Source organism: Lathamus discolor, chromosome 10 (genome assembly GCF_037157495.1).
Source record: "Lathamus discolor isolate bLatDis1 chromosome 10, bLatDis1.hap1, whole genome shotgun sequence".
Taxonomy (NCBI): domain Eukaryota; kingdom Metazoa; phylum Chordata; class Aves; order Psittaciformes; family Psittacidae; genus Lathamus; species Lathamus discolor.
The window spans coordinates 19,580,421-19,715,963 of NC_088893.1; the positions used below are offsets into that span (position 1 = coordinate 19,580,421).

A 135,543-nucleotide genomic window follows, 5' to 3' on the forward strand; every position below is an offset into this window, starting at 1 on the left:
ACTTCAAACACCCTCTAAACATCTTCTGCGTGCTCCGACAGCCACCACTGGAAGCTGGAATGCTCCACAGTGCCTGGTGCTTCCCCTGAAAAGGCACAGTGATCACAGAATCACAGCACGATCTGGGTTGGAAGGGACCTTTAAAGCTCCTCCAGTTCCAACCCCCTGCAATGGGCAGGGACATCTTCAACTACATCAGGCTGCTCAGAGCCACATCCAGCCTGGCCTTGAATGTCTCCAGGGATGGAGCATCCACCACCTCTGGGCAACCTGTGCCACTATTTTACTGCTCTCATTCTAAAGGATTTCTTCCTCACATCCAGCCTGAACATCCCCTGTTTCAGTTTAAACCCATCACCCCATCTCAATCTTTCTTATAGTCCCCCTTTTAAGTACTGCAAGGCCACAGAAGGTCTCCCCAGACTCCTCTCTTCTGCAGGCTGATGGGGTGCCCTGGCCAAGAGATCCCCAAACTGCTTTACACCGAAATCTGCGTTATTTCCTTGAAGTTTTCTCTCTTCTTTTTTAACATACTGCTCCCTATGCATGTAACAGTTGCGACCGCACATTTACAGACCTATTACACGATTTTCCTACCACTCATGGAGGATGGAGGCGCACTAGGCAAAGGCTTTGGTCACACCAAATGTGCGTGCTTTGCTTTACTACTGCGAGCAGCCGGTTTAAAACCCACCGGGGAAAAGGTCTGGGGGAAACCCCCTGCTAAATCTCAGCCCCCCCGAGGGCCGGGAAGGGGTCGGTCCCGCCTCCCCGCCACGCCCCGCCGAGCGGGGCGTGGCGGGGGCGGGACCGACCCCTTCCCGGCGCTCCGGGGATCGGCTGCTGAGCGCAAGTGAGGGCTGGAGCTGCCGTTGCTCGTGGGCAGGGAGCGTTCTGCCGCCGCTATGTCCCACTCGGTGGTCCTGCGCGGTCCTTCGCCGTGGGGTTTCCGCTTGGTGGGCGGTAAAGACTTCAGTGCTCCGTTGACCATCTCCAGGGTGAGCCCGGGTGCGGAGCGGGGTCGGCGGCAGGTGATGGGGAGCGGGGCTGCTGGTACTCGGGGCTAATGGGCAGCATCGCTCGGGGGCTTTTTAAACACCAGTTGCTCTCTATACCCCTAAATAGAGCGCTCCTCTCTGAACACAGCGCTGGTAGTCTTCTCCATGCTTTATTTTTTGAGGGTGTTAAATTCATAAAGATATGCTCCCAAAGTTTTCAGTCCTCAGTACGAAGGAGGGCTTGGATTTGTGCCCTGAACTGAGTTCATAGGCTATTGGGGGTTTTTTTAGGCAGGCACAAGTAAAGTCAGCAAGAAGTTTCTCTGTGCAGGCTGCTGCATTATAGGGTCCCTGCGGGCTGGTAGTAATTACTGTGTAAGTGTACTCGCACTTGTGTTTAACCTCACAAAGATGTATTTCTGGAAACTTCTTTCCTAAGACACAGCGGCTAGCTTGGGCTAGGCTTTGTGAGTAGATGGATGTGAAAACAAACCATCCCCCGTGCAGGAAAGAGCACGGCGACGGGGTGTGATGGGCTGGGTGATGGATGAGGTGCTGCGACCAAGCCGGGCACGTTCCCGCAGGCACTGGTGCTTCCGTCGCTGTCGGCTGGCTTGGGAAGGGGCTGGAGAGCCGAAGCTCGTGTCCTTCCACAGCGCCTTGCAGTGGTGTGGTATAGCTGCGCTCTCCTGGGCAGCTGCTGCCGGAGCGCTTGAACGCACCCTGAGAGCATTGAAAGGCTTTGAGAGGAGCTATAACTTAAAAACACTGTCATAACGCATCCAAGCTGTTCGCTGTCTGTTCGTTCATCTGCCAGAGCTGTGATGGAAAAGGGGAAATGCATTCCCTGAGCTTTAAAGAATTAATTATGGAAGAGAACATGTTTTAAAGAGGCTTGGTTTGTGTTTGGGTCCCAGTGCACCTATTACACAGCTTTATGTCTCTGGTTTTACTTTGCACTGTCCCTTACCAAGCGTTCAGCGAGGGTTTTTTTGGAGGAGCAGCGGGATATGGATGGAGAGGAGGAAAGACCCAGGGCAGCGCAGGGAGCAGGGGCTGGCCGTGCTGCTGGGGTGCTGCGAGGGGAGGCACTTGGCTTCTGGGGCTCAGCCTGCACCTTCCGGGCGCAGGGATGTCCTGTTTCTCCCCCGGTAACGTGGGATATATTGCAACAAGACACAAAATCACCTCTCGGTGACTGTAAGAACGTTCCTTGTGCGGAAATGAACATCCCAGTTGAGCGGAGGGAGCCTCTTTTCCTCTTTGAAAGAAGCTTGGTTTAATATTAAACAAGAAAAAACAAAGTCTGCTTCTGCCTAGGCAGGTGCCTTGCCAAATTCCTCGTTTGATTCAGCAGACCTGGGAGGCATGAGGCTCATTCGCATCAGGCCAGGCTTGCTTTGGATCACAATGAGCTGTAACACAAGCAGCGCCCATGGGGTGTTATCTCGTGGTACTGTGACAGCCTGTACATTAGATCCTGGTTTACCTCTGCTCCCGCTGAACAGAAGGGTGATGCTCCAATGTGCTGCTGCTAATGGATGCTCTGGGATATAAATACAAGTGTAGGGTGCTCTGCTTGGGCTCCAGCCTCCTAATGCAAGGAGAGACCTCGCTGGCTTTGTAAATAGCACCGGAAAATGTTAAAACTGGGGAAGAATTAGCTTCTGCTGCAGCTCCTGGCTGTGGGGATGCAGGAGGGGCCTTTGCTTGGTCTCGGGTCCCTCCAGCCCTGCCTCTACAGAGGATGGAGCTGGTGTGGTGCCATAGACACTTGAATTCTATCATTGCCTAACCAGGAAATCTGCTCTATTCAGCTTGAACCCCAGGCTGGGCTGGTGCAGGAGGGAGGCTCTTGCAGCCTAATTGCTGAGGCTTTTGGCTGACTGGTGCTTCCTTCAAAGTGCTTCTTTTTTGGTTGGTTTGGTTGAATTGTTTTATATTAAAATGCCATTAAATTACAAACAGATTTTGAGCAGCAGAAATTCTGCCGAGAGGCAGGACCAGGCTCTGGGATTCACACATCCATCTGTGTGCTGGCGTGCTCTGGGTGTGCTGGGCTGGATGTGGCTTTGCTGTGCCCCACTTGTGTGCTTGAGGGGGGCTGTGAGCATCCTACCTGCACTGGGTACGTTGGCAAGTCATAGCTTGTAGTTGGGGATTGGAGGCATCCGAAAGCCACCCACATCCAGTGCTGGGTACCAACGGCTGGCAGCCTCCATAGGAAGCACCAATTCATCTGTGCAGGGGTCAGAGAAAAATGCTTGGTTGCAGCAAGCTGCTTTTCTCTACTCGTTGCTCAGCTGCTACAGAAACAGTTTCTCCCCAGACCTCCACTATCTCTAGCAGTGCAGGGATGTGTTGCTGCCCCAGGAGCCACAGGGAGAGATGCTCTGCAGTCTGCTGGGGGCACACCGGAGGGTGCAGCTTCTTCTCCAAAGCCTGTCTGATGTCATTGCTCCAGGTTAAGTGCAGGCAGAGTTCCTTCATGTTGTGTTTATGGGATGTGAAGTCCAAGTGTTGCTGTTAGAGGGGAAATAATGAAGCCATCGCTGGGAAAGGAGCTGCCAGATGAGGCTGAGCTGAGCAAGAGGCGCAGGGATGCAGCTGAACACTGCGCAGGGAGAGGTCCCCAGGAGTGGTTTGTGGTAGTATTGTTAAAGGGGTAAGCTTGAAAAAACATGGATTTGGCAGCAAGGAGAAGAAAGATCACAGAGTTCTGCTTTGGAATAGGGCTTGACTTGCTTTCTGCGACTCGCTTTAGTCCCCTGCGTGGTCACTGCACTTGTGCAGGTGGTGATGCTGAGCCCATCTCGTGCAGATGTTTCAAATACACTCATAAAATCAAGTGAAGATGGATTTCTCTTGGAAGCAGGTCACTTCCCTCTGTGGTTTGATCAGTCTTGGCTACCAAGTGGTAAAGATCTCATTGCTCAAGTGGCTGGGAACAGCTGGTGCTGAGCGCTACCCTGGGGAGGCCACACTTTAGTTGAAGCATCAAGTTCTGCACTATTAAAGATAAGGCAAGATAAATACAAATCCAGAAGGGAGTGCATAGGGCATCTTTCTCATGTGGTCACACAAAGAGCTGGCTGTGCTGGCCAGCCTTCTGTTCCCTGCTTGCATTTTTGGGGGACCCAGGTGAGCAGGGCTGGACTTTGCTGGGGTGGTTTTGGGGGGGGCACAGCCTTGGGGTGCTGCAGCAGTCACAGGGATCATGCTGGTGTGGTGCTGGGAACGGAATTGCAGCCCCTGGCTGTGCTCTGGGGAAGAAACCTGGCTTGTTTTATACCCACAGTCAGAGTAAGCTAATGCCAGGTGTAGTACACTGTAATTAGTGGTTCCTTCTCCTAATGATATTTATAGGGGAAGGGGAATGACTCAAAACATCTGCTGAGAGTTGGCCTTAATACCTTGGTAGAAAGTGGTTTGAAGACTTAATTAAGTTTCTGGGAGCTGACAGCTGCTTTTCCTTGGTTGAGCAGGTTAACAACTGGGTTCTGTGTTTGCCCTTCCTAGGAAAGGGGATTTACTGTGCCTCTTATTCCAGGTAGCAACAACATTGCCTTTGAGCAGCAGCCGCAGTTGGGGAACAGCAATGGAATAACTTACTCAGCTGCTCTCAGTGTTGTGCTGGTAACCATGTCAGCGGGTGCTGCCGCACTGTGTGGCATCACATTGATCTACCCCTTGCCTGGGATTAAAAGATAATCATTCATTAGCGTAACGAGAGGAGCTGAATGTGTTTAATCACTTGAACTCGCTCGTCCAGCTCTTAGAGCGGTTGATGTTGTCATCGACCCAGCTCTGCCAGTGCTAAGCCAAGCACTTGCTGCTGTTAGAATCATAGATACATCACTTGCTAAGCAAATAATTGACAAATGGGCTGATTCCAGTCTGGTTTCTAAGTTTTTAGGACAGTTTTCCCTGTATCTGCTGTCTCCAGCATCACTTTACCCACTGGTCTCTAGCATATTTCAGTGTTGACTTGGAGCTGTAACACAAGAAGGGCGAGAAATAATTGGTCTGCAGTCCATTATCCAGGTATTGTTTGAGTTAAGGTTGGCTTTTAAACTGAAGTAGCTTTTGTACTTGAACAAGTACGTGTCCTGTTAAAGGTTAGGATACTCAAGAAGGAATTCTGCTGAGGGAGGAATTCCAGTGCAAGTGGTCTTGTTGATTCTGTCGGAGCAAACACCCGAGTGCATTGCTGTGATCCCGCTTGAATGCAGAGAGTTCCCACTCGGAATAGTAATTTCCATGAGGCGTGTTCTTGCGTGCTCCGGGGTGGGGATGGCAGAGCACAAGGCTGGGCGGGTTTCCTTACCCCAGGAACTCCACGTGTGGTGGTGAAAGCAGGAACCAGAGATGCCGCCAAAGGGAATGGGGCTTTTTGCTTTGCTTTCCATCAGGGTTTTCTCCTCATTTTACATGTAACTACTATGGATTTGATTGCTTATGAAATGGAAGTGCTGCACATTGTGCAGAGCTCCCGAATGGACTCAAGTATTTGTGTTGATGAACCCCAAAACTAGGAGCCCAGCGGATTTCTGCTGACCTTTGGTGGTTTTATTGCCTGTATAGACCCAAGTGCTGGTAGCTGTTTCTCAGTTGGTTGCATGTTAAAGCTTGTTAGCACATAATAGTTCAAGTTAGATGATCTTAAGTGGAAGGAAATAGTTTCTTTTCTGTTCTCATTGCTCTCCCAATGATTGCTTGTAAGGTCTCGAGTGAGGGATCTGGGTGGTTCCACTCGAAGCTGTAGCAGTACCCAGCAGTTAATCTGAATTACAGGTGAGAGCTAACGAAAGTATGCAACAAACAGACTTGCTGCTGAAGTTATTCTCTCACTGAGGCTTTATTTAATAACTGAACGAGAAGAATAAATGCTTGTGCTGGTTCAGGAGACAGTAATGGTAGAAGATGCTGGAGTGAAAGCCTAATGCTAATTGCTGTAATCAAGCACGCTGATAATCCAGAGTGGGAAAGCAGGCGGAAAGAATGATTCATGTAGGTCCATTCAGGCAAGGGCTGACCTTGGGGCGAGTTGAGCAAAATAAACCCAGCACACCCTCGAAAACACTTGGGGCCTCTGCCAGGCTGAACAAAGCAGAAGGAACTCAGTGTGAGGGGTTCCTCTGAGCTGGGGATATCGGGGTTTGTGGGCTGACAATGGCGATGTCAGTTCTCTGACTTCTTGAAGGTTAAAGGTTGCTGTTGGGACAGGTATTTAGAGTTAAGGTGGTTGTTGTATCCCACTTGGTGCAGGGATAAAAGAGAATAAAGCTGGATAGCATGCTCATTGAAATGGCCCTGTTAGTGTAGGAAGCACACAAGGGGAAATATGTGGCATTATCCTTCTCTTTATTTTTGTTGCTGTATAGCACAATAGCTGGTGATTAATCCTGGTCCTACTTGGGCTAGATAAATCCTTTAATTTTAATACAAGTATGCCGTTATGGATTGCGTGGGATTAGTGTAGGCTATTGCAATTTCTTTTACTTTAGCTTGGGGGCAAAATGCACATCAGGAGTCGTGCAGCAAATCCTAGAAGGCACAAGTCCTCTTGAATGCGGTATTTGTAAGCGACTCTGCTTGATTTGTGGGCTCTCAAAAGGCATTGACTGAGGGTTCTTGGATACCCAAACACTTACTGCGAATGTTTTTACTTTCTAAGTCATCTGTGACTGCAGGTGCTCAAGTGTGGAGGGAAGCAGCACATCTGGTGGTGCTGATAAAACCAGCTAAAGCAAACATGTTCACAGGAGATCCTCTGCTTGACTCGCCGTCAGCCAGATGTGTGCCCAAGGAAACCCCGGTACCCGGCCACAGCCTGTTAATGGAGTAGATTTGTGCAGAGCCATTAGCGCTGCACATGCCCTAAGCCCTGGAAGATAAGGTTGGGTTTGCTTTCTACTTCAGGGCTTACACAAAGACGTCAGCAAAGGCAAGATTCATTGGGTTACTTGGAGCCGTTGCAATAATGTCGAGCTGCAGTGTGGCATTCCAGTGGCTTTTACAGCCAAAGAGACCTGGGATAAACCTGGCTTTGTCACACAAGGAACAGAGCTCTATTGGAAAGCAAAAAATAAAGAGAAACTTGCCGTGCAAAAGGATTTCAGCCCATAAATCTTCCAAGCATCGTAAAGATGCCTCAAAGCTCGTGCCACACTCAATCGTTCTTGTCAACCAGAGCACCTCAAATTCGCACCCATTAAGCCTTAAGTAGTTTTACACGTTGTGAGGACTGATAGCGGATTACGTGCGAATGACATGTTACAGTTCCAAGCCTCAGAAAGCAAAATATACCCGGTTAAAGCAGATTATTTAAAGTAATTAGTCTTAATTATCAGATACGGGCAATGAGCAGCTAAAAGAGGATCTGGTTTTGAACTGACTATGCAGTAACATGCACCATGGAGCAGATGCTCAGCTGGAGATTGGGTCAATCACCGTAAACCACACACCACTTCCCAGAAGCCTTTAGAACGTGCAAAGCTTCTGGTATACAGAAGCTCCTGCTCCAAGTGCTGCAGGAGTTCTGGGTTCCATTGGGTTGAGCATGGCAAGCTTCTGGCAAAACAAGCCAGATGTGGGTGTCTCAATGACCTCTGTCTTTCTCAGTCAGCATTTTAAGGTCAGCACTCAGGTTATGGGGCTGGTTGCTCTAAAACTCATGTCCGATCTCAGCGATTCTCAGCCTTTTCGTTGTACAGAGACCTCAGCCTTTGAGCTGGATTAGGATCTGCGCTATGAACCTGATTCTAAATTTGGATTTGAATCCATTAGTACTTGGATTCAAAAGGATTTTCAGGTTCTTGCCTTTTATAACACTCGTACTCTGGTTCTTTCCTTTTTGTGCCCTGAAGTTTCTTATTTCCTTCAGTAGTTAAATGAATTAAAGTTGCATAAGCCGTGCTCTTCATTGAGCTGTGCAGCATACCTACCTAACATCTTGATGCACTGGACGTTATATGAGCAATTAGAAAGATGCAAATAGATGGGTGGAGGATGTGTCAGTTCAATGCAGGGTGTTCGGAAGTGATGAAGAGATTCCCTGGACAGGATGCTTAAAGGATTTGGGGAATTTATCTTCATTAGTTAGTCGTTTTGCTCTGGGTTCTTCCTGGTTTAAAGGCTACTGCTACCGTAAGCTCATCTGCTGCCCCATGGCTGTTTCCTGATAGCAGAACAGGCTGCCTTTGTTTGAAGCTGAGAATTTTGTCACCCTATCTTGAAAGCCTCCCGAGGACTTTAATCAGAGCCTTTTGATCACACTTGCAGAACAGAAAATTCCCCCACGTTTGGCCTGTAACAAATCGCCATTGATTTAAGAGAAGAGTGGTGTGGTTTGTGTAGGCTTCTCCTATGGGACTGCACTTTTTAACCCATGAAATCCTGGGAAGATGGCTTCATTAATTGATGGGATGCTTTGCCTTTTGGCGCAGTAGGGCTTCTTTTCAGAAGTGAAGGAGATCTGGCAGAGAGAAAGCTGCCTTTACTGTGTAGATTTGGCCTGAATAGGTCCTTTTTGTTAACTGGAGTAAAAACTACTTGGAGAATAAATACTAAGTTCTTCTTTCCAATGGCTGTGCCCAGACTATGCAGGTAGCAAGGAGAAACTGTGTCCCTCACCCTTGGGTCCTGACCCGGGAGACGTTAGAGGCAGATTTTAGGGGAAAAGAGTTAAAAGGGGTTAAGTTAATAAAAGAAATTAACCTTTCACTGAGGCTTTGATTGTTTCAGCTTACAGCATTGGCCCAGTTTTAGAGTTTGAGCAAAGCTGCCCCTGAGCTGTGCCTTCCCTGCAGGGGCAGTGGGACACCCATAGAGGGGACTTTGCCCTGCAGCCCTGGCACGCTCCCATGGCTGCTCTCCAGGGGGGAAAGTGTAACGCTGTGTGTGTTTGAAGAGTAAACTCCTCTTGGTGCAAGTAATCTTGCTTACTAAATGAGATTGCGCAGCTTCCAACGCCAACTGGCTTAGCGCAACAGCTGCCTTAATGTGCTTTATTTTATTGGCCTGATGTCAGATGCTAGCACTCAGTAAATCCTAACGAGGCTCCAGTGGCCAGATAAGATAGCTGCTGCTGGCTTTGGGCTCTTTCCAGTCTGTTCCATAGCATCAGAGTAGCCACTTGGCTGTGGAGAGGGCTGCTTGAGGCTGGTCCCTTGGGGGAGAGCAGAGGCTGGGTGGTAATCTTGGGAAAGGTGGTGGGGGAAATAACTGGAAAAACTTATTTAAAAGCAATTGGTTTGTGATGGTGTGGGTATAGCTCACTGGTCACGTTCTCCTTTTACTGAGTCATCAGCTTGTGCGATATTGATGCTACTGCCTATGAGTCCCATTTCCCATCTTTATCCTCAGTGTGGAGGTGATGCTGTATAGGAAATCATATCTTTCTCCTGGGTTTGGAGACCCTGGGTTTGCAGAGGCTGTCTGCATGGATCCATGTGGAGCAAAGCACGTAGGAACCTTGCATGAGGACTCAGACACGGCCCTGGCCCATAACCAGGCTAGTAGGGCTTTCTGTGGCATGTTTGGTGTCACAGCACAGCTGTGAGTTAGGAGAACTTGAAGTATTTTAACCATGATTCACTGCAATACAAACTCTGGACCAGACAGACTTACGATACTAATTCCCAAGCTGCTGTGGCAGTGATGCTGTATCTCAAACTAATGAGTTCTTGGAGTGCAGTTCCATTGCGAGCCCTCAATCATCTCCATGGCTTGCACAAATTGCTAATATTAAGATACTGCCAAACTAATTTGAAATAAACCAGAATCTAAAAATAGGAAACAGCTAAGAGCCCCATTTATGAACAGCTTATTCTCCAAGGAAGCTACAATCTGGTTAGGATCAGCACAAGGAGAACAATCCATTGGACATCTAGACAGCATTGAATAGACAAGAACAAAATGCAGCTGTCCTGGGTCAAACTGGAGGGCTGTTAGTCCAAAAGGCCACTGCAGCTGGGGATGCAGGGCAGACGCCCAGGGAAGCGGATAACAAAAGGCAAGCACATAGGGATGCTTCCGTGGAGGTGCTGGTTGAGCTTCTGGTTGACTTTCTGGTGGGTCTGACAGCTTCTGTGGGTGTAGAAGGAGCTTAAGGCACTGTGAATGCTGTGTCTTCTTATACGGGTTCAGAAAACCCAACAGGGCGAAATGAGCCTATCCTGGGTCGCAATGTCTTGTGTCAGAGCCTTACAGCCCGTGTGTGCTGTGTGCAGAAATACCTCCCGTTGTTTGCTCTGAGTCACAGGGAGCCTGTGAGCAGGGAGGGAGTTGGCTTGGCAGGGGTTTAGTGCAAAACAGCCCAGCTGAAGCTATTGAAGAGCAAATGGCAAACACTGATTGACTCTGACAAGGCAACAAAAGGCTTAATTCAGGCTGCCAGCTCTACTTAGCTGTAAAGAGTGGTTTGGAGCTCCTCAAACACCTCTGGGTTTGTGTTTCAGTCGTGTTGGTGGCTGTAGTCACACAGGAGCGGGGCAGCAGGTCGGAGTTATGCTGGGTGCTGCCTGCCTCTTGCTGGCTGTTTGACCAGCCTTGGTCCTGTGAGCAGCCCCAATGTGATCCACACAGGGCCTTGGTGGCAAGACCAGATCCTGGATAGACTCCCTGTAGGGAAAACAAATAGGGATGGAAACAGGGACATGTGCGTCCTTCCTTTCTAGGAGACTGCTTGTTTCATGGTGGTTGCGGGGGGATTCATGGCCACCACTTGGTCTCGATCTGTAAAAACCCATCCCTGGTTTATTAGTGTCTGTTTGCCACCATGCACTGCTGTAAGCTGCATCCAAGGGGAGGTAAAGGGCAGAACAGTGATGCTCTTGCCTGGATCTTCTGAGCAGGGTGTGATGGAGCAGAGACCTGAGGCTGGGGATTTTACCTGTGTCAATCCAGAGTAAATGGATTCAAAGCACCACCACACTCTAAATGCAGTGATAAACGAATAACCAAAAGTCAGGCTCTACTTTCTCACTTGATAAACCATGCGGTTGCCTAGCGCAGGGTTAGCAGATGCTCTGAATGACTGGAGAGGAAATTAGAGGGAAAGCACGTCACTATGAAGAGTTTAAACAGACACATTTACCTGTCCTGCCTGTGCTTCACTTCACTTTATGTTATTGCAGAAATTCAAACCACATTTGGGCTGATGTAAATGAAACGGTAATTTCTCGAGGAACTCTTTTATGGGCTGCAGGATTGCTCTTACGGGTGACCACAAACTGTACCTGGAGCTGTCATTAGTTCCTCAGGAAAGAAGTTAGGAGTTTTATGAGGTTCTGGCATGGCTACAAAACCAGAAGGAAGGGGTTGTGGAGCCTTAATGAGCTGTGTGATACTCCACGCAGGGCTAGAAAGAGACAAGCCGTTTGAATGGTGGTCAGGAAAAACTGATGTCAAATGTAACCTCTCCATGGGAAGCAATTAGGGCACTGCGCGTGTCTTCTAATTACACAGTTAGCCAAAGAGGAGGGGTCCGTGGGAGCTTTAGGGATTGCATCTCGCAGTGTGATTTCAGGCCTGCAAGCCAAAGGAGTGGAAAGCATCCCTCTGGAAAGAGGGTGCTGAGTTATGTCAAGCAAGAGACAAATCTAAAGAGGACCGGGTTGACAGAAAGCTCTTCCGTAAGAGAGCACTGTTGTAGGGGATTGGCCCCCAGAGAACTGGGGCTAACTTGCAATGCCTGGCTCTGACATCCAACCTCTGGTAGATGTCATTGGTATGGGCAAAGCACATGTCTTCTCCATAAATAACTATTCCTTTATCTGCTGCTTATTCCAAGCATTCTTTTAAGTGCCACTTTTGTTTCTCCCTGCCTAGATCAACCCTGGCAGCAAAGCAGCCATGGCAAACCTGTGCCCAGGAGACATCATTCTGGCAATTAATGGGGAGAGCACGGAGAACATGACGCATCTAGAAGCACAGAACAAGATCAAAGCATGCATGGACCAGCTGCTGCTCTCTGTGAACAGGTAGGTCCTCTTCCGCTTGAGCTGCTCTTGTGCCAGCTTCGCTGGGCTCTTCATAGAAGGCCCTGGAGCAGATGTGCCCTTAGGCTCAGTTCTGGTGCATCCTCATGGTCTGTGTCAGTGTTCTGCAGTTTAAAAGACAGTAAAACAGCATTATTTGTAAAAAGCCACTGATAGAAGAAATGGGTTTGGTTCATTTATACGTGTGGGCTATGATTTGTGCGTTAAAGGCTTGTCCAGGCTGTGAGCTGGGTCAGGTCCTTCAACCCAGTGGAGGTTTTTTGGACTTAAGTGCCACACTGGGATCAAAATCTCCTTTGGGCAGAGCCTCACACTTCCTCAATACCCACCTATTATTTTCCTAAGCATCTATTCAGTAAATACACATCTGAAGGTCCTGCAAATCCACTTTTTGAGAGTATTTCAAAGCACAATGAAAGCTTGGGGTTGTTTTTTGGTGTTGATCCTATAGCTGGAAGTTCCCAATACAAATCACAAATGATCCAGGCAGAACGAGTGCTCCTTATAAGGCTCCCACATGGCTAATGTTATCTGTGATAGGTTTAAATAAGTGTATACAAGTCTCCACTTGAGATTAAAAAGGCATTTCCTGCCATAAAGAGCTATCATTTACTGTTTATGCTTTCCTTGGAAAACACGTAGTTTGTGACTGGAAGCCTGGGCAGCGGGGAAGGCACTGCCGTAAATGGAGCAAAGCCTCTCTGGTTCCTCACGGTTCATCAGACAGCGGTGTCCGAGCGAAGGGGAATCCCATGAGCTCAGCCCATGCCATAGGGATGATGTGGCTTCAGCACTGGGAAATAAGCTAAAATAGAAACCCACGGAAACCCTTCACGCCGGTGGGATTTCACACAGCCAAGGATGATGGTTGCTTTGCTTGGCATTGGGAGCAGCTCGGGGAGATTGGGTGGTCTTGTACTCCAAACAGGAGCTGCACCCGGGGCAGGATGAGGGCTCCCTTCCGGGCTGTCCAGGGGCTGGTGGAGCATTCCCTGGAAGAGGTGGAAATCCTCATGTTGTGATGGGAGCTGTCGCGGTGAGTTAGCTTTGCTGAAAACAGCTTTCACCTGCAGCATGTCAGGTTTTATTGTCATGTATGAGGGCTCCTGCAGCGTGAGCCCACGAGCTGAATTCCCACTTTTTCACCTCATTTTAGCCACTGGTGTCAGTTGGTGTCTGCTTTTCCTCTGAGATCAGACCTCGAGTACTCCTCCAGGGTACTGCTGGTGCCCACCCAGTCCTGTGGTTGGGAAGTGGTGCTTGAATCTTGCAGCCCACTGGTGCCCTCTGGGCTCCTTCCATCGCGTGCCCTTTCCCCATGAACTCTTGACACTGTCTAACGGAGTTAGAGAACAAGATGGGGTTTGTTTTCCAGCTGTGGTCAGTAAATGCCCTTTGACTAGGAAGGAAAATCAGAGTGGGGGAAGATGAGAAGGGAGAGTCGGTGTGGGGTCTGACAGGATGTCCAATGTGACCCATCTGGGTTTTGGATTGGGGATGCAGAGAGTGTTCAATGTGATGGGAGGAGATACTGATTATCCTGCTTATGTGTTTTCTTCATTAAGGCGTTTGGGTACACTGATGGGGAAACAAGAGTGAGGAGCACTGACCATTTGTGGGCAGAATCATAGAATAGTTCGGGTTGGAAAGGACCTCAAGATAACCCAGTTCCAACCCCCCTGCCATGGGCAGGGACACCTCACATTAAACCATCCCACCCAAGGCTTCATCCGACCTGGCCTTGAACACTGCCAGGGATGGAGCACTCACAACCTCCCTGGGCAACCCATTCCAGTGCCTCACCACCCTCACAGGAAAGAATTTCCTCCTTAGATCCAATCTAAACTTCCCCTGTTTCAGTTTGAACCCGTTACCCCTTGTCCTGTCACTGCAGTCCCTGATGAAGAGTCCCTCCCCAGCATCCCTATAGGCCCCCTTCAGGTACTGGAAGCTGCTCTGAGGTCTCCACGCAGCTTCTCTTCTCCAGGCTGAACAGCCCCAACTTCCTCAGCCTGTCTTCATACGGGAGATGCTTCAGTCCCCTGATCATCCTTATGGCCCTTCTCTGGACTTGTTCCAACAGTTCCAAGCCGTGAGAGTGCAGAACTGTTCCATGCAGCACAAGCAAAGCCTCTTCTCTATACTTGGGAGGGAGCAATTGAAGTGGGATTTGTGTTGTGATGCAAGCTTTGGCCACAGCCAGGCATAACCACAAATGGCAGGACTGCAAATAGATCAGTGCGTCTCACTGACCAGATGAACGTGCAGCCAGGTAAGAGAAAACAACGTAACCCAATGTGAGGCTCCTAATGCTGGGCTCAGGGAAGCAGGAATGCTGGGCTCAGGGGAGCTCTGCATCTGATCTTCCACATCACTCTGGGGAGGCTGTGTCTGGAGGGCATCAGCAGCAACCCAGACACTGTGGTGAGAAGCTGGCAGAGCCTGGGTGTTTCTCCAGACAGGGCCACCTCAGATGGAAAAGCTGCTTTGTTTTTTAACAGTAACACAGGCTTGATGAATCCCATCTGGACTCTCCGTAGTGATGTGTGTTCGTGTGAACAAGTACTCGCACATTAAAATCAATGCTGTTTCTTGCAGTCAAGCCTTTTTTATCCTGGAAGCCAGTCAGTGCTCAGGCAAGTGCACACAGCAAGCCGAAGGTACAGAGATAACCCCCTCGGCAGCGCAGCTCATCCTCTTCCTGCTTACATATTACTGTGTGTTTTATCTCCTGCAAAGCAAGTCATCCCAGGCCCTTTGAACATTAACGCCTCTCGCGGTTATGCTGCAGCCCTGGTTGTTAGGGAGGACTTGTTCCCTCAAATCAGGTTATGCCTCAGACAAAAGCAGCCATAAGCTTGGATCAGAGCCGTGCTTTGCTTGAGGACAGTGTTGAGTGCCTGAAGGACCTCGGGTGCTGGACAGGAGACCTTGTGGCATCAGCGATGCTGTTCCTGCTGACGCACGCTGCCGGAAAGTCCTTGGCAGCACTGCCCAGACCTGCCCGTCTGTGCTGGAGGGGGAAGGCGAGCCCGAGAGCTCCTCTGGAGCTGTTGTCGTCTGCCAGCTGGGAGCATGCGGTGCTGCATCCTTCCTGAGGAGCTGGCCACAAGCCCCCACTGGGAAGGGGATGTTGCAGCTCCTCAAGTGTGCTGGGGGATGTGGCTCTCTTGTTCCCTGCAGCACAGGGTCCCTGCTCTCGAGCTGTGATGAGGGTGGTAAAACACTGGCACAGATTGCCCAGAGAAATGGGGGATGCCCCATCCCTGGAGACATTCAGGACCAGGCCGGATGTGGTTCTGAGCAGCCTGATCTGATTGAAGGTGTCCCTGCTCGTTGCAGGGGGTTGGAACTGGATGAGCTTTGAAGGTCCCTTCCAACCCAAACCATTCTGAGATTCCTCCTTAAAAATCTCTTCTCTGGCCTTTATCAAGGACTTTAAGTGCCCTTGGGGTGGTTTTCCCTTCTTTTTGACATCCCCATTCCCTAAAGCATTTCTTGGCTAGATCCCTGTCCCCCTTGAAGTTAATGGGTGCTCTGTCCCCGGCTTTGTTGGGTCTTACGTTGCCCCAGTATGTGTGGGGCAGTTTCTGAGCAGTGATGCTGTGGAAAGCAAACGGAGCAGAGCAGCTGCGGATGCTGTTTTCCTCTGGGCAACTATGGCAGAGCAAGGATGAGGGGCTGAGAAGGAAACAAGTGGTGTGCATAGGCTGGGAAAACCCAGATTCCATGTGGATGTGTTGCGCTTGCAGCGTGGATCAGATTTGTTCTCATGTGCTTGAGACTGAGTGACCAAACCCAGGTGCAGAACTGCAGTGAGATTTGCAGCCAGGAGCTGTGCCCTGCTGCAGGATGGATAACTGGATCCTGCTTCCCAGGGGATGAGCAGTGTGCAGAGAGCCCTCATGGACCAGTGCACTGCTATGGTTCTGCTGAGTCTGCCCGGAGGCTTTGTGTGAAGACTTCCTCTTTATTCCTGCTCTCTGTACAGTGATGGAGCTTCTCTGGAAGTTTCTATGGGAGAAAGCCCAGTAATGATCCTGCTGGACGTGGAGCCCCAGAAGTCCCTGGAAGCTCATGCAGTTGATGTTCTTCCGAGCCCGCCTCCCCCTGCTCGTGGAGGTGCTGTCGGGGTCTGTTTGCAGTGGATGGGAAGGATGACAGTGTGCGATGTTCTCGAGTTTCCAGTAAAAGCACAACTGAAAAAGTGAATCACAGCTTCCCCTCTGGAGCTCCTCGAGGAGCAATCGAGAGGAAAACCGGCAGCTTTCCAGGGCCTCGGTACACAGCGATGGTTTCAGCCGAGAGGAATGAAGGAGGAGAAATCCCACAGCTTTTCTTTCACATAGCCTGGATGAGCCGAGTCCACAGGGGTGAAAACCCTACATCAGGATGTAGGGATGGATCCAACACCTTATGGTTATCACAATGAGGTTCACAGTCCTGGGGAATGAGAAGCGTCATCTGTAGCTGCTTCTACACCAAGTTCAGCTCCTGGAAGGCTAATGGCCATACCAGTGATAAAAATCAGTGTGACCCTAGTGATGTGCTATTGTGGGAGGTGAATGGTGTTCAGGAGATGGGCAGGAGCCTGGAGTCAACCCCTCCCAGAAGGGACCATACAGACTGGTGTGGTACACAGTGATGTGGTGGCTCTGGAGGTTTGCATGGCTGTCACCTGCTCAGCCGGTCTGGCACCTTCCCAAGTGCTTAATGTTAGTTTAGAAAGGGATGGAGAAATGAGAAGTTCAGTAAGACCCAGGAAGTGCTGGGACTGAAAAGCAGCTCTGCAAACAGAGGGAACAAGACTTGCTGATCATAACCAGGTGGAAAAACATTTTGGTAGATATCTGTGAGCATGTGCAAGTAATCTTCTGAGGATGATGTTGAGTCCCTTAGAAAACAAGTATCTGAAGGGGGCCTATAGGGATGCTGGGGAGGGACTCTTCATTAGGGACTGTAGTGACAGGACAAGGGGTAACGGGTTAAAACTTAAACAGGGGAAGTTTAGATTGGATCTAAGGAGGAAATTCTTTCCTGTGAGGGTGCTGAGGCACTGGAATGGGTTGCCCAGGGAGGCTGTGAGTGCTCCATCCCTGCCCATGTTCAAGGCCAGGCTGGACAGCCTTGGGTGCCATGGTTTAGTGTGAGGTGTCCCTGCCCATGGCAGGGGGTTGGAACTGGGTGATCTTAAGGTCCTTTCCAACCCTAACTATTCTATTCTATCCTAAGTGCTGGGTTATGAGGTGTCTGCACCTTTATTTAGCTATGTCTTGTTCATGGGTCTGTTTCCCACAAGGCCCCATGTTGAAGGCCTGCTGCTAGCCTAGGTCAAGTTATTTTGCTTAGGGTTGTCCTAGCAGTGTTAAAATAGAGCAGTGCTCTTAGTGCAGGGTGATGATTTCCACATAGCTGCCTTTAATCCCCTACAACACATCTGAAAACCCTTTTCCCGTCCTTGAGCCGTAAATTAAAAGACTCGGAACATTTGAGGGCAACATCTGATCTCTCACCCCTTACATTGGGAAAAAGCGGTTAGGTTTTTGCTGTTGCCCAAACACAATGTTGTGGCTGTTGGTAGCATGACCCTGCTGCCAGGGTGGCCACCAGCAGCCTGTTGGGCAGAAGCTGCCCATGGCATCGTGCTCTGTCAGAGCCATCTCCTAATCCTTTTGGATTACCTGGCATTCTGCTGTTCCTGGGAAAAAGGAGTCTCCTTGTGTAAGCATAAATGCTCATCATGCTTATGACTCGCGCTTCTGTTTGGTGTTTCTCCCATTCTCTTTTGCCTTTAAAAGTGCTAAATAGAATCTAAATTGTGCTGTATCAGCTGAATATCAGGGCGGTTCGAGTGGAAGCTGTGGCTGGGGTGAGCCTGGCTTTGTTCAGGCCATCCCTGTGAGCTGTATGAGGCTGTCTCGTTTATGCCAAGAACTTTTGGTCACTCCGAAGAACTGATGGTGAAGCCTTGAGTTGTTAAAGGCACTAACTACGAATGGGTTTCAACATGCAAACCTGGGCCTGACCATGCCTTTAAGTGTGAAGACACCTGCAATGACTTTTGGAATACCCAAGTTTAGGTGCTTTCTGGTACCTAAACCAGTGTGGTCTTTGCTGTTCAGGGGTATGGAGAACTGTGAAACCCCAACTAGGAGGTGTCGGCAGTCCCAGTGACTGAACGCTGTAGCTTCATGCAAAGCATTTTACTGCTATTGCTATTATCTTCTGCAATCAGAATCGCTTTCTTAATCTTGATTCTTATTTACCGGCAAACTGAAGTCTTCAGGGATCCTTCAAGCTGTGTTTAGCACATGGGCACCAGAACGGAGCGAAGGGGAATGCCATAACTGCCCTATGTCAGCAGCAGCGCGAGTGTGCATCAGGCTGACTTGATGCAGGGGAAGAAGCACGGAAATAATAATGATGGTCTCTGCCAATGTAATTAGGCCTTTTCATTGTTCTGGGCCCCCAGATGAAATTCATAATGTGGAAGTAATATACACAGCCCTGCATCGTGGCAAAAAGCGAGTTGGGATTGCTAGGAACGCTGCCCTTCCTGGGAAGGACAATTTCCTTTGTCCCACCAAAAACAGTTGGAAAGACCCACCTAAAACCAAATAATTACAGTAAAGGTAATGTCTCAGAACAGGACATGTAGCTATGAGAAGAGTATTTTATGCCCTGTTGAGAAAGCTGTGATGGTAGTGCTGGGCAGTGGTTTGGAACACTCAAAAAAAGCTTAAATCCTCAGGGAATGGATCTAAAGTGTGCTAAAGCCAGTGGGAGTCTTTGCTTTTGATAGGTTTCAGATCAGACCCTGGATTCGGAGAGGTGGGTTTGTATATGCTGACTGGTTTAAATGTAAAATACCCAAAGTAAAAATCACCTCAAGAATTCCTGGGTTAAACCCATGCTCCATGTGCCTGATCACTTTTTCCCTGCATCCAGGGGCATGGCTGGAATGTGATCTCCCTTTGGAGAGTGGGAGCATCCTGCTCTGGCTTGGCAGGACCCAAGATGCATTTGTGAATGGAAACTGTATTTTTAGGGCTTTTTTGATCTGGCACCTGTTGAAAGGGTCAGGATGATTCAGACAGGGCTGTGTAAGCCTTCTCCCTGAAAGGCATTGGTATAATTACTGCTGTAGTTCAGTATATAGGCTTGCCAGGGATTGCGTATGTATACATATATGTGTATATAGAATACATATAATCAAAACCTATTTCAGGATTCAGGGCCAGAATAAAGGAGCAGAGCCAGGACCATGCAGAACAAAACCACCACAAGCCTGTCTGCTGTTTTCTTGAGCTAAGTTTGTATCTTCAACTTTGCACTAAGTTAAAGCTCGTAGCTCAAGAAGGGGTTTGAGCTTCATGGTTTCAACAGCATGGAGCTGGCATCTTCTCTGTTTACTGTTGTAACACTTCTGAGGATAACTTCAGGCAAACATGTACATATAGTCATTCCCTGGCAGGCCTATATGCTATTGTATACTTGGGGTTTGTGGTTTGCTTGGGGTTTTTGGTCTGGTTTCGGTTGGGTGCTTTTGTTTGTGTTTCCAGAAGCCTGGGTTTTGCTGTTTGAGGGGGTTTTGAGTTTGTGGGGGTTTTGGTTTGCTCTTCAAAGCGATTCAATTGGAGTTTCCTTAATTTCCCATTGCAGAGCCGAAGGAAAGACCTGGTCGCCTCCTGTTCTGGAAGATGGCAAGGCTCAAGCGTACAGGATCAACATAGAGCCGGAACCACAGGTACGGCAGCAGCAGCCCTGCGCTGGCTGGGAGAGGAGATCCATGTGCCTGGGGTCTGGAAAGCCCCTCAGCTCTTCCTGTAATCCTTGGAGTTTCTATGTGTGAGTTGAAAGGATGATGTTCACTAGACATCTGTCTCTGTACAGGTCTTCCTGTGCTTTCCTTGAGCTGGTGAAGCCCAGGCGCCTGTGGTGAACAAGATCCCTGAGTGAATCTGGCTTAAACCCAGCTCCATCACTGCCTTCCCCCCAAGCTAGGCTGTGTTGAGTCAGCTTACCGGTGTCACAAAGACCCAGGCAGTGCCATGAGGTGGGCAGGACCCAGCACAGACCCCCTGTTGAGAGCAGTGACCAACCTCATGGTCAGCATTGTGTTTGATGGAGCTGTTGGGAGCATTCCGAAGGGTGCTGCCCGATGCCTGCCCTGCCTGGAGCAGAGCACAGCACACCTGGGGTCTGCTTGTGCCTGCTTTGGCCGAGGTGCCTCCGTCTCTGCTGCTTCCAGCGTTCACTGCACCCTCCTGTTCCCATGATGCTGATTCACTTCATGTGGTGGTGTGGGGTTTTCTTACTTTTTTTCTGTCTCTTATTATAGAATCCCAGCCTGGTTTGGGTTGAAGGGACCTTAAAGCTCATCCAGTTCCAACCCCCTGCAGGGGCAGGGACAGCTTCCACTAGAGCAGCTTGCTCCAAGCCCCGTCCAGCCTGGCCTTGAGCACGGCCAGGGATGTGGAGCATCCATCTTTCTCTTCCTTCTCTCTGTTTTGCAGCTTGTCTTTTCCTTCTCTCTTCAGCTCTTTTCCCACCAGCATTCTGCTTGTTGCTTGCCGTGCCTTCCTGCCCCATGCTCTCCAGGGCAGCGCTGCCTTCAGCAGCAGCCTGATACTGGGAGGTGGATGGATCTGAGCAAATCTCCATCTTCTGTACCCACCTCTTGACTAGCACCTTGTTAACATGGTCAAAGATGGCTCCTGTTCTTTTCCGGCTCCTTAAAGGGAAGAGGAATGGTGTTTTGCTCCTTTCTGCCTCTGAGCTACCCGACCTTAGGGTTTTTGGATGTGTTGGTCCATGATACATGCTGAGAGGTATCTGTGGAATGGGGAGGAGACCAGGAGGAGTGTTCAGATATTGCTTGTATGGCTTCCTTCTCAAAGGTGGTTTGTCTTATGGGCTCTTTCATGAGAGGATTTCCTCCAGCATGTGCAGATGCTGCTGGATGAGCTCTGCTGCCTTTATCTAGATGTGGCTTTTGTAATGTCCAGACAGGGGTCCCAAGGTCCCCTCACAGCTCTCCCTTGGCTCAGTCCAGAAGGAATATGAGACCTGCAAGGGTGGAAAAGGGCAGGGTGATGCTGTAAGGAGTGGTGTTGGCTTCATTTTCCTTTGGTGAGGTGCGGGCAGAGAGCACCAGCAGCAGAATCTCCACCACCTAAGGAGGATGAGTGTGAGGTTCCCCAGACAAGGAGCAGACCTGCATAGTCCCACCTGGAACCTGTTAACTGTAGCAGCCATGTGGAATATGGAAGTATTTTGCATCCCTATAGTGGGCAGAGGGGGTTTCAGCCACCAGCCCTGCACAACAGCAGCACCAGCAAACCCACCCCAGCATCACACACCGGCAGCTCGTGGGTCTTTCCTGCCCTGAACAGCAGAGCAGGGGGATCTGTGTGCTTGGGCTTTGAGTCCTGGCCACGTTTGCTTCATTAATCAATTACAGCAATCTCTCCTGACAGATACTTTTTTCTTAATAGACTTTAATGTGCCTCAAACCCTGTGAATAATGTTAAATGAGGAACAAATGTGCAGCAGTCCCACTGCCAGATACAACATTGCTGAGGTTTAATGCAGACTGGATTTGAATCTGACTATTACTATATGTTACATATGGATCTCTTTAAAAATTAGACAGTTACAAAGACTATAATGAAGGGGGAGAGATGGATTTTCCTGAATCCAGACCTACACTGAAAGCGTGTAAATCTGGGGAGTGCTCAGAGGGTAAAGCAGATGTGTTTGTGGCAAAGCACTGAGGCATGTGAACAAGAATAAGCAGGCGCAGACAGCAGGTTCATAGGATCATGGAATTAGGGCATGGATTGGGATGGAAGGGACCTTAAAGCTCATCCAGCTCCAACCCCTGCCCCGGGCAGGGACCCCTTCCACTGGAGCAGCTTGCTCCAAGCCCCTGTGTCCAACCTGGCCTTGAGCACTGCCAGGGATGGGCAGCCACTGGCTTGGCATCCATAGGTCCCTGCTCTTTCTCTCTTTTCAGTGGCTGTATCCCCACATTGTCTTGCTTAATGGCTTCTTGCGTTTCCCAGAGAGGAGATCAAGGAGATTGCATACGCATATTAGAACGCTCTTGCTGTGATTGACTGCGCGAACTGAGACTGTGCCTTGAGCATGACGCTGACTGCTTGAGACACGTGCCAGCAGCTGTCCTAACCCCTGAATTATTGCTGATGCCCTCATGACTTGAACGATGCTAAGGGTGATCATCAGCACCCGAGGGTACAGACCCTCACAGCAGGGATCCCATCCCCTGGGAGCAGAGATGCTGGTCATGGTTGGAGTCCCCTCTGGAGCGATGCCATGCAACCCTGGGCTGTATTCATCCAGCCCCTGTCGCAAAGGCGTTTGTTAGGCCGTGAGGAAGAAAAGACTCATTATAAAGTAATGGCTTGGCTCAATATGTGTGACCTTTAAGCACGCTTCCTCGCTTCTGGGAACAAACAAACTGCTTTGAAACCCAGTTCTGCTAGAAATCTGCCCTCGGATCACAGAAGCAGGGCTGGGGCTGCTCCTTTTCAATAAGGGGCTGAGAATTTTGCTCCTTGAAAAGGGTTTTGAGAGCTTTACCCCGTGTGGCCTTTCCAGTAACGTGAAGCACATTTTCCTGCTTCCAGGCTTTACTCTATCAACTTTTCCATTGTGCTGGGCAAAGATGTCTTGGAAGCCTTTTGACTTGTGACTGCAGCAGTCCTTGCTGGAGGCCCTGGAAGATGTGAGCATGAGCAGGGTGCCTAAATCTGTGTGATTTCTAGGAAAGCATGTGCCCTATAATTAGGTACATGTTCATTTATTTAGGTGCAGTGTTTGTCTTGAAGGCAGCGAGGCTTGCAGTTACCTTTGTGCGAGAGAACTTGGAAGGTATGGACCAGCTGATGACCTCTCCTCTCTTTCTAAACGTGTCGTCATTTCTCAATTGAGCTTTGTGGAAAACCCCTGCTCGGAGACTAAGAGTGTAATCAATCTCCCTTCTGAAAACTTGGATTAATGCTGTGACTGCAGGGAATCACTGTGCTTGCAACAGAGGAGGCTGGGTTCTGAGAGAGCTGCTTGTTCACAATTAGAATGACACTGAACAGGGTGGTAGCAAGTCACCTTCATGAAATAATAGGGGTTTAAAAAGCAGGTTTTGGTTATCAGTTGGTTACACTGCACAAGTCCACCCTTAGCTGCAAGGACCTATAGAGGAAGGCACAACCTCAGTGACATTCAAACTTACATCCTGACTAATGAAGAGCCATCTGTCTGGCAGGACCTGTGGGGATGCTGCGGGGTGGCTCAGTGCTCTCCGGCCAGTAATGCTGTCACCTGGAGTCAGGGTTTCCATCACACTGGAATAACGTAACTGCCGATGCATTGGGATCTCTGGTCTCCAGGTACAAAATCACTGCTGATGCGTTGGGGTCTCTGGTCTCCAGGTATGAAATCGCTGCTGATGTGTTGGGATCTCTGGTCTCCAGGTACAAAATCACTGCTGATGTGTTGGGATCTCTGGTCTCCAGGTATGAAATCGCTGCTGATGCATTGGGATCTCTGGTCTCCAGGTATGAAATCACTACTGATGTGTTGGGATCTTTGGTCGCACTTTGCTGCCAGCTCTTTGCCCAGTGTTGGTGTCACTGTGGGCCCTGGCAGATGGAGAGAATGGGATCACCAATCCATCAGTTCCTGGAGATCTCACTGCCTTCAGCTGCCTGTAGTGTGAACCCACTGGTCAGAATACCACCATGTGGTGCTAATAAGGGGAGAGGATGTTTGCTCCCTGACTGTTCCTTTACTGCCAGAATTGGCAGCTTTCTGGCCCTGGACGTTGGGGCACAGCCCATCAGTGCTAACTGACGGTAGATCAAGTGTCTGGCTGGGAGGATAATTGCTGCAGGAATTAATTGGCAGCGTGTAGCCAGAGCTGGAATAGGATGAAAGTGCTCCCAGACCTGGACACTTGGCTAAAATAAGCTACATGGGGTTGAAGGCTGGGTTTCCTCCGGCTGCCCGGGAGGGAGAGGCACTTCCTGCAGGTCAGCCCAGTCACTGTGGGCATGGCATCCCAGTGCCACCCAGGCGGGATGCTGGAAGATCCAGTGGCATGGTGTTCTCAGGGGCAGGGATGGGGCTGATGGGTCAGTGCGTCCTCGTCCTCGCTCATGCTCTGCTTCACGAGAAGCAGCTTTCCAAGTCCAACCAAGAGCTGAGCTCTGAGCCCTGGAGAAGAGCTGGTCTCTTGTTATTGAGGATGAACGACTCCTCACTGATTGACTCCGAGTCTTGCTTGAAGTTCTGGATGGGCTGCTGTTGCGCAGGAAATTTCCATACATCTTTGCTTGGCTTGGCACAGGCCACGCTCATTCCTGGGAACCGGGGGTTAAATCCTCCTGGATGGAGAGGTGGGATTTCCTTTCTCAAGGTGACCGACCTTCCTTCCTCCTTGGTCCCAGGTGGGACGGGCCACGGCTGCTCCTTGGCAAAGCTCTCGCAGGACCCTTGGTCCCCAGCAGACGGGTATGGGACAGAGGGAGGGGAAACCGCCTGCCTCGTGCTTTGGGGAAAACAAAGAGGATGAGATAATGCCCTGGCATGCGACGGGCTCCCGGCACATGGGAACTCGCAGCTTGTTGTTTGAGGGCTGAGTTAATAGCAGAAACATGCTGAATCCTGACGGCGGCTGTAAGCGGAATCGGCCTTCAACTGCGGGTACTCGGGCAGCGTTTCACACCCCAACATCAGGGGTTTATCCAGCACTAGAACCTGCCGGTCTGATTTACTGGGTGAAGAGGTTGCACGCAAGCTGGTGTGCGCTTGTGTGCATTTCTTTCCTGTGATAGGTTATCGAGTCATTTGAAAGCAAAGGAGTGTCCTCAGTACCAGTGTACCATGTTGAACCGTTGTAGCTGTTACCTTTCATGTGAAATCCTCCAGGTATCTCTAAATGAATCAGCATCTCTAAGTGATTTTCAACAATCCCAATATATGAAAGAGGTAAAATGTAGTGTTAAGATAAAGGGGGGAAAAAATGGGGATGGGAACTTAAAAATGGTGCTTTCTTCTGTCCAGGTAACTTAAAATAGTTTGTTCTCATTGAAGGTGAACAGGAACTATACTGAAATAATAACAGTGTGGGTTGATTTAGAAAATACTGGTGGATAAAGAGCTAACGCAGATGCATACTATGTTATTTCACTTGATAACATCGGTTTCAGTGATGACTGTTAACACAGGTAAAGAAACTGCCTGCTTGTGTACTCAGAAGTACAGTGTTTGGTTGGAAGCATACATGTAGCTCAGTGTTTCTGTTCTTAGCCTTTGCAGACAAATAACTTATCCTATTTGATTTTCCTTGTTGCTTGCTTAAGATGAGGAATTGCTCTCTGCAGTCACTTGTGTGACCTGCTGGGGTTAGAGCATGTGGGGAGAGGCTGGGAACAGGGGAGGGGGGATGCAGGGAAGGGGGATGCTCGCTGTGGTCCCCAGACTCCTGTGTACCTTACCCTGGTTTTTACTGAAAGAGCCATTCCGATAAGCTGCACTGATGAAGTTGGAATCCATTGGGTTTAAGCATGGGACTTTGTACAAGGGCCTATAGGGACAGAGCAAGGGGAGACTGAGATGAGCTCTTAGGCAGAAGCTCTTCCCTGTGAGGGTGCTGAGGCGCTGGCACAGGGTGCCCAGAGAAGCTGTGGCTGCCCCATCCATTTAAAGGCTCCTTCAGCCCAAACCAGTCTGGGATTCTACCTCCCAATGTATTTCCATGTGCAGAAGAGCTTTGTCTGCAGAGCTCTGCCCAAGGGTGTTTGGAAAACGCAAGCGTTCCCTGCTGTGCCCCTGCCTCAGCGGGGCTGTGATCCGCAGCTATCTTGCTTTTGTGTGCAAGTGTTAACAAACCCAGTACATCTGTACAAAGCCCTCCTCTGTCTGCTCGTCCAACACCCCCCTGCACCCTTGATATTAAAAACATGCCCTCTGCACTGCAGCAGGCGAGATAAATGGAAACACATTTTGATCATTCCTGCCGGGCTCCGGTAACTGTTTTCCATTGCTGTGAGGTTTTAAGTGACCGCTGGTGAGCCAGGTAGCTTAAGGGATGAAGCTGTGGCATCGCAGCTCAGGTCCCTCTTGTGCTCCTTAATTCACATGAGGGCTGTGGCTGCTCGCAGGGGTGAAGGTGTTCACTGAACCCGCAGTCACCAGGCCCTTGCTGTGGCCACCACTGTGATCAAACCCAGGTGGAAGCGTCCATTCCTGAAGGAGCTGTGGAGCTCACCTCTAGTAGTGAGAGACTGTCCCTGGGTTAGATGCATGCTGTCCTTGTGTTGTGCGATGTATGGTCCAGAACACGCGTGTGTGCAGATACAGAGCTGGAACAGCCTACCCTAAACCCACTTCATTTTAATAAAACCTCATTTTGAATCGAAGCTGCTTCTTGTGAGAGCCCTCCTTTAGCAAGGGGTGGATGTCTTCCTCCTGGAGGCTAAGAAATGCATAACCAGTGCTTAAAAATAGCTTAGAAATTTCCCTGTCCATGCAAATGCATTTCAGATGACTTTTGTTAAGGCTGTTATAATGCTGTCAAAAATAACGCATCATTTAAATGTACTATGCTATAAATGAGCTATAGGAGACATTGAGCTTCTACCTCTCAGGTGCTGTCGCTCCTGATCCCAGTGCTCCCAATGGGGTGAGCCGCAGCCTGGCGCTGGTGTGTTCAGCCAAACCCCAGCTCCTGGAGTCGTGTGTTTATGGAATTACGCCTGGAAACCAAAGCCAGGCTGCTGTATGTGGAGGTACCTGTGTTTTACCTGAGGAAATGGGGCTTTGGGGCTGGAAAGTCGCGCTGATGCATGGTGGTGGGGCTGACCTCAGCCTGTAACAGCAATTACATGGGAAGCACTGGAGACTCTCACGTCATGCTTTAGCCGCAGCTCGCAGGGGTTCCAGCAGGAATTGCAGCGTGTAAAACAGAAAGAAACACTTTAAAGTGAGCCTGACTGCTGGGGCCAGGGCCATGAAGCTGAGCAAACCTCAGCGATGCTCAATGGGGCCTGACCTGCGGGTGCTTTCAGCATGTCAAAGACCCAGCACAGGGCTGTGGGGCTCGTTTGGATCCCCTGTCCCAGGAGCTCACTGCTGTGCACTAACATCCAGGCCTTCTCGGGGTACAGAGCATCCTGGGGACGTGGGCTGGGACTCAGCCAGGCTCCACATTGAGTCGTGTTTCATGTGAACATTGTCCGTAGCCTTTTAAGTACAAACCCATCTGATCCCAAGGGTTTGGTCTCTTACTTAGATCTGAAAAATGAATTTGGTGTTTAGCTGATGACTGGGAAAGGAGCGGAGCAAGAAGGATGTGATGGATAAAGCTTTCCTTCAGGCTGTGGTATAGACTGAAAGAGGAACTTGGCAGAGTGTCCGAGACCTGTCTCATAACGTAACCCCCCCACTCTGTTCATCCAGCTTCAGCAAACTACACCCAACCTTTGTGCTTATCTGTTCATTTTCTGAGCTAAATAATGGGATCGTACTTACGAGACCTTTTTAAAGTTAGACTGAAGCCTGCTTCATCTGTAAAAACAGCGCCTCAACAGCACATCTGACCGGTGCTAATAGGGAAATGTGTGTTAAAATGTGTGTGGCTTTAACACTTCAGGGGCAGCTTTTGACATGAAGTGTTTGCCACAGGATTTCTTCTGTGGCTGTGAGCTGGAGAATCAATCCTGCTCCTGTAAATGTGTTACTTGCATTCAGATGGAAACTGTGCTGTCCATCCCATGTGTGTTCTCTGTGGGTGATCACAAGATTTCCACTTCTGGGTCTTTTGAACCAGTTTATCAGGGACAAAGCACTGTCTTTGCTGTCAAAGAGCTGGGGGGAACGAGAGGAAGGTTTGCATTGGCTGTGTTGCAGTTGTTTTCTGTGCAGAGAATGAATTTCAGTCGCAAGGGTACAGGTTATCCTAGGAGGTTTCTTCAGGCACATCTGCATGAAAGAGGACTTGAAGCAATGGAGGCAGTAAAATTTAACCCACAAAAAGCACTGTGCCAGGAGAGGTCAGAACCTTTGCTTCAGTGAAATCCTTGCTGCATCCTTTCCTTTTCTTCTGCTGTGCCAGCTCTGAGCCCTGGGCAGCCAGAGGTGCCTGGCACCCATTGGAGAAGCTGGGGAGCCCATCACCAGGCTGTCTGGGCACACCGGCTAGCAGGCACGGTGGGGATGGGTCTCAAATCACTGCTCAGCCTTGCAGGAGCTGTGCTGGGTTTGCTCTGAGCTGATCCTTTCAGGTGTAGCTATTGAGGCAGATGATCTGATGGCCTTTTAATGATAGTGACATACATTATCCCAGTCCTGCAGAAAGGATCTCTTGCCTCTTCTCTTCTATGGCAGGCAGCTGAGGGACCCATGCCAGGGACATCTTTTAGCCATATATTGCAGAGAAGTGCTGGTGAGTTGTCTGCAGAGCACAGCTGGGCTCAATTACACAAGCTCAGAGCGAGTAAAACCCTGGTGAGGAGCTGGGATGCTCAGGCTCATCCTGCCACCACTGCAGGACGGACCCAGGTAACCAAGTGTGGTCACAGAGGTACCTCTTCCAGGTGACCCCATGGCTAAGGGATGCTTTGACCTCCTGGTGCTCATGTCTAATTCACCACTCTGGCAGCAAACGCCTGGCTGGCACTGCTCTGGTTTTAGGAAGTGGATCTGAAGCACAGCAAACAGAAAACTGCTTTCGGCTGAGCCAAGCCGTTAATGCCCTTCAGCTCTGGTTAAGCCTGATGCAGGGGGTGTTTATAACAGAGAGCAGGACGGGCTCCCCTGGGCTTAGGAGAATACACATCTCACCGGCAGTCCTGCGTTGGGAACCAGAGCTGCTGCTGGTCCTGCCCCTGCAGATCATCTCCCACCACTGCACAAGGGGGCTCCAGGATGGGTTTGGGGCTTAGAGGTGTGATTGTGGAGCTGTGTTCAGCTCCGCAGCTCCCAGGTCTGCTCCCAAGGAAGGTTTCTAAGATATTCCAAAGCTATCATTGATCAAAGCCCTTCCACATCGAGGCCATGTGTGCTGGTGCTTGCATGGAGGTTGTAGGAGCCTCTAATTGGCCTTTTAAATTGTCAGTCTTCAGGTTTAATCTCTGTCTGATAGTCTGGAAAACGAGATGGACTGTTTTGTGTGTACTTCTGCCCTTTTGAGGGTCTTGATTTGAAGCACTGTGAAGTGGGCATTGGCTGAGGATGCTCATCACACATCGCGCTGGATCAGAACCGTAGCCATACCCAAACCACCCCAAAATCCACCTGCTCCCTGGCACTGGGGCTTCAAACAGCTCCTTTCTGGCTCTGCCTTGTGTGCACCCATGTGGGATGCCAGCAGTGGGAGGCCTGGGCTCCAGGAGCTCCAGATGCCGGGTGTCAGCTTGGTTGCATTCCATAACTGATGGTCCTAGAAGGCGAGCGTGAGGAAACAGATTGCACGTTTCTGTTTCATAGGGGAAGGAGCTCTCCTCGGTGCAGCTTTGCAGGCCAGCTCTTGGGGAGGGTTTGCAAACCCTTTAATTTAAGAGAGGCCATAAAAAGCAGGAAGGAAAACCAGCACAGAAAAGCAAATTAAGGGAAATTTTAACTGATCTTGAACCTGAGAACTGGAAGGAAACCATCTGGTTCTAGGATCCTGAGGGTGAATGCGGGAGGGTTGTGCACAGGGCGAAGCCTTGCAGGGGTCTCACAGCCTTTGCGATGAGGGGAAGGAGGCTGTCCTGAAGAGTTTTTTGTGCAACAGGAAAGGTGCACGGCAGAGAAACTGAGCAACAAGGAAGGCAAAGACCAGTGTGCGCTGGGGGTAAATGCTTTCTGTGCATTAGGTGCCCCCAACACGAAGCACAGCTCCCAAAGCCCGCAAAGAACATGATGGAAGAGGCTGAGGGACATCCATTGCTTCACCTCCATGGGATTGGTCTGGTAAGTAAGTGTCAGGGTAGCAGGAGTGCTTTGGTGTCTGTCAGGAGGAGCCTGTTCATCCCTATGGATGCTGCTGGCTCACCTGTGGCTTTATAACCCCTTTATAACCTGCAAGGAGCAACTCACCCCTATGTAGTGGAGCAATGTAAGGGTGAGCTGCCACCACCATGAGCATCCTCTTCCCACAGGGACCCCAAGGAACTCTGCAGTGCAGGGAGGGCTCTGAAATGTCCTGTTTCCATCACCAGTCTCATCTCTTTTGGAGAGAGCCCAAGCAACAAGTTTTGGCTTTATAGCAGCATTTGCTTTTGATGTGCAAATTGCTGAGCTTAGCAGGGACAAATGGGCAACGCTTTACAAGTTACCTTGGATTAAAGCAAGTCTATGGAGATTGTTCTCCAGGTCCTTTGATGGTTTCCATTCCAGAAATAACCAGTCCCATGCTCCCAGTGAAGGAGCCTGCATACCCCTGGTGCAGAGGAGCCTGTGGGGTCCGAGGGAAGGAGAGCAGAGGATCCTGCCCTGTCCTCTGCAGGCAGAGGCTCCAGTTGCTGTGTCCCTGAGACCAAGTGTGCATCACTGCGTAGGTAATTAATGATAATGGGTGTCTAAAAGCATCGCTCTGTAGCTCTCAATGCCCTGCCAGCCAGCACAGGCCATTGCTTTTCTCCCTGAAATGTTTATGATCCCTCTTCTCCTCCCTGTGTCACGGCTGAAAGCGTTTTCTTTATTTCCCTTGAACTAATAATGTAAATCTGGGAATTGGAAACCCATAGCCTGGTTTTATATATATATATATATGAAGAATATAAATCGGGGAATAGTTAAAACTGTATTATTCCTGGCAGCTAAACAGTTTCTTGAAGACTTTGATTTCTTGTTTTGGAAGCCGTTTTCCCCATGTGTGTATGCAACCGTGTGGAAGGAGCAGTGCGGAGAGGGCTCGGGGTGCCTGCTGAGCTTTTTGAGCTGGTGGAAGTACCAGGAGCTTGCTGGAGTCTGCAGCTTTTCAGCTGGTGGCAGGAGAAATGCGTAGTTAAGCCTGGTTCTTATCAATCACAGAATCCAGACTGGTTTGGGTTGAAGGGAACTTAAAGCTCATCCAATGCCCCGGGCAGGGACCCCTTCCACTGGAGCAGCTTGCTCCAAGCCCCTGTGTCCAACCTGGCCTTGAGCACTGCCAGGGATGGGGCAGCCACAGCTTCTCTGGGCACCCTGTGCCAGCGCCTCAGCACCCTCACAGGGAAGAGCTTCTGCCTAAGAGCTCAGCTCAGTCTCCCCTCAGGCAGGTTAAAGCCATCAATGGGAGTTTTGCCTTAGGAAGAGCTGAAGAATTGGAATGCCAAGATCTTTCCTAGCAGGATCTGGTTTTTATTTCTCTAAGCTGTTCAGTTTTACAAGGCTTGGGAACGCCGGTGCTTTCTGCTCCGCACCAGTGATGGGCATTTGTTTCCAATTAGTATTTATTGGATTATTTCAGGCAGAAGGAAGCTCTGTGTTCGAGCCCTGCAGGATGCGCTCTGTTATTTGTTCACAGGACGGTGTTTTCTTTTCCTGCTTGGTTTTGCATCGGTGTCGCTGGGGATCTGCCTTGAAACAGATTAAACCAGATTAAACAGATTACAGCCTCTTACCCAAGCGTCTGTTTCCTCCGCGGGTAAGGGCATGTTTCAGACTCGCATGGCTGGAAATAGCAGCAGCCTAGAATACCCCGACACCCTCAAGGCTGTGTCCAGCTTTCTGCTGCTTTTCCCGATAGCTGGAATTAGCCCCTCTCTGGGGAAAGGGCTGCTGATCATGGCCTGGATCAGATGGCTTGTGGCAAGATTAGCAGTAGGTACTGTTGGATTTATGGGTGTGCGTGGGGCTAACAAAGCTATGGAAAAACACATAGGTAGTGTTTTATGTAGGGAAAATAATATGGAAAAACTTGTGGTTTAATGGCATCCGACTTCCTGACATGAGGTCATATTTCCATAGTTTGCCTTGTGAATTGAAAAGCAAATGAGAATGCGAAGGCCAAGCTGAACCTTTGACCGGTGTGTTTCTCCCTGTGAATGACTGAGAAAACCTCCCCAAACCAGGGATCTCTGTGGACAAAGGTAGTGGCAAATAAGTGAAAATACCAGGATTGGCCCCAGGTCTCGCCCAGCCTGTGCCTGGAGCTGAGAGCTTGGGTTTTGCTGGCGTAAATCAGAGCGATTGCCTCAAGTCAGGAGAGCGATAACGGCTCTGGAGCGATGTAACACGAAATGAGAAGCAGACTCAGAGCCTTTCTTCCGCGGAAATAACAAATAGACGTTTACAGGAGAATAAATGCAGAATACTTGGCAGCGGCTCACCATGGGGGAACCGGCAAGTTCATTTGGGCCGAGACCAAGGAAAGCTGCAGAGATTCAGCAAGACTGAGCTGGGGGTCGAGCCTGAGTTTTCCTTTTCCTGCTGCATCTCTCTGTTTTCCACAGCATGTAGAATGTATTACTACTGCGAACTGCACGTCCCAGCGCAGCCCCTCTGTGTGCATCCTACTAAGAACCAGAAAGCCCAAGGTGTTTCTGCTTTCTCTTCTCTTCCAGGACAACGGACTGGCCCAGAGCAGGAGGACGATGCCCCATGTGGCTGGTGGCAACGCCGTGGACAACAAGCAGATGCTGAATGTGCAGCACCACCACCCGAACCGGCTCTATGCCAACAGCAGCTCCGAGTCAGCTCTGCCAGGCCAGCTGAGTGGCCTCCACATATCTCCTGCCCACAGGTAGGATGAGAGCATGGCCAGGCTCTGGCTTCTCTCCTGCAAACTCGGTTTCAGCGGGGGGATACATTGAGGCTGTGGTGATCCTGGAGCCCCTGAGATCCTTCACCAGCTCCGTTGCCCTTCTCTGGACTCAGCTCCTCAATATCTCTCAGTATTTCCCAGAACTGGAAGATGGGTGAAGGAGCTGGTTTACCAGATCTCCATAAGATCCTTCTATTGCCGATGGGGGTAGGTAGATTAGCGGCATCAGACCCAGTCCCCAGGCTGGGATGAATGCCAGGGAGCATCAGAAACGTGAGTATCCTGGTTTTCCAAAGTATATATGCAAGGCAGGATGGAGAGGTTTGCCCTCCTAGGAATGGGGATTGCACCACCACAGACCCAGGAGCAAACACTTGGCCTGGAGCTGGAGGTACCCGCAGGGAAAATGAACCCCAGTGAATGGGGATGTTTGGGAGTGGTCGATCAGGTCCACGCAGCTGTGCAGGAGGCTGGGAAATGAAGAACACTCCAAGGAAAGAAACAGCTTTTGTGTAGCCAGGAAGGGTTTGGGTGGAAGACTTTGGCTTTGAGACGGGCCAGGTTGTGGACTGCGATGCCTGTGCGTGGCTTAGGCTGCTGCTGATTTATGGCTCCTCCAGACTGGCAACCTCCTGCAAGCAAGCAGTGTCTGTGTCGCATACAGCGAGCAAAGAGAGTTCCTGTTCATCTGGGGAGCTCTCTGCCTGCGCTAATTCATATTTCAGCGACGCCGCGAGCCAGCTTATTCCCTGCACTGCTCCAGGGAAGTTAATGAAGCTGGAAAGGAGGGATCTGCGCTACAAGCATGGAGAACAAAACCTCATGTTTACCTCTGCGCGAGCCAAAGGGCAGGAGATTACCTCGAGCGTTAGAGTAGATTCAGGGCAGAAGTGAATTTGTGCTTGATGGGGCTGGACAGGTCAAATCCTGCTGCTTTTCATTGAGGATGTGTGGGCTGAGGTACAAGAGGGCTGCAGCAGGGCAGAGGGGAGCGCCCAGGGTTGATTTTCTTTGTTGGAAAGTGATTTTTATTTCACTTTAATTCTGTTTTAATGCGAAGAATGCAATGCTGGTGGAGAAAATGGGCCAGATGATGGCTAAAATCTGTGTGATGGGGTTCAGGGCTCTCGCTGGTTGTATTGGCTTTATAATGACCTTGGTGACCTCCTCCTTAAACAGGAAAAGGAGCCCCTTCCCCCCAAGCTGTGCTGTGCTTTGGGGCCCCACTGAAGCACAACAGCACTTGAATTCACCTCTGCTCAGCAGGACACGTACACATGTACCCAGAATACGTTTGATTCCAAGCTGTGCTTGCAGTGTTCTGCTGTACTGAATGAACCGGAATCATGGTTTAAATGACTCTTTGTTGTCTTGTTGTACCCCAGTCGTGATGCATCCAGACAAGGAGCAGCATCTGGATGCTGGAGGTTACGGGGGCAGTTGTGGGGCTGCTCTTGTATCCCCTCCACCACCTCATTGTAGCTGTGGCTGTGCCTGGCAAATGGATCTTTCCATGCAGTCACCTACAGGAATGCTGACTTCAAAAGCTATGGAAAAGGGGATTTGCTGTCATGCCTGTGCCCAGCAGCAGCACACGTTGTCCCCATGCTGGGTGTCCTAACAGTGGTACAAGGGGTGGCTGGACCTCCTGGCCCTCCATAATTAAAGAAACTCGTTGTTTTACCCATTTTTCCCAATACATTCCATGTGTGGCACAGCAGCTGGCAGTGCTTGTGAGCAGCTGCCCTATTTCCTGAAGGCATCTGGTAGCTGGGCCAGCCCAAACGGTGTTGCTCAATCAGAGCTGAACGGGGAACAAGTTTAACTTCCCTGGTTCAGTGGCTGTTCCTGGGACAGGCACCTCCAGGCACAGAAACAACGGGAACAGAGAGGTGTTTAACTGAATCTGAGGGAATGTGGAGGATCCCTTCGGTCCCTCATGAGCTGACAGTCGCTGTCTGTGTTTGACTTGAGCCTTTCTTTCTCTCCTTCAAAACAGCATCGACCCTGTGAAGTCTCTCCCACGGAACAGAAATGGAATTGATGTGGAGTCGGATGTCTACAAGATGCTTCAGGATTATGAAAAGCCCATTTCGGAGCCTAAGCAGTCTGGGTCCTTCCGATACTTGCAGGGCATGTTGGAGGCTGGTGGGAATGGTAAGGAGGTTGGCATCCTTAGTGTGTCCCATCAAGTCCTCCCTGCAAACAGGGCTGTGGCTTGAGCCATCATTTGGTCCCTTTGCACCCCCTTCTGTGGTCCCACACACATCAAGCTGCTGTTGAAGGCTTCACCTCCTTCTCCTTCCTTTACTGAGGTCCAGAAGCTTGGAAAGCCTCTGAAGGACCCATCTATAAGAGCTGATGGGAAGGGTCTGCAACCTCCTCTGCTTTGCCCTTTTTACCATACATCACCTTGGTGCTGAGGCAGCTGAGCCCAACACGGGACGCCCGGAGCATCCTGGGAGGGTCCTGGATCCCTGCAGATCCTGGATCCCCGCATCTGGGCGGCAGGTTTCAAACCGGGTTTTGGGTACTCGGCATCTGGGGGCTTACCAGGTTTCGTGGTTGACTTGAGCATGGTGTGAAAGTCGGGTTTCCAAACAGCTTCTATGTGGCAGCTGTGTTCCATGGGCTGCTTGTGAAATGTGCTGGCCTGAAGCGGGTTGTGTAAGATCAGTGGAGAACCAGCAGCCTGTCTGAGTAAATGGCATTTGCATAAGGACGTGGGATGGTCCTCGGCAACGCAGGGATAGCGATCAGGAGCTCCTGGCTCACATCTGGCGTCTGTCACAGCTTCCTGCCTGTGTCGCTAACACAAGCAGGAGCCAGCTCCAAGCATTAAATAAGATCCCCAAACTGTACATTTCAGCTTCTTATTTGCCTTTCAACCTCAAGCCCACTGCAGCTTTTATGTTCAAACTCTCAGGCTTTGCTTTACAATCATTAGGGCAAGACTCTTCTTTCTGCTTCCTTCCAAGAGCCTCGTACTCCGATCATGTGAATCCACGGACTTAGTTTTTATGGGAAAACACCAACTACTGGAAATCTCATTATGAAGCTGCAAGAGGTAGCAAGTGAGGCTGCTGCACTGTGTGTATAAAATGATGGCGAGCCCCGTTCTTTGACCAGTAGGATATTGCTTGCTTCACAAGAAGCACAATCGCAGGTAACTTCTGAGCATCAAGAGGTTCTGCCAGTTCCAGTTTCCTCAGTGGTACTGAGGTGTGTCTGCAAAGCATGAGATAGGATCAGCCTTGGAAGCACTGGGTGTAAATACTGCAGCCCCTCCTAGGCTGGCAGGAAAACCGGTGCTAATGACAGGCTCCAGCTGTACCTTCAAGTCCTTCAGCGAGAGCAAGCAGGAGCAGCTCCTTGTGCAGCATCTGCTGCACCCCTGGGCCTCCTCATTAAGAAGAATAAATAGGAAGCAACTGTGTTAATGCTGTGAGGCGCTGGCACAGGGTGCCCAGAGAAGCTGTGGCTGCCCCATCCCTGGCAGTGCTCAAGGCCAGGTTGGACACAGGGGCTTGGAGCAAGCTGCTCCAGTGGAGCTGGAGGAGCTTTAAGGTCCCTTCCAACCCAAGCCAGGCTGGGATTCTGTGACTCCTCCCTTCTCTGTGCCAGGAAAAGGGAACAAAATTGGAGCTTTGCTGTTTTGCATCCTGCAGTCCTGGGGTGGCAGAAACCCAGTGCTGCCCTTTGGGAGGACAGGAGAAGGAAAAGGCTATGGAGGACAGAGAGGTGCTGGGACAATGCCCAGAGCCTGGGTCTGCCCCAGCCAGTCCTGGTGTCTGCTTATCCCGGCAGCTCCTTGGCACCGGCCCATCCCCAGTGCAGTGCTATTGGGTTGGAGCCCAGGATGCTGCTGATGGGCATGAGCCAGGGTGGTGACAGGCTGGAGGGGTCCCTCCTGGGGCTCCGGCACCCCCTTCCCTCTTGGCTGTGCTGGCAAGGGGGACGTGCGGCTGCAGGCACAGCCTGGCCCCTGCCGTGGTCGTTAACACTCTGTTTACTTCATAAGGGATGAGAAATTAAGTGAAAAGCCTCTCTCCTGGCATAAAGCTCTGTGATACGTTCAGATTTCAAATCCCCAGGAGTGTTCCTGCTTCGTTGTTTTACAGCTCCCACCCCTCCTCCTTCTTCCTTAAGCCTAAAATTATACATTTTGGCCTGAGCCTGCTTTGTGTTGTCCTTTTAAAGTCAAGTTCTCCTCTCCTGAGGAGCTGGGTGTCTCGGACAACCGCCTGATTTATACAGAAGGTGTTTCTCCTGGAAGCCACAGCTTCTTCAGCATCCCCAGCCCCATCCCAGCACCCTTAAGGAGCAACGCTTTGTGCTGAGGATTTTGGGGAGGCTGGAGAAATCACAGCAGTTGTCTCGATGGGTGCCCTTGGTGTGGGAAGGATGAGCAGTGCAGCCACAAACGGGGATGGGGATGGTTCAGATTGTGGAGTGAAAGCATCTCGCTGCCTTGCTGAGGACCATCAATTACTGTGAGGCTATGGGCTGGTAAATAGAAGGAAATGATCTGTCGTTTGGGAGGATGGGAAGCAGCCCTGTCTGTAGGGCTTGTTTTGCTGTAAAATCGTTTGGGTTTTTCCTCTCCTTCTCCTCCTCTCTTTTCTAAGCAGCTTATCCAAGCTCTGCCTGAGAGACAGTGACAGCTTGACTGTCGAATGCTGGCAGATGAGCACGTCTGGTCCAAGCACGCCGGGTCCCTCGCTGCGGGAAGCCAACAGCTTAAGCAGTTGTTTCAGTTGATTCCCAGCAAGGCAGAGGAAGGACTCAGCAAGGGGGCTTGGCTGGAGCCAGCCCAGGGCTCGGGGGACCCCTGGGCTGGAGCAGCCCCGCTCCGGTCCTGAGCAGGCGCTGTCACACGTGTCACAGCTCTCGGTATCTCCAGACGCTGTGTTTTGTCTCAGGAAAGTGGGATTTGGTGGGGAATCGGTTCTTTTGGGTTTACTCGCTTGGCTTGTGTTGGTGTCTGGATCAGAGCTATGGCTGGAGATGGGGTCTGCTGTGCGAGGCTGCCTGCGCATCCCAAGGGTGACCTGGGTGGTACTTGCTAAATAGCCCAGCAGCCACGTTCATATCTCATGTCTGGATAAGGCAGCTTTGCCTTTGGCAAGGTGTATATACCAAATTGTTAGCACAGTACGTGGATGTATTACCTGCTGGTGCAGCCAAGGGCTTCGGCCAGCAGCCATGAGCAGTGTCAGCACAGTGTCCTGCGGTCATCCACGGCCCCAGATGCTGTCTGAATCTAGCTGGTCTCACTGTTTGCTTTTTCATTCCTTCCAAGCCTCTTGTGACAAAGACTCATCTGAGTCCTCATCAAAGAACGAAGAAACAAAAGCCCGGCGAGGGCGGGTTCTCAGTGTGTGTCTGTTTCACGTTCCGGGCAGGTGAGAAGCTCGACAAGCTGAGCAACCCCCGAAACATCAAGTCCCCGGTGTCCAAGCTTGGCGGTGCCATGTCCGGGCTGCAGATGCTCCCTGAGTGCACCCGCTGCGGGAACGGCATCGTGTAAGTGTCACATCCCAACGGAGCCTCGGGTTCGGTAGGGATGGGAGCGCAGCTGGATGAGGTCCTACCAGATGTGTGGGTCAGAGTTTGAAGCAGAATACCTTACATTTATAGCAGAATATCTTGAATCCCTTTCTGCTCTTTGCTAACCATTTATAAACCTGGAATTGAGGAATATGGTTTGGCATGTCCCTTTTAAGGGAATCTTGCAGCAATACAGGGATGATTCATGGGATGGTTTCTGCCCTGCTTATCCCAGTAACTGCCCAGGGACTATGAATAGTGCTGGCACTCTTTCACTGCCTTATGGAGGGAGAAACGCTTTGAGGGTCAAGTCGAAGAGGTCTGCGGATGATTTCTGTCTATTGAAGAGTCATTCTCCGATGGATTGATGCTGGGTCTGATTTCGGAGCATACAGGCATTTCCCTGCTTCATTGTGTTGTAATTTATGTTCTGTTGTAATTTACTGCTCAAGCCAGATTCGCTGGCTGGGAGCCTGCTCTGCAAATGCTGTAACCATGTTCTCGCTGGTGCTGTGAGCTGAGTAGAGATGCTGCAAAAGCCACAGTGCCTGCATGTGCGCATCCCCAGCCCTGCCAGCAGTGCCTGGAGTGTGTTCAGATGCTGGCTCCTGATGCTCAGATCCAGCCTGAGTGTAGATGTTGAAGGCTCCGCTTTGCATCACATCCTGGAGCGATGCGGGCAGATGGGAATGGAGCATCCCTTCCCACAGAAACATGATGGAGCTGTGCCTGGAGCGGGATGGCAGCTTTGGGTGGGCTGAGATGCTGGGATGGGAACCCACGATAACACCCGCACGTGTCCCTGCATGCTGCTTGCCTTCACTTACTCCATTTTACTGGAGGGTGCTGAGGCGCTGGCACAGGGTGCCCAGAGAAGCTGTGGCTGCCCCATCCCTGGCAGTGCTCAAGGCCAGGTTGGACACAGGGGCTTGGAGCAGGGGTTGGGGCTGGAGGAGCTTTAAGGTCCCTTCAACCCAACCCATTCTATGGCTCTATGAATGTTTGTGCTCTTTGCTTCTCCACCTCACCCCAGCTCTCCCCATCCCTCCCTAGGGGCACAATCGTCAAAGCTCGGGACAAGCTCTACCACCCCGAGTGCTTCATGTGCGACGACTGCGGCCTCAACCTGAAGCAGAGGGGGTATTTCTTCATCGAAGAGCAGCTGTACTGCGAGACGCACGCCAAGGAGAGGGTTAAGCCCCCCGAGGGCTATGACGTGGTCGCTGTTTATCCCAACGCCAAGGTTGAACTTGTCTAAACGCGGGCTGAGCTGTGCAGAGGGCGGGCGCCCACCCACCGCCACCGGCTGCGCTGGGGCTGGAATCAACCCCGGTTACCAGAGCCCGAGCTCCAGTGCCTTTTCCTAGATAAAACCGTTTACACTTGGGATCTCCGGGGGCTGGTGTTGAAAGCATACGAACAGGTTTTTCCCTTCTTTTTGACACTCTGCTTTTCGGGTTGCTGCGGTGGGGTATTAGTCTGTGCCATAACCTTATCCAAGATCTGTGTAAATATTGATTAATTCTCTACTCTGTTTCCTATGAAACCAGTATTCCCCCTTTTCTGTCCCCCCCTCCCTTCTGAAAAAGCAAGGAAGATGTTTTAGAAGCTCATAGAAAATAAGGCACTTTAACAAATGAAGCTGACTCCGACATCCTGACATTTATCTCCTGCCTTCTGGCTGCCCCAGGGATTAAAACCCGACCTCCTGAGGAGCCTGGGATGCGGTACCAGCGGGTTGGAGCTCCTGGCTCATCCCAGCAGATGTGCTGAGGAAGGGTGGTCTCTTAGAATAGCAACTGCTGCGGAATTCCCTGGATCAGGGCACTGCAGTGTGAGGCTGACACGGACCGATCCGAGTTCCCCAGGAGATCTCCACACTCGTAATGCAAGGAGGCTTTTGTCTCCCTTCTTTCAGTCTTTATTCAGTTGTTCTCTCTCATCCAATCCCCCAGCACACCTTAAAGGACACTGAAATAGCACGGAGCCCACCTTGGCTGTTCCGGCTCCCTTGCTCCAGCCCCATCACTGTCATTGCTTTGCCTGTCCTGACTCTTCCCCATCATTTGCTATAGTTTTGTAGCCCCTTATTTCTAGATCCCATCCGCGTCTGCCTCCCAGCGGGGAGGTGCTGATCAAATCCCTCCTGGCACTTAGGAAGTAACTGGAGCTGGTGAGCCCCGATCCACCGGCAGCAGGATTGCATTTATACCCATATCCCAAGGCTCTGCTTTCAGCCAGGTCCATCATCCGCTTTGGTTAATGGGGAGGAGTTTTTGAGGATCTTGGAATGATGCTTTGTTAGAGAAATGGGGCTGTTTTCATACTGGTTCTTGGAGGAGGGAGAGTTGAGTCTCCCAGATTAGTCTCCCAGCTGCTGGGTGCCTACAGGAGCTGTGTGTTTGGTACCACAAGGTTACTTCTGCTTTGCAACAGCCTCCTTCCTCCTCCTCATTTGAGAGCAGGAAGATGTGGGGGAGAGAAAGGAATGTCTGTGCTTGCTTCTCATACATGGAAAAGGAAAATAAGAGATGGGGCAATGGCCAAAGCACTCCTTCTCCTGGCTCTCCATAACTCAGAAATCTGGGACTGGAGAAGGGTTGGGAGCACTACCGCAGCTGAGGCTGAGCACACAACCTCTTCCTACAGGTTCTGCATCCCAGAAGGGAGAAGGGATGTTAGGGTGGTACTGGGCTATATCTAGACTGCTTCATGCAGTGCCTGATAGGGACTGAAGCTGCTCCAGCTCTGTTCCTGGGCATGCAGCTCCCCTCAGCTGGGTACCACCTCACAGCCACAGGGATGCTGGCCCTGCACCTCCCTGCCAGCAGCAGAGCATCCACCTCCCCTCTCTCTGCCATCAGGATTTGCAACTGTTAAAGTACAGGAACATGTGGGAATTGTTATCATAGCACTATGCTCCTTGCCTGCAGGGGCGTGCTCGGTGGGGTGGAAGGGAAATACTTGGGACAACTGTAAATGATGAGGAGGCTGACAGTCATCGGGTGGGAAGCATCTCTGCCCTGTTTGCAGGGCTCCGCTTGGAGCCGTTTGCCACTGTCAGAAGCAGTTGTTCGGAGTTCCCCATCCCCAGGCACGCTGATTCCTGACTTCAGGCCGCCTCATTCATGTTATGGGGTTTGTAGGAGCCGCCACAGGCAAGGCTGCCGTCTCCCCAGGGAATGCCACTAAACTGTAACAGAGGGGCAGGGCACCGTTTGTATGGAATACAAAATAAAGCTGTACCGATGGCTTTGTGTCTCGTGTCACTCTGCTCGGCCTTTTCCTTGTCCCTGATAGCTTTCCGGTGGCCGTGCCCTTATGTGTGGAGGTCCCTCAGCATCTGGGTAAGGAGGATACTGGATAAACTGTATAATCTTGGTGACAGCTGCGCTTCTTATAGCATTATGCATTGAGAGCCTTGCTTGAGGCTTGGCCTGTGTTCCTGGCAGGGTTTGGTTGGGGGGGGGGTTCACTTATGAGACCTTGAGACCCTGCATCCCATCAGGTCCAGAGATGGGATGGGTCGTTGTGTCTCTGCCCATTACCTGGAATTGCAGCCTGGTTTGTGCTGGAAGGGACCTTAAAGCTCCTCCAGCTCCAACCCCTGCCCCGGGCAGGGACCCCTTCCACTGGAGCAGCTTGCTCCAAGCCCCTGTGTCCAACCTGGCCTTGAGCACTGCCAGGGATGGGGCAGCCACAGCTTCTCTGGGCACCCTGTGCCAGCGCCTCAGCACCCTCACAGGGAAGAGCTTCTGCCTAAGAGCTCAGCTCAGTCTCCCCTCGGGCAGGTTCAAGCCATTCCCCTTGGCCTGTCCCTGCATCCCTTGTGAAGAAAGGCAAGAGGGGCTTGTGAAAGCTCTGTCCCACCTTGAATCATGGAAACCCACTGGGCTGTAGGAGCCAGAGGAGCAGGAGGGTGAGCACAGGCTCACTGGGGTTTAGCTGCCATATCCTTGAGGGACTTAAAAAGACAAAGCCTCTGAGGCTCTGCTTGTGGAGGATTTCCATGTAGTGTGGGTCTGTGTAACCCCATGTCTAATTAGTGCATGTATGCAAATAATTAACATGCTTGTGGCTTTCCAGTTAGTGATTTTTCTGTTCACCCCTTGAATGCAGATGTGTGTTGGATGTGTTTATATATTACAGTCACAGGGACCCATGGCACTGCTGCCCCATAGGGAGATGCCCAGGGGTGACGCTGATGGGGACACAGGGTGCTTGGCTGGACCCTCACTGACCCCAGGAGCCTCCTCCAGGCTCCTCATGCCATGGAAATGAAGGCACATAAGATCAAAACCGATGAAGGGCGTCGTTATTAACTCCGTGAGGTGGGACCAGTGCCAGAGGATCCAATTGTTTTAACTTTTTCCATGTATCATCACTCGAGTTTCCCACTTAGCCGGGCATTATTTCCACCACCACACCCCCTTTCTGCCGCTGCTGCTCTTTGGAGTTGTTTAACTTTGCTTTTGTTACTGGGTGGCTGCGCCCGGAGACCTCAAAGCAAAAATCTCAGCTGGCCCATTTGTATGAGGATGAAAGCCCTTGTGCCGTAAGAGGGGAGGGAAAGAGGCTGCTTGGAAAACTTCCCTCTCCTCCCTTTCTCCTATGTGAAAGAGGCTCTTTTAATTACGTCAGGGGAAAAATCTCCCTATGTACGTAATAAAGCACAGAAAAGGGCTCCTCAGTGTGAGGGAACTGATCCAGGAGCTGTTTCGCCTCTCTGTGTCTCCCTAGGAAGGCGCAGGCTGTCAGGAAGCACCCACGGAGCTGCCCCAGGCCGGGAGCAGCTCCTCGCACCCGGACACGTAAACATGTGGAGTTTTTATGGAGCCCTGAAGCAGTTCTTTGTGCAGGGAGAGCTGGTGGGGAGGGCCTGGGCTGCGGCCAGCGCCACTGCTCTGCGGGGTTGACAGGCACAGGGTCGCTGTCTTGCTGTGCGAGGACACGCTTCAGGCTTCCAGCTTTACTAATGGAAACAGCCAGGGTGTGTTTTGCTGGGGGGGGGTCTGCAGGAGCACCTCAGCCCTCCGAAGGGCAGGATCAGCAAACACACAACAGGGTGCCCAGAGAAGCTGTGGCTGCCCCATCCCTGGCAGTGCTCAAGGCCAGGTTGGACACAGGGGCTTGGAGCAAGCTGCTCCAGTGGAAGGGGTCCCTGCCCGTGGCAGGGGTTGGAGCTGGAGGAGCTTTAAGGTCCCTCCAACCCAAACCGGGCTGGGATTCTGTGACTTTCCTTTGCCCCATCAATAAGGTTCTGCCTGATCCCAGTGCTACACAAACAACACAATTAGAAGTCTATAAAAGATCATGTGCTTTCTCAATTCCCAGCTCCTGAGATGGCTGCTGGGAGGGTGGCCCATTAGTCCCACCAAGGCAGAGGATCCCTTGAGAGCGGCCTTGCCCAGGCAGAAGAGAAAGAGCCAGCGCAGGCAGCAGCCCAGGAGCCCTGGTGATGGCCGCGCCGGGTGGCAGTGTCACACAGGGTGAGGTGATGTGCCTGCACACACACACGGGATGGGGCTGCTCCTCCATTGCTGGGCAGCCTGCAGCAGCACAGCATCCCATCGGTACTGCATCCTCCTCCAGCCCCTTGCCTGCCTGGTTTGGACCACCTTAGACAATGTGTTTGCACAAGACACTTGCACAAGAGGAGCCTCCTCAGCTCCTCAAGGTCCTCTCCATCTCCCCCTTGTGACAGAGCTGCTCCTCCTCAGCATCTGATTTCCCTTTACAGGAATCTCAGACCTCGCTTCCCCTGCACTGCTCTTCATCTAACAGCCAAAGCGTGGTTTAGGAGGCTGCAGTGAACCGCACCGGCTGCTTGCAGAGGGGTCACTGGGGAGAACCAGGACCAGCCCTTCCTCCATAGGGAATTTGCTCCTCGCCTGCTCCAGTCAGCTCCCGGACGCTAATTCCGTGTGGTCTTCACAATCTCCATGCCTGAGGTTGGATCCCCCGTCTGGGTCTGAAATGATGGTCTGCAGGCGCTGGTGGTGCTGTGGCAGAGCTGGCTGGAACACGAGGTGTTAATAGGACTGCCAATTCACGTAGATTCACAGTGTAAGAGAAAACCTCACGGTGTTTTCATTTTAAAGATTCATCTGCAAAACAGATAAGCCTGAGCGTGCCCTACACGGCTTCCCTTTTCTTTAGGTACGCTAAATGTGCAGCCCAACCACAGTCACTTAGGACTGCAAATTGTTCCTCTGTAAACTCTTGCTGTTGACTGAATTAAGATTGCATTAGCATTAATGCTTAAGACAATACCCTCCCGATTCCTTATTTCCTGGCGGAGCAGGCATGCATTGCCTGGTGTTAGGTGGTTCCTGCACAGCCGCAGGGCAGGGCAGGCTGAGAGCTGCTGCCTGCGAGGCCCTGATCACCTAAATCAGCCCCTGCCCTGCTCTTATCACTGGGGCCAGCTCCAGCTCTGGGCTGAATCGGCTGGGCTGGAAAAGACCTTTAATTTCATCCAGTCCAACGGTTCCCCAGCACTGCCAAGGCCTCATCTACACAGTGTGTGAGCACTTCCAGGGATGGTGGCGCCTGGGCAGCCTGTTCCAATGCCTGAGCACCCTCTGGGGCAGGAATTGTTCCTCAGCTCCATCTAAACCTGCCCTGGTGCAGCTTGAGGCCGGTTCCTCTTGTCCCATCCCTTGTTCCCTGGGAGCAGAGCCCAGCCCTTCCTGGCTCCATCCTCCTGTCAGGCACTTGCAGGGACCCATCAGGTCCCCCCTGAGCCTTCTCTTCTCCATCTGAACCCCCCAGGTCCCTCAGCCGTTCCCCATCACACTTGGGCTCCAGGCCCTGCTCCAGCTCCATTGCCCTTCTCTGGCCCTACTCCAGCCCCTCAATGTCTCTCCTCTAGTGAGGGGCCAGAACTGAACCCAGGATTCGAGGTGCGGCCTCACCAGTGCCCAGCACATGTGAGCATCTGCCACTTCCAGCCTCTCTCCAAGCAGGAGGTATCCAGACCTTCCCCATTTACTGCATGACGTGGGCTCTCCATCCCTTATCCCAAGCAGCAGCAGATATCTGCATGGCTCGGATAAATGCTGCCATCTGCTTCTGCTTCCCAGGCATTGCCGCAGTCATCGCTTCTCGCTCTGCTCCTCCACCTTCCATACACACACACAACCTTGCATCATCTCTGCTGGAGAGATGCTTCCCAGCCTGCCCTCATCCTCAGCTCCGCACACGCAAACTGCCCCATTCCCGAGCAGGCACCGTGGGGAATGACACTGCTCCAAGGAGCCGCATCTTCCGGTGATGCAGGAACAGCGCGCGTGTCTGAGTGCCCCTTGAGTTGTTTCAGACGCCAGTCTTGTCTCATGTCTGAGATGTCTCTGAGTCCATGCAAAGCCCGGAGTCATGTGCAAAGCAGTAACCGTTAACGGATAGGGAACCGGAACAGAAAAACCTCCTCCGCCGAGACCGGCGCCGCCGCAGCCGCCGCTGACCTTGTCTGCAGTGCAAGCACGGCGGGGAAACAACACCGGGAGCGGATAACGCCGGGTTTCCAGCCCTGGGTCCGGTGCCCGGTGCTCCCCGTGCCCGCGGGCGTTCATCTCCCACCGGCCGCAGCACGGCGGGGCCGGGCACGGTGCGGAGCTTCCGGTACCGGCCGCGGGTCCCGGAGCCGCCGGCAATAAATCCGTGCCACGTTCTCACGGCCCCAACGCCTCCGTGAGCAGCCGGGGGGCAACCGGGGACCTGCGGGGCCGGGAGTCCCCCCCCCAGCACCAGCCGGACGCCCCGCCCGGCGGGGCCTGTCCGGGGCGGAGCAAGGAGCTGGGGTGTCCGCGGGCGCGCAGAGCCGCGGAGGGTCCGCGTTGTGCCCGCGTTGTGCCATGCGTGACTACGATGCGGCCACTGCCTTCCTGGGCGAATGGGGCCGCTTCCAGCGTCTCGTCTTCTTCCTGCTCAGCGCCAGTACCATTCCCAATGGCTTCAATGGGATGTCGGTCGTGTTCCTGGCCGGCACCCCCGAGCACCGCTGCGTCGTGCCCAGCGGGGCCAACCTGAGCGCGGAGTGGCTGAACGCCAGCATCCCGCTGGAGCTGCGGGGCGGGCGGGCCGTGCCGAGCCGCTGCCGCCGCTACCGCCTGGCCGCGCTCACCAACTTGTCCGCGCTGGGGCTGCGGCCCGGCTCCGACGTGGAGCTGGAGTCGCTGGAGCAGGAGCCGTGCCGGGACGGCTGGGAGTACAGCCGAGACGTCTACCGCTCCACCATCGTCACCGAGGTGCGCGGCCGCGGAGACCCCCAACCCCCGGTCCCCCCCGCCCCAACCCCCGGTGCTCACCACCCTTCTCCTGGTACCCTCCATCCACCCCCTGTTGCTCCCGGGTATGTCCGGCCGGGCTCTGCCGGGGCTTTGGGGGGCTCGTTCTGCCTTGGGAGGGGGCGAACAGGGAGCAGCTACCAGCGGGTGAAGTGCCCGTGGGAGAGGGTCCGGATGGATGGGTCCGCGATGCAGCGGGGTGAAGGGGGGTACATGGGGTGCAGGCCCCCAGGAGGAGCCACCGGTCTCTCGTGCTGTACTGTCCATTGAAACCGCAGCTTGTTTGTCTGGGGAGGGCTTTTCTGCACAGGGGGAGGCCAAGGCTTTAAATAGAAGCCCGGTCATTTCCTTTGCTGGCATGCTGACTGCCCCGGTAAACTTTCCACCTGATGGAATCACTGGTTCCCAGTTGCACTTTGCAAAGGGACATCCAGGCTTTTCCATCACCACAGCAGCAGCCTGGCTGCATCCGGGGCAGCGATGGGCCCTTGCTGGCCCCAGCACCCTGTGCCAGAGCTGCCAGCCATGGTGACATGGTCACCAGGAGCTGGGTGAGACAAGATGTGCAAGGCAGGCGTTGTGGTCGCTGTCTGCAGCACATGGGGCTTGTTGTGAGCCTGGTCCTGGCCAAGCCATCAGCTTGGTGTATAAGTCTGTACAGTGGCCTCAATTGTACAGAGCATCTGTGGAATGGTGATGGGTCGGTCAGGTTCAGCTTGTTTGGGTTTCCTGGCTGTGCAGCAGCAGGGATGTGTGTCTGTCTCTGCCTGTGCTGGTGAGGAGCCTGGAGCTCTGGTAGAGAAGGAAAACACGGCTCCACTGAAGCTGCTGCTGCTTAGTGTTGTGTGAAAGGGTTTAAAAATAAAGCAGCTCATCCTCAATGCCAGGCAGCATTTGGGTCTGGTGGCTGGCAGGCACGAGCAGCGTGCTGCAGGTTGCTGATGGATGCGCTGATGGCTCACTCTTGGGGTGCGCGGCACTGGTGGGAGCAGTTGTGTGGCCCTTCTCTGGGATCCCTGTAAATCAGCACCAACATCTGCCACCAAAACACAGGGGCACAGGTCCTGGCTGGGGGGTGTGCGGCTGCAGGGCTGTGCCCTGGGGATGTGGTCAGGGTCTGTACTGGGGTGTGTGGACACGGACTGGGCTGCACTGAAGCATGCGGAGAAGGGAGGCAGCAGAGAACAGCGGCAGGGTAGGGGAGGGCAGGGATGCAGCCTCCTCTCACATGCCCAGAGCGATGCCATTGGCATGTGTGACACTTGCGTGTGCCTATCTCCTGGCATTTGTGCTGGCAGCAGCGCTCGGTCACCGGGGAGCCCTCACAACATCAAATCAAGGCTTGGGAAGCTCCTGGCCTTGGGTGAACCATAGCAGCAGCTCACTGCTGCACATGGACATGCCCGGTGTATCTGGGCAGTGCCGTGGTGCTCAGTGCCAGAGCACAGCCAGGTTATCCCATGGTGGCTGTGAACTTGGAATCTCTGGTTTGGAGTCAGTCGTTCTGAGGGAGGCTGCAAGGGAAGGAAAAGAGGAGAAACGCTTTTCCTTCTTACCAAGCAGCAAACAGTTCGGTTGGTAGATGCCAAACAAGAGGCGTTCATGCCAGACTTGATGGGATGCAGCAGTGAGGTTTGCCATGGGACCTGCGGCATGCCATAGAGCAAATAGCGCATTCAGGGATGGAAGCCGAGTGCCAGGTTCCCATCTGCGAGCCAGATGGAAAAGAAGGATACTTGTTTTGTTTTCGGATTGCCATGGACGTTTGGAAAACACACAGAATTTGGTTTCAAAAGCAGGAAAACAAGGCGCCGATGAAACCCTGTGGAGAAGCAGCTCTGTTAAAGTTGAGCTCATTATTTCTGTGCCCAACATTTTTCTCTGCATTAGGGCAGACAGGCCAGGACATGCTGTCAGAAAAGCTCAGTGAAAAAGCATCTTCAGTTGAAGAACTCAATGGAGGGGCAAAACCTGATGGCACAAGATTAAGCTCTGGGAGTTTTGAGCTGTGCAGTTGCGTCAAATCCTGTTATTACGGCTGCTTGAGGGGAACAGGCTGGGAGATGCCAGATCCGAGGTATTTGGTGTGCAGGGACGTGCTAAACCCTGGGAACGGAGGATCCCAGACTCAGTCATCTGCTTGGTCTTAAAAATGCAGATGGGGGCTGAAAAGAGCCGGGGCAGAGGGTGACGGAGCTGCTGCGAGGGCTGGAGCAGCTCTGCCCTGGAGCCAGGCTAAGAGAGCTGGGCTGGGGCAGCCTGGAGAAGAGAAGGCTCCTGAAGGGGAGACCTGAGAGCAGCTCCAGTGCCTGAAGGGGCTGCAGGGAACCTGGAGAGGGGCTTGGGACAAGGGCCTGTAGGGACAGGCCAAGGGGAACAGCTTGAACCTGCCCGAGGGGAGGCTGAGCTGAGCTCTTAGGCAGAAGCTCTTCCCTGTGAGGGTGCTGAGGCGCTGGCACAGGGTGCCCAGAGAAGCTGTGGCTGCCCCATCCCTGGCAGTGCTCAAGGCCAGGTTGGACACAGGGGTTTGGAGCAAGCTGCTCCAGTGGAAGGGGTTGGAGCTGGAGGAGCTTTAAGGTTGAGCAGGTCCACACCCCTGGTGTGGTGGTGGCCTCAGAGCTGAGTATGGAACTGCAGGGGGGACAAGTTTCACAATGCCTTAATAGTGCTGTTCTTGAGCAGCTCTTATTCCTCGTGTTCAAAGCACTTCCTTGGAAGCTCACATGCACTTTGCTCCCCTGTATGCTTAGGCAGGGACATGACAGAATTACTTATTTTCTGGTTAATGAGTAATTAGTCCAGTACAGACAGTTTGGAGGTTGTAGCTATAGATGCTGTAGCTGTGGCTGGGCTGCAGCTCCGGGGTCATGGTGTGCTCTGCACCGGCTGTGATGGATGCAGCCTCTAAGGAAGAGTGAAGTTAAATTTCCCTTTCCCCCATGTACTGCTGGCAAGGAGTCAGTGTGCAGTGAGTAACTGAAAGCCCTGTACATGGAAGCACAAGTGAAGTCTTCCCATGTTGACACATGCTCCATCACCGTGCAGTGCTAGGGCATGAGCCTTCGTGACAGCGAGTGCCTCTGGGGTGGGAGGCTGGTACTTTGGGAGAAGACAAGGTGTACCTATGGAGTAGGGCTGGATACATCCCTGTGTACTGTGGGTGGCATTGGATCTAACATAGGAGGTGTGGTTTCTTCACTCAGCAGATTGAGGTATATGTGGAATCAGCTGGATTTGATGTGTTCATGTGTTTTCTGGTCAAAGACAGTGAGTTCCTGCACACAGCTCTTCCTTTGTCCTGGGAAAAGGCAAAGGGAACAGCTGGGTGGGAGGCAGTTGGCACCAAGGAAGCACAAGAAGCAGTTATTATTTAGCTGGGTTTATTTTGCAGCCAAAGTGCCTTTGGCACAGTGGAGGCATTTTAAAGCACTGACCCTTCACCATGAGCGACTGAAGCCTGAGGGTCCAGAAGCAGGAGCTGCGCTGGCAGCCCTAGAGCAAGGTGCTCAGCACCCCAAGAATGGTCTGTATCGGTCCCCAATTCTGCCACCACCTTGTCACCAGCTTTCCCAGAGCAGGGAAAGGGAAGTGCAGCAGGATGGGTTTTCTTTGCCATGTGAAGCGCATCCCTGTGTGTGTTTTTCACTGTGAGCATCCTTGGCCATATCGAGTGTTCCTGACCCACGTGCTCACATCCATGCAAGCAAATAGAGTGGAGATAAGCACCGGTGTGCACCCAGGTGGGCTCATGGCAGCATCTCTTCCTTCCCAGCAGGGATGAGGAACCATCTTCCAGAAACGGCTGCCATAGGTCTTAATGATGCTGTTGTTATTATTAACACTGTATTAGTAACGTTTTGTTATTGATAGAATCACAGAATGGTTTGGGTTGGAAGGGAGCTTCCCAAGATCTCATCTGTATCTCCCCTCTGGCAGCTTAAAGCCATGATTAATCAGATTTCATTCTTGGAGGCACATTTTAGTCCTCAAATCTCCATGTTCCCAAATTAAAGCCCCTGTGTGTGTTTCCCAGGAAGAGGCATGGGCTATGTGCTTAAACCCGCTTCATCTCTCTGTCGTGTAGCTGGTGCTACTCTGCAAGCTGGGCACAGGTACCCAGCTTCCCTCCGCTGGCAGGGTCCATTCATTCTGCCTGAAAACAGGCACCGATTGCGGCTCATTCCTGAATTATAGTCCAGAGCAAACTGGAGGAACCACCGCATCCCTCCCTGCTTGGGGGTTTCCTTCTCCTTGTTCTGCAGCAGAAGCAAAGCCCGGCCATCACCCCATTGATGGTTTGGTTATGGCAGGACCCCCAGTGCTGTCAGATGGCACCTGCATCTCTTTGCAGCCCAAAAGCTGCTCATTCTTGTTGCCTGTTGCTGAGCTGAGGATCCTGAGCAGCCCTGAGGGGAGGTTTCTGCTCCATTGCCCATGCCTTGCCCAGGCTCCGTTGCCGCTTGCTGCGATGGCTCAGCCCATCCATGCCGCCAGCACTGGTGCGTGCCATGTCCCGCTCTCTGACAGCATGGCTAATTATTAAAATGATGCTATACTTTGATCTGTGATCTGATTAGCTTCCTTCTGTGGTAGAATTATCTAATCCCACACTAACATGTTTGAAGTCTATCCATGAGCGCTCCCAGCAGGCATGCCTTGGCTGGCAGATTAGTCACTGGGATGGAGCAAGCCACGGCTCCAGCTTCAGCAGGCAGAGACTCATGATGCTGCTATTATTTGTCTTGCCCGGGGTTATGAGCGGCCTGAGGTGGAAGTTTCCATGTTGGCTCCTGTCCTAAACCTCCAGCCGCAGCCAGGGCCAGTTGTGAGGCTGAGCGATGGGCAGTGAGTGAGCCCTGCAGTTTATGGGGATGGAAAGGAAGTTGGAAACACATTAGGGCAGGAGGAGAAATTTCATTCTGTGCATTGTCTGCGTATGGTTTGTCAACCCCTGAAGATACAGGATTGCAGCAGGTGAACTGAAAACTGTCCCTAGCCAGGGATAGCGCAGTCCTTCACCCCTTCCATCACCCTGCTTTCCTGATAGGGAGCATCTCGGGACATGAGGAGCCATGTCCTAGGTGTTGGGGGTCTGATGTGGCAGTTGGGGTGTGTGGTGAGGAGATGGTGCTGGAAATGGGGTCAGGACAGCCCCCGGGCTGCAAACACCAACTGCCCATCAGGTTTGGCATTCAGAGGCGATGGGGTCCCATCAGATGGCTGCCAGCGTTTTGGCCTGATGGGGCTTGCCTGTTCTTTAACAGGGCATTGAGCGGTGACTTTCACTGTGGAAACGAGTGCTGGTGCCAGGGACGGGTGGAAATGTGGGTGTGGGGAAATGGAATTAAATTATGTGGAAAAGTGCCTGTCTCCAGCCCATAACCCCTGTGCCTGGATGAGCGTTATGGCTGTGTCTGAGCACAGCCTCTTCTCTTGCAGTGGAACCTGGTGTGTGAGGATGACTGGAAAGCCCCGCTGACCACATCCCTGTTCTTCATGGGAGTCCTCATCGGCTCCTTCATCTCAGGGCAGCTCTCAGACAGGTAACACAGGCCTGTTGATGAGGAAGCCATAAAAGCCACTGTGCTCCCCTGGGTATTCAGCAGAGAGGCTTCCAAACTCGATGGGAATCTTAATCCTAAAGCCACCAGCATTAAGTTCCATGTGATCTGAATTTAGTCTCCTGACTCCTGCCCCGGTGCCGAAGTCAGTCGGTGTTACTGTTTGAAAGGGAGACGAGATAATCACTAAATCCCACTGGTGCCATGTGCCCGCTGGGAGCATCAGACAAGGCGTGTGTGCCCCGTCAGCATCCCCCAGAGCCCAGCACCTTCTCTGTGAGCTGTTCACTGAGTTGCTTTGGAAGTGTTTTGTCAGTGAAGGGAATGTTCTGAGCCTGCAGCTGAGGGGTTTCCCTCTGCTGCTGCAGAAACCTCTCCTAAGTCAAGGGCTGCTGCTGGTGGGGTACCCTGGGCAGCATCAATGCACAGGGCAGCAGCCCTGGGTGTGCAAACCTGAACATAACCTTGCTTTTGCTCTTACCTTCCCATAAGGCAATGCTGTGGAATCCTAATGCAGAGGGGTAGGTGAGAGAAAGGGTACAATGACTACTCAGACCGAAACCCATTGGTAAAGCCATTTAATACATCCAGAGCATAATGGTGTTGCAATGTATAGATGCCAGTAGCCTAGAAGCCATCGCTTCCTAACTTTCAGCTGTGTGGCTTGAAATCTTCACGTGTCTCACCTATGTAGTGTAGTCTGGGCTCTGTCTAGTGGCTCCCTGAAGTTTCCTTTTTCTTCTTGGTTGTTTTCCTGCATCTTGGAAATGAAAACATTTTTAGTGCTTATGAAACTAATAACCAGAATTCTTTATGACAAACCAAACCTCAGGTCGTGCCGAGCTGCATTGCTTGAGGTTGGCTGCTTGTGCTCCCTCCTGCTCTCTCACGCAGCCCCTCTCCACCACTACATGCTGTTTCAGTAGCAATCTCTCTTTTCCAACAGGTTTGGCAGGAAGAACATCCTCTTTCTGACCATGGCCGTGCAGACTGCCTTCAGCTTCCTGCAGATCTTCTCCATCAGCTGGGAGATGTTCACAGTGCTCTTTCTCATAGTGGGAATGGGGCAGATCTCAAACTACGTGGTGGCCTTCATACTGGGTATGAACATGTCTGCACTGGATTCAATACTTGCTTCATGTACCGTCATTTTCTTTTCCCCTCTGAGCATTTATTTAGACAGCGGTGAAGCCTCATTGGTACAATTCCTAATTTAGGCCCGTGTGAACTATTTGCTCAAGCCTGTATTTCCTATAGGTTTAGAGGAAAGGAAGAGAGCAAGAAGACCCTAAAGAAAGATCTATTTCTTTCTTCTTTGGAGAAGAAGTTCAAGGCAGTGTTCAGGGTTTGTTATCAGCAGAAGCAGGTCTGAGATAGAGAAGGCATTCGGGTTCCTCCCTGTCGGAGGGAATTATGGGGATGACTGATGCAGGCCTCGGGTGGGAGCTGCGATTTGTAAGAGCTGTCTTGTGTGTATGTATGTGTTTGTGTCAGGTTTTGATACCACAGAGCCCCAGCCTGGTTTGGATTGGAGGGACCTTAAAGCTCCTCCAGCTCCAGCCCCTGCCACAGGCAGGGACCCCTTCCACTGGAGCAGCTTGCTCCAAGCCCCTGTGTCCAACCTGGCCTTGAGCACTGCCAGGGATGGGGCAGCCACAGCTTCTCTGGGCACCCTGTGCCAGCGCCTCAGCACCCTCACAGGGAAGAGCTTCTGCCTAAGAGCTCAGCTCAGTCTCCCCTCGGGCAGGTTCAAGCCATTCCCCTTGGCCTGTCCCTACAGGCCCTTGTCCAAAGCCCCTCTCCAGGTTTCTTGTTGGCCCCTTTAGGTATTGGTAGCCAATTTAGGTATTTTAAATGTAGGTATTTTCAACCAGTTGCATTAGTATTACAATTTGTACTTCTTAATATGAGCTAGTCTAAATGAAAACCCAATAGTTAATGCTGTTCTTTCCTACCCCATGAAGCTTTAATGCTGGGGGGGGAAACAGAGCAGAAGAACATGATGTGAAATCGGTGCTGTGGAGGGGATGCACCATCATGTCCCCGGGGCAGCCGTGAGTCACTGCTGCCAGTGGTGGAGGGAGGATTAAGTAGGTCAGGCTGTCAGCAGCAGGGAGATCACTTGCCGTTGCTATTGCCATCCCAATGCCACTGCTCCCCCTGTCCTGGAAGTTAACTCCTGTGTGGAGCTGATGGAGCCAGAGCGAGTGCCCGCCATGGGAAAGCAGTGACACGGGCACATATAATTGATGCTGGCTGTGCTGCAGCCCTGGCACCCACCATCACCAAGTGTTTGCCTTTTCAAGGGGCCACCTCAGCACAGGGTTCTCCTGTCATTCCAGCTTCCAGCATCCAAACCTGGGTTGCTGCCCTATGCATAACACAGACCCTGCTCCAGCCTCCAGGGCTCTTCCTGCCCTTAGCACTATTGCTTCCATCTTCATGAGAATAGTTTCCTCCCAGAGATGGTGGCAAAAGTCTATAGAGAAGTTTTTTAACCGCATCCTGTACATGACGCAATGGCTGTAGGATGCTTTCATGGGCTGCTACCTGGCTACTGCAGCAGGAGCATTGTTAGATGATGGCATCTTCCCTGGTGGTATCCTACAGCCTGTGTTGTGCCGGTCCACCATTCAGCCTTCTGTTCCAAACAATAAACATTAAGTTTGTTTCCATCTCGCTGTAATTCACATCCTTTCATCCCACGTCACACCTGAAGCACTCAGCAGTGAACTTAACATCTTAGATCCCAATGGGTTCAGTGCAGGAGCAGGTTATGTCCTAGACAAGCATGTGGGAAAGGCTCCTGAAAGGCTGCTGACCATTCCCTGCCTGCTCCTCTCCATCTCGGACAGTGCATTAACCAAAGCAAACAGAAGTCACTCCTTCATCTGAAGGTCCCCAATACTCCCAGCAGCTTTTCTGTACTGGGTGGGTTGTGTTGTGCTGCTCCTTCCTAAGACTGTTTAGCTTAACTTTCTCATAAATGCAGTAAAGTATCGAGTGATGCTAATCCACCCTCCCTTGTTTTGAACAGGAACAGAAATCCTGGGCAAATCAGTTCGTATTATATTCTCTACATTAGGAATTTGCATATTTTTTGCAATTGGCTACATGTTGCTGCCACTGTTTGCTTACTTCATCAGAGACTGGCGGATGCTGCTGCTGGCACTCACGATCCCCGGGCTGTTCTGCATCCCGCTCTGGTGGTGAGTACCGCTTTTCAGTGAAGTTAACTACCTGCAGAGCCCTGCTGGTGCTGGCCCTGTGCTTGAAGCCACTTGTGCATTGGCTTTCCAGAGCACTTGGGAATGCTGTGTTTGATTTGTAGCTCTGGACGCTGCTAACCACCTCTAGGTTTACCCCTGTAGTACCACTGTGTGATTTGTTCTAACTTTGCTTCCTTCCTGTTTTAATATAAGCTGTTTTTTAGTGTGGATTCTCTTGCTGATTGGTACTAAAATCCCAGCCTGGTTTGGGTTGAAGGGACCTTAAATCCCATCCGGTCCCAACCCCCTGCCACGGGCAGGGACACCTTCCACTAGAGCAGCTTGCTCCAAGCCCCATCCAACCTGGCCTTAGCATCCACAGCTTCTCGGGCACCTCAGTGACAGGCTGAGCCCATTCTCTTGCACGCAGCAGTTTATGGCACCTGCTATCATTAAGCAGTTCATTGCACTCAATGTCATTAAGTCGCAGGCCAGCCCTCTCCCACAGGCTCTCCCAGCCTTGGCTTTGGCTGCTGGAGCAGGACCTTGATTTGTGAGCTCCTTCAGCCTATATAAGCATCTGGTTAAGCCAAAGGTTGGCTCTTCCTTCCCCTGCTCCTCTCAGCCATCCCACGCTGTCCTCTTGGTAGCTGAGTCCATGTTTCCTTTCGTCTTTCCACTGCACTCACCCCTCCCTGCTCTGGAGCACTGGTGACGGGTAGGTGCACCCTCACTCGCCCATCGCTGCTATGGTAAACTGTGAGGTTTGTATAGAAGGTTCCCATGACACAGAGCCTTTGCATATACCCTGTGCATAGCTGGAGCATTTCCACATTGTGTGTGCTTCCCTAGGAACATTTTTGCTCACCAATGGCTAAGGTACCCCCACCTTTGCTTTCTGCCTGGTGACATCTGGGGTTTGTCTGCTGGGCATCAATTACCCCTTAAAAACCAACCACCCAGGACAAGGGCAAGCGTGCATCTACTTCAGCGCGAGGATAAACACATCCCATAGACCGGAATTCTCCCATTGATCCCGGTGGGACAAATCCATGAATTACATTGCCCATGTGCTTCTGTGCTGACTGCCTTCTGCTGCAAGCAATCTGTGAGCTGAGCGTGGAACTCATAGAGACGATACATGTGGTTTTAATAACTCTGTGTGAGAAACGTTGAGTCGTTTATTGTGAAACCCATTGCAGGATCATTCCTGAATCCCCTCGGTGGCTGATCTCCCAGGGAAGGTACAAGGAGGCAGAAGTTATTATCCGAAAGGCTGCAAAGATAAATGGTGTGCCAGCCCCAGAAGTGCTTTTTGACACTGCAGAGGTATGTTTCACATGTCCTGGTGCTTTACCTCACCAGAACCTTCCCCCTGTGGCCCGTTCACTTGTGGGGAGATGCCAGCACAGAAATGGTTTGCACCGGCAGCTCTTCCGGGCTGGCAGTGACTGTTGGTGCGAGGTAAGTGCTGGGTTAGGGAGTTCAAAATGAGAAGCCAGAGGGGCTTTTATTTGTCTGTTTTTTACGGTGAAATTCTCCTCCTCAGCAGTGCTTGGTTGTGATTTTCAGAGCAAGGGTGACCCAGGTTGCTTCAGCCTTTGGTGCTGGGAAGACCCGAGGAGGATGTGTTTGTCCCCCTTTCAGCTTGGTTGTGGTGTTAGGGATTTGCACCTTAACAGCCACCCTTTGTAGGCTGTGCAGGGGACCCTAAATCAGCACCCACACGTGCTGCGGCTGGGTGGCACAAACCAAAGCACCCCAGTGCTACACGGGCACATGAAAACCACAAGCAGCGATGGTGGTGAAGAAGATCAAGCTCTTCAGGTCTGTTTTTCTGCTGTGTTTCACACGTATTGGTTAAGAGGAGAAAGCCCAGCACAGCCCCAGCAAGCCGGGGAGCTGCTCAGCAGCAGCACGATGGCTAGTTCTTGGGCTCATCTCCCCCTCTAGTGGCTCTGCCCTGGCTGGAGCTCCTGAAGAAGCACAAACCTTTCTCCTGTGCAAAGAAACCAGTCACGCATCAGTAATACCCGTGTGTCTGTATGTGAGATCTCACTTCACTGCATTTTGGGCCGCCTGATGTCCCCTGATGGAGCAGAAAACAAAGCACTGTGTGCTCCTTTGCAAGGAAGATGCTGCGTGCTGCACCTCCCATGGGCCGGATCCATCCCTTCAATGTCATGTTCACACTTTGGCTGAGCTGCTGAAGATCCCTTTTCCAAGTGTATGCTCGAGTGTAAACCGAAGTGCATATTCCAGCGATGGGAAGCTCATCCTACAGAAACCATGGGAAAGCATTTTCCTTACTTCACAGCCAGAGGTCAGATGTCTTTCGTGCTGGACATGACTTTCCAGGCTCCAGTAAGTGCTTTGCTTTCCATCACTCCTGTGTATTTGTGAGAGCAAGCAGCAGCTTCTCTGTCCTTTACTGCATGGGAATCTTGTGTGCCAAAGCACCTGTCCACCAAAGCCTGAGGATGATGTCTGCACATGAAGTCCTCCGTTGGAAGTATTTCTCAAACGCTGCTATAAAGACATTCCTTGGAAGCCATCCTCTCTTCCTAGGAAAGGAAATCCACTGGGTAGCCCCATAGGGAGGACCAGGGTGGTTCCTTCTTTGGGCTCGGGGGGAAGCCTGGCTTTGTCTCAGCAAGGACTCTCCATGCAGGCAGAAGAGCTCCCTAATGCCACCCAGAAGATTTCAGCTTGAAGCCTTAAACTGGACCCTCTGTCTCCAATGATGCCGCTGTGCTGAGCGCTGGCATCCATCCTCCCCACAGGCAGCAGAGCTGGGTGGTTTTCTGCATTGATTTCCCGTTGTTTGTGAAGGTTGAGCGGAAGAGTCGAGTGGACAGTGCACAGACAGTGCCTTTGGTAATGAGGTTACTCCTGGAAGCTCTATGTTAGATCCGTAAGGAAATGTTGATGTGTCTGTCTTGTCAGCTGGCACCTTTTTCATTAGTCAGCAGGAGCAGTGGTCTCAGTGCTACCTTTCTTATAACAAAAACCTGGAAACTACCACGAGTACAGTGGGTGCACACAAGCTTTACCTAAGGACTGCCCTCCCTGGTGCAGAAGCAGCGCTTGGGCTCACTGGTTATCCCCTGATAGAGTCATAACATCGTAACTGCCCAGGCCTGTGGGTGGCAGAGGTTGCTTTGCTCTCAGGTGTGTGGGAATGTTTTGGTCTTGTTTTCCTCTTTCCTTCAGATGCAGGATTGGAAGCCTCAGCAGCAGCAGAAGGCTATCCTTCTGGACCTATTTCGAACCCGAAACATTGCAACTATTACTATTATGTCATTACTTTTGTGGTAAGGAAATGTGTATTCCTACAGTACCCAGGCAATAGAACGCTTTCTGATTTGAGGGCACATGCCACAGGTTTAGATAATAAGTCTAAGCCTCAGAACCCATCCACATGGTCCTTGGCCCTCAGTGTCCTTGCACCCACACTGCACTAATCCACAAGAGTATGGAGAGAACAGCATCGACTTAGATGTAAAATAGTTAGGAAACGATAGGTAACAGCTCGCGTATTGCAAATTTTGTTGCTTTGGTTTCTTTAAAGAAGCTCCCAACTCTGTAATCACTGTTTGAAGAGAAATGTCCTCCTTGAAGCAAAGGCAGCAACTCAGTAGCATAACAAGAAGCAGACCCATGGCCGGTGGTTTTGTTTGGTTTCTGTACACTGCCCGTCTCAGTGAGATCCTGGTCCCTGTCTGGGCAGCCACAAGGAATGAGGACCCAATAATACCATATAGACAAACGAGGACCCTTTCCTGTACATACTTCCCCCAGCAGAAAGGAACTGGCTAGCACACTTGGCATGCCAGAGTAAGGCATTCCTGAGATTTGAAACCTGAACATCCAGCTCTCATGAAGATTAAATAAGATGTAACGGAACTGCTGAGGGTGGGAGATCCTGTCACTGGAGTTGGCTACAAGTAGGAATGTAGTTGGCATGGGAAGCTTTCCAGAGTTACTTCACTGTGCCATTAATGACTCCATTGTAGTGAAAAGCCTTTGTGAGCGACCTGCACAAAGCCTTTTACTTGGTATATTGTATGCAGGAAGGACAGAGAAATCAGAGGTCTCTTCCAGCCGCTGTGGATATGGTCACTGGAAGGGATGGCAGAATTAGAAAGATGGGGATGCCGCGATGCCCATGGCTTAGTGGCGCATCCTATTTTTGTCACAACATCTGAGGCAACACTGGAGGCGTTCAGAGACCGGTGTTTCTGGAATCATTTGGGTTTACTGCTTTCCTCAGGTTCTTCACATCAGTTGGTTACTTTGGCCTGTCCCTCAGCACTCCAAACTGGCATGGAAATGCCTACATCAACTGCTTCCTCTCGGCTGTGATTGAAGTTCCAGCTTACGTGATTGCCTGGCTCCTCCTCCGCTGCCTCCCCCGGCGCTACTCCTTAGCTGGCATCTTCTTTTTAGGGGGAGGTGTTGTCCTCTTCATTCAGCTGGTTCCTGCAGGTACAAGGTTCAATACATGACTTGAGCACATAAGATGTTACAAATGGTTTATGGCACTAATAGTTCTGTAAAATTGCTGGAAACCGTCATCACATTTAGGATTTGAAGTCAAGTTTGTGCTGATCACTTGCAGCCGTGATGTGGTTTTATGAAGATGCTGACTCATGCACGGCTGTCATTTATTGTGTCAAATTACTGAGCTTTTTATAGCCCAGGGGAACCTGGAATTGTAAAATGAGAGCCAAAAGTGTCCTGTGATTTATCTGGTTGTGCATAGAGGCTAAAAAACCCTGCAAGTCTTCCAGATTTCACTGTGTGTAAATCTCTGCAGGATTTGATGGAAAAGGGTGGATTTAAGCTTGTCTTTTACTGCTGTGTAATCCAGTTTTGTTCCATTTCAAGAATGCTGTTTTACTTGGAAACAACCAAAATCTGAACAGTACAAAATAACCTGAGCATCTACATTGTGTTCAGTGGGAAGTTTGGAGCCAAGTCATCTAGGGATGGGGCTAATACACAGTACAATTTTCTATATACACACATACATATATATATATGCAAAATGTATAATGCATTCAATAATTAAACCAAAACCACCACCACTTGGGAAAACCCAGTGATCTGATCTTTGGGATATGGAAGAAATACAAGTAGTAAGCGCAGGATGTTGTTTATTCACCTTGGTTTTATTTTTTCTCCTCCAGATTTTAATGTCCTGTCTGTGGGCCTGGTGATGCTTGGGAAATTTGGCATCACAGCTGCGTTTTCAATGCTTTACGTCTACAATGTGGAGCTGTACCCAACGCTAGTGCGAAACATGGCAGTGGGAGCTACTTCCACCGCTTCCAGGCTGGGCAGCATCATTGCTCCTTACTTTGTTTACCTGGGTGAGACATGTTGTGTTCCTTGCTTTGTGCTGCACAACTGCCCAGAGAAATTATCTGAGCTTCTTTAGTGCAGGTTCAGCTTTAAGTCCCTTCACTTGTTGTCTCTTAAGTCCCTTCTCTCACCTGGGGTCTGTACATGGAAATGATCCATATGTTGTAGGCAGGAAGAGGTAACAGAGATTAGGAGATTAAGGGTGGAAGTATCTGCTGACTCTAGCAGAATATTGCTGGTGTCCTGCTAAGGGGGTTTTGCTGGTTCACCATGGCAGGAAAGGGGAGAGGAGACTACCTGCTATCTGTAACTCACCTGTGTTGTCTCAGGTCTACATCCCAGTATGAGTGTAACAAACTGCACCAAAAATAATGAGAATACGTGGTCTTTATTTCATACTTGTACAGTGCAAATGTGAAGTAAAAGGGACAGCAGGACTGTGGTGTGCCTTAGGGTCTTCAGTCTCTATTGCAGCACAGGTAACAATAACAGTTTTTAAACCAAACTGTTGGTTGGTTTCTGAGGTTATTTTTATCCCAGGTTTCCATAGGCTCAGCCTTTCAAAGAACTCATGTTCCAAAGCCCTCTTGTTCCAGTCATCAGAATAGTTTCCTAAACCTTAGGAGGTTTTAGGAGAAACTCGTCAGCTGCTGATCTTTGCTACAGCTAAATTAGGACCTTGCAGTTCATCCAGCTCATGAACACAGAAGAGATCAAATCACAAACTTTGACTCTGTGTGCGATACCCAGAGGTCTTCACTTTGCTGCTAGTTTATTCCATACATCATAAAGCATGTTGCTCTAAACCAACTTAAAGCTGGCCAAGTCCAGTTTGGTATTTCCTATACCATAAATACTTTAACTCCTAGCTAATCCCTTTTCCTTGCCATGCTATTGTGACTTGAAGATCTTGCATCCTGCCCAAACACTTGTGCGCTGGCTTCAGGCTCCTGGCAGGGGCCGCTGCCTTCTAGTCCAAAATAATATTCTGGGTAAAGCAAGGTCAGAGCCTCTTGTCTGTCGTGGGAGGCCTGATGCTCTCCCCCTGTGCAGTCAGGAAGGTAACCAAGGATTCCCCTGTTAGCTGCCCATTAGTCTGTAATTGCCCTGTTCTTTTGCACAAGCCCAGCAGGAAGCACAGTCCCAGGCAGCTGATGAGTGCTGGGTTGTTTGAGCACTTCTCCTCCCTCATGTTGAATTATTTCACGGAGGATTTGGTTCCTGATGACAGAGGAGTATTGAAGGCTCCAGCAATGATCCCAGCAGAGCTGTTACCTTGCAGAGATGTTGGCTATCCCAGCTGGAAGTGTACAAAAATCCTATTAGCTGCTACCCAGACATGGGGGATGGCATGAAACCAATGGTGGGTGTTGATTATCCTCGAGTGCACGCTGTAGTTTTAAAACTGAAAACGTCTCCAGACAGATAACAGAAGTAAATTGCTTTTGGATTCACCTTTGATATTTATGAAGAGTTCAGCTAATAATTCCCAATTAATTCTGCATTCCAGCAATAATTCGGAATATAAATTTTACCCATGGGGTTGTTGGTTGTGCACATCAAGTACTACTGTCGTGTCCTATGTTCTTACAGATGCCTATGACAAATATCTCCCATATATCCTGATGGGAAGCCTGACTGTGCTGATTGGGATTCTTACCCTGTTTCTCCCGGAGAGCTACGGCAATTCCCTGCCTGAGAGCTTTGAGCAGATGCTGAAGGTGAAGTGGTAAGGTGGTTTTCCTTCATCCCATCATCACGAGAATTCAGCACCTCTTTCTGCATAGTCCCTTTTCACAATCAGTAAAGATGTAAATCAGTAAACAAGGCCAGATTGAATGGGGCTCGGAGCAAGCTGCTCCAGTGGAAGGTGTCCCTGCCTGTGGCAGGGTGTTGGAACTGGATGAGCTTTAAGGTCCCTTCTAACCTGAAGCATTCCGTGTGTCTATGATTCTGTTTCATCAGATCCACTTCAAAACATCAGATCTTTCAAAGTGAACCTGAGAGCTGCTGTGCTTGAAAGTGGGCACCCGGAAAGCAAGGCTGACCCTCACATCACCTTCAGGCTGCTGCTTTCTATCTCCCAACACTTTCAATCCTTTTCTAGCACTCGCTCTCCTTGACTTTTCATTTAAGCTATTCATTTAGTGGGATGTCGTACATTCCGAAGCGCTTCACTCTTTCAGTGTAAGTTCATTAGGTACCACTCCAAATTAAACACAGGATTGCAGTTCTCTAGCCTCTTTCATTTGGGAGGCTACCAGTTTACCAGTTCCCATCGGGGAGGGAAATTCTTGGGAGCAGCAGGCATCTTGCATAAATAGATTGAAGCAGCTGAATTACAGTGAATTATGTTCAAGTTCCCAGTGTTGTTTTGCTGCACTACTTCTGCCATCCAGAAAGGTGTCATTTACAGAGCATTCCATTTTCCCTAATGCTTCTATTGGTGGTGTAACATGGTTATTTTAGTGGTAGGAGGGGGAAGTGTCTGATGACACCCTGTAAAATGTTCTCTGGCTTCTCAGTCTTTTACTTGATTTCAGTTTCAGAAACGGGCAACAAACCACCGGCATTAGGAATGCAAAGGAGAGTCCTAAGGTTCTGGTAACACCCTTGTGAAGAAGGACACACGCTCAGAGGGGCTGAAAGAAGAACAACATCTTCTCAGCATGCATCTTCTGCCAGAGGAAAACCCAACAGTCAATGCTACTGCACCATAGTTGTTATCCCTTGTACTACTCTACCCAAATACATAGTTTACTAACAGATGCTGTCTAGTCCTGTAGGACTCTCAGTCTGTAATTCAGAAACTGGGGGCTTCTCCCTTGCTGAGATATGGAGGCCTGCATGTGCTAAACACAATTCAAGGAGTAAGCTAGAAATGAGTGTTAGGAATAGTATAGCAATGACTCCAGTTAGCTGGGTACTCAATGAAAGCTGCTTAAAGGAAAGAAAGGGTAGTGAACGTAATGCTCCTGGTTTTTCTCACTGTGTGTGTTGACTGGATGAAGGGGAGCTGCGGTCTGTCTCTGAATACCTCAGCACGTGCCCCCAAAGGGATGATCTTCCTTTGAAATCTGGGACCAAAGCCTAATAGACTAAGTAGGATCAGGATTTAGTTGTAGCAAGGCAGACATGCACTTCAGTGTAAGGATGTGGGATTCGTACAAGACATCAGAGTCTCTTTTGATGTCGCTTGCCTTCCTCAGGAGCTGGGATCCACTTGTCCCTGTAAAAGCTGATGCTTGTTCATAAAGCCTGAGCCCACTGAAATCCTTGGGCTTCATGAAACATTTGGTATCCTTGGGGATGGAGGGGGAATCTTTAACAGTGAGTAAGGACTACAGCTTGCTGACCACCTGAGGGGCTGTGCCTTCTTTCGGAACACACATGGGCTTAAGCAAGTCAGTGATCCCATCCAAACAGCTTTTAGCTTTCAGGTGTTTCATGGTATATGGGCATAAGCAGGGTTTTTAGATCTTTTGGTGTTGTGTTTTTTCCGAAGCATTTCATTTGAAGATATACCACATCATTCTGTACCTTCACAGGAAGTACAAAGACAGTTTTAAAAGCCTCTGCACAATCTTTGTACCATTTACAGATTTAAAAGGGATTTGATGCTCACAAAAATCTGATGTTCTGTTCTGGAGATGTTCACCTATGAAAAACCACAGAAGGGCTAATTTGGGACCACAGTTTTTTTCACACCAAAAAACACCCAGCAAACCACCACCAAGTCCAGTGTTTTGTTCTTCAGATCCTGCAGGTTATGGATGTATTTAAGTTCAGCAACACTAGGCTGGATGAAAACAAATGGAGAGCTTAGAGTTGTGCTACTACTGTTTAATGAACACTACATAACAGAATACCTTTTATTTTCCTATTTATTGGCAGTGCATGCTGTTCTTGGGCACATAAAGTCGATCAGACCTGGTAGACTGATTTTTATACCCTATGAGTATCAATTAGCCATGATTTGACTTCTGTAAGGGCCAACAAAATCATTCTGTCTTGCCTCTAATGGGAGAGTTTGTGGCAAGTTGGTCTTGTGCTGGCACTGGGCATAGGAAGGAGGCTCTCCCTCCCAAGTTCAAGCACAAATATAAAGCTTTATAACATGTACAAGGAATTTGTGCAATTACTTTAAGCTGCCCTTTGGGATGCAGAAATACCATTTACTTTCACATTAGTTTGCTGCAGTTAGGCTTTTGCCATGAATGTAACGCGAGGCAACCATTATCCTGTAACCGCTGATGTTCTCATCCCTTCTCAAGCTGGAATTTCTGCGATATCAGCAGTATTTAATCTTGGGTTTACTTACTACAAAGTTAATCTATAGAACAGCAGTTTAGCCACGACTACATTTGTCAGCGAAGCCTTTGTATCAGCGTGGGACAGGTTTGACTTGATTAAATAGAGGTGGCCATATCTTTATGAAGATTTTCATATCAAGTTGATACTTACTTTGTGCGATTGTAGGCTTGGGTGTTTCTAAAAAGTAAATATTTTTGTACTCTTGAACTCTGTGGGAATTTAAAAACCCTGTTTTTCCTTTTTTAAATAAGAAAAAGGGTTGTGTTGGGGTTTGGTTTAAATACCTTGTTTTAATCGGTCTCCTTTTTCGTACTCGATCTCAAGCCGGGGTCACATTTCAGTGTTTTCAATGGCACATTTAAACAAAGACAAATCTCTCCCAGCTGTGGAATAACTGAAAAGTACATGATGTTGTCACAAGGCCTCACGGTGCCTGAGGATGGTGAAAAACAAGGGGATTGCTTCAGCTCATAAAGCGTTTGCAAGGAGAATTTTTGTCCTCTGCCAGTGGCTTCCCCAGGCTCGCAAGCCCCAAAGAGCGATGGTCTGTGGAAGAACCCAACAGCGATGAATCTGAAGTGCCGGTTTCTGGCCAGTTACTGTTCTCTTGATCATAAAGCTGAAGCAAACAGCACTGGTTTAGTAGCCGCTGGCAGAAGTTAAATGTGTTGCTATGAGCTATTTAAGCCTCTCCCTGCGATCTTCAGTGGGAAAGGCAGGAGGGAAGCACCAGCGGGATCGTTCTCACTGACTGCAGGGGCTGTTGGCTGTGCCTCAACTGTCACCACTGTCACCTCTACCTGGGTCTCTCTGTGCAGCCTTTGCTCCTGGGCTGGTTCACTGGATGTGCTAAAGCATGTATGAAACTGTAGCAATTGCCACTCGCTTATGTCTTCATGGTAATAAAACGTGCGTTGGCTTTGTACAACCTGCTTTCTGTGTGGAGTGCAATTGAAGAGGAAGTCTCCTCGCTTTAACGCTTTGGGCAAAGAGGTGTAAAAAGGTAGTTTAAAATGTACTTAGCGTGGATAACGTGCGAAATGTATGAAACTCCTATTTTGTCCATTTCACACTTCGGAGATTTTTCACAGCTGTGGAAAGCATGATTCCAACAGGGAATGAAAGCTCTTTTGAAACAGAAGCATTCAAAAACGCTGTAAAAGGTGTACAGGTGGCTTCTATCAATCAGAGGTGAAGATACCATCCACAAAAGGCTGCTCGGAAATGCGGATTGGCCCCAGGGTGGCAGGCAGGGAGCAGCGTGAGGACCGGCAGCGCTCCCGCCCGCAGGGCTCTCTGCATCCCCCCGCGCATCGAGCTCGCCCCTTCGGCCCTCGCTGCCAGCACAAGCCCAGGCGCTGCTCGCAGCCAGCCCCGGGCTCTCCCTCGGGCCCAGCTCCCCCGGCCGCGGCCGGCCTCAGAGCACCGGAACCGGAGCCGAGCCCCCGCCGCGCCTCCGTGCGGGCGCAGGGCACGCCGGGAGCCGCCTGCCCCCGCCGAGGCTGCTGCGCCGGGCCGGGCCGGGCAGGGCGGCGGCGGCAGCGAGCGGCCCCACCTGAGGGGCCTCCGCCTGCAAACCCCACCCCCGGCCGCTCCCCCGCCGCCGAGGCCCGGCCCATGGCGAGGCGCTCCGCGGCGGCTCGGGGTGGCCGCTTCCTGCCCGCGCCAGACCGGCCCGCAGGTAGCGGCGGCCGCAGCTCGCCATGCGCGACTACGACGAGGTGGCCGCCTTCCTGGGCGAGTGGGGCCGCTTCCAGCGCCTCATCTTCTTCCTGCTCAGCGCCAGCATCATCCCCAACGGCTTCAACGGCCTCTCCATCGTGTTCCTGGCCGGCACCCCCGAGCACCGCTGCGTCGTGCCCAGCGGGGCCAACCTGAGCGCGGAGTGGCTGAACGCCAGCATCCCGCTGGAGCTGCGGGGCGGGCGGGCCGTGCCGAGCCGCTGCCGCCGCTACCGCCTGGCCGCGCTCACCAACTTGTCCGCGCTGGGGCTGCGGCCCGGCTCCGACGTGGAGCTGGAGTCGCTGGAGCAGGAGCCGTGCCGGGACGGCTGGGAGTACAGCCGAGACGTCTACCGCTCCACCATCGTCACCGAGGTGCGCGGGGCCGGGGCTGCGGGGGGAGCGCGGGGTTATCCTGATGCCGGTCTGTTCGCTTTCCCTGCTAAAAGGAGCCTCTGAGCGCAGCGCGTTTAGTGCGTGTGCGGCGGCGGCTGAATGGGCTTCATGCGGTCCCTGTATCGCGGCTTGGAGCAGGGCTCAGTGCGGGGATAGCGGGTGGGTGCGCCCGCCTCGAGGTTCAGAGAGGTCTCGTTGGGCTCGGGAGATCAAAAGGGTTTTGCTGTGCACGATGCAGCAGTCGGGAAGCCCTGGCGTGATGCTGGGTCCTGAAGGACGCTGAACTGTTCAGCCCGCGATGCCTCTGCTTTGACCGTGCCCGCTGCTTTGATGTCCCCGTTCACCTGCAGGGGCAGGTCATGTTTTCCTCTGCTCTTAAGCACCCCATGAGCCAAGCCTGTGGTCAGGGCAGACAACACAGTTGAAGCTGTACCAATGGTCCCTCTTGTTTTAGGTGAAAGCTGAAGTGATCCACAGGTGCTGATTGACTTTAAAGCGCAAGGAAATAGACTTTGAGGAGTATTTGAATTTCCAAACGTAAATAGTTTGTTGGGGTTTATTTCAGAAGGCTTATAAAGAGTTTGTGCGGTTCCATTGCCTGTTTGTGCCTGTGGACAAATTTTACAGAGATGGAACTATAATTGCTGTTATTCCTTGCTTTGCAAAATGGGGTGTTTGGATAGTGATGGGTGTGAGTATTTAATGAACATAAGCATTAAGTGCAGAGCACAGTTTTCCTCAGGAGGACTGTGGTGAGGAAGGGAGTGTGGGAGAGGAGCTGTGGCAGCACAGGCAATCATGGAATGGTGGTACTGGAGCTGTTGGAAACTTCCATCCAACACACTTAGCAGCAGGGCCTTGAGTGATGCACAGGGCATCACCTCGCCTATTTCTAAAGAGCCGCTTGAGAGCAAAGCTGCTCTGAATCTCTAAGCCCTGCTCCTTGCTGAAATGCACTGTTGTGTGAGGCCGAGCTGCTCTCAGGGCAGCGTAAGGCAGTTGGCATCTTCTCATGGCAGTCCCATTCACAGCTGAAATGCAGGTTTTGTTCCAGTGCCTTACTATAATGTTTCACTTGGCTTAGACATGGTTTCAGCTTTGTCTCTGGAGCTTCTTCCCTGAGCTTTGCCTTGGTGTAAATTAAAACATCCTGAGCTATCGGGGTATCGTCCAGGAGTCCTATAATCTATGAGAAGCAGGAGCTAACATCTTACTGCGCCTCCCCAGCAGCTCTGGTTTTGGCAGATGTTCCGTGCCTGTGGGAGGTAATGTCTGTCTGCCCAGACATCGTGCACCGAGGCAGGCTTGGGGTTGGGTTTTTTCTCCCTTTATTAATACCTCCAAGGGAGTTTTGCAAGAGCTGTGGCCTTTCACATACTCGCAGGTTTTTGGTGTTAAACTCGTTGCGTTTCTTGGCGTGCTGCTGCTGCTGCTTTCATGATTGACCAATCTTGTGTTTTGTTGCATATCTCGCACTCATTGAATAATCATGGGGACCTTTGTCCCAGATTTCCGCAGCCAAGGGAGGGGGAAGGGAGAATTGTTTTAAAGACAGCTTTTTGCTGAATCTCTCCTGCCTCTGGATAAAGTCCTCGTTTATAGCTCTGCTTTTCAGAGGTTTAAACCATTCAGTTCCCCCTCCCTTGCAGAGACACTTCCTTTTCTCCCACAGACTAACAACAGAAGGTTGTTATTAGCCCGTCTGCAGTACTTAACCAGTTCCCATGTAACAAAATCCCTTTCTGTCTTTTACTTCTTGAAATGCTGTAGCTCGGGGGATAAGAAAAGCTTTGTCTTGGCTCAAGAAGCCATCTGTGTCACTCTTACTCCTCCGTAAGTCCCATAAAAAAAAAGAATGTAGGAGTAATAAAAGTTCCTATGTGGTAATAAAAGGAATAAAACCTGGGGTAATTAAGGGAAAAGGCTAACTTCTGCCAGTCTGACCTGTTATGGGGTTATACCGAATAACTGGGAATACAATTGAGCAGTGGAGTTAAGAGCATTGAGTGGACTAGAAATATCAGAAGATGTTAGATGATACAGCAGTCAAAGCACTTTAGTCCACATGGGAGTAATTCTAACATACTGAAACATAAACAGGCACATTTGGTGTACATGTATTCATCCTCTGCTTCTGTGTTGTGTTGTTCATAGGTTTGAAATCGGTTCAGGGCAGGAGGTGTGCTCCAGGCCTGTGTGGTTTATGCCTGTTGTGCTCTTATAAGCTTCAGGCACTGGCTTTGGCGAAGGAAGGATGCATGTGGTAGGTACTGCCGAGAGTCCTGAGGCTTGCGCAGGGCTGGTGCTTTGTCCTGTATGGACATGCAGGGAGAGAAGGTTCTGGGCAGATGTGAGGGCCCAGAGGTTTACATTCCCTGCCCACCAGGGATTTAAGTGCCCTGCTGTGCTACCAGACCTGCTGGAGATCGGCAGGTTATGCCAGACCTTCAGGAAGGAAGTGGAGACGGCAGTGGTGACATCTGGAATGACAGAAATGGGCACTGTGGTACAGCTGTGGGACCAGAGGTTTCCACGTTCACCCTTTGGAAGGCGGAGGGATGTATTGTTTTGCTTTACCAAAATAGCCCTGGGTCATGGTAGACATTGTCCTTTTTCTCCAGCCCCGCTCAAAAATGGGATGTATGAGGAGTAGTTCAGTTTCTGCACTGGCGTTGTAAGATATTTGTCACTTCCCTTCCTGTTCTATGCAGGTTTTCTCTCTGTAGCAGTTGAAAACAACAACAAGGGGAGAAATCCAGCAGAATGTATGTTTTGTGCATACAGACTTCTGTTTGTATTTGGATAATGAGCTTTAATGTCACATTTAGAGCTTCCAAGTATTTGAAATACACAAGTGTATTGTCAGAGGAAAGGGTGTTTAATAACACTCATAGCTCTCGAGTAAGCAGAGTATGTTTATATAGGTAGAAACAAGACCAGATTCCGAATCGGAGCTCCTGAGTCCTCAGTTGTGAGGCTGCGAGATTGTTTTTGAAGAGCCTGCCTCTACTTGCAGGGAGAAGCAAGTGGTAGGAGAGAGAGTACAGGAGATTGGATTGGCTTCAAAAACTCTTGCTAACATGTTGACTTTATAAAGAAAATATTGGCACATGGGACCATCCCTCTTCGGTTTTCAACTGTTCATTATTCTCTGCTAGAGGAAGACAGCTTAAAAAGAAACAAATAAAGGAGTGGGAGGACACCAGGTATTGTTGCTGTAAAAGTTCCTGTTCCTATTGAGCTTTTCCTTTTATAACAGGGGTGTAACCAAGTGAGGCTCTTGAAGTTGTTGTATTTGTCACAGTTGGTCTTTGTTCAGGGTTGTAGTAATGCTGTTGGGGAAGTGGGAGTGTATCTGCGGTGGAACAGTTCTCTCTCATCTGAGAAGCACCCTTCTGTCAAATGAAGTCCTAAGTTCTGTTGGTGGTGGCCTTGCAACTACTTGTAACTTTCAAAACATATTTGGTAGTGGTCTGTATTTGGTATATATTTGTTGGCTGTGATGCTATTGCAAGGCCTTGACAGTGTTTTGAGAGCTCCTCTATAATTAGACTTACAATTTCCATGTTATGATGCATTGAAAATATTGGGCAAATTTTATCCTTGCGTAGGGTGGCATCTTGTTATTAGCAGCTAGAATTCTGTTATTTCCTCTTTTGCCATCTCTTACAAGGTGATATAATTGCAGTGAAAGGGAAGCAGGATGAGGGAGCTGCATCAGTGTCTGGATGAGAGCCACTGTGGGATTTAGTGTTAGTAATTCATGAGGTGCCAGCTCTCCTTTCAAGGCATGGGGTACTTTGCAAGTGCAGTGGATGCAGAGCCTGCACACAGGAAATTACCCCTTCAGGTTTGGAAGTGTCTGGAGAACACAGAGGAACAATGTTTTTCACCTGTGGTACAGCAGTATCTTCAGCTGGACTTGTGGCATCCTGTCTGCCTGAACTTGCCGTGCGGTTTTAGTGTGATGCTGTTATTTGGGGCTGTGAAGGCTGTTCACAGTTTGCAATTTAAAGAACTCAAAGTATTTAATCTTGGAGTCTGCATTTTGATTGTGGTTTGTGTGAAAACTGTAGGGAAGTTTTCTGTTTTGATAGAAGTTATATTAGTGTTCAGTTGCATGTTGGAAAGGTGTAGGAAATGCTAGTCAAGCAAGACTGATGCAGTTCTACAGCTGCTGCTTAGTGTAATCCTAGCTGAACCTGCCATAATACTTCTTGTTCAGGTCTTCTACCAGTCCCTTCCTCGCACGCACCCTCATCAGCAGCTGATATCAGCCAGGAATCTTACAGAGGTGAATACCACACTGCACATCTCTACTCCGATGCATAAGTAATTCTTGCTGGTAGGTGTGAGGATACTGACAGGCATCACCCCAGCCTGGTCATTGTTCAGGAAGAAGCTACAGCGCAAGCTGCCCGAGTAAGAAGATAAGATTAAACTGCAACAGAAGGTGTCCCCTTCTAAAGTTGTGATAAAATGTAGTGAGGATGCTCCATGCCATGCTTAGAGCATTGAGTACCAGTGTTCAGCAGCTCAGTGCTTTGCAACAGCAGCAGCTGGTCTTTGAAACAAAGCTGAAGCGGTTTTCTCCTGTTTGGAGCCCCCCCCCATATCTTGCTGGGGTTAATCTTATCTCATTCACTAGGGCAAAGGCTGTTAGAGCTGGCAGGCCAGCTCAAAGGATACTAAGAAATGAAAAAAGCGCATGTTTTTAGAGCACTGGGTCACGCTATACCGTGTCCAAACAGCACTGCCAGCAGCAGGATTCAGTCGGTAACTACTGGGACACTCACTGTTTGTGATGTTGGTCTTCTATCAGTGATGCTCCAGTGACTTCTTGGGCAACATACAGCTGAGGGAAGGGTACGGTTGTGGAATGGTTCTGGAAGGCTGATGCCACCATCACTGACAAGCAATAGTTTAGACCTTGTTGGGCAGTTTTTAAAAAGTTGAAGACTTCAACATTCATTTACTGGGGCGAGAGGTAACAGACCTTAAAACCCCTTTGTTCTGATGCTTTTGCATCTGTGGAGTCTGTAAATAACTGGTATTGCACAACCAAGGCAGTTTTTCCTTGGAAATTTGGTGTTGAAGTTCACTTTGGTGCCTGGTTCAAGTGATCTTCAGCATAACAGCTCCTAACATTGCTTTAGTAGAGTGGAGAGGAAAACAAGCGGGTAATCATTGCCACATTTAAAGAACCACTATGATCCCAGCTGCCAATGCAAGGAGCTTTTGGCAGAACAGCGCAAAACATGTTACTACCATGAACTCTTCCAAGCAGGTCTCTCCTCAGTGGTCTGAAGAAGGTGTTTGTTAATGGGCACAAGCACATCAGTGCCTGGAAAGCCAAGTGGGCCACAGCTTCGTGCCAAAGTACAGGGGGATGCCAACTCACAGGGACAAGGTGGTCAGCTGGAACATAATGACTTATTTAGTAATGACTATAAATCACTGAGCTAGAGTTTTGGCTAGGTAGATTTTAGTTCTGTGATTGAAGATGACTGACTCCAGTAGCTGGTGCAAAGATGGCTCTTTGTGAGTAGGCAAGGTTTTAGTAATGCAGGACTTGTATTCATGGTGTTTGGTTTCCTGGTAAGTATCATCATGTGTAGGCTTGTGATAACCACTGAAACCTTTGACCTATATGAGTTTGGTAATGATCATTCACTGCGTAGTTCCAGCCATGAAGATTCAGTAAAATGGATCTGGCAACTTGGATTAGCCTCTGGGGTCATCACAGGATTACTCGAACGTTCTTTAATCTATAATGAAGTACAGCTTTTATGGAATAAATGCAGAGTTAATTATAAATGTTAACTGCAGGTTTTAATCCAGATGATATTGATAACTATAGCAAGTTAAATCCCTTATGTGAGTGCTATGAATTTGTTATTAGAAAGCCACAGTTCTGAGAGGAGCTTCTGTAATGACGTAGAACTGATGGTGTTGCAGGGTTTATCGGAGCAGTGCTTGGAAGGCTGGTGCCTGTGCCTCAGATGGTGGGAGGCTGGAATGGTTTGGGGAGTAAGTGTGAGAATGATTGAGAGTTATGAAGTGTGAAATAAGGAGAGATTTTTCAGACATAGCAGCCCAGCATCCCTTCCCATTGCTTTCATGGAGCTGCATCTCTGCAGCAGGTTACTCATTCCTCCTGTGGAGGTTTTCTGTCCAAAGAGTGCATTTTCATCCAGGCTCAGCCAAGGCGTTTCAAAGGGAAGGAAGTCTTGTTTACCAGAAGACTTTCATGTTCTCTTCTCTCTGCAGTGGAACCTTGTGTGTGACAACGACTGGAAGGGACCCCTCAGCACCTCCCTGTTCTTTGTGGGCGTCCTGCTTGGATCTTTCGTATCGGGACAGCTCTCAGACAAGTAAAGTATATACACCAGAGCTGCTGGCTCTGTTTGATGCTGTTTTGTAAGCAATTCTGTATGTGAAGTTTCTTGTATCTGTCTGCAACTACTAACACATCTTTGTTCTGTGACTGTCTAATCTGAATGTACACAGTGTGTAGGGAGCACGTCCTGAACTAGAACAGAATGGTAAGTAGATTGTTAGTGGGGGTTATCTCTATCTCTGTATTTTTTCAGCAAAACCACTTCTGCAGCAAACTGGCTTTATGCCAGGAGCAGGTGTAGGAGATAAGTTTTGTCTGGAAACATCAGATTGGGGATATTCTCTTCTAATTACTTTGGACCATGATCAGAGGGATTCCTGAGGCTTGTTTTCCCTTTTTTGAGGTCAAATTTGAAACTCTTTATATAAACAGCCGCAGCTTCTTTCCACATCATCAAATGCAGCATTCAAATCCAATGATCTGCATGTGTGGGAGCTCAAAGCGTGAGTGCTGCTCAGCTGTACTCCAGGGAAGCAAGGCTTTCTCATCAATCAGTACAAACCTTAATGAACTGGAAGAAACTATTAGTTTTTGTGGAGTCAAAAGTCATCTGGTTTGTTTTTCAAAGCTCAGTTTTCCCTATTCTCTCCCTGAGATTTGCTGTGCAGAACAATGTGTGCTGTCTTCCTAATTGTCAGAGAACAGTATGTGGTCCTCTAACTTGCTGATTCACTTGCAGGGTTTAGATTTCTTTGAAACACAATCCCTGTGCCATGAATCTTGTAGCATCGTTCAGGGCCAGTGCGTGGTTGCCTGCTCACTGGGTTGGACCAACCTTGAGCTTGGAGGCAGTGATCCTTGAAAACCAAGCGGCTCTCCTGGACTTCTCTCCAGAGCAATATGGCATGGATTTTTCCAAGCAGATCCCTAATGAGGCCAGTGTTTGCTCTCCCAGTGATCCTCCCTTCTGCCTTGTTTCTCCCCTCATGATCCTGCACTTCACCGTGGCACAGCCAGCAGCCACGACAGCCTCCAACCCTTCCATCCCCAGACAGCTCTCCTTGTTTGCAAGCTTGAGGTCCAGCAGTGTCTCCTTTTGTCAGCTCCTAAGTCATCTGCATTAGGAAGTTATCATGAATGCATGCCAGAAACTTCCTGGGTCTTGTCCTTCAAATCCCCCATAATGGCCAGTGCCTTTGAACACAAAGCTTCCCGTGGTTGTCTGAAGTTGGCCTTCTTCTTGCTGACCAGGTGGACTGCAGTGGACACCCACAGCAATGCCAGTGTTGGTCTACTTGCTAATCCTGACCCGTAAGCTCTCAGCTGGCTCTTCATCCGTCCCCAGACAGAGTTCTGTGCCTTCTGGCTGCTCTCACATTTCCACTCTTCACTATGAGGTGTCTCCCACCATTTCATCCTGGTGTTGCTGCAGGGCTTGGGTGCTTCGTTCAAAAGAGTTCCCAGCCCTTTGTCTGCTACAAGGATGCCACGTGTTTTTCATGGTAACTGCCCAACAGGTGAAGCAGGAACAGTTCTGGTGGCAAAAGCCATGAGCTTCCCACTTTCAGAGTCACAGGAGTCTCCTCCTGCAGGTCCTTCACGTGGTGACACAGCTCCTCAGCAGGCACAGTCAAGGAGACCATTGGTGCAGCTCATCCAGTTACTCTCACAGGACATTGGCACTGACTCCTACGACAGCTTTATGGGTTGGGTTGAGTTTAATTTCCTGTTATCTTTAATACTTCATCAGTAGAACTGCTGGACTCCCTTAAATTGGTTTGTTTTTTACCAAGAGGAACAAAGATTGCAGCATGGGATCACTCTACTGATAACAGCATCTTACCCACCTCAGGTTTACCTCTCTTTTAGAAGCTTTCCTTCTTTGTGTTTTACCATGCTGCTCTATGTCATGAAGTATGCGCTCCTTAGAAAAGGAGCATCTCATGCTCCTGCATTTTAAATAATTTGATGATTTTATTCCCTCTTCATCCTATCAGTAAATAAAAAAGTGTCCCAACATATACTTAAAGGCAACTGAAGTAGCAGCCCTTGGAATGTTGCTTTCTCTTGGCCAGTGGATGTTTTAATGTATTTAGAACAGTTGTGCCTGTGTCATGTTTCCTGAACCTCTGCTTTCTGCAGATCTTTTGTATCTCCTTGAGAATTCATAGGAGTAATCTTATTTTTCTGTGTCTCAAGATTTCATTTGTGCTGTTGCGTAATAATCTCTTTTCTTCTTTCTTTAATCTGTCCATGGAAGGTTCGGCAGGAAGAAAGTGCTGTTTGCAACTCTGGCGATGCAGACTGGCTTCAGCTTCATACAGGTCTTCTCTACCAGCTGGGAGATGTTTTCAGTGTTATTCTTGCTGGTCGGCATGGGGCAGATCTCCAACTACGTGGCAGCGTTTGTTCTTGGTATGAAAGTCCTGCTGGGCACAGTATGTGTTCTCTCAACTTACGCTTTTCCTGCTCCTTTTCAGTACTGGCTTAGGGTTGATTTGTTTGCCAGGCAGCACTGTTAAAAGCGTCCTCACCACATGTGGATAACTTGTTTTCTCCTTAGAAGTTTCCAGTCGATAGAGGTGCAATCTGAATTAATTCTGTGGCTTAGCATCCTAAAAAGGCAAAAAATCTATTATTTGGAATAAAGTCCATCTTCTAGTTGGAGAGATAAGACACGTAAGACATGAATTCTCAGGGATTTCAGTTCATTTTGGAGCCTGAATGCCATTTTGATTAAAAATGTGTACGTCAAAAGATTGCAGTGCTTTTTGGGCTAATAACAAAATAGTCTTTCAGGTGGTACAGGTCAGTGACCTAACTCAGGCATCTCTGAATTACTCTATAAAGAAGCTGTTTTCTCTCCATGAGCTGGAGAGAACCCTATAGAGATCAAGCTGAGGCTAACTGTTGTGAGTGTTTTGCAGTATGCCAGGTAGGTTTAGTTTCTCAAGTAAAATGTGAGATTCTGAGATGATAAAAACAGAGAAGTATTAGCTACTGTGAGCCACAGAAATACCTAATGGCCCAGCTCTCTGCCTGTTTTATATATAATTACCTGGGTTGATGAAGGATCACTGCCTGAAGCAGATCTGTGGTGCCTCTAAAACCAGACAGCACACTGCACTAAATGCTATAACTATCCCATATAGTGTATTTCAAAGCCAGTTATTAGAGGTGGGTTTGGTAGGTTATGTGGTTGCTGTTAAGTTAAATACTGCCCTTCCCTCTGCTGTTTTGACCAGGCACAGAAATCCTTGGCAAGTCAATCCGGGTGCTGTTCTGCACACTGGGCGTCTGCATCTTTTATGCATTTGGCTACATGTTGCTGCCGCTGTTTGCTTACTTCATCAGGGACTGGCGGATGCTGCTGCTGGCGCTCACTTTACCTGGGCTGCTCTGCATCCCGCTCTGGTGGTGAGTATAAGTTAAAAGACTTCAGTCTTTAATAGGTCCTGTCTGCAGGTTTTTAAGGTCCAGACTCCAACGAGCCTTTACCAATGAAATTCAGGAATGGGCAGGTGAAGAATGGACATTGTGTCCTTTACTCTTCCCAGCTGCAAGCCCTTAGCTTTGTGGGTGATGTGACTCATGCCCGAGAAGCCTACTTTTCATTTTCTTTAGGCTTCTGTAAAATGAACCGATGCACATGCATAGAAAATAAAGTCAGTAGCGCTCATCCTTCTGCACCAGCTGAAATCCATGAGTAGGCCTGAACTAAGGGCAGAAGGAGAAACCAGTTGTTTTGGGAAGCTGGGCAATGCTCGGGTGATGTAGATATGGCAAGCTACAAATTGGTACTTGCACATCTGAGACTTCCGTGTTTTCCTCCATAGTCAAATACCACTTTTAGGTGGCATGTAACATTCAAATAGTCCACACGGTGGTGGTGTTCCCTCGCTAGCGTTTGTAGCTCCCTCCAGTTTCTCGTGGAATTGAATGACTGGTGATTTCTGCTTTCCGACTTGCCTTTATGTGACAGTATTTACAGTTACTAATTGTATGTGTGTTATCCTTCAAGGATGCACCTCTTCACGTACGGAATGCTACTTGTGTAGTCACGTTTCTGAATTCCTTTAGCTGTTTCCCAGACTCTGAAGGTTTAGATTGCTCTTTTTTTCTCTGAGTCATTGCTGATTTCTTTAGTACTTCTAAAACCCACAAACACATTTTGGTCTGTTCTTGTCCAACGTGCTAGTCTGCTCTTGTAAACATGATTTCTGTTGTCATTGCTTGAATTTCTGCAAGATGTGGCAGGTTTTGAGATCTTCATATCTGGATCAATGTGGATTAATGCCTGCGGCAGTGCTTGTTACTCTGAACCTTTTATACAGGGTCATTCCGGAGTCTCCTCGGTGGCTGATATCCCAGGGAAGGTTTCAGGAGGCAGAAGACATCATCCGAAAGGCTGCAAAAACTAATGGCATTACAGCTCCAGATGTGATACTTCACCCGAGTGATGTAAGATTGATTTAGCATCCATTGGACCTATTAATGACCATGTGAAGTGACTGATTTCCAGGCATAAGAACTGAGTTATGCCTGCAGTGTTATTACATACTTCTCAGATGGGTAAAAGGTCATCCTTTTCCTGAAAAGCAGACTACCCTTTCCTGCTTCATGAAGATTTGCAAAGCCCTTGCTGTCCCATTCCCATGGGAACGCTAGCATGCATTCTTTTTGATCCAGTTTACAGCCACCTTTTCCCTTTTAAACTCTAGATTTGGGGGAGGAGGTTATGAACTTGAGGTACCTATTGCTTTGTGATCTGAATACCAGGGCTGAACAGATTTTGTACTTGCACATTCTAGTATAGTTCTATAAATCTTAACACAAGACTAATCCTGATGAGTGGCACTGGAATTAATGTCATTCTAGTTCATATTCAATTCCAATTTTTACTCCATGCTAAGGAAAGCAAGACTTGAGCCCTGTTAGTGTGGAGTAGGTAGCAGTATCTTTTCTTCCCACCTATTTCTTGCAACATGTTCTTGTTTCCTGTAGGCATCTCCCCTTTGTCTGATCTGTTTGGTGACCTTAAGGTGTAAAAGCAGTTGCACACTCATTCAGACATGACCTCCAAAGGTCAGACAGACAGTGTTTGCATAATCCAGAATGGCACCTTTCTAGGCACATGTGTAGAACCTGTCTGGGCAGTTGCCTCGTTGTGTTCTGATTGACAATTGATATTATCTTGTCATTTATGGGACAATCCCTTGTATGCTCACTTGCTTTTCAAGGCCTCTGTCCCAGGCTAAGGCAGATGGTTACACATTAAGTTTCTGAGTGTTTGCTGTTGACATTGAAAAGGCTTTGCTTGGGTTGAAGTTAGCTGAGGAGCAAACAAACTGCTTGTCCAGACTTATTCGTAGATAGTAGGGCAGACATCCTGGCCTTGCTGGGACAGAGAGAGAATGCCAGGAGGACGCAGACCTTCTGAGGAGAACTTTTTCCCCGGTTAGTCATCAGGACATGGGTTTTTGTCCTTTTTTATTCCTCTTTTCATGCTGTAGCCAGGAAAACTCGCCCATTGTGAGCAGCAGGAGAACAGCAATTTAGCTCTGGCTGCAACATCTGCTTAGGGTCACTGTCCCTGGAATCCTCCATCTCCTGTTCTTAGAAAGAAACATTGATTTGTTTGCCATCTAAGAATGGGGTTAGATTACAAAGAAGCAGAAGGCAGGGGCAAGGAAACACTGGACAAGGGGAAATGCTGGCTTCTGCAGCAGGATGGGCTGGCATTCAGGGTGCTTGTTTGCAGATAAGTCATTGCACATTAACTTTAGGAAACGCAGATTAACATTCGGGCACTCAAAGGGAAATGAGCTCGATGAGCAGGCACTGTTTAAATGCAAAACTCCTGCCCATCTTTTTACTTTTCAAGGTCAAAGTAATGGCCTGGCCAAAAAAAATCGGTGCAGAGCTTCTCGCCATCAGCGGTCTGTTTGCCCTGTTCCCGTGTCTGCTTTCTGCAGAGCTGTGAAGCAGGAGGCTCACCGCCTCTTGGGTTTTCAGGAAGCTTATTCACACTGCAGAGAGGTTCTTGGGAATCTGGCTGCCTCTCAGCCCTCCTGCCTTTGGAACGTGAGTTCTTTGGAACTCTCCTCCTTTGGAGGAGCGACGCCAGCTCGTGTTTGGAGTATTCCTCAGGCCCAGGCAGCTAGGGAGCAGCACCTGCAGCATTCAGGCTCCAGAGGCTTCAAAACCAGTTAGGATCCCGCAGGTGACTGGTTGCAGACAAGCTGCAGAGCCCAGACAGAGGCTGCTTGATTGAGTTATCCCATATGAGGAGAGTAGAAATGCTTGGGTTACAGGTTTCATTTCAAACCATCGTTTTGCCCTTCCTGCTCTTCTCTTAGCTTCTTGTTCTAGCCTGTCCTGTCAGGGATTGTGTTGTCCATTTATCCAGCTCCTAAAAGCCATGCTTATTCTTTTTCTCATCAGCTGTGGCTGAGTTTTGCTGTTCCTGGTTTTGTTTTGTGGTTGGTTTGGTTGGGGGGGGTTTCCCTCCTTTTTTGTTTCCTGTTTGCTGGTTTCTTGGCAACAAATAGTGGCAAAACTGGAGAGTGCTTAGGAAAGATCATGTGATTTATGAGAAAGGCTGGGAGCTGCAGAGCTGACTAAAGCTGAGTGGTAGGAGGTTTGGCTTCAGGCAGAGGGAAAGCTATCAAACATGAAGAACTTTGCTTTTCTCAGACAACAAAGATTTATGAAGGCAAATACACCGCAACTGGGTGTGCACAAGCATCAGACCCTCCAGGTTTACCCTCCAGGTCAGAGCGAAATAGCACTCAAAGAATTTTCACCTGACTGCAGGGATTACGTAAACTTCATGTTCCCATTATTAGCTCTGATACAGTTTACGAGACATGGAGAAGATAATGTATGTTTTGAGTTGAGGGACAAGAGATAAGGGCCACAAATCAGTGTCCAGCAACTACCCTGCCAAAAGAAACATCACTAACTGAATATGGAAGACAGGTTGATGAGGAATGAAGTTAAACTAATGGTTGCTTTTGTCTCTTTATTGGTGTGTGGTGTCCTGCAATACATCCAGCTACTTCTGCTGAACCAGCCTGATGTTTTAGGGGAAAAAAGCATTGTAAGCTGAACTAATAGAGGAGAGGATGGTATGTTAGACCAGGTGGAAAGAGTTAAGTTTAAAGTCAAGTGTAATTGCACTCTACTGTAGCTACAACGATAGTTCATTTCTGTAGGTAACTTATTTGTACATACCACAAAGGAGTACCCGGTGCCAACAAAAGGCAGTTCAATCTTTAAGCATATTGGAATTTAATTTGACATCCTCAGGTCACGCTGACTTAAAAAATCAAGGGAGGAAGTGATGTCTATATACAGTTTATTGTGCTTGTACTTCATAGAGGTCTGTCAGGCAAGAGTGAGTCTTCTAGTTGTGGAAAGGGAAGTCTTCAGTATTGTGAGGTGTTGGCTTGGCAGCTTACAATTCAAAAGGTGCCAAAATGCTTCTGTATTGCCTTTCTTCATTTCAGTTCTGAGGTGGATAAAGTGCTAAGGATGCTTGGGTGAATGTGTGGTTTTTTTTCTTGTTAATGTTCTTGCTCTGAGACTGTTAGAGATACCATTGAGCTGATCAGTGAGCAGCTGTGATAAATCCTGAAAACTTACCATCTTTTGTGATAGCAAAATATGACCTGGCTAGAAAACTGTGATTCTTCTTCTGCTTTATCAGAGTTGATAGTTTAAATCAATGGAACTTGTCTTCTTAAATCAGCTTTTATATATTCTGAAAAGCCTGTCCCTGTTACTTCTAGTTAAGAGTCTGAATCTGAGGAGTCTAAAAAAGCCTTAAATTCTTTCCATTTTTACAATCTTACTGAGCCCCAAACTTGTTCACATGCTTCATGGACAAGCATCTTTGCATTGTTTATATGGAAGTGGTTTTATACTGAGGAGCTGGAAAGTATCATGGGGAAAGGAGAAGTTTGTTGCCTTTCTTTGTTTATATTCTTAGAAGATCATCTCAAAACCAGGCTAGATAATGGTGAGGACTCTTCAATTCGTTAGCCAGTTTGTCTCGGTTTAAATGCATTGCTGTTGATGCAGCATGAGGGTTCATTTACCGAATCTGCCCTGCTGCAGTTTAATCTTGTTATTTCTTGCCTGGTCCTCCAGGTCCACTGCAGACATTTTATCACTTCTTTTGCTGGTTTTTGAAGACCGTTCTTGGTCTTTGCTCTTCCGGCCCTAAATAAACCCTGTGCTTTTACAGATCATGTTTTTCAAGTGTCTTCTCATCCTTGTTGCATTCTTGTCAGGGTGCAGTGATTTGCATGGTCCTCAAGGTGCAGAGCTCAAAACTGGATGTAAGACCCTACCAGCAATGACATACAAATCATGAATTAATGCTGTTGCTTTATGATTCACGTATAAAAGTAACAATAAGCAGTTGCTTTGTGGAGCCTCAAGCAGAAGAAATCATTACTAATGTCAGCCTAAATTTTAAGTGTCTTTACATGAGAGAGGAGCAAGTACTTTCACAGGTAGTTGGCTCTTATGGCTTGTATGGGTTTGGGTAAAAAGCGAGGCACCTGTTTCGGCCCTGCAGCTTATGCTATGGGAGGGAGTTACTTTCACGGTAATTCTGCTTGCAGGAAGTTAATGATCCCATGTTTGTTGTTGTTATTTCCAGCTGCAAGACCTGGATTCCCAGAAGCAGCAGACATACACCATTTTGGATCTAGTGAGAACCCGAAATATCCTCACTGTCACGATTATGTCAGTGATTATTTGGTAAGCAAGCGTGGTTCAGGAGTATATAAGCACAAAAGCAGCAAACCAGTTAAAACCTGCTCTTTGAACACAAAGGTGTTCTGAAGAGATTCATACAAAACCAGCTCAAAAGCCAACAACCTGCTGGCTGAAGCAACAGAAATCTGGTTATGTAGGTTCTTAATCTCAGTAGCAGTCTAGAAACACATCTGGATTGTTATTCCTTTTTGAAGCAGTCAGGCATATCCTGAACTGAGCCAGAATCAGATGAGCTGGTGATGATGTGTGGGAATCCTGCCTTATATTGGGCCTTGGGGAATGCTTTTCTGACTGTAACAAAGTCTTCAAAGAAGAATAAGTCATGCCCTGTTCTCCGGTCAGAGAACTACAGGGGTCTGAACACATCCATGCTTGACTTAGGGGGGAGAATCTTCCTATCACTTTTGTGTTGTCTCTTAAAGGGATAAAGCTGCCTTTGACGTTTTAATCTGAGATTTCCCTAGACTTTCCTGCTGGCTGCTCTGTCTCCCTGCCGTCTTCAGCTGGGTTTTGCACTCGCTGAAGCCATCCTTTGACTGAACAGTTGTCATTTGCCTTTACTGGAAATCTCAGTGAAGCTGTAATTGCTCAGAGAAAACAGAGAGGGTAACTTACAGCCTGCCAGAGGCTATAAAAGTGAGGTTTAATTAGTGCATGTACCTGCAGTGTCCTAACCAAGAAGGTCTCTCAAGTGCTTTGGGGCTAACTAAGTTTATTTGCCACCTTTTTGAACAATGTTCCTGTGCTTTAGTGGGGCAAAGCTTTGGAGGTCAGTTCACAGAGCTGCCAGCACGTACAAGCTGATGTGGCTTTTTGGGTCAAAGGATGACTTGGCTAATATTTAAACCAGATTCCATTGCCCATCACCAAGAATATCAATTCAGTTTCCATATATTCTGCATTATGAACCAGAAGAGCTCTGGTAAAAGAGGGTAGTTGCAGGTTGCAGTGTTGCAGGTTGTTGCAGGTAGTTGCAGGTAGCAGTGTATCACCTTTACATATTGCCAAGTGTTTTGTTCATTTTGAGTACGTAGCAACCTTTACACTAATCCCTTTGTTGGGTTTGCATCAGGGAGGAGGAAGTTTGGCTTCTTCTCACCCTGGGGTGTGTAAATACCTCTAGAGGTTTTCTACAAAATGTAGAACTGTGTCAAGATCTGCCAATGTGATAAACTGAGACAAACTGCTGCTGTTCCAGCAAGCACAGCTTATTGTGTGTAGAAATAACTGCTAGGAGCACAGTGTTGTGGGAAACACCGAGTAACTACCTCTGAGAAGAATAGCTGTAGCTGGCAGGGCACACTCAGCAGCGGGGGGTCACCCTCAGCTGTATGACTTCATACTTCCCCAGGTACAATGCAACTTATTTTAAGCAATTGGACCATGGAGGCTCTTCCATGTGAAGTGAGGCAGAGGAAGAACTTACCTTTTGTCAGTGATTCACGTTGTGCTGTGCAGTGATTTTGCTCCAGTTCTGTTCTAACACACATGCTGAAGGAGATGAAGTGCTGAGTGCTTTGTACACACCATTGCACCTGGACATGTCCTGAGCCAGTGCCCATTATTTCCTTGTTTATTGTGTGTTGCTGGTGAAGCATGACCTTCTCTTCCCAGCATCTCCTAAGACACGACAGGGTTTGTCTCTCAGGCCAGTTGTGTGTTTCTGTTGCTCGTGTGGGAGCCAGCTCTCCTCTGGCAGCAGCACAATTAAGGTGGCAGTGTTCCTGGCCCCCAGGCTCTGTCCTGCTGCACTGACCAGCCCAGGCACCAAGCCATGCAGATGTGGCTTGGATACTGCTCTGCCAGCCTGGGGCATGGCAGAGAGAATCCCCGATTGTTTGGGTCTGCTGTGATGGTGTATTCCTTCTCTCTGACTTTATACACAAAGCATGGAGGGTAACGACCCAGAAACAATGTTCTTCACCCAGAGCTTCCTGGTAAACATAATGAAGAGCTATGGTACACCACAGCAGCAGTAAAATTCGGTAGTCCAGACTTTCAGTTTAAGACTATAACTACTAGTAACAGGAACCGCTGTATCCCCACATTAGGAATGATCATCATCTGTCTCTCGGGGTATGGAATATATGATACTGATATATGGAGGAATACATGAGAAGTAGTCAGCCCCTCTCCATCAGCACAGTAAGCAGAGACAAATGAGATAGATAAAAGTGGTAAGTGCCCAGAGCTTCCTCGCGGGGTCTGAGCAAGAATGTGATGGACAGTTGCACAGTCATGCAATGGCATCAGAAAAGATGTTATGACCTCTCTAGCTGAAGGACCATGCAGCACCTATGACTGTGGGCTCATAGACCTGTGCCTCAGCAAGGCTAGCAACAGCTCTGGAGTTACCTCATTGTGGTAATGCTGAATAGGATATTTTTAATCTTTGTAAATATATTTCATTCTTTGAGTTCAAGAGCAACTTGGAAGATAAAAAGCATCAGCACTATTAAATTGCTGTCTTGCTCTTTCTGAAGTTGGCACTTCAGCTGCTTCAGAGGTGAAAGAATCTGGCACATGCTGAATTTGCCTTCCGGAGTGGTTTCTGTGCTTAACAGATGTAACAGAGGTTCACAGCAGCCTCAGGAAGAAGAGAGATTAGTGTGATCCTGTTATTCTGCTTCTTTCAGGATGATCATCTCTGTTGGTTATTTTGGACTGTCTCTTGACACACCTAACCTGCACGGAGATGTCTATGTGAACTGCTTCCTCTCGGCAGTGATTGAAGTTCCAGCCTACATTATTTCCTGGCTGCTGCTTCGAAATCTCCCGCGACGGTACTCAATGGCTGCTGCGTTATTCTTGGGAGGCTGTGTTCTTCTCTTCATTCAGCTCGTGCCTTCACGTATGGAATCGTTAGTTGATCTCAAATATGTATGGTAGATGAAGTGCAGTACCCTGCGCTAGGCAGATGTGGAGGAAAAGTGTCCTGAGGGGGACTAAATACAGATGTTCATTTCCTGTCTTTGTCCCTTGGTTCTCCGTGCTGCTGCACAAGGAGCTCACACAACATGTCAATTCAAATACATTTTGAAAGGTGGGTCATTGGCTTTGTGGTCTGTTGGGATTAGCATTGTAGTCCAGATTTGCCCTTCATGCACATCCCTCACAAGGTGCCCTGGTATGGTCCAAGTGTAAAACCAGGACTAGACAAACCAGACTTTGATAGGAGATTACCAAGGGGCTGCAGGACTTACTTCCCAAGCAGCTGTCAATGACTGTGTCTTTATGGCTTGTTTCAAGAGTTATATTCAAGGGAGTCATTGTGGAAGCATTTTTGCTTGGCGAAGATGCTTGTACTGAATTGGTGTCAATAACTAAGATAATGTTTGGCAACTGGAAAGGACAAAATCACATGTACTGGATATCAAACCATATGTATCTTCAGGACAGTTAGATTAATAGGGTTATGCACTCATTACTGATAATGATATGGAATATGATGGGGGTTGCTGTTGCTTAGCACTTGTTTATGCTTTGATATTTGTAAACAAGAGAATGCGCAAGAGCTGCCTTGCTTATGTTATACAGGTAATAGATGTGTTGTGAATCAATTGCACACTAATACGATCTGTTTTCATTTTCAACTCTGTCCCAGTTAAAGGCAACCCAGCTTCCTATAATTAAATTATTGACTTGCAGCTGAGAATGTTAATGAGAAACCAGAGCAGGAAACCAAAAATAACTTCTTTCAAATGTTTAACTTGGTTCACTTTATTAAAAAGGGGTAGAGAGCAATAGCAAGGATCTGAAATCTGAGAGGACCTCTCCCATTATTGCTCTGTTCTCCTTATTCTTTGCTTGGCAGGAAGCCCCATGCCCAAGAGGAAGTTAAAATGTTGAGTCCTAAGAATTAAGAATTAAAACATAAGAACATTGCCCATGTTTGTAGAGATCTACAGGGGAAAAAAGATGCCAGACACTGTGATGAATTAGGCAGGAGTTACACAAACGTAACGGAGTTGAGAGATGCCATGAATTGTCAGAGCTTTATTGAAGTTCTTACTGCGTTTCGATTTCAGATATTCGTGCACTATCTATTCTGCTGGTGATGTTGGGGAAATTTGGGATCACATCTGCCTTTTCAATAGTTTATGTTTACACGGCTGAGCTCTACCCAACAGTAGTGAGAAACATGGGAGTTGGAGCGAGTTCTATGGCCTCTAGATTGGGCAGCATCCTCTCGCCTTACTTCGTTTACCTCGGTAGGTAATCTCCTGTGGGGGGGGGAGATGCTGGTGGATGGAAAGCAGTACTTTCTGCCCACATCAGTGTCTTGCCTCTGCAGGTCATTGGGCTTTTCTCCTGCTCAAGAAATGCTTTGAAGACTCACAATCTGACTGAACAGGGACAGCTCTTACAGCTGTTGTTTCCTGGTCTCTTGAGTTCCTTAACCCACATTTATAACAAGAATGCTTTGAACACCAGACTATGAGGGGGGCTGGTTGGGTTGTTTTCTACTGAAGGCATAAGTCTTGCATGGATAAAGCCCTGTACCTAGGTACAAACATCACCAGCGACTTGGAACTGATACTAGCTTGCTTGTTTGTTTAATGTATTCTGCTAGGTGCCTATGACCGATTCCTGCCTTACATCTTGATGGGGAGCCTTACTGTGCTATCAGGAATTCTGACTTTATTTCTGCCAGAAAGCTATGGAATGCCTCTTCCAGACACCATTGATCAAATGCTGTTGGTGAAAGGGTAAGTATCACCGTGTCACTTTCTGATCTTAACACATCTGTTCTCTATATGGAGAAGGGGAATGGACTTCCCCAAGTATTGCCATATTCCTCTTCCCAAGTGTGTATGTTTTGGACATCTCAGCTCCAAGTTTATCATTTTACTCTGAAGGCTGAAGAGAAGTCCATGAATGCACTTAAGTGTGTTGCTTTGTAGGGACACTTTGTGGGTTATAATCTATCTTCCTAGGTTCTAAAAGTACTGGGGAAGGGCTGAAGTCTTCCGGTTTAGTTAAACTGACCTAAAAATGCATTGAGAGCCTTTGACCTTTTGCCACTGCTCTGAAGGTGGCACATGAGCATACACCTGGTGTAGGAAAGGGACCTGTCCAACTGAAGCCAACAGGACGGTGAAATCAGGAGGCTGTAATATCAAATAGGGCTCAGGGTATCAAAGATTTTTTTTCTTCTGTTCCCCATCTATTTTTTAAGTGATTTTTCTTTCTTTTTTTTCTGTATTTCCTTTTCTTTTTTTTCCCAGATTAGAATACAGACCTGCCTCTAGAAACAAAAGGGATTCCAAGGAGGAAGAAGAAAATCCGGATATCTTTAAAAGCACAGCTTTTTGATGGAACTCCTGTGTGCTTCCCTGGTGGAGTGGAAGTTAAATGGACTTTTTCTTCTAAAATGCATTCTAGAAAGGGCTAGTGGCAACACTTCCTGTAATTTTAACCTTATTTATTAATTTAAACACCGTGTTCCATACATTCTCTTTTTATATGAGCAGCAGTAGTGTGTAGCCTTCAGTGAGGTTTGTCAGCCACAGCTGGTTTAATAGAGCAGTACCATGAACAGTATCTGAGCAATCCTGTGTGTAGTTCAGCTGAAAGATGCTTGAAAATGAGTTCAGGGGCTGGCAGGTACCTGGATCCCTCAGTGAACCTTCCCCATAGCTAATGCCCATCAAGAAGTCAAAATTGCCAGACAAAGCTGCTAATCGGGTTTGATTCCTGACCTTCTGTCTCTGGACAGGAAACTTATTTATTAAGTGGAGGTGACGAGAACATGCCCCTGATCTCACTCAAATGACTTTGCACATGCTGAGTTTGTTACCAAATTCAGGAAGATGCAGAGAAAGATTTTGAGAGTGAACTGGAACTTGGTGTGTTCTCACTCGACACAGATGGGAAGGGCTGTCTTGCACAAACTCTTTGTAAGCACTGAAGCTTTGCTCACGAAATTCACTTGATTCCAATGCTGGTTTTTGACTCTACCTGCATGGTGAATCTGTTTACATCTGGCCCTGCCTGTGGCCTGCTTCCAGGCCAGACTTACTTTAAATGATGCAGGTTTTGTCTGTGTGTGGAGGGAGCGGTGGTAGTTGGTTGTTCCGCTTTGATGGGTGGTGGACGTTTTGTGCCTGTTGTTTTAACGTCTTCTGTGCAATTTGGATGATGGAAACAATTCTCCTGTCCTTGCTCTGTGCTTTTCACACACGTGCACATTGACACGCACACAATTAATATGTTTAGAGCTATGTTTTGTGTTAATCTATGGCACTGTATTCGCCTCATGGTGGAACGTACTGAGAACAAACTTCAGAACATGGTTCTGAGCACTCGTGATTCTCAGGTGCCAGCACTACAGCTACTGTGAGGTCTGTTATTTCACTCAGCTCTCATGTAATCACTGAATTGTTCTCAGCCTGTTTAAAGAAAGAGATCTTGTTGACAATCTGCCAAGAAATTGTTCATTGAGTCATGGGAGCACCTTTGGCATTACTTGTGTTTCTTTAAATACATGCAATGTATCTGTACACCCCATCTCGTTTGTGCTGTTCTGATTATACTTTGACAGATGTGAATGGTGAAAGATTTCTCTCTTATGGCACTTGTCTGTATTTTGTTCTGTCTTGTTGAGACTTAATAAACAGAGCCTAAACCTTTGTAGCCAAAGCTTTTAAGGGCCTTACTTTGCTGCGGGACCTGGCTGCGGGAGGTGTCATAGAACCCCAGCCTGGTTTGGGTTGAAGGGACCTTAAAGCTCCTCCAGCTCCAGCCCCTGCCACGGGCAGGGACCCCTTCCACTGGAGCAGCTTGCTCCAAGCCCCTGTGTCCAACCTGGCCTTGAGCACTGCCAGGGATGGGGCAGCCACAGCTTCTCTGGGCACCCTGTGCCAGCGCCTCAGCACCCTCACAAGTCACAGACACGACCAGACTGGTTCTGTCTTCTGAATACAATAGGCATTGGCTGATTCCCGTCTCTCATTAACCAGGACTTTGATTCCAGCAGGCAGACTGATGTGTGCCCTTGGGATTGCTTGTTGCAGAAACAAGAAAGCTGAAAACACTGTATATAGTGGTTTGTTTGCTTAAACTTCCTACCAGTGTCTTGAGCTACAGGGTTTGCTCCCCTTTCCCTGCGTTTTCTCCCCTACTTGTTCAGTACTTTGGTTTCTGGATACAGCAGGAAGTTGCCCGGTGGTACCAGCTCATACCCTCAGCTCTCCCAAGGAGAGAAATCCAAACGCTTGGGCAGGTTCAGTGTCGCTTCTGTTCAAGTTGACAGGTTTAAGATGCAGCGCGGGGGTTTGAAGCTAGTGCAGAAATACAGGATGGATTTTGCAAGCCTCGCTGCACATCATGCAGTTACATGGCGGGAGAGTGCATTAACAGCCGGTCTCCCTTGCCCAAAAGACATGATGCGATTTCTCAGGCCTAGCAGCTTCTTTGAAATACTCATTGCAAACCTGAAAGAGCCTGTTTTAAACCCTAAAACGAGGTTCTCAAACCGTATTTCTAGAGGCAGGAACATTAAGAAGCTGCTGCTTTTCTGTGTGTTGCAGGAGAGTTATCTGATAACCGCAGGAATCTGATGCAAAGCGCATTGAGCTCCGACTTCCTTGTAATGGATGCACTTGCCAGTGTAAACAACTGGGGCCTGTGAGCCTCTTCCTGTAAACTGCTTCAGAAAACAATCCTGAAATGGAAGATCCCCGCTTCCCTGAGACAGGAGCGAGTATGGGAATTCCTGTCCTAAGGCACAGAGCCCATTTAAGGTCCAATTGAGCTCTTGATTCTTATCCACTGTTCTCTCCAGGTATGTGCCTTGACAGAGGGACTTTTGTTCTTGCATATTTAAGTATTGTGATGTTTACTAAAGAGGGAGAGGGGAAGGAATTGGGTTTTTTTCTGGCAAAAAGGGGAATTTCCTGGGTATGACTAATGCCACCAGCACAATGAAAAAATATGGTGGGATTTTCCTTGCTTATGTTTTGAAAAGTATGAGTCCGAAACATGAGCTGTATTTAATGTGGCATCATGGATACCTCTGTAATTCCTTTTCTATCCTGCTCTTTTCATGTTTATCTCTAAAACAAGGGTCTTGTTCTCCTGAGTAGGCACAATCTGGCTCATAGGTATCGCCGAAAAGTTGAAGGAACTTAGGTGGGCGATCTGTGTGCAGATGAAAGGTCCGGATCGTGCCACTGGCAAATGTGAGTGGCATCAGTGCTGGCAAGAGGTAAGGCTTGTAGCACTAAGCATGGTGGTACCTGCAGAATGAAGTCCTGGTGCTGCACCGTGCCTTGAATCCCGATGGGAGTCACACACATTGTCCCTTTGGTAAAGAGCTGATGGGGTTTGGTACCGGTATCTGATTGCTCCCGAACACTGGTCTTGCCTGGTGTGTGCTGGCTGAGGCAGAGGGGCTGCCCTCTGGGGAAGTCAATGCTTTTGCTGCTGTTATCCTCAAAGAAGCAGCGAGTGATGCCTTGTAAGGGGAGAGGGACAGGATTTACCTTTGCAAGAGGCTTTGTGATAAATCTGTGAGCTGCTGCTGCTGTGGAGGAAGGGAGTTCTGCTTCACAGGCTCACCACAGAGACTTCCCTTTAACGCTCTGCGGGGCCCTGAGCGCAGTAAGCACGCGGGGACACTGATGCTCTGTGCAAATAAACACCCATTTCAGGATCTGTAGAATAGAACCTTGATCCTGGCAGTTGTAAATGGTTTATTAAAGCCTAGAATGGGCTCAGGCATCACAATGCCTTACTTACAAATGCCCTCGGGGTACTTCAAACTAGGGGCATCCACAGCCTTGTGTATCGAAAGATGTAGAAATGTCTTTAAGAATGTAAATGTTCCTACCTGTAACTAGACTGATTCTTGAGGGTTTTGTAGAAAAATTACTGTTATTTGTAAAACTCAGAATAAAATCCTCTGGAATTATCTTAAAATGGAGCGTTCTCATATGGGGTATTTTACATCTTCATGTTTTTGGGGTGTTTTACATCTTCATGTTTTAGGACATTTTGCATAGCAGAGCTGCTTCATTTTTGGTGATCTTGCAGGCTTTACCTTCCTTGCTCTTGTATGATTTATAATGACTGCTTTCCAGAATTCTTTTGTTGAATACTTCTCTAAGCCAAGCGATGGCCTGAGACAACCCGGCTGGTGACAAAGTCCCACATAGGCACTGCCTCGTTGCCCCCATGGTGGGATGGGGAGAGGAATCAGGGAAAAGGTAAAGCCTGTGGGTTGAGATAAGATCAGTTTAATAACTCAGATAACATCCTCTATTGTGGGATGCCCCTTTGGCTGGCTCAGGTCAGGGGTCCCGGCTCTGCTCCCTCCTGGCTTCTTGTGCTCTTCCTCACTGGTAGTGTTCAAGGCCAGGTTGGATGAAGCCTTGGGTGGGATGGTTTAGTGTGAGGTGTCCCTGCCCATGGCAGGGGGTTGGAACTGAATGATCTTAAGGTCCTTTCTAACCCAAACCATTCTATGGAGGACTGGAAGTCCTTGATCAGGGTAAAAGCTACTTAGCAACAGCTAAACCATGGGTGCATTATCAGCATTGTTCTCAGACTAAAGCCAAAACACAGCACTGCACCAGCTACTGGGAAGAAAATTCACTCTATCTTAAGGTCCTTCCCAACCCTAACGGTGCTACGATTCTGTGATCCCAGATGAAACAAGCACACAAGCTGTGCAGACATCACTGCTCCATTCAGTCTGGGGGGTTCCCCTCCACGTGCAGCATTCAGCTGTGTGCCCGTGGAGAAGCAGCAGTACCACCAGCACGGTCAGCTCAGTTTGGTGCATTGGATGTTTAAGAAACAAGTTGGGGGTTCTCCCCCTCTGCTGCTCTCTGTGAGACCCCCCCCCTGCAGTCCCGATCCAGCGCTGGGGCAGCAGCACAAGAGGGACGTGGAGCTGCTGGAGCGAGGCCAGAGGAGGCCATGGAGCTGCTGCGAGGGCTGGAGCAGCTCTGCTCTGGAGCCAGGCTGAGGGAGCTGGGCTGGGGCAGCCTGGACAAGAGCAGCCCCACGGGGAGCTGCCAGCAGCGCTTGTGCAATCCCTACCGGCCACTGGCATCCAGGGCTCAGCCCCTCCTTGCTCTTCCCCTTGCAAACCACCCCAGGAATGTGACATCCCCGCAGCCTGCAGCAGCCTGTGTGCTGCGGGGCTGCTTGGATTTGGGGTCATTCTTCTGTGGGGGGGGCTGTGAGGTGCATTCTGCACAGCCCTGTGTGGAAACGAGTGCTCCTGTGAAGAGAACCGTGGAATCCCAGGTTGGAAGGGACAATAGGGGTCATCTGGTCCAACCTTTCGAGGCAAAGCACAACCTAGGTGAGGCATCCCAGCGCCATGTCCAGCCAAATCTTAACAGCGTCCAATGCTGGGGAATCCACCACTTCCCTGAGGGGATTATTCCCATGGCTGATTGTTCTCACTGTGAACAATTTCCCCCTTGTGTCCAGTGGGAAAACACCCCAAAACAGGGGCTGTGCTCAGAACCCCCTGCGCTACCTGCTGCTGGCTGCTTGGTACAGCTTTACTTCGAGGCAAGGTAAATAACAGGAGTGATAAGCAGGAAATGCCAAGATGAGGGATTACATTCCTGGAAAAACCAGCCCTGAAGCATGCAGTCATTCCCTGGAGCGTGCAGAAGGACTAGAGCACAACATCTGGGGAGGATCTCTCCAGCTGTGTTGGATGGGGAAGCTCTTTCACTGTTGGCTCCCTGCTTCTGAGGCACCTTAATTGTGACCACCTGGAGGGCTTTTTGGCCCTGGGGTGAATTGACTTGATTCCCTTTTGATTTATCTATTAATTGTCCTCAGCCATCAGAAATCTTGTGGCTCGGGTAGTTCTTTCCAAGCTTCCAGTGTTCTTACAGCTCCTGCTGACACTTGCAGTCAGGGCTGGCTCAAAGGAGTTCTCCTGTTGGGAGGCCGCTGTTTTCCCATGTTGCTCCCCACATCCCAAGCACCCCACATCCCAAGCACCCCATCTCCCGGTCCCAAATCAACGCCCCTCACCCTCAGGCGCCGGCTCTTTCGCATCTCGAGGGGTGCTGGGCTGCGGTCCCTCTGCCTGCTGCGGGTCATGGCGAGCACCGGGATGCAACGGCCTCGGTCGGAGCCAGGCGGGCGAGGGGAGGCTCTGACCCAGCGCCCACCGCGGTGCCGCCGCTCCGGGTTCCGCCCCGGCCAGAGCCGAGCCGCCCGCAGCCCCTTCCCCTGAGGGCGGCCGCGGCCGGGCCCGGCCCCTCTGCGCAGGGAAAGGGAAAGCGAAAGGAGCCCGGGGCCGTTGCGGAGCGGGGCCGGGCAGCGGGAGGTAAGCGGCGGACCCCGCGCAAGCCGCGCTGCGGGGAGCAGCGGGACCGGGCTGCGGGAGCCCGGGGGAGCATCGCGGACGGAGCTGGATGCTGGAGCGGGCGCCGGGCTGCGGGGTCAGGGGAGATGCGGCCCCGGCTCCCGTCGTGGCTCCGCGGTTCCCTCCTCCTCCCCCGCCGCGGGTGAGTGTGAGCGCGGCTGAAATCAGCGCTGCTTCTGCCGGTCAGGCGGTGCTAACGCTTCCTCCGTCCCTGCCCGCTGCTCTGCCCGGCGCTGCCGGGGCTCCTCGGGGCTGGAGCTGTCCTTCATGTACGTGCCCCCGGAGCTAGCAGGGCTGCAGGGAGCCGGGCACTGCTGCCCCGTGCTCAGGGAGGTTCGGTTCATCCCACTCCAGGTGCCTGGGTTTGAGTTTCTCGTTGCTTTTAACTCTGCCAGTGTCAGTTGTTTGAGCTGAAAGTGTTCCGTCCTGGATGCGCGCCTCAGCTTGGCTTCCATTGCTGCATCTATTGATCCTAGCCCAGCCAAGAGGGGAGGCAAGGGCTGACCCTTGTGACTCAGGCGGCCGTGGTGGTGGTGATCTCTCCTTGGAGCAGCGCTGCCTGCCCCGCTTTCCTCTGCTCCGAGCGAGGAATGTGCCTTTGGGAAGGAAGAACAGATTTTGTTGCCCAAGTGTAAGATGATTTGCACATCCTATGAGCTTTAATTCCTCCGGTTTATGTCAGGTCAAGTAATGATTGTAGCTCTGGTGCCTTCCGCTGGGGACTGCAGAGGGCAGTGGCACCCGCAAGACACCCGTGGCCCCGGGTGCTGCTGCAGGAGCTGCCCAGAGCAGCGCCTATCGGCTGGGGAGAGCCCTGGGCAGCAGCGTGTGGGTCACTGCGGCCCTCACTGGGGCTGCCTTGCTCTAAGGGAGGTCTCTGCGGGTTATTGTGTGTGCTGGGGGCTGTCCCGGTGTCCTCTGTGCTGCCACTGCCTGGCTGTGGCATTGGGAATGTCCCTTCCAGACAAGACACAAATGAGGGTGCTGAAGCGCTGGCACAGGGTGCCCAGAGAAGCTGTGGCTGCCCCATCCCTGGCAGTGCTCAAGGCTCGGTTGGACACAGGGGCTTGGAGCAAGCTGCTCCAGTGGAAGGGGTCCCTGCCCGTGGCAGGGGTTGGAGCTGGAGGAGCTTTAAGGTCCCTTCCAACCCAAACCAGGCTGGGATCCTATGATTCTGACACCCACCGTGATGCTTCCCTTACACTGCCCTGATGGCAAACACCATCAGCTGTCCAGCAGTGCAAAACAACCTCGGTCAGGCCCAGCACTGCTCAAAAGCTGGTATGAGCCAAGCGCAGTGCGCTTCTGCCTTGGTGTGAATTAAAAAGGCTGCAGGGCACCCTGAAGAGCTTCCAGGTCCTGAGGAGTCCTGGAAGAAGAGCAGCAGCTCTGAGAGGTCTTTGAGGAGCAGCTCAGGTTGAGGATATGGGGCTGCTGGTCCTATTGCAGCTGCCAGGAGAAACGAATGCACTGAGTTCAGCTTTACCAGTCTGATCAAAGTCTTGTGCCAGAGCATTGCCCTGAGCACTTGGAAGCGTGCGTGGTTTATGTCCAGCCTCTTTGCCTTCCTCCGCACTTCATTTTGCTCAGCTCCTTTTCCCTCACCGGCTGGAAGTGCAGCTTGCGCTTGTCCCTTTTCCTCCATGGGCTGTTCCTCTGTTGTTGTTTAAGCCCAGTGCTGGCTGTACCCGATCGCTGTGCTGTGTGACACATAGCCCTTGCCAAGCTTGTGCCCACCGTGACTGCCTTAGCCTTGGGGCCCAGACCTCCAGTGCCATCACGCATCTCACAAAGCCTGGGCATGGATCCTTGTTGTTTCTGCCCATTTCTTTTCCCTCTGGAAGCCAAAGGCAGCCTCAGGCAGTGGCTTTGAGATGTTGGGCGGCAGCCACATCTCTTCCTTGTCCTGTGACCCTTGCACAGAGCCCATTGACTTCACCCTTGTGTTGGGTTTATCCCCAGGGCTAGAGGTCAAGTTCAGGCTGAGGAGAGGAAGAGCAGGTTCTTCCATCTAGAGCTCAGGTATGCCAGCCCTGCAGTCGTTCTTCAGCAGATTAATGAAGATTAGTCCAGCTAGATACCATGCTGTTACTTGCCAGGCGCTGCTGTGATGTGACAGCAAAGAGCTTTAACATAGGCTGCAGCATGGAAACACATGAAAACACAACTGGCTTTGGTTCTGTGCCACTCTTGGCCCCATAACGTATGTCGGCAGCATCACGGGGCTTCCTTTCCTTGGTGACTCGGGGGGTTGTGGTCGCCTTTTCGTCACGTGTGGTAGGTCAGGAGCTTCAGCCTCCTGCCCCATGTTTGTCACGGCTTGTTCAAGAGCTGACACCCGTCCCACCCTTTCCTGTCTCATCTCAAGCTGCCGTCGCAGCCCCACTTATCGCTGCACAGCAGCCGTGGATGTGTGCCAAATACAGCCCCAGCCTGGGCCAGCTCCGCTACAACAGCTTAAAATAAACCAAATAGAGTTGTTCCTATTAAATGCTCCAGGCTTTTCAGTGGAAGGTGCTGTGGAGCACTGCCGGGTGCCAAATGCAGAGCTGCGAGACGGGAGGAAGCCTGGAAGGGCGGTTGTGTGTATAAGAGATGGAGAAGAGAGGTTTGCAGAAGTGGGCCAGGTCGGGTGGGGAAAGCACGGGTGGGTTTGATTGAAGAAACAAGCAGAGATGATGTCAAGAGCACTCTGCCCTCGCTAGGCTGTGGTTGAGGGAGGGAAGAGCAGGTTCTTCCCCCCCGAGCTCAGACACACTCGCCCTGCAGTCATTCTTTAGCAGATTAGTAAAGATCAGCCCGGTTTGATACCGTGCTATTACTTGCCTGGCGCTGTTGTGCCTTGCAGAGGTCCAGCGGAGCCAGCGCCTGCTGCTGTGGGATCACTCCTCCCGTATCTCCCCGCTGGGTCGGTGTCTGAGGGCAGCCAAAGGAGCCTCTGTTTACACATGAGATGAGTTTATCGCGATACACAGCTCCTGTAGCCACATTTCGCTGCCCAGTTCATGCTGTGCAGGACGGAAGTTGCATTCATGAGTGCAGTCACTTGCTCTGCTCATGAGCCCGTCAATCCGCACTAATCCATCGATGTATCTTCTATTCCTCCTCCAGCAATGCCACCCTTGCGGAGGTCCCTTCCAACCCAAACCACTCTAGGACTTTAGCAAAGTATATAGAATCATAGAATCATAGAACAGTTGGGGTTGGAAAGGACCTTAAGATCATCCAGTTCCAACCCCCTGCCATGGGCAGGGGCACCTCACACTAAACCATGGCACCCAAGGCTTTGCCCAACCTGGCCTTGAACACTGCCAGGGATGGAGCACTCACAACCTCCCTGGGCAACCCATTCCAGTGCCTCAGCACCCTAACAATATCCCCAACTTATCCTTGTGCTGCTAAGGTTAAGAGCCCAAATAACTCTCTGCCCGTTAAGACTGTGCCCCTGCAGGAAGGGGAGTGCCTTGTGTGACTTTACTGACCTTAGTGGTCCAGAGAAAAGCCTCAGGGCAGCTTCTGCTCTCTTCTTTACCAGCTGTTGGAGGCGATGGTTTCATGGGTGAGATGCTCTTGTTTCAAGTGAACCCTACTGAAGGAGGTTTTACACAAGTTACACAGCTTCAGCGGTGTTCCTCTGGTGCACAATTCATTAACCCGGTGATTAAGCTGAATCAAGCTCGCTTGCCACTTGCTTTCCCTTACAAGTGCCTTGTTTTCTGTCAGCAAACTGGCATGACCCAAGGGCTGCAAAACCAGTTCTGCCACTCGTTTACGGGAAAGGGTTCATCTCATTTACGGTAGATGTTCTCTTAACTTCACTGTGTGAAGCAGAGGTGCCTGCTGGCACCTCGATGTGAATCAGCAGCTTTGCTCCTGACTCTACAGATGAAACAGCTTTTGCCTCATCCGATGGTGGAAGGTGCAGAGCGGGGAAATCCGGCCTCCCTTGTGCATCTGGACCAAACCCCTGGGAGATGCTGCAGCAATGTGTCCACGTCCCACTGTGTCCACAGGCAGGTCCCACAGTTTAGGAGTTACCAAGGTGCATGAAAGGTGACCACACCATTGGGCTTTTGAGAGTGAGAGTACACCAGAAGCCTGAAAACAGAATTTGGTTTTAATCTGGAGAAAATGGAGTTTTATTGGTCTCCATTTATCACATTTCTGTCTGTGCAGACTTTTGGAGTTAATGATTTCCAGAGGATATTGGCCCCCAGATGGGATGCACAGTGGAAAGGTTGCATTAGTGTTTACTGTCACTAGAGCAGCAGCGTGTGTGCTGGCTCCTTTATGCAGCCGCTGCTTTCTGCTCCCCGCTTGCCTCGGCCCCTGACTTTCTGCTGCTGAGGAAGTGGCTTTGCGGAGCAGCCCCATTGCAGGTCGAGTGATGTGATTTTGCTTCTAGTGATCTGTTATTAGATCGAGTGGATGTGCAGCAGCAAGATGGCACTGGAAGTGTTCAGGGTTGGACAGAGCTTGGAGCAACCTGCTCCAATGGAAGGTGTCCCTGCCCGTGGCAAGGGTTAGAACCAGATGAGCTTTAAGGTCCCTTTTGAAACAAACCAGTCCATGACTCTGTGATACCCATCTGCTTTTAACGCACATTGATAAGTTGCTGTTTATCACCTGTATCTGGTTTTGTCAATGTATTATGCTGTGGTTTAAGTCTTTTTGTTGCTGATGGATGACGAAACATGCCTGGATGCAGCAGGCTCTTGTGAGGTTAGTGATGATGGAGATGGCTGGAGCTGGTGTAACTGAACTGATTGTATGCCCCTTATGAGGGAAGGGTGACTGAAAACGACATAAAACAGGCAGGCATTGGAATTCCACGTGTGGTATTTGCATGGATCAAGGTTCCCTTCTGTGAGCCTTTCCTGGGGGAGCAATGCCACCTCTGCTCCTTGGCAAGGATGGACCAGCTCCCCCAGCCCCATTTGCAGCCCAGGCAGTGCCACGGCTGCTGCTGCTGAGAGGGTTTAACTGAGCAGTGGAGAAAACAACCTGTGTTTGGGCTGAGATAATGGGGCAGAGAAGAGATTAGATAGAGAGAAAGGATTGTTCTATCCATTCAACCCTTGGAGTTCAGCCCCCAGGCGAAGCCAGAGTGGGTGCAGGGAGGAGGATCCCGGGGCAGGAGCAGTGCTGCTGCTGCTGCTCCATTTCTCTTCCTCACTAACATGCACTAATTTTTGCGCCCTGACATTTTGGCCTCCCTTTCAGGAGGAAAAGGCACAGCCAAAAGCCTTTTGAGGAGGTCAGGAGCCGCAGCAGCAACCATTCTATTTTGAGAGTCTTTTCTGGCACAATAAACAGCATTGTATGAAATAGCCCATACTTCCCATGTAGCCGTTGCATCACCTTCCTCTGCACAAGCACTGTGGGTAATAAAAGTTGAGTGTGTGACAACCTGCCCATAACAGCATAAATACAGCACAGGAAGGTGCTCTGAAAGAGCTGCCTCTAAAAGAGCTTTAACTTGTATTACCCACCGCTGTAACTGGTTGTATTGGTTCCAGTAGATGAAGAACAGTGCACTGTAATAGTGTGGGAGTGTCCCACAGGTACTTTAAGCTGGAATCGCCTGCAGAAAAGCCCTTCCTCTCTGCCCTTCCTAAGAGCTCCTGCCAGCCCTGGGCATCCCTCTCCAGCTGGCACATATTGGATGGGGCTTGGAGCAAGCTGCTCTAGTGGAAGGTGTCCTGCCCATGGCAGGGGTTGGAACTGGAGGAGCTTTAAGATCCTTTCCAACCCAAACCAGTCTGGGATCCATTGAGCTTACATTAGTTAAGTGAAAGTGAGGAAACAGAAGCAGAGTGTGCACTCGCAGCCCGGAAACCAACCGTATCCTGGGCTGCATCAAAAGGAGCGTGACCAGCAGGTCCAAGGAGGTGATCCTGCCCCTCTGCTCTGCTCTTGTGAGACCTCACCTGGAGCATTGTGTGCAGTTCTGGTGTCCTCAGCATAAAAAGGACATGGAACTGTTGGAACAAGTCCAGAGGAGGCCACGAGGATGATCAGGGGACTGGAGCACCTCCCGTATGAAGACAGGCTGAGGAAGTTGGGGTTGTTCAGCCTGGAGAAGAGAAGGCTGCGTGGGGACCTCAGAGCAGCTTCCAGTACCTGAAGGGGGCCTATAGGGATGCTGGGGAGGGACTCTTCGTCAGGGACTGCAGTGACAGGACAAGGGGTAACGGGTTCAAACTGAAACAGGGGAAGTTTAGATTGGATCTAAGGAGGAAATTCTTTCCTGTGAGGGTGCTGAGGCACTGGAATGGGTTGCCCAGGGAGGTTGTGAGTGCTCCATCCCTGGCAGTGTTCAAGGCCAGGCTGGATGAAGCCTTGTGTGGGATGGTTTAGTGTGAGGTGTCCCTGCCCATGGCAGGGGTTTGGAACTGGGTTATCTTGAGGTCCTTTCCAACCCAAACTATTCTGTGAGTCTATGATTCAATCCAACAGTCTGTGATTCTGCATTTTCCAAGCAGCTGTAGCGCAAACTCCCACTCCTCTCCATCCACATCCCGAGCTGTCCCGCCTGAGCTGCTGAGCCTTATTGCCAGCACTCAGTTCAAAGCCAGTTTGGTTTCTTCTCTATCAAGCAAACAACAGACTTATGAGCTGAAGCAGGTTTTCTTGTGTCAACAACCCAACATGCAAGTCCTCCTTATGCTGAGTTCCTTGTTTAGAGAGAACCCTCTGTTTGCCATAGTGTGCATCCCTTGTGTGCAGGGAGCGGCTGCTGTTTGCCATGGTGGAGTCACCGCTGCTATTTTAAGGCACTGATGCCCCAGGTGAGTTTCTCAGCTGGGAAATGACTCTCGTGTTTGCAGGGGTTGAGCAGTGAGCCCTCCCTCCTCTTTCTGAACTACCCTCCTCCCTGCTTGGGTATAGCCCCAGATGGAGAGGAGCTTTGCCATTGACTTCAGCAGATCACGGCTCACCCTGCAGCTTCCTTTAGATGCAGCACTCCAGCGGACCCTCAAGCTTTCCAACTTCGCTCTTTCCTTTGGAGAGGAAAGCATTCCCAAAGCGCTTTTCCTCCCGATAAGCAAACTCTTGCAGCTTCTTGATACTCAGCCCGTTTTAGATGAAGTTTAAATGAGTCCTGCGCTGGGTATAACGCTCGGCTGCACACCAGCAAACCCAGGCTTGTGACCTTGATTACAGGACTCACGCCATTAGCTCGGGTTTTGTTTGGTGTGTTTGAGAGGAATGGAGGATGCTGTCTCCCAGCCAGCATCAACAGAACGGAGACAGTTTTAGGGGGGAAAAATGGTATATCTATCTGTTGGAGCCCCATGGCTGTGTTACAGTGAGCCCCATGACTGTGTTATGGTAAGCCCCATGACTGTTTTATGGTGAGCCCCATGGCTGTGTTACAGTGAGCCCCATGGCTGTGTTACGGTGAGCCCCATGACTGTGTTACGGTGAGCCCCATGAGTGTGTTATGGTGAGCCCCATGGCTGTGTCACGGTGAGCCCCATGGCTGTGTCACAGTGAGCCCCATGGCTGTGTTATGGTGAGCCCCATGAGTGTGTTACGGTGAGCCCCATGGCTGTGTTACGGTGAGCCCCATGGCTGTGTTATGGTGAGCCCCATGAGTGTGTTATGGTGAGCCCCATGGCTGTGTTACAGTGAGCCCCATGGCTGTGTTACGGTGAGCCCCATGAGTGTGTTATGGTGAGCCCCGTGGCTGTGTTAGGGTGAGCCCCATGGCTGTGTTATGGCCTTGAGCAGGAAGGATTGTAGCTTCCAAGTGAGCTTTCTGTTTGTTCGGGCTTGCAGCGTTGCTGTGTTTGATTTGGATGTGTTTTTGTGTACGTGTCTGGTTTCCTCTTGGCACTGCTGTTTCTGAGAGCAGAGTGCATGGCAGTGCAGAAACAGCCCTGATGGCTGAGGCCGTGCTAGCAGGAGCTTTCCTCTGTTGCTGGTATAATGTTGGAAAGAACATCCTGCTCCTCCAGCTCCAACCCCTGCCGTGCCAGGGACCCCCTCCACTGGAGCAGCTTGCTCCAAGCCCCTGTGTCCAACCTGGCCTTGAGCACTGCCAGGGATGGGGCAGCCACAGCTTCTCTGGGCACCCTGTGCCAGCGCCTCAGCACCCTCACAAGGAAGAATTCTGTGGGTGCCTCTACCACAGTGGGTACAGCCCCACACTGCCCTGGTCACAGGTGGGAGAGGCTGAATTAGCAGGAATTAGACGCCCTGAGAGTAAATCCTGTGGTTTGAGGGAACAAACCCAATCACGATGATCAGGGTTCCTGTGGTGAGGAGTGGCCATGGTTGCTTTAAGCCTGGCAGGGTAGGTAGTGCCAGGTACCCTTGGAGCCAGGTGAAGGGTCACTATGCCATAAATAAGAAGTTGTGATGTGCTGCATGAACCTTGAGTCACCAGGATGGGAAATACTGCTTCTTGTAAATCAGTGGGAAGCGGAGCTGAGCAGCAAACAGCCGGGCAGAGGCTGTTTTGGGTTGGTCTGGACAAAGGGAGCAGCCAAGCCCATAGCGGGGTACCAGTGCAAACCCTTTTGCCGGAAAACTGGCAAAGCAAAACTGTCTCGGCTTTTTTGGATGGCGCTTGGAGCAAGCTGCTCCAGTGGAAGGGGTCCCTGCCCGTGGCAGGGGTTGGAGCTGGGTGAGCTTTAAGATCCCTTCCACCCCAAACCATTCTGTGATTCTATGATGATGCTGCAGGAGCATTTTAACCTACTGGAAATTAAAAGCATCATTGAGGGAGCTTCCTTGGAAATCGCACAATGACTGCAAGCAAAGCGCTTTGTCAAACCAAGCAGATTGACGGAACAGGTTTGTCTCATCCTCGGGCTTACGCAGTGAAGTGGGCAGTGTGCTGCATACCCAGTGGGTTGCGGCCTAATAGCAGAGGTAATTTTGGCTGCTGGGCTGTACACAGAAAACTGCTCTCACGTCCGGGTGTTGTAAAACTCACTCATAAAAAAATGGAACTCTCTTGCTGAATTAATCCTGCTCTGCAGCATCACAAGTTGCTGATGGAGACCTCTTAGCTTTAATCAGGGCTGTTTAACAAACGCAGCCAGCGCTTCGGAGCTGTGTTACAACCCGCATTTCCTGACTTATTTGTGTAATTTCGTTTCATTTTAGCCTTGCTAGGCTCACCCTGAAATAACCCTTCCAGCTGCCATGGGAAGAATCTTTTCTTGTCCAGCAACAGGAAGAAACGGTCCAAGTCAGCCTGACTTTTGGGCAGTGAGGGGGAAATAAAGCCTTCCCGTTATGGATCTCTGACAGCCTTGCAACATAATAGGTTTGAAAAAGAATATTCAGTTGGGACGCTTCCCAAGGTCCTTAGCCATAGCTTTTAGCCTTGTCTCCTTTGCTTCCAGACCACTGCCCTGCCCTGGTTTGGTCCTTGCAGAGCAATCCTGCAGCCCTGGGGCACTGGCGCATGTGAAGCATTTGCAGCCTTTTGCGGTTTCATATCTTCAGCCCTTTTCATCTGAACCTCTCTGATTGCCCCATAAACATCAATGAATTGTTTTAGTATGCATCACTAGGCTAGCAAGAGTGTCGGTATTCCTGTTTTATAGATGATGAAAGTACAGAATAGAGAGGAAAAGCAAATAGCAGCAGGTTTCCTGATGCTAATCTTCAGCTTCGAGCGTTGCTTCATGCTTCCTGTTGATGTAGAGAGTTCCCACCATGAACTTCATTGCAGCGTTGGTTCACGGGATTAAGGTGAATGAAATTATCAGTTACTTATCTAGGCAGGCAGCTTAGGTTTTCCATACTCCTGCGTTTGCTTTCTTGTTTTAATTTAATTGCTAGAATGAATTAAGGCTTGATTAAGGTGATAGAAGCAGAAGATGTTCGGATGCTCCCGAGATGAAGCATTCTTCCTTCAGGAATGAGCCGTTGCCCAAGCACTGATTCTCCAACTCTCCCTCTGGCGCTTGCAGTGCTGGCAGGTAGCTCCAAAGGCATGTTCCTGTGGTTACCTCCCTTGGCGTGTGCTATTTCCCATCTCTGATTAATTGTTCTCAAGTAATTGCCTTTGAATTGCCTCCTGCTTTCTTCTATGCAGGCAGGAGTGCGGGGCTGAGGTCCCCCTGCACGCAGGGCGCTCTGTCTGCCAGAGCTGTGAACGATGGCTTTAGCTCATCCTCATTGACGTCGTATCCTCACCAGGTATCCGGGCTCTTGGGAGCCTTAGGAATTGCACTTACCATTGAGAAATGCTGCACTGAACGTTTTAAGGGAAGGAGGGAATAAGGGAGGGGGGCGCACAGGAAAGCCTGGAATCACGTGAATTCCCAACAGATGCATTTTGATTGAAACCATCACAACAAGCCAACAGTTCATCCCGTGCAAGGCTGACTCGGCTGTTCCTCAGGGCTGCAGTAGTTGCCCGCAGTGCCCCATCCCTCCTGCAGCCCTGCTCTGCCTCTTGCACTTGCAGGTGTGTGATGCCCGATTAACATGGATGAAGGTGGAGCTGAGTGTTGCAGGATCAGCTGAGAATTCAGCATGGTCTATCCTCGTGCCTCATCCACACCTCTGCTGCTGCACCAGAGGCTGGGCCGGGTTGGATCAGGAGCTGAGGGTGCGTATGGACTCTCTCTTCCTCGGCATTACCGCGTCTTTCAGGTTTCAAAGCTTTTGGGTGATTTTGCTGTGAGAAAGCTGCCTGCATTCACCTGACATGAGAACAGGAAGAGCTTGAGGGAGCATTTGCATGTCAAGCAGGAAAAAAGTTGAAGAATCAAAGCAGCGATTGATAAGAGGAAGAAAAACACTTGAGTACATCGAATGGGACATCTAATCTAGGTCTTGCTTTGCCTAGAAAGGTTGGAGCGGATGATCTTTGAGGTTGCTTCCAACCTGGGATTCTAGGATTGAATGTCTTCTGGTGTTTGATGCTCTGAACGTTTCAGCCTGGTGGCTTCCATCACACAAGTATGCTCACCCGCTCCTCCCGTGGTGCGTTGTATTCATACCTACACGCTGAGCTCTGCATGCAGGGAGCTGCAGCCCTCCCAGACCTTGGGGACCCAAGAGGGTGAATGAGCAAAGCCCCGGGAGCAGCTTCTCTCTGTGGCTGTTGGGACTTGGAGCTGGTTTTGGAGCCTGAGTTCAGCAGAACCCAGCACCTCCAAACCTACTTGCTGTGCTTTATTAACAGATGAGAGCAGGGGATTAAAGAGGTCAATTCTCTGCTGTTGTAAGCTGGCATGTGCAAGCTTCTTATCTGCACTCGATGTGCATCCAAGAGTCTTGCGTGGACCTTGTGTACCACAGGGTTGGAGCTGGGGATCTGTCAGAAAACAGAGCTCCTGCCCTTGGCAGGATGTTGGTAGCAACCACTGGAGCATGTGTCTGCTCACGACACTTCTGCACTTATACCCCACCAATGTCATTTCCTCTGCTTTCCTTTCTGCCTTCAAGCAGGGCAATAACTCAGAGCTTTGGCATGTAACAGCACTCAGTGAAGTCCTCAGCAGGATGGGGAACTCAATGCAGGCCCCACAGTGGGCATTAAAATGGAAGAAAAGCAGCACTACCTTCAGTCTGCAAAGCATGTACCCAGCTGGAAGCTGCCTGGGAATGGCCTTCCCATGAGGAAGCACCCAAATCCTTACCCTTTTAGCTCTGAAGGGGCTGGATCTGCTCTACAGAGATAGTTTTTGATGGGCTCTTAGTAAATAAGTGGGGTCCCCGCTCCTCAGCCTTTTCCACCCTATCCCAGGAGCTGGCACCCACCATAAGAACTGTGGCGACTGGAGCACGCAGATAGGCACGACGCCAAGGCAAAGATGCCTTTTGGTTGACCTAGGAAGAGCAAAAATGTTGAGTATGGAAAAAAAAGAGACACTCGGAGGAAGTTCTGAAAAATCACATAAATAAGTCTGTGAACTTGGCCGCTGTACAGCGGCAGGGCTGGAAATAGCTGCACAACCCAGGCTGAGCCGTGGTGAGCAGAGCTTCAGAGAGCTGCGGCTTCTGCTGAAGCGTGAGGAGCAGGGTGAGGGGAGGAAGGTGATGCCACAGCTCATGGCGAGGGCTCGCTCTGGTTTGGTGAAGTTGCCTCCTTTATCATCTCCCACATTTGAAGGTCAACTTCAAGCTTGTGTTTCTTGGCTTGGTTTTAGATGGGCTCAAAGGGTGCTTGCTTGAGCTTGGACAAGAAAAGCCATATGCAAACGAAACAGTCCCTGCAGGAAACTTTGACATAAGTTCTGTGACTCAACCTACTGATATTAGTGGTATTATGTAAGTCGGTCTTGATGTTTTCTTCTTGTCTTGTCAGTGTGTTAATGGGTGTTAATGGAGATAAAAGAATTTGCCAGGTGTGAAGCTGAAAATCCATATTGTCAGGGGTTTCAGTCACCCTTTCTAAATACAGCATAGGAAGGGTCTCCAGTGAGCCCCTCTTTGGGGGCAGTCACTCGCTGTGGGGCTCCTTAGTATCAAAACAGGGCAGGGTGCATCAGGAAACAGGGCTGCATCCCCTGGGAACAGTCTTGTTTGTGGCCATGAGCATCTGTGGGATAGCACCAAGGTTAAGTTAAAGCTTAAATACATCGTGTTGTGAGTGGTGCAGGTTGGCTGAGGACTCTGACCACAGAAATGAGGTCAGGAGGTGCAAAAGGTCCTTCGAAACTTCATGGGTTGATGGTGGCTCAGGTGGACCCAGGTCAGAGGCTGAGGAAACCCCAAGTATTTCAGCTCATTTCCACAGGGCAGCTGCTCTTGGTGGGGTTTCTTGTTATAATAGACACAACTGAAACACTTTATTGTGATTTCGTATTTATATGGGGTGATTTATGCTGGTGGGAAATTCCCTTTTGATCTAAATCACGTTTCCTGAGACAAAAGCGCGGTGATGTGCAAGTTCCAAACAACTCAGATTTCAACATTGGTTTTAGTTGTTTGAGACAAACAATGCTCTGCACATTGAAGTATTTGATTTCGTCTTGTTTCATGATGTAGTTGAGTCATCCCTTTATGTTCATGTGCTTTTTATTGCTAACCAGTGCTGGCTGTGTACAAGGCGCAGGTGACGGATGCTGTGGGAGTGATGCCAGCTCATATGGCTTTCCACTGACTCCATAAAAAAGTAGGACTGCCACCAGCCCTCGCTGTTGTGCAGGGAAATTCAGCCGAAACATTCTTGGAAGCCCTGTAAATGCAGGATACAACCACAGCTGCTTCCCAGGATGATGCCTGAGTCCATCCTACCTGAACAGAAATGGCTGAGAAGTGATGAAGCTTCTGCAAAGGGCTTGTCCTGGGGTTTGCGCCAGCTATTTCCAAACTTCTTTTGAGTGGTTGATGGTTGTTGCTTATTAATATTGGTCAAGGAATTTTACATCATCCGGCGGGTGTGTTTTAGGTTAGCATTAAGCAGGAAAGCATTAAGCAGTGCCTTTGCATGTATGAAAGAAAATAATCTGAAACACACACCAAGTACAATGTTTTAGAGCACCAGAACAATCTGATCTACCACTTATTTACGTTCCCTTTTCCAGAAGCTAAAATGATGGAAATAAAGCTGAAGGCTGGAGCTTAGCCCCATGCCAGAGCCATCTCTTGGCTCTTCAGCAGCACAGAATTCCTTGTCTTGGTTCGCAGTTCTCACTGTATGCAATGTACTTGAGTTTCATTGCTTGGGTAGCCATAAACTCCAGAGCTTCAGATACCTCCTTGCTCTATTCCTAGCCAGCAGCAAGCCCTGCATTAGTCATTGTGATGCACAGGACAAGGCATGGAAAGCCTGCAAGTCCCAGCACGGCCGGACACCTCCAGCTCGTTCCTGGTACAAGCTGGATGTTGTTACATCCAAGTGTCTAAGCGTTATCTCGGGTCATGCAGAAAGCAGATCTTAGACAGTAAAAGCACCTTTAGACAGCACAGGAGGTGAGGAATATGTGGAGTTGCTTTTCACAGTGAGCTGGGTAGGCAGAAATGGGTAAACCCTGGGGAAGCAGAGGCTCTGCGAGGACCCCCACAGCTCTTGGTGGAGGGTTACAGAAGTTTTAGACTTCCCAGTTCAGGTTTTCACCTTCCAGCTGGACCGTGAGGGGAGGATCTTTGTCTTGGAAGTGACCTCAGGGTAGGAGCATTAGAAAATGCAGTTCTCCATCTTCACGTCAGAAGGTGATGCCTTCTGCAGGGCAGGCCCTGCTGTCCACTGAAGGTAACACTGTCAGCTGGTTTGGTACCAGTGTGGTAAAAATGTGTGTGTGTAAATATATATATGTATATATGTATATATGTGTGTATATATATATGTCTATATGTATATATATGTCTATATGTATATATAAATTAAACATTTTCAGGGAGAATGGGTATTGGCATGTAAAGAAATTAATACATTTTGGCAAAGAAAGAATACTTTTTATCAGCTGATCTCGGAATACAGTAATATTCAATATGTTAATGTTGTCCCTTTCTTTACAGCTCCTGATACACGGTTTATAGCCAAAAGAGGCACGGGATGAAGCCAGAGCTGGGAAACCTCCCCACTGGAAGCAGGGATGTGGATGCTCATGGAGCCGCAGTTGATGGGCTGCACACCCGGAGGCTGGGCAATGGCCATCGGGAAGCTTTCACCATGCAGCGGCTGTTGGGTGGCTGTTGTGACATGGGGACACGGCAGGGAAAAGTGGAAGAAAGTCGGCTGAGTCAATCCTGATCCTGCATCCAGGCTCTCAGCCATGTGCTTTGCAACTGGGAGAGATTAAGATCTTAATTCTGGCATCTCTCATGCCTCCTGCAGCCAGAACACAGCCCGTGCCTGCTCTTTGTGGGAGCTTTGGGAATGCTGGCATTCCAGCTGTGCGGTTTTAGGTCACTTCCAGAGAAGTGGATTCATTCTGATGGAACCAGCCAACTGCCTCGGCATGCAGCCGTGTTGTGAGGCAATGGAGGACAGTTCCCACCTCACATCGCGTTGCTGTCGGAGGTTTTGACCTTGTCTGTGTCTGTTACTGCTGGATTTACCTTCGCTGACGTTCAGACTCTGACCCTACCAAGGTCGTTAGCAGGTATCTGGATTGCAGTGGCCAAATGACCAAAACCAGGGATCCCAGCAAGGGCTTCCCCTGCCTAGTGCAAAACAAAGACCAACCTCGGCTGAACGAACTCATCCCACTTCAATCCCTCTCTTCAGGAGCACGCTTCGCCTTCCTGGAACTATTTAGTTCATTAGTAATTGGCCTTTGAATGTATCAGGAATGTAAAGCTCACATTCCCACAGGCACATGGGGACATGGTGGAATGAATGTGTATATTGCATCTCGACAGTATAATCCTCTGGGGTTGTCACACTATTTGAAGGAGGTTTGAAACAGGGACTTCACTGACTGAGCAACTATACGTAGGTTTCTTGTCCTAAAATACAGTGCTATACCTACTCAGATATTATTTAGAAAGTATTTGATAAGTAGCACCATCTGCACTGAAAATTAAATTAAGGATGTTAAAGAGGAGTTTAATAAAACAGGTTTTGGGAAAAAAAAAACTTTGAAGATTCACGTTTTAGTTCAGATTTCAGATGCAGATTTCCTCAAGGATGCTGGCAGGATTCATTTCTCCTTTGTATATGTAACATTTGTCCATATAGGCCATTATACAGCTCCTTTCAAGCTGAGTCTTATACTGGAATACAGCAAAAGCCAGATTTAAGATATGAAACTGGAGATGACCACATTTCATACTGCATAAAATGCACCTCTGGAATTTTCAGTTCTGCTTTTTTGATGTATTACAAATGTATTTATAAAGTATGGTGGCTGATGAGCTAAAAAATGGGGGGGGGGGGTGGAGGGGGGAGGAAAAAAGAGGCAAAACCCCTGTGGCTTTGGATATATTCACTTCAAGTTTGTGGTTACTGTTTCCCAGGCTGCTTAGAGGTGAGTGTAAGTTCAGTCATCGTATTGCTGCTTCACCGGTCCCTGCTGGTGTTTCTGAATGACTCTGATAGAAGATGGTGAACAACAGACCTGTAGTGAATTGCATCGTCTCTGTTATGCGTTTTAAGATGGGGACACAACACAGAACCCGTGTGGCTGGGTCACACTCATTCCTTGCCCTCCTCCATCCCTGCAGGCTGCGGTGGGCGCAAACCCCCTGCATTCTGCTCTGAATTAATTGTGTTACCCTGTGCTTCCAGCCATGCGGGTTTCCTCCTTTGCACTAGAAATCCTGCGTTAGGTGGTGGCGGTGGAGACACCAGATTCCCCTTTGATGGAAGGTAAAGAGCTGCTCGGGGTGGAAGCCGCAGCCACTGTGCGCAGGACCCCCATCAGCTACAAGCAGCACTTCCCTTTCTCACTGCTGTTATCTGTGCACCCACTCTTTAAACCCTTCTTTTCAAAATCCAAACAGCTTTTTCCTTCTTAATCTGTGAGAGATTTTACTTTAACCTCGTTAAACTTCGCTGCCAAATTCCAAAGCAGATTGAGATGAAGCAGCTGATAGGTGAGAATGTAAGTTACAAACTGGTACTGAAGAAACACCTGCAATAAAACAGCCTCTCCAAATGTGTTTTTAGGCAGCATACAACACCCTGAGTTACAATAGGAAGAAGCAGGAAGTCCCTGTTTGGCAGAGTTATGTTAGGAATTAAACCAAGCCCAGTCTCTGGGTACAGCCAAGGAAGGCTGTTGTCTGTTGGCTCATGCAGTTGGTTGCTGCGGTGCTGGGGTGTATTTATGTGGTTTATGATGTAAATATAAGTAAGCAGAAACATAAACCTGCCCCTGTACTTGGGTCTTCTAAAATAAACCCACACAACTACAGATCTGGAGGGAGGTGATGCAGGTGCTACAGCCAGAACAAGTGCAAGTGTCCCTACTCGCAGCCTTCTGTGCTGGCCTGTGCTGGCCCCATGGGCACAAGTCGGGGGTTACTTTATTCTGGGGGTGTCTTGTGATCCCCATGTACGAGACCAGTATGAACCCATATCCCAGAGCAACTTCTGGTGCTTCAGCCAGGGAGTTCTGCTGCTGCATAGGAGCTCAGTGCTAATTTGCCCCAGCACTTCTGTAACTCTTCCTGGCATCCATCCGCATTTGGGTACCAAGCTGCAATGTGTCCTATACGCCTGCAATGCTCTTTACTCTGCATCTTACTCCTATCACTTACACATTCATTTAGTAAGCCAAAATAGTCCTTAATACCAACATAAGCAACAATCCTTTTGGTTTTAATGTTTTCTCCCTTGGGTAGAAAACAATTCAAGCGTGCCAGCAGGAAGCCAGACTTTGCAACTGAGGGGTTATTCTCCCTATTGCGGCTTTTGAATAAGAGGGAAAATGGTGTCTTCAATATGAAGTGCTCCATGAATCATTCCCACCCGATGATGGTGTTTCCATTGGCATCCTTATACCCTTGGTGACGTAGAGCCTGGCTCAGACCTCTCGCTTTCCCACTTACTATAAAGCAGGAGTGACTGTGCATGGGAGGTGCCTGGATGTGAAACCAGCTGAGAAATATCCTGGCCACTTCTCTTTTCCCACCAGCAGATATTGCTTCAGTTCCCATTGCCTCATATTGCCTCTTTCATCGACTTCAAGCCCTTTTCACCACTTGCTTGCCAAGGATCTCTCAGCCTGGGACCAAGACATACTTCAGCTATTTCAAATTAAGTCCCTGCTATTCCTATTGCATTTTGTCTTCAAATGGGCATTTATCATCCTTTCTATATTTCTATGACTACAAGCAATGCAAGCTAGAGTAAAATACTTACACCGTGCTATCTGGCCATGGGGATAATCCCTCTCCTTCGCACCTGACTTTCCCTACTGTTTTTAGCTAGACCCTTCTTTCTTTTCTCTTTCACCAAACTTTGGGCCACTTCCCTGACCTTTAACATTTAAGCGGACACCAACTGGTATCTCAAATACCCTGTACAGTGTGTGTCAGATCATTAGGAAGCTGCTGGGATCCTTGCAGTGAACCAGGCCGGAGCTGGCCAAGTGATAGGTGCAGTCACACTCCCACCAGCTCACCCCTGCCTTGCTGTTTGTGTCTTTTCGGTGTATTTAACTAGTGCTGGTCCCACCACAGTGCCCAGGGGCCTCATTTGCCACCAGGGATGGTGCTGCCAGTTGGGGGTCACAATGCACAATGGTGAGGAGGGGGAGGAAGGTGGTTCTGGTGATGGTGCAAAACACGGGGTCTGGGTGATAATTTTTACTCCTGCTTTGTGTGTCCTTTCCCCGAGGCTGTTAGACCAAGCACACCTCAGTATCTGTACAGAAACTCGCACAGTTCAATGCTGGTTTTAGCCAGGAGCCTTGGTGCTGCTTCAACAGAAAAAAATCAGTTGGAATTTGGTTGTTTCCAAGAGACGCTCCATCAGGCATCACCAGAGAAGAGCTGATTCAGACCCAAAGCTGCCTTTGGGCTCTGGCAGCCCCATGCTGCATCACTGAGCTGGTCCCTCCTGCCCCAGGCATCCCTATGCTGCATCACTGAGCTGGTCCCTCCTGCCCCAGGCATCCCTAGATCCCACCACCAAAGGACTGCTGTCACCAAAGCTCCTCTCATAAATCACCTTCTGCTCTGCAGTGCTTTGCACCTGATGGTACTCCAGGTAGGAAATCAGTAGGAAGGATCAGGTTGGAAATGGTGGGGGCTTGAGACCTGGCTCCTGAGTGTTCTTTGATACCTGTTTGCAATCAACTGTCCCCAAAGCCCCTGACCTTTGCAGCTATTATTTTCAGAGCTCTAAGGAAAAGGAAATGGGAAGTAGAGCTGCTGCAGTGCATTTTTGTATGGGTTCTGGTGTGCTCCCATGTGTTGCTGCTTATCTTGTGAGTGGGTTTTGTTGTCGTTTGCATTTAAATATTGTGACCAGCACCTGCAGCTCTTTGCCTCAGCTCAGCTCCCTGCTGTGCTCTGGGTTTTCCATGGAGCAGCTTAGCCAGGGGCATGTCTCAGTGGCTGTATCCTGCTTATTAGTAAGGGCTTTGTAGTGATGCTTTTCAGCACAGGGACAAAGAAAAGCGGCCAGTGGGTCTGTTTATCTGAAAGCGGAGCTCCTGGGGTGGCACATCACAAAGTGGTGAGCAGCAGAGCCAGGCTGGGAGCTGGCATTGCATCGCCTCCTCCTTGCACCAGGTACTTTGATATTGTTTGATGTTTTTCTTGCTTGTTACCCAAGGATAGAAGTGCTTGACATAAGCTAGGAGTGCAGTCCTGCTGGGGGGGATGTGTTGGGGTTGGGGAGGAGACCTCCAACTGATATACTGGGGCACTAGGATGAGAAATAAGGGCAGGTAAACCGCAGGGTCTGGGGTTTAATAACTCTTGATCTGGGGTGTTTAATGCCTTAGAAACATACCTAAGGAAGCTTTCATATTGTTGTTGAAACTATGTGTGGCTTAAAAAGGCTGCAGTCGTCCTTGGGCTTAATTCCCTGTTACCCTCAGATTAGAATCTTGTCTGCAGGCAATGCTGCCTGCTGGGCACTTGTTGGGTATGGACCTGGTGGGATGACGAATGAATAGCTGCAGGGATAAGAGCAAAACCAAACGTTTATGCAGCAATCGGCCTGCCAGACCTTCGGGGTCATGACTAATGATAGAGTCACTTCCCACCCCATGGGTGAGGTGTGGAGTGGAAGGAAAGGATATTAGCTGCAGGGAAATGACAGTATACCAGGAAGCAAGTCCTTAGTCCTTCAGGTATGGCCTCACCTGATGCCCACAGGTGCTTCTGGCAGCGCTGCTGCAGCAGCACCAGGCTGCACTCTCCAGCTAGGCATGCTATAGAAATGCTTTGGTAGAAAGTGGCTTAGACTAAAGCCACCCTGCCTAGAGAGGCACTTCTACAGCCACCACCCCGAGCGAAACCAGGGAGCTCTCAACTGCAGAATCTCAAACAGCCTCACAGGACGCACCCTGATTTATGCACCAAATACCAGGAAAGGCTCCAGTTCTGTTTGTCACTCTGCAGGCAGTGACGGTTGCTCCAGCATGTGCAATATGTCATGCCTGACACCTCCGTTCAGGAAATAGTGGTTTGCTCAGCAGAGGTGCGGGGGGGCAGCGAGTTGTTATCATGCATAACATGAGCCTTTCTCATGGCTGCTCTCCATTCACTGGGCTGGTTTCAGAGCAGGAGGGCTCTGCACAGAGGGCACTGGTGATACGTGCAGCACAGGACATGTCCTGAGTGCAAGCTCCGGAGTGTTCTGTCGGGTTTTGACACCGTAGTGAGTTGGTTTTCCTGCAGGGCTGGGCTCCCATCCTGCAGACCTCAAGGTTCCTGTTCCTCCCTCACGATGTGCCTCAGGTCTGCTGAATGCAGAGCGTTCACTGCGAAACTGCCACTGCAGTGGCTGCAGTCACACCCGGGTTGTTACTGTGTGAAGTGTTGAAAGCCCCTTCCAGCCCCTTACCAAGAGGGCAGGGCTGTGCCGAGCTGATGCTGCGCCCATTCCATGGGTGGGAAGGCAGCAGTGGGTTTCCTGCTCCGTCCTGTTGCCTTTAAGGAGATAGACCCACTGCTTCGCTTGGGTCATTCCCTTGCTGAGCTGCTTGTCAGGGGTGGGGATGAGGGGGCTCTGCCTGTGCTTCCAGCAAAGCTCTTCACACCTCTCCATGAGGAATCGTTTTGAGGGAGGGAAAGTTTCCTGAAGATAGGAATTGCTTTCAAGCTTTGCTATCAGCACATGCTCATGGCTTTCATGTGCTGCTGCTCACATCAGAGCAGAGATTCTGGAGTGTTGGGATGAACCCAGCAGCAAACAGGATCTGGGAATTAAGGCCCACATCAGTCAGCTCTGGTATGGCTGAGTAGGGATATTACCTAGGTAGGTCCAAGCCTTTTTAAGTCAATAGGGAACACTTCTGGTGCCTTAGCTGTAAGGGACAATAAGGTTAAATCAGCTAAGAAAGGGCAGTTTAGTAATAGTGCCTGAATTAAACACACCCCAACCTGCGATACGGTCAGTCACAAGATGCAAATCTGAAATAGGTTCAAGAACATAACTTGTCATTCCTGTAGGGTTTTTAACTCCTCTTCCTCTTCTCAATGATAGTTTTCGTCTCCCTGGCTCCTGGGGAAAAATCAATGTCAGTGAGAGACTGATCATCCATGCGTGGACTGTGCATGTCGCATCAGTGAGCTATGCTGGTTTGGACCACTCCCCTTGTCTAGCTGGATAGCATTAAGCACAGCAGCTGGGAAGCAGCTGGTCCTTGTGGAACTTTTGCAACCCTTGTGGTTCCAATCATATTCTGTAGGCAACATCTAGGATGCTTTTGGTACGGCTCAGATGCAGCTGCTGACTGTTGGTGTGAGCTTGACGGATGCTGCATGTTAGCACATATAAACTACATGAGATGTCTTGATGTGATGCAGCTTGTGCTGGGATGTTTGGCATGCAGGCTGAGATGATACAGCTGTTCCATGAGCATGAGGCAGATGAAGTACAGCTTTGCTGTGGACCCAGCCTGCACTGGGTGAGCTGAGACCTCACTATGGAGCATGTGGAGCTATGGGACAGAGGAAACGATGGCATGAATCACTCGGTCACCCTGGTACACCCCTGGGAAAGTCGGGTGTGGGCTTCCAGAAGCATGCATGCACAGAAGATGCTTCCAAAAGAAGCTCCAGAGAGGGTGCTGCATGGGGAGCAGGAGAAGGCATCGTGAGGCTCCTCCAAAGGCAAAGGATTGCTCTGGGCAGGACCGGCAGCTGCTGGATATAACACTCGGTTATTATTTGTGTGCAATGTGTATGTGCTAGCGTGGTTCACTTGATGCATTTAAACGATACCCCAGGTTATCTATGCCATCTCCCTCCAGATCTTTAATAATATCCTAAAAACCAGCCACAAGCCTGGGATCAAGCCAGCATAGTCCACGCTTCACTCCCTGCTCCCTCTGCTTTCCTCAGCAGTGATGCTGGTGAAAACAAAGTCCTGCCTGTCTGGACTTGGCTCCACAATTAGTTTCTTCAGCCTAAAGACTGTTGGTGAAATGTTTATTGGTTTTAGCTCATGACAGAACAAACTCAGTGAAACATAATCTTGTAATGCAGATATCGGAACTGGGCATGTTCAGTGTCAGTGCCTGTGGTTAGTCTGGGTCTTGTTATTTAATAGCCCTGCTTGCAAATAGCTAATGTGTAATGGTTGTGCTGGGTTTATTCTGAACTAAGGCCAGCATCTTTATGCTGTTTTCCATCCTCCATTCCCTGTGCTATCATTGCTGCACCACCACATGCTTTGAAAGGAATAAGACCTCCACTACTTTCCGGTTGCCCAGAGCTCCTTTACCCATCCTCCTCCCAGTGAAACCTGCCCCTTAACCGCACCCTTGCTCTTGTATTTTTAACCACTGCCGCACGCAGTCAAAGTCCTTCCCTTTGCCAGGGGCAGCCACTTCTGTTCAGGCACTGGTGCGGAGCTGCTGAGGCTGAATTCCCCTGGAAGATCCCCAGAAGTTGCTGCAGCAGCATCTCCGCTTGCCCCAGCGTCTCTGTGCGCTGGTGCTGTGGCCATGCGCCTGCAGCGTAGCGTGTCTCACCGTGCAGGGGGAGCGATGCACAACAGGCAGGCGCTTAGTTGAAGTGTGAAATTTCCTATCCCAAAATAGACGATGAGTTCATCCGCAATAGCCGAGCATCCTCCATGCAGGCAGTCACATCATCGTTTGGGATGCCCGTGTTGGGTGAGCAATGCGCACTGCTGCTGTTCTGGACCAGGAGCTAGTGCTGCTTTCCAGGGAAGGGCTGCCAGCAGCTGGATGTGCCCCCAGCTCAGCCTTCTCCTCCTCACTGGGTTTTTGGTGACTGAGATGAGATCTGCCCTCTTTGCTGTCATCTACACCCATGGCTATAGATCCCCTTGGGTACCCCATCCTCCTTGTCGCTCCTGTTGTGCTGTCTGTGATTTGGCCACACACAGCCTGATGCAGCAGGGAACCGCTCGGATCTGCATCCTGACGTGGGCAGAGCAGGGAAGACCGAAGGTTAGAGGGGAACGACATAGTGTGCAAGCAGCTTGAGCTGCACGTGTTGTGCTGCCTGCTCAAACGTGCTTTTATTATTGCCTTGTTTCTTTTGCACATGGGAAGGATGGGGAGGGATGGGGTGATTTCAACAGGAGACAAAAAGTAACGGGGATGGAAAAATGTGGGAGGAAAAGGAGCTCTGAAGTGCAGCACTGCAGGAAGTGGTCTGAAGGACTTGGTATGGGGGAAAACACAACTTAGGAACAGTGCATTAAAATATGAGTTGCCTCCCTTTGTCACTTTCTAGGGAAGACTTTTCCCCCATCTAAGCTCTAAACCTGACTTTTCTACACACAATATTTCTCCCCTTGGCATTCCCTAGGGAGAGGTTTCTGCCCTGCAGAACTTTGTCCTCCTTGTGCTGTGTGTACAAATGTGAAGGGGGAAAAATGGACCCTTGGGGAACTGGAGTGGAGGAAAGATCCAGCACAACAGCAGAGAAATGATGTTTGCAGCCCGAGACACTCGGTGGCAATCTAAGCAGCAGTTTGCCTTTGCACCACAAACGTCCCACTACTTTCTGCAGTTATAAATTCATACCTTTGGTCTGAAACCTGCTTCCCTTCATAGGTGTGATACTGTAAACCCTGTGACTGCCTGGAAATGGGTCCCGTTATCAGGATTCAATCGCCTCAGCAAATAAAGGTGAAACCATAATTGCAGGCTCTGCTGCTGGCAAGGAGAGCTCATGCAAGGTGCCATCACTCCAGGCAACCAGGAGCTAAAGGCTCCTTTAGAAAGTGCTCGCAGATCGCTACTAAGGAGTGATTAAATGATGAGCAATGCGCTAAGTGGACAGTGTAGGAAGCTGTGTTCCTTTCTAATTATGGAAGGGCATTTTAACAATCCATTTGGACAAAGATCAGGGGAAAAGCAACAGCCCTTTACTTATAGGGCAAGAGTTTTCACTAGGAAAAGCTGCGATTAACAGATGAGTGATATCCTTCCCTCTGCAGCACTGAAAAGCCTATTGGCAGGAGCCAAGGTCTTCTGCCACCTTTGTACAATCACAGAAGGGTTTGGATTGAAGGGACATTTAAGCTTATGCAGCTCCAACCCCCTGCCACGGGCAGGGACACCTTCCACTGGAGCAGCTTGCTCCAAGCCCCATCCAACCTGGGTTTGATGCAGGATGCTGCAGCAGCCAAATCGGTGCCTGAGTCACTGCAGGGCTTTCCCAGGTTCAGGCTGCGGGACTGTTTCTGAGATGGTTGTGTTATTTTCACAAGGTTTTGTCCTGTTGACATCCTAAAGCTCTAAAATAAAATAAGGAGAATTTGGGATGTTTTAAAACCCTTTAAAGGTTTGCAAGTAAGCAGCAACCAATGATGGTTGAAGTGTGGTGTAAGTGGTGGAGAGCCTCTGCTCAAGCAGCCTTTGGAGCCTGCAGCATTAGCCCCATTCATTTCCTAAGTGACCAATGACATACAAGGACTCCTCTTGGTTTTCCAGCACAGAAAGGTGAGCTCTCTGTATTTTTACAACAGTTGCATTGCCCGTAGATCTTTCTCACCGTCATGCAAGGTTCATAGCATAAGAAAGAGCTGCTTGCTCTTAAAGCCCTAGCCAGAAAAGCTTTCCTTTTATTGCTCTATCTGGGTTTGGCAGGGATGAGCTCTCTCCAGTGACCTGCTCTCCTGGTATGTGATTGCTTCCCAGCTGAATGTAGCTGTGTGCACAGTAAAGGTGAAAACAGGAAAGCCAGCTGAGGTTTGCTGGGTTTATGAAGGGCTTGGTTAGGATAGGCAAGTTCAGGAGAATCCAGTGTCAAGGTTTCAAAACTGTTTTCATCTCGTAGCCTGTGCAGGAGGTTACCCTGAAGCCCTCACGATGCTCTTCTGGGTGCAAGCAGCCTAAAGGTCTCCTTAGTGTGCACTGAGTGAAGAAATGTAGGTTCTAAGAATCATCTGGAGGTGATGGAGGAGCCAGCCAGGCATCCATGGCACCAAAGCCTCCAAGTCTGAGCATGTCCTACCCCTCCTGAGCTGCAGAACACGACTTTGCTTTTTGCTTCCCTCCCGGAGAGTTCAAACCAACAAAACCAACAGTGAAATACTTTGAGTTTGGCAGTTATTCAGCCAGTGAAGCAACCGGATGGATAAATTCCACCCCGTCACTGGCAAAATACCTGATGTGCTGTTGGTCACACAGGTAGCTTGGCACGAGGGAAGCATCTCCTCTGTCCTCGCAGCGGTTCTCTGGGCTCAGTGGGAGGCACTGACTGCTGTTTTCTTCTGTCCTCAGATCTTGGTCGAAGCCATAACCTGTGAAAACTGAAGTGCTGGGTTTTCTGTATCTGAGCATAACTGAAAATCTTGCTCCTTTCGATGCATGAATGGGCAAATTAATCTCTACCTTATTTTTAGCACTGTTCACATCATAGAAAGTTTCCCTTCTCTCTCCCACACCTCCCCCTGTGTGTAACAAACTTGCAGCGGTTTCTAGACAAAACCAGCTTCCAGTGGTTATGTGGATGCCACCCAGGTGATGTCCCTTCCTGGGGGCACAGGGGCGGCTCCAGGTCCAGCAGCCCCATGTGCCCTCCCTGGCTGTGGCCCGGGTCTGATCTCTTGGATCACTTCTTTGCCTGCCCTAGACCTGTGCTGGGCAGTGGTGCAGGGTCTGAGGCGGGGGTGACCCAAGGCAGCAGCCCTGGTACCCAGGGGGTTCCTGGGTGGATGGATCCCTCCCGGGGAGGTGGACCTTTGAGCCAGGCACTACGGTGCAGGGACAGCCAGGTCATCACCCTCCAAGCCATGGCCCTGCAGAGCTGGGATGAGACCATAGGAAGCTGCTCTCTGCCTGCAGCTGCCTGCTTTGGGTTGTCTCAGACAAGGCCAGTTAATGACTAACTGGTGCTGCACAACCCTGCCCGACGGCTCCCTGCCCTCACTGCCCATCCACCTTGATGTGCTGGCTTTGAGACCCACCACCACCACCTGCTTCTCATGATGTGTGTTTTTCCCCTTCTTCCCTGGGTAAACCCCACATCTGTCCCTGTGTGCCTGCAGGTTGAGTCACAGCAGAGCCTGTGCTTGTTCCAGCCCTTTGGGCTGGATCTTCCTCTCCTGCAGCCTGGTGTTCTCCTCAGCCCACTGTTGCTCTTGCTCAGTGACTGAAGCTATTCCCCAGAGGCCAGCACAGGGGGTTTTCCAGGCAGTATCAGATGCTGGTTGCTGCAGCTGGAGATGTGCTGCCTCAGCCTCACTGGGCTCTTGCCTCCCACCCCGAATGATGCAATACCATGTCAAGCCCTTCCAGCCTGGAAGTATGGCAAATGAGTGAAATATGCAGGGGAAAACCAGTTGCTTTCCCCCTTGCCTTCTGTTGTGCATGTGCTTTCTTTTTAGGCAAACGTGAGTTATTTAGTCAAGGTCTTTGCTGCTGATCTTATCATAGGAGGTGATGGCGTCACTGATGAGGACATCCACAGCAGGGACTTGGTGTGTAGGTTTGTTTAACAGCAGAACCCATCACCCAGCTCTGACTTGCAGATGTTGGCAGACAAAAATCAACCACCCCACATGTGTACAGGACCCAGGACAAGCAGGATTCCACCCATCAGCTGCACTGGGATGAGGGGGAGTGGAGAATGGGATCAAACTAGTGAATTCCATGTGCTTCCATGACTCATGAAAAACCCCCTCTGACTGTCTCTCAACAGCACGGCTGTGTGGGTATTTTTAAGGAATCTGGAATTCATTCCTGGAGCTCTCCCATGAGAAAAAGTAAACATACCGTATATAAAACCTCTTTATTAAAACAAATATACAGCACTTTATATACAAAAATAAAATGTACAAGAAAATAGACCATTACAGCTTAGTGATTCGATTCCTAGGTATAACACACACACACTGGAACCTCTCCCAGCCACGCTCCCCTGCTCGTGCTGGCGCAGGGGCTGTTGGTGCTGCCGCTAGAAGGGATCCCAGGAAGACATGGAATAAATAAAGAGCTCTGCCCCTATCAGTGCAAAAGTTGTCATGCAGCAGCTCTTCAACTACTATTGGAAGTACATATGGCATGCCTACCAGCAGATAGCATCCTATGAGTGGACCCGGGTAAGTGTACTATGTAGAAGCAAAGCCTAAATTGGGTTTTCACATCTTATTTACGCAGCTGAAAGATGAACTATGTGATGGAGTAAATCAAAGAAGAGAGCCAATTAGTGCAATTTTCCTGACTAAGTGTATGACAGTCGTTAAGCCCAATGTCACCAGTGTTGCACAGGTAAGCAGCAACCAAAACTAACGGGTCAGAGTCCCATTTGCAGCTTGTCTCCTAAGCACCCCGTGGGTAAAGTGTCCATCGCACCTTGCACAGGGAGTCAATGTCTCCTCCCCAGACCTCCAGCACACTCAGTGGTACCCCACCAGGTCACATCCATCAGCAGAAGCTTCACCTCCAAAGCAATGTACAAGGTGTGTATTGCTGCTGAGCATCTCCGGAGCCAGGAGTCCTGCTAGTGATGGGATTCCTTTCCCCTTTCTAATCGATAATGGAGTTTTCCTTGCTAACCTTTTCAGGCCTAAAAGTTAAACGGAATAGAAAAGCTACTTTCTTCAGTCAGTAACAAACAATTTCTTCCATTCTCTTCAGGCTTGTCCAAGTTTCTACCCAAGAGCAGTTTGTGGTCAGAGGAAGCCAGGGGTTTACAAGCCACAGGGAATGACTTGCATGGGAGCTCTCACTGTCTCCAGCCAGGGAGACAACAACTCGAGGCTGTTTTTCTGGTCAAAGAACCTGAACTCCAGCTCTCCTAGAGGAAAGCAAACACAGGTGAGTACTGACTCGCGTGCAGCAAGAGCAAAGCAGTGTATGTGTGTGTATACATGAATGTATCTAAAATGGAAAGGTTGCTCTAATGTGAGTAAATACCCTAGACTGATGTTTTGCTACAATACTCCAAACACTCTACTGAACTGTCCCCTTTCAGCTAAGTGGAAATACTTCAGTTACATTGCAAGGAGTTCCTGAAAGCTGACACAATCTACACACAACCCTAAGACAAAGCTGTAGAATACTCCTACTAGAAGTCGTTTCTCTTTCTACCAACAAATTCCGTACAGCCTTCCAACAGGCTCCTTGGAAATCTCGCAACACAGGGAGGTGTGGACTCCTCCATCTGCATTGCTCCCTCCCAATTAGTGCCCTGCCTGAAACCCGTGCTCTGCATCAGCCCATGGCCTTGCCCTTCGGTGACAACTGAGGAGTCGGTACCTGAAGTTGTGTCGATCTCCCCATCCTGCTCCTTGTAGCTGTAAGTGTTGCACATGGTCTGTGTGCCCAGCTCGTTGGTGAGGAAGCCTTTCCCCCCAACGCTGGTGGTGTGCCAGTCTTGGGCTGGTTCGAACAGCTGTAAGAGAGAAAGGAGATGGTAAAACCCACTTCTTCCCATGGGTGCAATGGTCTATTTCTTTCCCTTAAGTAGGAGACAGGTCAGCAAAAGAGATCCCATTGCATTTGCTTGTGCTAAGTTATATGAAATTTGGTTTACTCCCAGCCTAAAAAAAAAAGCTAATGCAAACCAGTGATGAACCCCCCATGTTATCAGAGGGATGAACATGACACATCTGGAAACACAGATTAAGCTCCATGTGTGTCAGAGGTGCAGGGAAGAGCAAGATAAAGTCTTGAGGACTTCGGCAGACTCTAATACTACTTTGAGCAGAGCTTCCTCTGACTTTCACATCAGAGTAAATAGCTCCCTGGATGTGTCCTCTCCACGTCTGCAAAGCAGCTTTCCTTTAGTATTTACTTTTTCAGGCTCCCTCATTAAACAAGGGTCCTGGATTACAAGTGCAGCTCTCTTAGGACTGATCAGATAGCTCCTTCCCTTCCTCTCTTGGTGCAAACAACAATTTTAGCCAATTTTATCCAGACCAGACAGGCGGGTTTTACCTTAAAAATATCCGAATTCATTTCCTCTTCATCTTCGTCTGTGACTGTTTTGTAAGTACATAAAAAAAAAAAAGAGAAGAAAACAGACAGAGATGTCAACTTTTTGCATGTTATCCCTTGCACTTCTGCTTCTTCACCACACAACCCACTTCATATTCTCTTGTCACACATCACCACAACCTTTTACTTCCCCCCCAGGGACAACACTGAGGAGAGGCTCTCCTGGGTTGGAGGTGCAGTGGCCCATCAGCACCTCCATCCCCACAGCCCTTCATCTCAAATGCTCTTCAACAACCCGAGACTCGCCAAAGCAGAACCTGCTTGGTAGACAGGAGGGAAGATGATTTGCACCCTGAGTGAAGAACCACTCTGGTACATCCATATCTATTATGGTTTTCCCTATTGGGAAGCATGGCTACCTCTACCGTTGCTACTGTACCCAACTCTTGTTTTTCCTGATGCCCACTCCTTCATCCCGCTGCCTTGCTTCCAAATCTGTCTCCAGTAGACCACTGAAAGACAGGGGTAAGGATAAAAGAAGTACCTACCTTCTGAGGATGAAGCCAGGGGAGACACCTGGAGCTGGTAGATGTCATTGGTGCTGTCAGCCATGGTGACCTCCATCGGTGACCTCCAGTTGGTCAGGGAGCTGCTCGCCTCACATGGGGAGAGGTCTGCGGGATGCACCAGGAGTTGGCACTCAGCAGAGACACAACCACCTCTATTTCCTCCCTGCCCATCTGATGGCCCAGCCCCAAGAGCCATCTTTGTCTTTTGGTGCAGAGATTATGGGTTACACACAAACAGCACTTCCCACTCTGCTCAGAGAGCTAAAAACTGAGTCTCACCTAAGGTGATGGACGTGCTCTCAACCTCCACTTCCTGCCCCATGTAGTCGTGGACGGTGCAGCCGCTGTGGTCATCTGCCAGAGCAGTGTTGGTTAGCCTTTCTGCTGACTCCTCTGTCCTCGTATCTTCATGGGACTACAGAAATAAGGGCAGAGCATGAAAAACTTGCCTAAGAACGTGCAAGTTCCTATATGAACGAAAAAAAGCATGAAAACCACCAAAACCTCTAGCTTCTTCAGCAGCCTCCACAGACACATACCTTTCTCTTGCTCCTGTTTCTGGCTTCTCTTGAAGACTTTGACTTCCTTTCTGTTAAGCAAAAACAAGATGAACGTTGAGAAAGGGCTGGTATTTTGGGTGAGGGCTGAGCTCTTGCACCTTTGAGCCCTACTTAGCAAGCTCTGCCGCTACTGTCAGCAGCGAGCCCTGATCACTTCTGATGATGCCTTTAGGCTTGTTCAAAGAATCCGGGATAAAATGTATGTACAAACTGGACACAAGAGGAAAACTTCCCAGTGAGAGCAATCAGCCACTGGAATAATCTCAGGGAAGTGGTGGAATCCCCAACACTGGGCCCTGTTAAGATTCAGCTGGACAGGGTGCTGGGATATCTTGTCTAGGCCAGGCTTTGTCAAGAAAGGTGGGACCAGATGATCCTTGAGATCCCTTCCAACCTGCTATTCTAGGATTCTATGACCTGCTACCATTGGCAAGAACCAGTGCCAAACACCAGTGGTACCAACAGCAGCTGGATTGCTGAGGACTTACCTTTCTTCTGATCCTTTGTCAAGGGTGGCAGCATCCTGTAGACCCTGACGGCACTGGAGCCTTTGTTGATGCTTTTATCCTTCACTTCTTCAATGTCGGGCAGCGAATTCATAGCGCAGCGGAAATTTGCCTTCCAGGTTTTTGGATCAGGGTCTTTTTCACCTACTTTGTATCTTCCTATAAATAAGAGATGGGGGGAGTGTTCAGACTTCTCAGTGCTAGCTCTTCCCACCGCAAAACCAAATTATTTCTCTATTTTCTGACACACACGATAGTGGTTATAAATTATAACTACCTGAGGTGCAACTCAAGACAAAAAAATGCCTTTGAGACATGGATGTGACTGAGGGGCACGTAAAGCCAGCACACACCTGTATGAATGGCCCAGCTCCGGAAGAGGCAGGCATCTTTCTCCATGTCCCAGCCATGCTTAGCTGCATGTTTCCATGGGATTTGAAACATCATCTTGTCCTGAAGGAAAACCCATAGAGATTTGAATTACAAAGTGACAAGTGCTAGCTTGGAGCAATGGATTTCACCCAAGAATTCTCAGTAGAAGCTCAGAAATTTTATAAACCCTCTGCTCTGTATCTTAATTGAGCATCCATCCTTCCATCTATGTTGTTCAAGGAATTTAAGGCTTTTAATGGCTTCTAAAACTGGGGAAAACCCCATGTGTAGTACAGTAGAAGTAAGCAATACTGTTAAGTTTACCACATAATCATTTAAATACATCCAAAATTCACTTATATTGCACCTAATCTATTAGTATGTCATGAGCTACAGTATATTTTCTAGGTATACTTTGGTAGAACACCCCTTTTTAAAGCTGCTCATAATATCCTGCAGGAATCCTAAGGAAAACATGTCCCAGCTTAGAGATCACCTTGGGATGGATATGGAGACTTCAGAGAAAGCTGGCTCCATAAGCCCTGTGTTACAGGTACAGGGATGTGGCTTTGGATCAAAATATACAGCATTTCTTTCAGGCCAAATCTTAAACCTGGGAGTCAAAGAGAAGGTCCTGAGCTGGGGCAGGAGGTGTTACAAGAGATCTTGGAGTTTTCTTGGTTCTGCACCATATTCAGCCTGCTTTTATTGTAATTCTTTCCTTCCTAGGAGTTTTCCCAGGAAAAACAGAGCTACCAACCCGTGTACCAACCAGAGCTACGTTTTCTGCAAACAAAGGTAGTTGGTTTTTAAACACAATGCAAATTTTCTCCATGTTTTTCTCTCCTTTATGATCTTTACTCCCGTTTAGCGTCATCTAAGAACAAGCATGGCTAATGACACAGAAGCAATACTGATAACTGTAATAAACCACCCTCACCTTGTTAATCCATATCAGTCCCGGTATTTTATTGGAATTAATCTGCATTTCCAACCAGGGCCTCATGCGCATTCTTGACACCGGCATCTTGCCTGAGGAAGAAGTACCAGGTCAGCGAAGTCCGCCTGCCGTCTGGGACATTCTGCAGCGTCACCCCCCCACCCCGTACCCTTTGTACCGCCATGGATGGAACCGAAGCTGCTTCTCGAGTCTCGGTACGCGGTACCCAGCACCCCCCGGCCGGGCGCTGCCCCCGCCGTCGAGCGCCGGAAACGCGCCCAATGTCCCCAAACCGGGAACGGGATTGGTTGGAGCGGGCGGTGCTGCAAGAGGGGAGCCCGGCCGGGGGGAGAGCCCCGGCCCCTGGAAGGAGCTCACCGGCAGCGGGTGCGCGGACGGGGACGGGACCTCCCTCCGCGTCCCCCGACAGGCACCAACTGCACGGTCGTAGTTTAAGAAGCTTGCTATTAGTTAAGCTGCCCCCCGGGGCAGGCGGGGGGAGCCCTGCTGCGGGGGATTCCGCGGTGGTAACGGCGACGGCCCCCGGAGAGCTGCGCCCGGCGCTCCAGCGGCGCAGCCGGGGCGGGCGGCAGGGCCCTCCCTCCCTCTGCAGAACGAATTTCCTGTTTGCGGCGTTTGTTCGAGACACACGGGGCAAAACTTCCCAAACAGCACAGAACAACGCGCTGCCAGCTTGCCCGGCGCGGCGCGGGCCTGCCGAGCGCCGGCCCCGGCGGGGATGGAGGCTGCCGGAGCTGCCCCGCGGGGAGCGCGGCTCGGGCCGCGGCGCTGGCACCCGCTCAACAGCGGAGCGGAGCCTCCGGCTGAGCCCGCAAAGCCGCAGCAGCGCCCAGGCATGCCCGACCCCGCAGGCCCGGGGGGGGGACATCCCGCCCCGTCCAACCCGCCGCGTCCCGTGGGGCTGTGTGAGGAGTCGCTGCTCCCCGGAGGGATGCTCAGTGCCCCGAAACGGCTTCCGCATGGCAGAGCCCGGCGCTGACCCGCCGAGCCGAGCCGAGCCGTGCCCCCGGGACCGCTCCCAAGGACTTCGCCTTGAGCCCCGGTGCCGTGCAAAGAGAGGGGGCGAGCGACGGGACGGGGAGCACCGCGACCCACCTCGTTGTGCCGTGCGGTGCAAGCTTGTGCAAGAGATGAGGTGAGGTGAAGCGAGCCGAGCCGAGCTGTGCTGTGCAGGGCCGAGCCGAGCCGAGCCGATCCCTCCTCGCCCGCCGCCCGACCCGCCTCTGCCGCCTGCGGGGCGCGCCCTCGGGTATAACGCGGCGGCGTCCGGGATTCCCCGCCGCCCCGGGCTCGGCCGCTTACCGGCCAATCAGCGCCGCCGCAGGGGGCGGCCGCGCCTCCCATTGGCTCCCGTTGCCGGGCATCACTTCGGGGAAATCACGCCGTTGTAGCACCAGCGGCCCGGGGCAGCCCCCCCCCCCCCCCCCGCCAACAGCCCCGGCCCGACGGGGGTCGAGGTCCCCGCGGGATCCAGCCCCGGTGCACACCGAGAGCCACGGCCCCTGTCCCATGGAAGGGGCCCGCCCCCGTCCCCCCCGAGGGATCCGGCCCCCGTTACCACCAGCGGACCCAGACCCATCCTACGGAGGGATTCGGTCCCCCTCCCACATAGGGATGCGGCCCCCGTCCCCACCCAGAGACCCCATCCAGCGGAGGGATCCAGCCCCTGTCCAAGGGATGGGTACAGTCCTGGTCCCTACTGAAGGATTCAGCGCCAGTGTTCGCAAGATATCCAATCCCCATCCCTGGAACACAGCCTCTGTCCCCCCCGACATACCCATCCCCAATGAGGGCTCCAGCTGCAGTCTCCCAAGGGATCCAACCCCCATCTCCCCAACAGATCCAGCCCCAGCCCATCCTCCCTGTGTGCAGCTGCTCCTCATGTGCATCCCCTGCAGCTGGAGATGGCACAGAAATCCCGATGCTTAGACACGCAGACTTGCCACCAGCCCATGGCAACCTTCATAGGTTAGGAAAGGAAATGGATGAAAAGCCAGGTCTGGATGAGGCCGTTGCTGGGTGGGAGCTGCTCCAGCTGTTTCCCGATCAACTTGCTGTGGGGTGCCGAGGAACTGGCCCCGGTGCTGGCTCTGAGCAGACCGGTTCCTTCCACACTGCCGCAGGACTCTGGGTTGGCACCGGCTCCATGAGACACGCTTTTGCTATTGACAGCAGGAGTAATGAAAAAGGAGGGCAGAAAACACATACAGGTTTTGTTACTCGGTGTTAGCAAGCTGCAGAAGGGATGTGGTAGGGCCTGGAGTAATGGGAACAGTCATGGTTGTAGATAGGTAGGGCAATAGCAAAGGAAAATATGTGAAGATCGTGAGGGATGCTCCGGACTGTCTCCTCCGCGTTCATGCTTTCCTGGCATGTAGCAGACAGCACGAAATGAGCCATGCAGTGCCAGCGTCAGTCAGCCCAGTGGTGCAGGGAGAGGGACAGGAATGTGCTGTTGCATTCCAGTGTTGCACACTCATTAAATGCACAGCTCAATGAAACAGGTCTGTGGAGTCACCAAGGTCATTCTGGCTCACATCAAGGTGCACCCAAGCCAGGGGAGTGGTGTGTGACACGATCCCCTGCCTGGCCTCAGCAGACCACAGTTCCAGTGGGAAGCTGTATTATGGACCCTGCCTGAAGCTGCTCTGTCACTGGTTTGAAAGCCTCTGCAGTTGGACAGGAGGGGCTTCTGACAAGGGCCTGTAGGGACAGGCCAAGGGGAATGGCTTAAACCTGCCCAAGGGGAGACTGAGCTGAGCTCTTAGGCAGAAGCTCTTCCCTGTGAGGGTGCTGAGGCGCTGGCACAGGGTGCCCAGAGAAGCTGCGGCTGACCCATCCCTGGCAGTGCTCAAGGCCAGGTTGGACACAGGGGCTTGGAGCAGTGTGGTCTGGTGGAAAAGCCCAGACCTGGGTTTAAGCGCAGAAAAACGCCCCGTAGGTGTGTGTGCGTCCCTAAACTGATTTGTTTTTCTCTGCTTGACTTTTTTACCTTGTGATAGGATCCTCGGCTGGGTCTTTGTGCTGGGTGAGGCACCAGTGAGCTTTCCTCACAGGTGAAGATACAACATGTTACGTAAATTAAATAATCAAAGCAGGGCAGTGGTGCATAGACAAGGTGTGTGGCACTGGGACATCTATAGTTTATGGTCTGCGAGAGGGCACAGGTTCACTCCTTAGCACAAGATGTCTGGAGATCTAGAGGTAATAGAAAGTACCCTGAAAAAGAGAGGACAGAAGGTATTTGAGGTTCCAGTGCAGGTATCATCTACAAAAATAGCCACAGCACCATACAACCTAACATTATAGACATTATACCACCTAAATACCGATGATAAAGATCATGCTGTCCTCCCTTTCAGCCTCCCATGGTTTGTTTTCACCCCTCAGCCAGCTCTAAGAAAACCGAATCCTGAGCTCCCTGCTCTGCCAGGTTAATGCGTGCACACGCTCAGTGTATCTCACACACTTGAATGAATATTGGGGAGTGACTTGTCCCATACATGACTTTGGTGCTGTTATGATCCTTACTGGCTATTTTTAGTCTGTCCCATCAGGAGCTGGCGCCAGGCACCAAACAGAACAGGAATAGAAATGCATGAAGGAAGGTTAACGGTCTCAGCCTTAAATCTCCCCTTTCCCTGCTTTAAGCCCATACAGATCCTACTCAGTGGAACTGAACTGACCTTTCTGTCTGTGCTCTCTCCCGTATCTGCATGACAAGTCTCCATGGAGCACGACCTGCCCAAGCTGGGATGCCTTAGGTTTGTTTGCTGGGCTGTTATCTCTCAGCTGAAACTAGGAAATAACAACTTGTCTCTCCCGATGTTACTGTGTGTCAGGATGTCCTTGCACTGCCTTACAAAGCTTGCTCCTCACAAAACCAGCTCCTTCTCCCATGTGCACCCCTACGCTAACAATCCTCTCAGCAGCTTGCTTAACGTAGCAAGAACACACACTTGGACTTGACACGTACGTGTATGAAAGTGTGACCAAGGGGTAACACCTGCACCACGAGGAGTCGATAAATGATTGGTCATAAAACCCTCCTGCTCCACCCCATTTATCGCTCAGCAAGAATTTCTGTACAACACGGAATCATTTAGGTTGAAAAAGACCTTTATGACTGTCGAGTTCAACCGTTAACCTGGCACTGCCATATCTCTGACTCGCTGCAGAGCTGCAGCCCCACTCCAGCTCCACTTCACATCAGTCTTATCTCAGACGCCCGCTTGGCCCTTTGGCTCCGAACAACCTCTGGCATTCCCCCTTTTCATATTTGCCAGTGCTCTTGTTTCAATGGTAAACTGAGACACAGAGAAACAGATTGCTAAACCATTCCGTCACATTTACCCAATCCAGGGAGATCCCATGTCTGGGATTGTTTTCCCAATGCAGAGGAAATATTTGATGATAGTTTTATCTAAGACCAAATCAAATCCCTGACTGATGCAACTCCAGCAAGTGGTATTTGTTATTCTGTAATGGGTACCTCTCTGTCTCGGTCAGCAGTGCCCTGAAATAAGCTGCTCCTAGAAAGATGGGTAATGCTAAACCCCACAAACTATGTGGCATCAACCCCAGATCTCCTGGTGTAGCCTAAAAGGAGAGTGGCGAATCGGGTATATGGGCTTTAAGGTCGTTCTTTGTTCCCCGCTTTGCTTGGTTAAGCAGCTCAGGATGACTTCATTCCTGGCCTACATGCACAGTGGTTAATGTAGAACCCCCTGTGCTGTGGAACGGCCAGGTCCCAGCCAGCAGCACTGTGCACCAGCCTCCCAAACCTGCCATCTTCAGAGCGCAGCCTGGCTCCCTATTCCCTAGGGCACCCATGGGCGCCCAGCCTGGTGCGGGGCTGCCCGGAGCACGTTGGTTTTCCAGCAGTGCAAAAGAAGCATCTTTCCTACCTTATCTCAGCTCTTCCTTCCTTCTGAGGCTACCTTCAGTGGGGATGAGACCCCCCCGTGCTTTCCCCCAGCCAAACCCAGCAGGCTCTGAACATCCAGAAACATGTTTTGGGATGCTGGGGGATGAAGGGGAGAAAAGAGGCCAGGTTGGACGAAGCCTTGGGTGGGATGGTTTAGTTGAGGTGTCCCTGCCCATGGCAGGGGGGTTGGAACTGGATGATCTTGAGGTCCTTTCCAACCCCAACTATTCTATGATTCTAAATGAGCACACTCCAGCACGCACACAGCCGCAGGAGTCAGGGCACACTCCAGAGCCACGCTGACCTCCAGGTAAGTGGAGCACTGGTGTAGAAGTCCATCAGCTTTCTGGTAACTGCCCATCCCAGGCTCCCTTCCAAGCTCAGCAAGAGGTAGGTGCCCTTTCCTCATGGAAGGTGATGCTGCAGGAGCCCTCATGTGTGCAGCAGGACAGGGCTACCCCATAGCACCTCGTTTAGTGCAGGTACCACGCAGCAGTCAGTGCACTGGCCCTGTGCTCTCCCAGTGCTATACATGAGGTATGGATGGGGCCGATGTCCCTTGGGTGTTAAATCCTTAAGGTGCCCTGGGGAGAAAGATCTGGAGTATTTCACCTTGTGCTGATGGCAGTCTCCCTTCCCAGGACTCTGAATCCAGCCAAGGGAGAAGCTCTTTAGTGGGGAATCCCTGCTTTGGCAATGAGGAGATGGGGAGAGGTGGGGATGGGAAGATGGAGACATGGAGAGGTGGAGACAGGGATTGTCGCAGGAAGCTGCTCTGGGGACTGGCAGTGAGCCCCGGGAGAGAGCAGAGCGCAAGTTCTGCGTGCCCAGGTGGTATCTGGGTGCAGGGAGTGAAGAAACACAGGATGCAGGAGGGGCTCGTGGAGGGGAAGAGTGGGAGCACGGCGGGAGAGAGCCTCTTATCTGCTTCCTCATGGCCCTGGCTGCTTCCTCCCATGGCTGCATGGCAGCATGCGTCCTCATGCCCACCAGCCCTCAACTGTCCTCTCAAACCCCCTCTGCGGGGGCTGTTCCTCCTTTCTACCTGTGGTAACAGAAACCCGCTCTGATGCAAATTCTCTCTCATTTCCCCCACTTGCCTTCCTCCCTTTTCCCTGTCAAACTCGGAAACAATTCCTTCTGGAGCTGCTAAGCGGAGCACACAAAACGGGCATGGAGCCTTATAGAATCATGGTTTGGGGTGGAAAGGACCTTAAGACCATGCAGTTCCAACCCCCTGCCATGGGCAGTCCTGAACACTAGACCATGCTGCCCAAAGTTGTGTCCAACCCAGCCCCAAACACTGCCATGGATGCCAGGGTCGCCTGAAGAGTGCCGCGGTTCCCTGCTAAGGGACAGTCACGGTACCATGCCCCAGGTCAGCTCCAGGCAGGCAGCACGAGAGGGGTTAATGCAGAGCAGATGTTGAAGGAGCAGGGGTGAAGTGTCAGCCTTCAAACCTGCATTGGCAAACAGCACAAACCGGCTGCTGCTGGGTGAGTGGCCCCGAGAGCACAGGGCTCACAGCAGGGCTTGCTGCAAGCTCTTTCCATTTCTTATAAATGCCTCTGTTAGAAAAAGGAAGCTCGGATGAAGCACATGCAGGGGAATAAATAATGTCAGAAATGTTGAAAGCCTGCCCAGACGCATGATGTAATAGCAGCGAGCGCTCTGATCCACAGGCTACAATAAATATATCCTGGGATGGGCCGCTTACAGTTTCCTGGAATTGGAAGGACCCATCTCAGGACCCCAGATCACCGCAGTTCTCCCCACTGAGGGCACGGTGCGGGTTTAGACTGAACCCAAGTGAGATTTTGCGCTTGGTTTGGTGGGAGAGAAAGGAAATCCTAAGAACTTGACTCATGGCCCCGGAATTCCCCAGCCCCTCACGGCTCTCTCGGCCTTGCAGGAGCACATAGAACCGATTGCCAAGGAAAACCCTGGGAGCTGCAGGCACCTGGCAGCTGTGGGGAGTTTGCCTGATGAGGGTGCAGCCCTGCAGCAGCCTGAGCCTCCTGGTAAAGGTCAGACTCAGGCATTCCTGGGAGCTTATGGGAGGCATGGGAGCCAGTGCTTACATCATGGTCCTCTTCCTCCTCCTCTTCCTGCCCTCCCAGTGGGGCCATGCTGACCCATGGTGTCCCAGGATCCTGGCATCCCTGCAGCTGACCCATGTGAAGCTGAATGAACGGTCCATTCATTTTCCAGCACTGAAATCCCACCACTGCATCTGGGGTTCACATCAGTACAAGAAAGGTGAGTTGTGTATTAAAAGTTATGTATGTGTATCTATGCGCCTTTAGAGCACCCCTCTGAAGGTCTCCGTGAACGCACGTGCCCAACCAGCCGCCTGAAGAGCAGGCATTAAACCGAAGGGAGCTGCAGCCTGCAGGAAGGCTGCTTGTGCCTCGTGTCCGGCTCCCTGCTGGGTGGGATTCTGGACTGATGGGAAAAGGTGCTGCAATTCCCAGGGGAAGAACAGGGGCCGCTCATAGGAGCGTGGTGCTGAGCCTCCAGCAAGCTCCAGCTTGCCCAGGCTGGAGGTCAGTGAGGGTTCTGCATGTTTCTGCCTGCACGTAGCTCCTGCCTGCACCCTGCTCTTGCCTACCAGGCAAACCTGGCAGCTCCAGCAGACCAGAGTACCTGGAGCATGGAGGCAGGGAGACCTTGGGGGAAATACTGTAGTTCTCCAGGAAAAGGTGACCTGGGAGTGTTTCACCTCTGCTCCACCTCAGGAAGAACATCAATAGCCCTGCTTTGTTTGGAATGCTCCATCCCATCCTCCGGCAACGGGGCTGCCAAAAAGGAAGCTCTTACAGACGCTGCAGAGCGTTGTTGGGTTTGTCACGGTAGCACCATTAGGAGCAGAGGGATGGGACAGCAAAGGTGCGATGTGCTGGGAAGAGAGCTCGGTGTCACACCAACCGACCAGGACAGGGATGGGAGCACCGGCTGTGCTGTTCCAGGCTCTGGGGGGGACCAGGTGGGTCCCAAGTACCTCATACGATGGCAACAGCAATAGTGCCAATGATGTGCTGCAAGCAATAGATGTCAGACCAGCCCACTCTTATTCCCTAGGCTTGTTATTTATTGGCCATTAACCTTGATGCAGCTGCAGCCACCTCTGTGCAGACACAGCCTGTAAGAAGCAAGCCCAGCAGCTTGGCTTCATAGCAATAATAACTTACATCAGCAAGAGCCAAGCCTGGGGCCTGGAAAATCTTTTTCTCTTTTTCTTCACTTTTTTTTTTTTTTTTATTTCTTTCCCATTTTTCTCCCCCTTCCCCAGCTTTTTTCTTCCCACACCCTTTTTTTTTTTTCTTTTTTCCTCACTTTTTTATTTATTCCTCTTTTTCCCCTGCTTTTCCCCCATTTTTCCTTCCCTTCCCCCTCCCCGTTCGGGCTCTGCTCACACCTCACCTCCCGCCGCCCGGTTTCGGTTTCCCGCAGGAGGAGCGGCGCGGGCGGTTTGAGACGCTTCCGGGAATCCGCAGTGCCGGCCGCGGCCGCGAGGGGGAGCTCCCCACCCCCTCCGGGACGCGCGGAGAGCCAAAACCACCCCAAAACAACCCAAAACCGGCAGCAGGCTGTGAGGGTGGCGGGGCGCTGGCACAGGGTGCCCAGAGAAGCTGAGGCTGCCCCATCCCTGGCAGTGCTCAAGGCCAGGTTGGACACAGGGGCTTGGAGCAAGCTGCTCCAGTGGAAGGGGTCCCTGCCCGGGGCAGGGGTTGGAGCTGGATGGGCTTTGAGGTCTCTTCCAACACAAACCAGGCTGTGAACCCCGGTCTTTGCTTCACAACGTGAAATCACCTTTTGAATCACCGTGAAGCCATCAGCCGGTGCTGGAGCGGGGTTCCAGGAAGGCAAACCCAAGTGGGTTGAGGGGCTCGTAGCTGAGAGGGCATCAGGGGCACAGGGACTGCCAGGCAGCGTTAACATTGAAAAGTTCCTTTATTTTTGATGGCACCGAACTGGTCCTGCTTTGATTTATGGAGGTGATGGGCAGGGGGTTGTTTTCGCCATCACAGGCAGGTTTAGCACAACCCTTTTGGTTCCTCACCCATTTCTCATTGCCATCCCTGTGGTGTTCTCCATAACCTTGTCCCACTGGCACTGGTCAGACCTTGCCTGTTCTCCACCTTTGGGCCCTTTTGAAGTGCAGGCACTGAACCCATGCAATCTGAGCTGGGATCTTTACCGTAAGTGTTCCTGGGCCCGTATTTAGCTGTCAGGCTGTGATTGCAGCCAGCGGTTGTACTCATTATGCTGATGGCTGCTTGTTTCCTAGTCAGTGACTCCTTCCTGCTCCAATTACACCTGAGGCAAAAGGCTCACCCAGTTTGGAGTTCAAAGCCTGTCTGAAGGAAAAGGCTGACTCCCGAGGAGCAGCCAGGGAGAGGGTTTCGGGGTGTGTATCTTCTATCTCCGGTCTCTTATTGCCCCCTGCTGTCAGCCTTCCTCCCGTTCCGCTATGGGAGGATGCTCTGGCTGGAGCAGGCAGAGCCAAAGTCTTTTACAGGTCATGGTCTGCACAAATAACTTTAACAGTTTTGCCAATTAGCCCTTTTTTTCACCAGCATCTGCCCATTCTCCCCGCCCCCCCCCCTTGCCCCCCGTCTTTTTTCCTTCATAAAAGTTGGGAAGTTTAGATTGGATCTAAGGAGGAAATTCTTTCCTGTGAGGGTGCTGAGGCACTGGAATGGGTTGCCCAGGGAGGTTGTGAGTGCTCCATCCCTGGCAGTGTTCAAGTCCAGGTTGGATGAAGCCTTGTGTGGGATGGTTTAGTGTGAGGTGTCCCTGCCCGTGGCAGGGGGTTGGAACTGGACGATCTTGAGGTCCTTTCCAACCCCAACTATTCTATGATTCTATGATAACTCTTGTTATCATGTACTGATGTGGCAAGAAAGTGTTTTACTCCTGCATATGTGTTCCGGTAGCACGGGATTCTCACCCGTGCTTCAGTGAGGGTTTCTGGGATACCCCATGAAAATGAACTAGGAATGGTCCTTACCAGGAGCTGTCATGCCCAGGCATTCCAAACAAAGGAAATCAGATGCCTGGGAACACTGGGAACTGTTGAAAAGGAGGGAGAGAAA

At 50.2% G+C, this 135,543-nt stretch overlaps 4 protein-coding genes and 3 long non-coding RNA genes across 9 annotated transcripts; 4 read left to right on the plus strand and 3 right to left on the minus strand.

The window, feature by feature from the left end:
• Positions 1-828: 828 nt before the first annotated feature.
• On the plus strand, positions 829-41,110 carry PDLIM4 (PDZ and LIM domain 4). The gene is made up of 7 exons (XM_065690366.1): positions 829-998; positions 11,832-11,983; positions 19,664-19,748; positions 32,557-32,735; positions 34,756-34,913; positions 38,162-38,282; positions 39,360-41,110. Exons 1-7 carry the CDS (start codon positions 906-908, stop codon positions 39,562-39,564), a joined length of 993 nt encoding a protein of 330 aa, XP_065546438.1. The 5' UTR covers positions 829-905; the 3' UTR covers positions 39,565-41,110.
• A 5,035-nt stretch (positions 41,111-46,145) lies between these two features.
• Positions 46,146-63,499, plus strand: SLC22A4 (solute carrier family 22 member 4). Of its 2 annotated transcripts, XM_065690684.1 has the most exons (10): positions 46,146-46,555; positions 52,034-52,137; positions 53,102-53,256; positions 55,193-55,364; positions 56,567-56,693; positions 58,578-58,678; positions 59,638-59,852; positions 60,557-60,739; positions 62,325-62,460; positions 63,275-63,499. In XM_065690684.1, exons 1-10 carry the CDS (start codon positions 46,163-46,165, stop codon positions 63,348-63,350), a joined length of 1,662 nt encoding a protein of 553 aa, XP_065546756.1. In that variant the 5' UTR covers positions 46,146-46,162; the 3' UTR covers positions 63,351-63,499. The 2 variants fall into 2 exon arrangements, with proteins under 2 accessions (XP_065546756.1, XP_065546758.1); XM_065690686.1 differs by lacking the exon at positions 52,034-52,137 and having other exon boundaries at positions 55,302-55,364.
• Positions 63,500-66,541: 3,042 nt separating this feature from the next.
• On the plus strand, positions 66,542-88,928 carry LOC136020170 (organic cation/carnitine transporter 2-like). 2 transcript variants are annotated; one of them, XM_065690945.1, is made up of 10 exons: positions 66,542-67,141; positions 73,433-73,536; positions 75,763-75,917; positions 76,748-76,919; positions 77,837-77,963; positions 82,174-82,274; positions 84,929-85,143; positions 86,321-86,503; positions 86,866-87,001; positions 87,526-88,928. In XM_065690945.1, the coding sequence occupies exons 1-10, from the start codon at positions 66,749-66,751 to the stop codon at positions 87,542-87,544; spliced, it is 1,605 nt and encodes a 534-aa protein (XP_065547017.1). In that variant the 5' UTR covers positions 66,542-66,748; the 3' UTR covers positions 87,545-88,928. The 2 variants fall into 2 exon arrangements, with proteins under 2 accessions (XP_065547017.1, XP_065547016.1); XM_065690944.1 differs by having other exon boundaries at positions 66,543-67,141; positions 87,521-88,928.
• Positions 86,608-94,708, minus strand: LOC136020172 (uncharacterized). Its single transcript, XR_010615230.1, has 2 exons — positions 93,300-94,708; positions 86,608-91,508 (listed from the first exon to the last, which is right to left on the minus strand). It is a non-coding gene; the product is annotated as an uncharacterized LOC136020172 (long non-coding RNA).
• On the plus strand, positions 93,293-109,403 carry LOC136020171 (uncharacterized). The gene is made up of 2 exons (XR_010615229.1): positions 93,293-93,778; positions 108,076-109,403. It is a non-coding gene; the product is annotated as an uncharacterized LOC136020171 (long non-coding RNA).
• Positions 109,404-120,380: 10,977 nt separating this feature from the next.
• IRF1 (interferon regulatory factor 1) lies at positions 120,381-126,747 on the minus strand. Its single transcript, XM_065690480.1, has 10 exons — positions 126,613-126,747; positions 125,497-125,588; positions 124,538-124,637; positions 124,167-124,343; positions 123,658-123,707; positions 123,398-123,533; positions 123,098-123,223; positions 122,550-122,593; positions 121,869-122,004; positions 120,381-121,407 (listed from the first exon to the last, which is right to left on the minus strand). The coding sequence occupies exons 2-10, from the start codon at positions 125,581-125,583 to the stop codon at positions 121,301-121,303; spliced, it is 963 nt and encodes a 320-aa protein (XP_065546552.1). The 5' UTR covers positions 125,584-125,588; positions 126,613-126,747; the 3' UTR covers positions 120,381-121,300.
• Positions 126,748-127,318: 571 nt separating this feature from the next.
• On the minus strand, positions 127,319-129,363 carry LOC136019988 (uncharacterized). Its single transcript, XR_010615147.1, has 3 exons — positions 129,204-129,363; positions 128,510-128,736; positions 127,319-127,679 (listed from the first exon to the last, which is right to left on the minus strand). It is a non-coding gene; the product is annotated as an uncharacterized LOC136019988 (long non-coding RNA).
• Positions 129,364-135,543: the final 6,180 nt, after the last annotated feature.

Bases quoted from the DNA above. Each gene is read 5' to 3' on its own strand.
- PDLIM4 (XM_065690366.1), top strand. From the start codon at position 906: ATGTCCCACTCGGTGGTCCTGCGCGGTCCTTCGCCGTGGGGTTTCCGC. The intron at 11,984-19,663 runs GTAGGTCCTCTT...TTCCCATTGCAG, and splicing joins CTGCTGCTCTCTGTGAACAG to AGCCGAAGGAAAGACCTGGT. The intron at 19,749-32,556 runs GTACGGCAGCAG...CTTCTCTTCCAG, and splicing joins ACATAGAGCCGGAACCACAG to GACAACGGACTGGCCCAGAG.
- SLC22A4 (XM_065690684.1), top strand. From the start codon at position 46,163: ATGCGTGACTACGATGCGGCCACTGCCTTCCTGGGCGAATGGGGCCGC. The intron at 52,138-53,101 runs GTAACACAGGCC...CTTTTCCAACAG, and splicing joins TCAGGGCAGCTCTCAGACAG to GTTTGGCAGGAAGAACATCC. The intron at 59,853-60,556 runs GTACAAGGTTCA...TTTCTCCTCCAG, and splicing joins CATTCAGCTGGTTCCTGCAG to ATTTTAATGTCCTGTCTGTG.
- LOC136020170 (XM_065690944.1), top strand. From the start codon at position 66,749: ATGCGCGACTACGACGAGGTGGCCGCCTTCCTGGGCGAGTGGGGCCGC. The intron at 67,142-73,432 runs GTGCGCGGGGCC...TTCTCTCTGCAG, and splicing joins GCTCCACCATCGTCACCGAG to TGGAACCTTGTGTGTGACAA. The intron at 86,504-86,865 runs GTAGGTAATCTC...GTATTCTGCTAG, and splicing joins GCCTTACTTCGTTTACCTCG to GTGCCTATGACCGATTCCTG.
- IRF1 (XM_065690480.1), bottom strand. From the start codon at position 125,583: ATGCCGGTGTCAAGAATGCGCATGAGGCCCTGGTTGGAAATGCAGATT. The intron at 123,534-123,657 runs GTATGTGTCTGT...TTATTTCTGTAG, and splicing joins GAAACAGGAGCAAGAGAAAG to TCCCATGAAGATACGAGGAC. The intron at 122,594-123,097 runs GTAGGTACTTCT...CTTACAAAACAG, and splicing joins CCTGGCTTCATCCTCAGAAG to TCACAGACGAAGATGAAGAG.